Source organism: Glandiceps talaboti, chromosome 14 (genome assembly GCF_964340395.1).
Source record: "Glandiceps talaboti chromosome 14, keGlaTala1.1, whole genome shotgun sequence".
Taxonomy (NCBI): domain Eukaryota; kingdom Metazoa; phylum Hemichordata; class Enteropneusta; family Spengelidae; genus Glandiceps; species Glandiceps talaboti.
In genome coordinates, this window is record NC_135562.1 from 16,570,373 (window position 1) to 16,714,551 (window position 144,179).

The 144,179-nt window shown below is 35.7% G+C and overlaps 5 protein-coding genes across 6 annotated transcripts in view; 2 read left to right on the forward strand and 3 right to left on the reverse strand.

Annotated features, from left to right (window-relative positions):
* Nucleotides 1-95: 95 nt before the first annotated feature.
* Nucleotides 96-22,500, reverse strand: LOC144445339 (short transient receptor potential channel 1-like). Its single transcript, XM_078134878.1, has 10 exons — nt 22,317-22,500; nt 16,215-16,345; nt 10,669-11,169; nt 7,466-7,862; nt 6,579-6,721; nt 4,550-5,193; nt 3,319-3,517; nt 1,870-2,031; nt 1,543-1,575; nt 96-653 (listed from the first exon to the last, which is right to left on the reverse strand). Exons 1-10 carry the CDS (start codon nt 22,498-22,500, stop codon nt 96-98), a joined length of 2,952 nt encoding a protein of 983 aa, XP_077991004.1.
* A 6,049-nt stretch (nt 22,501-28,549) lies between these two features.
* Nucleotides 28,550-51,657, reverse strand: LOC144445340 (short transient receptor potential channel 4-like). Its single transcript, XM_078134879.1, has 10 exons — nt 51,474-51,657; nt 46,673-46,803; nt 36,922-37,425; nt 34,249-34,654; nt 33,468-33,610; nt 31,985-32,676; nt 30,616-30,814; nt 30,101-30,292; nt 29,570-29,614; nt 28,550-29,023 (listed from the first exon to the last, which is right to left on the reverse strand). Exons 1-10 carry the CDS (start codon nt 51,655-51,657, stop codon nt 28,550-28,552), a joined length of 2,970 nt encoding a protein of 989 aa, XP_077991005.1.
* Nucleotides 51,658-57,549: 5,892 nt separating this feature from the next.
* On the forward strand, nt 57,550-118,929 carry LOC144445626 (protein FAM135A-like). The gene is made up of 18 exons (XM_078135245.1): nt 57,550-57,928; nt 84,121-84,200; nt 89,149-89,288; nt 95,679-95,749; nt 96,689-96,862; nt 97,467-97,596; nt 105,108-105,261; nt 105,803-105,852; nt 106,514-106,669; nt 107,149-107,222; nt 112,166-112,326; nt 112,975-114,829; nt 115,463-115,727; nt 116,389-116,486; nt 117,070-117,221; nt 117,448-117,558; nt 118,047-118,163; nt 118,682-118,929. The coding sequence occupies exons 1-18, from the start codon at nt 57,852-57,854 to the stop codon at nt 118,885-118,887; spliced, it is 4,071 nt and encodes a 1,356-aa protein (XP_077991371.1). The 5' UTR covers nt 57,550-57,851; the 3' UTR covers nt 118,888-118,929.
* Nucleotides 118,930-130,904: 11,975 nt separating this feature from the next.
* LOC144445341 (dual specificity protein phosphatase 23-like) lies at nt 130,905-131,686 on the reverse strand. The gene is made up of 2 exons (XM_078134880.1): nt 131,435-131,686; nt 130,905-131,105 (listed from the first exon to the last, which is right to left on the reverse strand). The coding sequence occupies exons 1-2, from the start codon at nt 131,684-131,686 to the stop codon at nt 130,905-130,907; spliced, it is 453 nt and encodes a 150-aa protein (XP_077991006.1).
* Nucleotides 131,687-142,662: 10,976 nt separating this feature from the next.
* The window catches only part of LOC144445535 (venom phosphodiesterase 2-like), a 34,628-nt gene continuing 33,111 nt past the window's right edge, over nt 142,663-144,179 (forward strand). For both annotated transcript variants that reach the window (XM_078135122.1, XM_078135123.1), the window contains exons 1-2: nt 142,663-142,799; nt 143,305-143,376. In XM_078135122.1, coding sequence (XP_077991248.1) covers nt 142,797-142,799; nt 143,305-143,376 — 75 coding nt within the window. In that variant the 5' untranslated portion in view covers nt 142,663-142,796. The remainder of the gene's footprint in view (nt 142,800-143,304; nt 143,377-144,179) is intronic.

The window sequence follows — 144,179 nt, forward strand, 5'->3', positions numbered from 1 at the left end:
TTCACTTCGGTGCATGTTTTGGATGTAGAGCGACCTCTAGTGACTGTAAATCGTAATGGTTATCACGAGTTTGCATCGTTAAAATGCATAGTTATTCATACAAATGAAAGTCCGTTACATTCAGTAACAAGAGGGGTGATACTAGTATATGGTGATTCACACTGTGCGCCCTCTTCAGTTTGACTCGTTGTCTCCAAATCATCCTCGTCCTCGTTCTTGTCATCGTCATCGTCGTCAATAAAGGGGAAGTCATTAAACGTCACACGGGGGCAGTCGAACATCGAGCATTCGGGATTGCCAAATATTTCAGGCCTGACTGGCAAAATTGGTTTTCTCCGTGACTCTGCCACTATGGCTTCTTGCATGACGTCAGCAAATTTATTAACAGGTGGTTTGTCTTTCTCGACACTTTGATATTTTTTTGCATAACTACCGCCATTTTCCGATTTCGATTCATCATTCAAAAATATCTTGTGATGTACCTCGGACATGTTCCTGTTCAGTGATAATAACGACTCCAGCATGTTGTACCGAAACCCAGAAACATCGTTTTTCATCTGCATTAGCCATATCTCTTGAGTGAGGTCCTTCTGTTGAAGGAGGGCGGTTTTCTTGGCAAAGAAGTAACGATGTACCAACTGTTTCGCTAACTCCTGTGTTCAAAAGAAAACATTCGTATTCTTCAGTTCTGAAATACGTATAACAATGTTACAATATGCTATATGCAAATTGCCCAATTGTCTCTGACTTGTAAAATATCATGTTAGCATATTGATATTAAATCAGGTGCACTTAGAGTGTAACAACCTGCTTATAATATAATACAGTAAAATGCAATACAATACAATACAATACAATACAATACAATACAATACAATACAATACAATACAATACAATACAATATATGTTATTTAACATAATATACTATAATATAGTATATTACCATATCACATATCGTATCGTATCATATCACATCACATATCACATCACATCAAACCATATCATATCATATCATATCATATCATATCATATCATATCATATCATAGCATATATCATATCATAATGGTATTACACGCAAAGCAAATCCAGCAATGATTGTAAGATTTTATCAAACCAGAAAATGTAACTACATTAGTAATTTTATTTCAGCCAAGTGCAATAAAATGTTACAAAGTTAGCAAGATTGTTTTCCGGCAAGACGATGACATAACATCAGCAAGGTGGTATGTTTCCACTACGATTAGACAAAACAAAAGAATTGTTTCTGGTCATGACAGTTTGTCTAAAATGGTGTGACGACGCGATTTCTTTTTTACTCTCAACTGTCACTCAGTCTAGTATTTATGGCAGTCACTGTTCTTTTTATTTAGTACTTTAGAGCGAGATTGTATGTGGGGCAGATGTTATTTGATTGTTTATGATTGGTTGTGCACTGAGTTGTCTTCAAGATATGTTAATTCGAACATCGATCATTCTTGAAAATATTTTACAATGACACTAGTACTATAAATAAATATTCAAAGAAACTGCAATGAAATACCTTGTATTTGGTATCCATTTGATTTATTTCCCTCTAGAAAAAAATAGAAAAAGTTAGATCAGTATATAAAAATATAGATGCTTATGAGCTTATTCATCGGTGCAACAAATCTCAGACCACCAACCTGTTTGGGGGTCTGAGGACAAAGTTAAGAGTCAGCTCAAAATCAGAAGTCACGCATGCGTAAACAAGACCTGATGACTCCGCTCAAATTATCTAGCATTGTTGTGTAATATTAAGTTTTAGTTCATTCATTCACCCGCATAGATGAGTCGTCATCGTAATGACATTTCGTATCGATATGATTATTTGATTGTGATTACTTACTCGTTTTAATTCTCGTCTCTGTTCACAATTTGTAGTAAAATATCCTGTGAATCTGCTCAACCTTGGCAACAAATTAAAAGGTGGTGCCAAGGCAAAGGACTCTTCATAATAACACATCCATAGGTTAGTTCTGGAATACTTCCACTGTAAATCAGCGTCTTCCTGTACAAAAGAACAACACAACAGATTAATACCGTAACTGAATATTTTTCATTAAATTTTAAATTGTTAGATTCAATAAACTTACTCGTGATATCGTACACGCTGAAGTAGAATTGAATCACCTGTTGGTGTGTATTTTGTAATTGTATACACTATAAAGCAAATCAAGTTGATTTTTGGGCCCGCACCCAATATTAGCGCCCTCAACGGCGATTACGATTTAAACCTGTTATTGCAATACTTATGGATAAGATCGACCACTAATTAACATGTACAATGTCTGATAATTGGTATTTTAACACTTTTCGGTGAATAGCTAGACTGCGGCTGTCTGTTCAAAAATCGTTACTATGGTTACAAACTAGTGCACTTTTAACAACAGATTCAAAACCAAGCTTTCGACCAAGATTTAAACTTGTCACTACAGTACCTGACGGAAATAATATTGACCACTAATTAACAGATAAAATGTCTTATTTTAAATAATTGACCAATATTTAGTGAATATATCTTTAGTTACTTGATGAAAAAAACATTACCCAAGTTGCAATTAATTTAATACACATTTCATGTAGCACTCTGAAATCGCGGAACAATAACTAGCATGTGAGTGAGAACTGTAATAGCTTAGAGGCAATGTTGGATCTGGATTACAAACTGGGAGTGAAAACGAATTTTCTGACAGACCTACATAAACAGTCGGTCCAGTCCAAAAGAATCCATATAGCTACAGTGATAAAACACTCAGTAATCAAATACTATGGTATTCAAATATTGTTGTTGGGTTCAGTTCTCCTACTACGTCAACTCCTTCACGTATTACCGTCAGTTTTCCTTACTTTTTACTGGGGAAAGAGTTGGGAGTTTTCTCTTGAAGCAGATAGCAATAAAAAGACTTTACAACTTTTAAGACTCGGCTGCGTATAATCCATTACATATAGAGCCAATTTATGCAATTCCTTTACGATGCGAAAGAGCAAACTAGCTCTGTCTTATTTTGTTGTTGTTGTTGTTGTTGCTGTTGCTGTTGTTGTTGTTGATTATGAGGTTGTTGTTTTTGTTTTTGTTATTGTTGTTGTTGTTGTTGTTGTTGTTGTTGATGATGATGATGATGATGATGATGATGATGATGATGATGATGATGATGATGATGAAGACAGTGTAGTAACTGCTGTTGATGGTGTTGTCGTTGTTGATGAAGACAATGTACTAATCGTTGGTGTTGTTATTGTTGTTGTTGTTGTTGTTTGTACTTGTTCTATTTGTGGTACATAATTTCTGACTTACCTCGATTCTGTTGTAAGTGTTACTCATCATTGCTATTAGAATATTCAAGAGCGCAACGATAGCAACAATATGATAGATACCAAACAAAAAGTAGCCCATGAATTCCGTCAACCAATGATCTGTGACAGCGACGTCTAGACTTCGTAAGTCAACCATTCCAAAAAGAGTCCAAAAGAGTGCCAATATGGACGACGAGAAGCTTGAAGACAAAATAAACAATAGAAATGAAACGAGAGCAAATTCGTCTGTGTTCTTACATTTGTAGGTTTGTTTGTTGGTTGCTGTTACAGCTGACAACCATGATGGCCGCCATATTATGATATTTTCAGTTTTTATATAGCACTTTGCCACGCTGAATTCATGCACTAATATTTGCTAGACCTGGCATGGAACAGTATACACAATCATGGTTCATATTTCCTCAACTCCGTGGAGAGCACATAATCCATTGCAGGTTATAATCGTGTGTGATTAAAGTATTCACATTGCAGCGCCATTCCGTCATGTCATCGTTATCAATCCGATAAAATATTTTTTTCTTTGCCTGTTTCACTATTAATTGTATTTTTTCACAGTTTTACGACGAATGCTCTGCATCAATAGTGTCATCAGAGTAAATGAACATAGTATCTACTTCACACTATTTACATTTACTAATCCCCCAACGCCAACCCTATCCTTCCCTATTGGGAGATATTGAGATAAGATGTCCGCCTGTTTGTTTGTTTGTTTGTTTGTTTGTTTGTTTGTTTGTTTGTTTGTTTGTTTGTTTGTTTGTGTGTCTGCCCGTCTGTCTGTCTTCTTAAATATCATAATCATCTCAAATACCAATTGTAGCGCCAAAGCAGGCGTGATAGCCGACCAGGAAAGCGTTCTTTCTCTCCACAGACATTGCATTCAAATTTAATTCATCAGACAATATTAACAAATCACTTGATGACTTTTAAGATGTTCGTCAAATGTTATATTTCGATATACTTCGAAATAGATCACATCTGGGTAATGTGTATTTAATATAATATAGGCATCACGTGACTTATTCCACCAATCAATTTCAACTCATGTACCAATGCCAAATAATTTGAATTGCCGAATTCGCAGGCTATGTGGAGAGAATACTTGCTCGTTTTACTATCTAGCCACCTATAGAGGCTAGCACAACCTTATAGCAAAGTGGAACTGTTCAGTGAGTTTTGCGCTGGTGCTTTACGTATTGAAAACTGCCACTTACTTTCTGAAAGGTACAGAGCACAGTGATTTGTTCCCGTCATTATTTAAGCACTCCTTGTGCAATTCAGAGCTATACAAATGATACAATTCGGTCAAACCAACTGCGAATGCCACCAGCACGAAAATGAAAATTGCCATAAACTTCATAATATCACCTCCCATTCTTCCAAAAGAAATCTGCATGGGTCCGATGTTTAAGTTAACTACCGTCATGCGTACTATTTTAAGGAAACTGAAAACCTTGGCCACAGCGAGAAAACACTCTGCCAGGACGAGGGGATGATACTCCGATAAGGAGGTGAATGCACTGATCCCATCAACTGAAACCCGTCTCTCCTCATCACGTGCTGACGATGGACGAATTCTGACCGCACGACGATGTCGCCGGCTTAATTTCTCAGCTGACGACATTTCAGACTGTTCAAACAATTCCTGCAAGTATGCGTCGAGCTCAGATTCTTTATTCACGATCAAATCGAGTTTTAAGAGTATCTCTTGTAATATTCGTTCGTCAGCTTTATAACTTGTGGATGTCGTGTTCCCACCTTGTAGTGGCGGCGAATATGATGTCATATTCCGATCGATGTAAGTCATGTTGGTTTGGTCTTCCATTGTCTCCAAGGTTACGCCAAGATCGTACGCGAACTGTAAAAAAATCAGGAACGTGTTGCTTGAAATTTCGAAATTAAATTTGTCCGGGAAATTATACCTTTATGTACTTGTGTCGTACGGTGAACAATACAATGTGAAACAAAACAAAGTGAAGGGTTGGGAAATTGAAAAAATAAAAAAGGGCTTCACTATGTTTTGCTTTACATGTTTCAGAAGACTATGACGTAATATCGCATTTGAAAAAGTTTTAAAACCATCATCACGATTTGGAGTAATCATTGTTTTTTGCTTATACCTCTATGATGTGGTTATTGTTTCAGATATCGTAATACACGTACCCCAAACACTAGCTACATGCAGGTGTGATTTCATAGACCAACTGATGTTTATCCACTAGTTCAATTTTTCTTCTAGTAACAGCGATGTAAATAGTCATTAGAGGAATAAACTGGCTCGATACTTAGTCAACAAGAATTAAAACCTTATGTGAGGCATTCACTTTGTATCCGGTTTTTGGTTTGCCAGTAGTTGACGGACTGCACGTGTGAATAACTTTTAAGATCATGTCGACACTGACTACTAAAACGACCTAACATTGTAAATTAGCTCTTAATCCGTGGTAAATCCGCGACTGTAAATATGTAGGTAGTCTATTGAGAGATAGCTGTAGTGGATTAAAAGGTAAAGCCACTCCTGGAAATAGAGAAATTTTCTTAAACTATGTATTCTGGAGAGTTATTTCACGATTTTACATCACCTACAATTACTTGCGATTTCAAGGAAATGTCATGAATTTGTAATTACCGTGTTTGGGTTGACATAACGCTGTTTATACATGTCGACAAATACCCAGTTAGAGAAAATTTTATTGCAATAGACAAGACAAGCCGTCAATAATTTAGACGTGCCTTAAATTTTACAAATCACTTTACAGGAAAACTTGGAATGTCTATTGTCTAAACATGAATATATGTAAATTACGTGAATGACGCTTATGTCCGTGAATTTGAAACAAAAGGGCGCCTTGAGAACAATTGTTTTCCATACACCCTATCTTTTAAAATACTAAACATGTAGAGTCATGACAGAAACATCAAGTTAATCTTGTGCCTTTATAGGGTATCTTTGCTATGGGCTAATGCATCATGGGAATCAGCAGACATAATATATTCATGGTTGAACAATGAATATGAATAAGGTAATGCCAAATCATGAAATGACTCTCCAGAAGACATAGTTTATGAAAACGTCTGTATGTCCAGGAGTTGTGTTCCTCTTTAAAGCAATTTCCGATAGTCTGCAACTGAAACCACATTTTAAAAAGTCACGTAACTCTCCTTGACCAACCTAAATGTAATAAGAATGTCGACTAAACAAAAACAAAAAAAATACATGAGATATCAGTTTTTTATATTCACCTTAATTGAAGCAAAGAACCGGAATCCAATCCACCCCCAGAACAATAAAATGGTGATAAAATCGAAGAGTATTATTCGCGGGTTTTCTCGTAACCAGTGTATCCCGGATGTTATAATTGACCACACCATTTTCCAAGTCAGTGCTACAGAGAAAAATGATTAGTCATTCAATTGTGAATATTTCCCGCTGGAATGTAATCCGTCGAAAATAGTTATTACTCAGTTTTATAAAATAATTGTATATGCAAAGCTTTTATGAGACTAATATTACGTGTTCGATATAGCCCTCAATAGTACGGTGTCCCATAAGTGACAGGACAAAATACCGTACAATAGCCAACGTTTCCCTCTCTTAAGCACAAGCTAAGTTCATATGTATTTGGGCGTAGTTTGTCCCGCATATTCAAAAGTTACTCACAGTGTTGTACTTACTGAAGCACACTTAACCGCCACTCGTGATTGACTGAAATCCTAGTATTACGATATAATGCATAAACGATCCGATGACGTATCAAAAATGTTCAGGAAATCCCGACGATGCAATCAGCTGTTCTAATAATGACAGTCCTAAGGTTTTAGACGACATGCAGTGGCATTTAGCATTAAACTGGAATGTGGTTTTATTAAGGTATTCTCACTTGATTAAAAAGTTTATCAACTCAGCTGGTGCCACGTTAAACAGAAGGATACATTTTTTTAAAATAATTTCTTATTCTCATTTGCCAGTTTTACTTAGACATAAACATATTCCAACACCAATTATATGTCAATAGTCTTGCTTTTTCGTGCAGTTGTAGGACAGCATTACATATGAAATCCAAAAGTAACACATAATAAAATGATCACATTTAGAAAAATAACTTATCAAAACTCGACTGTAAACTTACCCACTACAAATACGATAATTACACATTCGCATGGAGTTGGGATGAAATGATCTCCACTCTTGTTCATGTGATTGAAGATGGCTGCTTCGTTTGAATGGTTCATTGATTCTATGTTCGTAACAGATTCTTCAGTTAGCTCAACAAAGTGGAACGCAAGTAAGGTTAGAAAACAAATATGGGATGACATGTGGAATAGGAATCTGACGTAAGGTATATTCAGTAATTTGCCCGGTGGTATTTCTGGCGCGATTATGTAGCAGACGGATACGACTGGAAACAACAACATCATCAGGAATGAGTTGAGTGACTTTTTAATCGTTGGAAGTTTTCGCCAGCCTGGTAATCCGTGGTACCAATGTTCAACCAGACGTTGCTGACAGTGAGAATGTCCAACAAACTGCAAATTTAAAAGAAGTGACATTCCCATTATAAGAGAAATCCCATTAAAGAGAAATCGATTCTTTCACAAATTTGAATTGAATTCGTACAATATATTCTGTATATTGTATTCGTTTACTTCACATATAATTGTCTTCGTTTTACGTCTTTTACACTTCACCAAACTATCAGAGATGTATTGTGACCAAATGATTATCTTGTCTATGGGTGAACGCAATTTCTCTTGGGGATAACTAAAATAAATTTCCGACCTGCCTAACCTATTTCTTGAAGTCATGTCATCGGATACAAACAATTAGTTTTATTTTTGCCTATTAGAAAAATGCAATATACTGGCGAGCGAACACGCACGCACGCATGCATGCGAACGCACGCTCGCTCGCTCGCGAATACACACACTCACACGTGCTTTCTGTACTCTGAGTCTAGGTAATGTCGATTGGCATCTCACTGCAACACAGTCTGACATTTGACATATATCGAAGCGAAACGTCCTGAAGCTATGTTTGCTATTCAGATAGTAATATATCAATTCATCCCACCCTTCCCACTACCCATATCATAAATTCAGTTCGTTCCTCAGATATTGTTGACACATCAAAAATACCGAGATATTTCATCTGGCAGATTTGTCACGTTTTAACAAATGACCTACCATAGTAAATAAAGGCATGATGACAATTTAGTAAAGTCATGGTCGAAACAGCGTAAAAACCATGTTCGTAGATCTATGAACAGGTTTATGTCGTATTCGCGTGAGGCAAGCTTTTCAAATACTTCAAGTCGTAACCTGGCCAGATGTGATTCATTGAAGACCTTTTGGAGTCGGAGAAGGTACGGTTCTAGTGCATAGGATGTTGATATTATATAAGAACAATGACCCCAACTGTATCCACCGTTTGGTTTACACAAGATTGGATACAATTGGCTCCATGTAGCACTCGTGAAATATCGCGAAATTGTATCTAAGTCTAGTGTATACCCGTCTGCGGCGGAGGCAGGTGGTGTTTTAGTTACTTGCAGTCAGTGTTTCCATCCACATTTTTCGCGTGGCTTTAATCAAAAATACAATTTAATTAATTAAACTGATAGGTGTTTCTATCCCCAAGTGCTTATGAAAAAAAAGGAGAATTAATTAAAATTTTAATTGGATTAAATTTCTGACCTTTGCAAAGGATGTTGGCATTCAAAAATGTGTTCTATAATTACAAAGTTAATCAAAAAGTGATTTAATTAAATTATGGCCACTACATAAAAAAGAGTATGCAGGAAATCGTGTACGGGTTATTACATTTGATTTCGACTTTTTTTACCGTAATTTGTATGAACAGACATTGGCTAGCTTGACGGATGTATTGAGATTCATCTATTTTATAATGAAAGGATACTAGCTACGAAAACAAACTCTTGGAGGAGGGGCTCTATAGATAAACGTACGGAAAGGCTCCTCGCAGACCACCAAACCAAAGGTCCCGTCATACCATATTTCACGGAAAAGGAGAAACGTTTTCTTAACAAAACCTAACGTCTGGTATATTCTGATGGTCTTGGATTTGTTACATTGGTTTTGTTATGGTTTGGAACCCTGCCTAACATGAAAGGCAGATAATTACAATCGTTTAGACCTAAGATTTGATATTAACCACTCTACACTCTAGAGTAATATTATATTGTAAGTTTTAACAAGAACATTATATCCTTTCTCAAGTCCTCAAGCACCTGTAAAATGGGACCTCTTTCGCGCTCACCCTCCTCGCATTGCCTTCGATTCAATTGCCGGCCACCACCATCAAAACTGCACCAAGTATATAGGCAGTAATAGGCTTAGGGTAAAAGTATCTAATACATTAACATTTCTCTCCCAATAGACTATCGTAAAAAGAATTATAAGGTCTGCAAGTTTGCTATACTATGCATACATAATTACTTTCACAATTACTGTAGTCCCTCAGCTCTATAATATCTAACTTTCTCTAGAGTATGAATCATGGACTGTCTAAATGATAGTAAATTGGCCTAAATACTAGTACTGTAACACAGTTTCTGTTCAGCAGTTAACGCCTACACTCAATGATAATGTCTTTGACAACACCTGCTGTCTCGATTCTAAAGGCCGCATGGGCACCTTTTCAGCAGTTGAGGGTCAAAAGTTCAACTAAAAGTGCTTGTAACCTTTATAATACAGTATGTTTATATTATAACTAATCGAAGCCATGATCAAGTATTCGTCCATGAAGACCACCATATCTCTCTCTCTCTCTCTCTCTCTCTCTCTCTCTCTCTCTCTCTCTCTCTCTCTCTCTCTCTCTCTCTCTCTCTCTCTCTCTCTCTCTCTCTCTCTCTCTCTCTCTTACTCTCTCTCTCTCTCTCTCTCTCTCTCTCTCTCTCTCTCTCTCTCTCTCTCTCTCTCTCTCTCTCTCTCTCTCTCTCTCTCTCTCTCTCTCTAAGCGGTCTCTGCCTCATGGCAATGAAAAGAAATGACATTCATAAAGGCTACTGTTATTAGCATAATATTTAACCTTTCCAAATATTGAAAACATGAAATTATCATTAATCTCTCTCTCTCGCAAAATAATGAACTTGTGTCATGCAAATACATCAACGGTATATCCACTGCAATGTAAAACAGTAAAATAGTCTCTGTTGATAGGCCCTTTTCTTCTGTTCTGTTACAGCCCTGTGTCGTCTTCGTCAGTGCTGACACAGACCTGTACCCACAATAATGTTATTCATTCATAGAGTGTCTGCACAGGACCTTTTCATGGGATATTTTATTTGGTGTATTCATTTTGTATGCAACCTACCTTCTTCTGGTCATATTTGATCGCCTTTTTCACCTTCAACGGCTCCTTAAAATCACCACGGAAGTCCTCACGACACCATACCTTGTAATCGTGAGTTAATACCGTATTTTGTTCATCTGTGTTCCTAACATACCCTAATAAGTCGGCGGCAAATGTTTCGCATCTTATGCCCATAGTTTCATAGAAGGAACGAAACTCAAAGTTACTTTCACTTAAAGTTCTCATCTCTCCACTAAGTTCAAAAGCCCGTCCAATCGGATCTTTGCTGGTGAGAGATATGTATGCTTCGCTGATGAGGGCTTCGTAAACGGCGATGGTACCAACCGAATGTTCGAGTGTAAACTCTTTGGAATGGAAATGGTACGACGAGGGTTCCTTGATCGAGGCTCCAAACTCTAAAAGTGTCTTTAATATATCGTAGTTATTACGCTGTGCAGCAAGAACAGGTGGTGTTATATCTGGATGAATGTCACCATTGCTGCAACGACAGTATAGACCATCCTACACAGAAATAGGTCAAAGAAATACAGTTTTGTTCTTGTTTTTACAATTAAATATTACATCGTTTGTCCCAGTAACTGATGGAAATTTACTCATATCTATCAGGATGATTGTCAATGTTTCTACAATATCGTTCTACACAGAAAAGGACAAAATATATATTTTAATCAAATCTAGAATTGAGTGTGTAATACTTGTGTAGGTTCTTGGCATAAGAAGCTTTCATGGTATATTTTAGCATTTGCGTTCCATTCACTAATTATGCTGTGATCAAGGTTTATCGTGGTTACATCATAACGCAGCCGTCCATCGATTCGAACAAGAGCACGTGGCGGTCCAATGCTACGAAGACCTAAATCCATAAATTATAGGGACGCTCGAACAATATATACAAACATAATCCATGACAAATTGCGTCCACCGCAATTTGTGTCACGTATTTAACATAGTATTGAAATGTCTATGATACTTCAGGAGAGTACTCATCACTCTTGCTGCCTGATGCACATTCCCTTGCAGCCATTGATCGATATTCAACCTCAAGTCTGAAATCATGCTCAGATCAACACTTGTTTGATTATTTTGCATGTGAACATTTAATACGCTCATTTCACGGTTCGAGCAACATGTCAGATTTAGGTTATAACAGCTTATTTATGGTAGTTTCAAGGCACAAGTTGTCTTTATACGTATTTTTAAAGCGTATTTTGCTATTTAAATGGTATTTATTGCACCTACTGAAGCTTAGTTAACCACCACTTGCAATTAACTGAACTCAAACGTTACAATACAATCCATAAACGATCCAATAACGTCATTTAGCATATGTATCAAGATACCAGAAGACTATCGCGATTTTATAGAACATCTGTATCGACATTCAAAAAAATTGTTTTGTTCTGGTTACCCGACCCCACCTACTTTTTCACACCGACCTTAACTCTTGTTTATGTATTCGAGGAAAAAAATAAATAAAATCGAGTAAATTGTGAACAGGTCTCACAAGAAATAGTGGATGCGGAAACTAACATCAACTTAAAAAGAAATATAAAACCGTTCTTCCAATTGTAATGGTTGTACATATGATGATAAGAAACCAATAACACATACACTATATATATGGAAAACAACGTCGAACATAACTATATGAACTAGACATATGACATATGAAAAAAATCTACCTACCCCAACTATTCTAAAGTTGAGCGTAATCGTAACAACACATTATTTTGCTAGGCCTTATACTGGAATGTGGTTTCATTTTATTTGTGTTTCATTTTATTTCATTTGTACTAAGACAACTCAGTGTGTGGCACTTTAAGAGATTAGGAGGTTCATCGTCAAGGAAGGCGGCTTAATTTTGACATCATTAACTTCTGATTGTCAGTTCTTGGTTTATTGAGCATGGATGTGACTTTTCATGAACGAGGTAACAGCATAGGTTTCAGATTCTATTTCCAGGATGCGTACTAAATTAAAAACCTCGGATGTTTTTTTCCTATTCATGACACTGGCATTAACCCATTTAGTAGTACCGATGGCCTTATTTGCACATAAATTTGGTTTTCAATTCCTAAAGTCATAAATGTCAATAATGTGGTGGTATTTTAGTACTTTATAATCATTTTTGTCAATGAACATAGTTATGTGAGATAGAAATTCTTCCTAAAGCCAATAAACACATACACTTCAAATGATTGTTTAGTAAATGGTAACGTCCCCTCTTTCTGTGCCGTATTTTTTTTTAACATTGCTACATGTTATCGTCCGGTTCAACAAACTGTTACCAACACTGCTACATTTTATAATCTGGTTCAGCAAAACCTTACCAACCAGTGCTTCAATTTATCGTCTGCTTCAACAAAATGATACAAATTAACGTGCTTTTAACCTAATCAATGCAAATTCACCATGTGTAAAAATATATTATTGTGAAAAATTTGTGCCATCGGTTTTTGAACATAAGTTTCGCTCAATTATGGGCGGGAAAATCGCTGATCACTAATAAGGTAAACTGTGTTTGAATGTTTGTTTCCGATAACAAAAAAGTAACCAAAGATACTTTGGCAAGAAAATCTACAATTTTACCTTTTTGCAAGTAAAGAAATGTTTAGGGTCGGCGGCTTAAACTATGATCGATCGGAAACACACTACTTTTTTATTTTACCTTAGCGTGCCTTTTAGCCAATCTTGAAAAATCAGTCAATTGGTAAAACAAGCAAACTGCAGGAAGTATTTTATGAAACATATGTAATGCAAATGACTTGACAAAATAGAAAATCGTGTCCTCTGTAAGAGTAATGCGCATGCTCCTACCCATGATCAACGATACTCATCTGTTCACATCTGTAGAATCAATAAACGTAATTATATTCATATTACAAATAGTAATTATTAGGGAAAATTTATGTACTATCAGAGGTCATTAATGAACTTTTCATTAAAGGACATATTTTATAAGTATTCCCTTCTGGTTAATTGAGACAGTGTCATCAGTACACTCTGTTATTTACTCAGACACTATTCTTTCACTCTCAAAGTTAATTAGACTCCCAGGGAGTTTTCATGAAAGGGTAAATTCAGATCCCATAAATCATGCCCTCCATGGATTGGCCACTTGCATTTTTATTTCAAATGTTTTCAGACTTTATTAACTTTTAAATTCCTTAAACACAACTTTTAGGCACATTCCAAAGTACTGGATAGATGAGAAGAAACTGGTGGAAATTAATACCCCAATTTCTGTAACGAGAACTCGACTGATAAAAATGTTATTATCGAAAATTGTGTGATCAAACCCTATCAACCTCCCAAAAAAATTGCAATTTATCGTAAAAGTGCCCTTTTCACTACTGTTCACGCGCTGGCATAAAGCAAGCATACAGTATATCAACAAAGACTGACTCGGAGGCCATTAAGCTTTAAAATTTGTTCTGAATTGGCAGTTATGTTTGTAGTTGTATTTTGGCAAGTCAAAACCTGTACTTGTGATTTGATAGTTCTATGCATGAATAACTGGTAGATTAAGGCTACAGTCATATTAATAAAGACAGCCTCTAAACAATATCAGAACACGTCAGTTTCTGTTGCCTTTTGTGATTGTTGTTGATCACGTCATAGTTTTCATTAGCAACCTAATTTGCATATAGCAGGCACTAATCTTTCTTCATTGGCCCTAGGGCACTAGTATAGGAGTCGTGTGTTCTTGTTGTTATTTTAAAAATTTCGAGTTTGCAGTTTAAAGCGGCATAAAATAGCAATATTTTGAGTTCTCACAGAGGTAGACCTTTAAAAAAAACCTGTGGACGGCAGAGGCGAAAAATAGTATTTGAGTTTGCAAAAGGGGCGATTTCAGCCTCTTGGGAAGAGAGTGGTACAGCTCTTCACAGATGTAACTGTCGCGAAGAAATATGACATAGTTCTACGATTATGTCCTCAAAACTTTCTACTCAGGGTGGTCAGTTCTTTTACTGCAGACCGGGACTGCAGAAGAATGTGAGGAATCCTAAAACCCTTTATTAGACACTCTAATACGTTATATTACCCCCTAATAATGTTATACAGAAACTGTTTCGAAATAGTTGCTACGTAATATCTTTTAGGCCAGACGTCTTAATGTGTCCCCAGATTAACTTTAATTACCGACGCTTCCAGTAAAGACTCCATTTGAGGTAGAATTCGCCTCGGGCCTTGGAAATCAAATTTCTTAAAATAAGTCTGAACGTTACCGTACTTAAGCTTATCGCTGGTCCTTTTGAAATGATGAAATAAATGTTAGGGTTCACTCATATCTCGTTTTCAGGGAACTCGTTTCATTTTCACATTGAGATTCGGCGGCCATATTGGATTCTAATATGACTTAATTTAATATAATTTTGACCTCTGTTTCAAAAATGTCTACTGTGACCCCGGATCTTTTTTCTCTTGATTTTAAATGATGGGTTTGAGTTTTATTAAACAGAGTAACAGCAAAAATTTCTATTTGTAAAAAACAAAGATTACATTCATATTTTTAAAGTTTATATTTGTGAGGCGCATACTACAATTAATTAGGTGCTAAAATACGCGTGAAATTCAGATAAAGAAATTGCCATCATAAGGGACTTGAAACCTTGAATCTATCGCGTTTCGTTCCCTTGTTACCATTTGATTCAGGTGCAGTCTTTTCATCCGGGTGGACTTTGGTTTAATAATGTGCATATAGCTAGTTATTTCCTAATTTGCTGACACGTAGAAATCCAATCTGCGAAGATCACCCTTTCCTAACAAGACTAACAATAACAAATACAGGACAAATTTCCCGTTAAAATCATTTGCGGCTTTTCGATTCTATGCATTAATCACTTATTTATCATATTTCGTGAGGCTACAGTCAGCCTTGGGAACACACACAACGATTTAGTTTATATTCAGGTTGTTAGCTTGAGTTCCTAAACGAAGTATCAAACAAGAAGTCTTCTATAAAAGTCACAGTATACACAACTGTCCACCAAAAGGTACTTGAATCCGCAAGTACTTTATAGGAAAGATTACAGCTAAAATGATGTTGGTTTGGTGATTTACTCATGGGGCATTACGTTGTTGACACAAAGATAGCGTCTGGCACTTTCAACTCTAGACTAACAGTAACGGAGACACAATAAACACAGCAGGATCCTTTACCCAATCACATTGAACAGTGATAAGCATTGCTATTCTGTTTCAGTGCAGTAAAAACAGGCTTCTAATGAAAACATCACACATGGACTTAATGATTTTAATGGCTGCTATTGTTTATTGTTTTACTAATAATCAACATATCACCTTGACTACTTCTACATCCCCACTGTGCACGGCACATATGTAATTGTTTCTTTTGCATATAGAAGTCTGAGGGTGTGTATTAAATGTCATGTTATATGAGTGAAACACCAAACCAACATCATTTTAGCTGGCCATTCTTAGGCTTTGAAGTTTAATGCGTGCACTTTGCACACATTGAAAATAACATGTCCATTAATTGTTTATTTGGAATTGAATTTTCATCAAGTGATAACATTACATACCGGCAACAAATGTCTTTGCTGCATACTACGACATAGTATTCTTACTTCTGCGGTATACTGGCAGTTGACGGCTCTAAGCAGGGCATCACCAAGATGTACCAGTCTATGAGTTGACAGCATTTCCACAATATCTATAAGAGAGACCTATCACAGTCAGTAAAGACTAAGTTCACAACATGATAATACTACATTCACATCAAAAGATGTAATGAGATCTCCCAGATCTCACCCCAACCCTACTACTAATATAAAACACACAACCACAGACTGTGATGCAATACTCTCTCTCTCTCGCTCTCCCCCCCCCCTCTCTCTCTCTCTCTCTCTCTCTCTCTCTCTCTCTCTCTCTCTCTCTCTCTCTCTCTCTCTCTCTCTCTCTCTCTCTCTCTCTCTCTCTCTCTCTCTCTCTCTCTCTCTCTCTCTCTCTCTCTCTCTCTCTCTGTCCGGGAACATTTTGGGCTAACCAATTTAATTAATAAAAAAATAACTAATTACTATATGCTTTATCCTACAGTTCTCAGTTGAACATCTATCTTTCTGATGGTATCCTTGATAAGATTTATTACAACAACGCCATTTATACGAATTTATAACGTCTGATATCTTGTTATTTCGTAATTAACTTTCATTTCATCTGTCAACAAAGTCTATCGCACCATGTGGTTATTCAAACAGTTGTTCTATTAAAATACGCTCATAAATAAATGAGGATAACACAGCAGGGAACCCCAAAGGAGTCCATAAAAATCCAATTTTTTCTTTACGACAGTATTTTATCTGAAACATATGGTTATTATCTTTCACTGCACCCGCTGTGGCACGTTATCATGGCCAATCATTTCCTAGTTTTGTCAAACATTTTAAAGTTTAACTTGCCAATAGGAATTAGTCACTTTCAAACCAGACTTTTGTAATCAATTCATTGAAAAGACCAGCTGACCCATGAATTCAATCCAAAATAATATTGATTCCCAATCAAGTGGACCCAGTACACCGTAGTCAATCCATCGAATTCACTTTTAAAACGCATCTTCGTGAATGTACAACGAAATGAAAATGATAAACACAATTACGTGGCAAGGACGTCACTTGGGCAAAATTTAAAAACAATTGTAGATTTCCGATAACCCAACCGACCCCAGAAATTCTGTTTTCCTGACTTTCCTGCACGTTCTCCTTCCCCAGTGATATATTTACATATTTCATCAAACTATCACAGAAGGTGTATTCTGATCAACATTTCGTTTGGTTTTGGGTCGATCAATATTTTTCAAAACTAAAGACACTTTAAAAATATAAAATAATTAAATTCTAACGTATCTACCTTTAATTATTCTCTAAGGACATGTTATCGAAAATACAAAATTATTTTTTTTGCAGTGTGTATTTTATTACCACATTAACTACAGAGTCATTGTCCTCAAGGTGCACATAGAAAACAAACATTTTTCTTCAAGGAATTTCGGGTGAACGTCTTTAGTAGTACACATTACTTTGGCGAGCAAGTATTACAATTAATTGTTATTTTTGGCGTCTAATGTCTCGATCGACGTAAAGGATTTGTATTACCATTTTTCTTGTGTTTGTCTCACCCTAAACTCGCGACCCGAAAGGAATTATTTCAATATTTACAGTATTAATCGACACATTCTTTGATTTTATGTCGTATTTGCTTTTTGATAATATACAGTATTTGCATGTGATTGGTAATATTTGTTTAGGCGATTGGCTATGTCATTCATTTAGCAAAGTATTCATCACATATCAATGACCCCCATCTCTCCCATAATAGAAACCATTTTTCGTTCTCACCTCAATTCTTATATGCATTAATGTATGACAGACTTTAAATGGAAAGACTAATTCGACTTAAATGATGTATGTAATTGTCATTGTCTTCTTTGTCTTATCTGAAAGGATAGTGTATTTAATAAGTGGTCATGCTCCAATACAAAATAATATAATTACCAACACAATGAACACATACATACATACATACATACATACATACATACATACATACATATGTTTTGGAGTTTGGTTGGATTTTTTTATTATTATTATTGTTGTTGTTGTTGTTGTTGTTGTTGTTGTTGTTGTTTTGGGGGGATTGCAATGTCTCCCTGAGAGATTACAAGTAACACGCAATATTGGGATCGTACTCCTAACAAAGTATACAATGCAAGATATACATAAAGGTGTATACATCATAAAATTCAAGATTGGACGATAGTTTCCACGAGACAACTTAGAAATTGCATAAATGAATTAGATATTATTGCCAATATCTTTCTTCATTCAGCCAAGGAATATACGAGTGACCTGAGGAGCCTTGTCGCCATGAGTCTAAGACGAGTAACAACGCTTTAGGCCATGAGTAATTTGTCACACTGAGTGAGGAAAAATGTTTGGGGAATAATATAATTCGACTGCGCAAAAACAATAGTGACGATTTTGACTCATATTACTAGCACAGCAGAACCAATGACGTGGACACGGGTTGTCGTGATGTACAACGACCAGGATATAAATCCCACATTTATTGTTCGAACGCGTTCAGTATGGTATGTATATGGTATAAGAATCGTTCTAGTACTATTCTTCGTTTGAAAAAAAATAATATTATGACATTTTTTTGTCTTGTCACGTATTCAATTCCTTTAGAACAAAATGAGAATTTGGGTTTAAATTCTGTGTTGCCATTGTATTCTAGTGTCTGAGATTAAATCTATCATTTATTTACACGGCTGTTGCCTGAACCCGTGTGCGAATTGTTTATTCTAATTATTACTGTAAGTAGTGCGATCTGTTTATACAGACGGTAATACTAATTAATTGTTCTGCAATTCTATTACTGGTACGTGTATATCATGCATGCCAGGTTGATACGAAGTATGAATATATCAAGCCTTGGTACTTGTAATAGCATTTTACCCCGTGCTAGAGGGTCAAAATAGAACAGCGAGATAAGCTTATTCTCACATGTACTTAAAGTAATGTATGTATATCATGTTGAGCGGAAACCATGCATGGTGTCGACCAAAACAATCAAATTGTTGTTCTTGAAAAATAAATGTATGACTTGGCTTGTTGGTATAGTTCTAGTGACGACAATTATATTGGCCTTTGTGAAATCGTAACTGCATTGTCTGTATTCCACGTCCCCGCCCATATTGCAACTTACTACTAAGGGGGTGAGGGGTTACATGCCCTGAACTCCCCTGAAATTCAGTCAAATTTCGCAATGGAATTAATAAAACAAATTTACTGCGTTTTCCCAACTTCGAAAACAATTGGAAGCAAAGTATACCAAGTCCATATTTGTAAGTCAAAAGATTGTAATAATCCATATAAAGTATGTATAAAAGGGTTGTCATTGTAGGTACAGGAAGCACTCTGTAAATAAACTGGACAAACTTGTAAAATTACTGAATTGTAAACAAGGACTTGGTATACGTTGTTTGTCGATGTTTATTCAAGTAGTAGTGTACATGTATTACTGAAAGTGACTCAAGTTGAATTCAAGTGTATTTTACTCACGTTAAATAAAATCCATAAAATCCCCTTTTAATCTATTCCAATATAATGCTAATAACGATGTATACTTGCTATGACATTAGAGTTGACTTCTGGCATTGTTAGAACAGCGAATTGCATAGTAGGGATTTTCTGTAATAAATGACGTCATCAGGTCATTTAGAAGACATATAGTAATACCAGGTTTGAATTCACTCAATATTGAAAATGATGGTTAACTATGTTTCAGTAAGTAGATTGCTGCGAGTACATGTTAGATAGAGGAGCGACTATTACACCCTAAAACGTTTACACTTGGCTTGTTCCCCTTATAAATCTACATAATACCCATTTCTTATCCATATAGCCGCTTTAAAACCCCTAGTTTCATATTGTTCTCATTTTATCACTACATATTCTGATAAATATCAAATCTTGGGTCTTTTGTATTTCAATCTTTCAGTCTGACAACTATTTTCCGTCGCTGTGTCAAAATTCTCTTATTATTTATCGTTTATAATTAAGCGAAATCACCACTGAATGTTTTTATATCGAATGAAATATGAAATCTATGATTAATGTTCATACAGCAATCCGAGCCAAACCTTTACCCATATATAATACTGAAACTGTGAGTTTATCCCTTGGTCATAACTGGCATTATGATAAGGTACATGTGTATACTTATGAACTAACGTTTGGTAATGTAAGGTGTAGAAAAATTAATGCGCTTGGGCGACCAATTTCGCCAAAAGCCGTTAAAATCCTCAAAGCTGAGCCCTATGAAAACTGCTCCTGTGTCCTATTGAAAATAAAAGAATTTCAGGTGTTAACATACAGTCTGTTATTTTCCTCTAAAATATAAACGGTATGATTTTTTGAAATCAATGAAGACACATCTTTTTTCTCATTGATTGTTATTTCCCCATTGCTGTAAATATGCAAATATCTTTTTGTGTGTTGTCATAGATTTCGTTTGTTTTGGTTTTCCGTTCTGGTTATTTGATATTCTTTGTGCTATCATGGTTTTTCTTTGTTTAGTATTGTTCATTTGTAATGTTATGTATACAAATGTAAATAAGTATGTGTATTTGATTATTATTAGTTATTTGCGGTCTTCACAAGAACATTTTCTTATTAATTATATTTTCTTTCTGTATTCTTTTTATCTTATGTTTCTGATGGAAATGAATTCAATTTACTTCAATTCAAAGACGTGACACAATATTCAACTGCCATTTTGATTCTAAAATGGATCTATTTTGGCCTCTCCAATTTACATGTGGTCCGCTGACTCCCTGAATTTCGTTCTTAATTTTCACTAACACTTGTTTTTGAATAATGTAACAGTAAAAGGTAAAAAAAAATTGAATAATGTAACAGTAAAAGGTAAATACTGTTGTTTCCGAGGGCCATACTGCATAGAGCTAACAGGCATCGTTCAGTGTGTTTACGTTAAGCGGTGGCATGCATTTTCCTATACTTTAACATTACAATGTGTGCCTCAGTGAGACCCTTGACAATTAGGAGAAGGTACATTTACAAGGGCGACCTTTCAACTTTCCTGAACATTTTTTAAAATGAAAGGTACCTCAAACTTGAAATAACAAAAGGTACTTCAAACTCGAAATAACAAATGAACTTTGGGGTTTATTGTATAGTTTATAAAGTAATCTGCTATCCAGGAGTTAAACGTGACGTTCGGCGGCCATTTTGAATCCTAAAATTGGTTCCAACGTTCACATTAATTTTTATCAATAACTAAAATTATTATGTATCAAACCAACTTGACGATAGGATAGTGCCACAAATTTATCCTCGCAGGTTATCATAGCTATGTGTGTGTGTGCGCGCGCGCGCGTGTGTGTGTGTGTGTGTGTGTGTGTGTGTGTGTGACAATATATTGAAGTATAATCAAAGGGTATTTAGTAAAATCAAATGCTTTTTACTTTTAAATTTTAGCTTATCACATCAGCATTTAATTCAAATCAAGAAAATTAGAAGAATGAAGACATCATTGAAAAATAATGAATATTCTGAGCCAGACTAAAGAAAATATTGATATAATTAACACAATGTTAGACGAACTGTAATTTTGTAATTCGAGGGTTGATGAACTCCAACATTATGAGTATAGCGAAATAAGAAACGTCAGTTCCTCAAAAGTGTTTGCTAAGTTGGGTGACCTGTAGTTTTATCGTAAGCAAACAAGGTTCTCTAGGTGTTATTCGATGAGTGTGTCAAAAGCCGGTTGTTATCAACTGTCACTGTAGATAAGTCTGTATAGATCATGTTGTGTCACTATGGGTATCTAATATATACATGACTGTGGATGTCCGATCTTCCTAGGTTCTCTTCTCCCACCTTTTGATTACGAAACATGTATTGATTGCTCTGAAAACCTTAAGTTACCATATTTCTCTCCTTGACTAACTTAAATCGGGTGTTAGTTTTACTTTGTTGAACTTTTTTTTTCATTTTTGTTCGTCTTAAGAACAAAAACTGGTTGTGAAACATATAGAAAGCATTCACTATCATCTAGTAGGCGAGCAAATAGGTTGAATAATTTTTTATATCAAATCTTACCCAAGTTTCGATTTCGGATAGCCAAAATCAGTGCACTTCTACCTTCAGCGTCAACACAATTGATGTCGAACAAGTCCAGATAGTCCAGCGCCATGAGCATAGCTTTCTTTTCACCTGTTGCAGCTGCCTCTAGAAACATATTTTCCAGTTCTGAGTTCTCCTCATTATCGCATGCCATTGCCATATTGGGCCGAACGTGGAGCAGTTTTTTCAAACCTGTGTCCAGTTTTAGGTAGAATATACTCCTTTCTTATTGGAGCAGCGATCACACAAATACCGATTTCATTATGTGAAACTAGGTATCATAACACAATTCTCGCTTTCAGTTTGGCGTAACAGTCCAAATCGAGCTCTGTCTACGGAGATAAACAGGATTATAGTTACCGAGTCAAATTATTTTTGCAGAAGGTTTAGAGTCCCATTTAAGTGTCTCTGACACAAAACGCCCCTAAAGTACGCAAAAACGTCCACAGTTATTAGTCCAATATAGCGCCTATGCAGCCGATTGGACGAGCCCTAAAAACGTCAGTTAATATATAGGCCTTTTATTTGATCCCTGATTGTTGATAATTACAGCAACGACCTCTATGTCTCACAAGGCGGACAGCTCATTAATGGCATGTCATTGTCGGGGGATTAAATATGTTATTATGATTGTCGACAATTGTTTTATAAACCACTTAATTGGGATAAAGTAAGTGTCTTTCAGATCAAAATATCGTGCAACAATACTATCAATTCCGCCAGACTGAGTGGCTTTGTATTGTGGCCTTGAAATTTTCGAATTTATTGTTGATAGGTGATAGACTCATGAAGCAGATTCTGACGCAAAATAATTTAAAAGGCGACTGTATCCTTATAAAAGTGCAATTTTTCAGTCGCTCGATCTCGGAGGATTCTCGGGTATTTCCGATTTCACCTCAGCCATGGAGTAATTTGACGTCACAGAGGGCCTTAATCATATTATAGCATGCTTGTAATACGATGGCTTATATAAATTATTAATATTATTATTATTATTATTGTTATAATAATAATTATTATTATTATTATATAAATTAACTAAAACATTGAAACACAAAATGTACACAATTATATTTTCATCTTCTTCTCTGAAACCAGTTGTCAGATTTCTTTGATATTCGATCTACATGTGCCTAGGGGAAAGCCCATTGTGATTTGTACATGCCAAGCCAGTTTGTCGTTTACTTTCTCTCTTTTTTGACAGGCTGTCTGGTATTTTTGGTCAAAATGACTTTTCTCAACTTCTCCTCAACATCAACTCATCAGATTGCTTATATTATGTTGTATAAAAGTACCCACATTTTCTGCACATGGAGCTCTTCAGTGCACAGGTACATTATAAATTCACTTTAACATTATATTAAATTTGTCCATGACAATTTGATTTATGCCATTTTGTGGGTTTTTTTATTGTAGCCATTTTCTTGCAGTACCTGTACCTTTTCCCAAATCTTTCAATTATGTTGTCACTCGGAAAATTTACCAGGCCTTTACTCAAAACAGTACAATTATGTTTAATAGTATAACTGCATTACCTCTACTTCTCCATAATTTAACATTGGAAACTGGCTTGGTGCCCATGTGCTCGCAATCATGACAGAAACACGAGGCATTACTTCGTTTTTCAACAAATTACAAATCTATGGGTTGCTGATATAGGAGTCGAGCACTAGGCGAATCCATAATTCAACAAGTACACAATAACATACAAAAAGATCGACTGGGGTTCAACTTTAGTAGCTGGAATACATAACTTTTAACATTTAATTGAAAAGGTATGTGTGACGTCAAACATATTTCAGTTTTTAACATACCACCTTTAACTCTCTTAGAACCACACGTGTGATCTTTCAAAGCTTCAATACTGTCACGTGAATCATATTGCTGTCACATTATGACATTTCACCCCTCCACTTCAAGAAATGTATGACCTTTCACCTCTGCACTTCCAGTTATATGTATATGACCTTTCACCTCTCACTTTAAACAACTATGAAATTTCACCCCTTCATGTTTTCATTACCAAGAATATGTGACCTCTCATCGTTTTACTTCTAGACAGGCATAAACTTTCACCTCCACACTTCAGACATACATGACCTTTCATCCGTTCGCTTCCAGTTATATATGACCTTTCATCCCTCACTTCAAGACATAACCGTTCACCCCTTCATTACCAAGAGTGTGTGACCTTTCATCCCTTCTGTCCAGATATGTATGACCTTTCGCCACTACACTCCGGACATGCATGACCTTTCACCTTACACTTTTAGACATGCATGACATTTTACCCCTTGACTTCACTTCCAGACATACGTGACATTCACCCCTTTTAATACTTCCAAAGATATGCGATATATTATTCCCTTCACGACCTGCCAAGTCATAATCAATCTATGCAGTACCAAACATATTTAACAGGCCACATGATACAAACACTCAATTCCATTAATTCTCCTCTACCTACCTTTTAAGCCAAAAGTAATATTCATCAATTGACAAGGATCTTTCCATTTTAAGAGTAAAATACAAACGTAGAATAACATGAGAGACAACTAAAAAATAAACCTATCAATTTCATCTTGGCAGCTATTTGTACAGAGAGGGGTGAAAGGTCAAGTATGTCTAGAGGTTGGGGGATAAAGGGTCATGTATATATAATCGTTGGGTTTAAAGGTCATATGTGTCTTGACGTTGAGGCTTGAAAGGTCATGTATGTCTTGATTTGGAGGGAAGAAAGTTTCATCTTTATCTTGAATAGAAGGTGTGAGACGTCCTGTTCTTTGAAAGGGTTAAACATTACTATAGAAATATGTAACAAGATATAACACAACATTTGCTACAACCTTGGTTTTAAGTTCATTTATTCAATACCTTCCTATACATTGTGATTGATATTACATTAAAACACATATATTCATAACTGCAACACAAATGCAATAATTTTAATCACGTACACATATAAGAATTAAGATGATTGTTGACATTTTGATGAAATTTACATATCATATACCTGACCTTAATTGTGTCAATGACATCACATCGCTAATATGATAATGATGGCAATACAATGTCAATTTCAATGTCTTGATGTAACTGACAAATGTGTCTAAACCTGGGTTTATGATATATCATTATGAATCAGTCGCACATGGTATGTAGGGTATACATGTATATACCACAACTTACAAACTTTTCTTTCGTATTGAATTTCATATCAGCAAAGAAATATACATGTTTTGCAAACTCCAGAGATGTCATCATTCTTGATCATACATAGATACATAGACAGATACATACATACATAGATACATAGATCGATAAATGTCATACATACATACATACATACATACATACATACATATATACATACATACATACATACATACATACATACATACATACATACATACATACATACATACATGCATACATACATGCATGCATGCATACATTCGTACGTACGTACGTACGTACGTACGCACATGTATGTATGTACATACATACATACATACATACATACATACATGTATCTATGTATCTATATATGTATCCATGCATCTATTATGATGTTGTAATTGATTTTGGGATATGATGCTACTATGTTTAACTATTGAAGTACATGTACAATACTTTCTTTTTTAACAGAATATGATTACAAATCGAAAACCATTCTCATCGTCATTTAATGTGTGTACATACAAGTAATTGATTTGTACTTACATTAACATCACTACCAAGACACTACATCAAAGATAAGTCACCACATGTAAGCTATATGTATATGTACAGAGATGAATGTGTCTCTCTATGGTTATTGTAATGGTGATATAGAGTATGACTTCCAGACGTATATTTTCGAAATTCAAACAAATTATACATGTATATGTACATGTATATGTATATGTTTATGTATATGTTGTGAACTGGGGGGGAGTATATGAAAATAAAGGTATAATATATGAAATAACTATATATTTGCATAAGAATTGTTACAGTAGAAATAATTCTATATCTTGATTGAAGTAAAATATTACTGAAATATCCATATTATGTTTAAATTATATAACTTTTATGAACCGCATCACGATTATTTATGTGTTCATATCAATGTATGTGTATATGTATGTATGTATGTATGTATGTATGTATGTATGTATGTATGTATGTATGTTTGTATGTATGTATGTATGTATGTATGTATGTATGTATGTATGTATGTATGTTTGTATGTATGTATGTATGTATGTATGTATGTATGTATGTATGTATGTATGTAAGTATGTATGTATGTATGTATGTATGTATGTATGTATGTATGTATGTATGGGTGGGTGGATGGATGGATGGATGGATGTAAAGTATGTATGCATGTATGTATGTACGTGTGTATGTATAAAGTGTGTAAAAATGTATGCATACTCGTTTAAATATAATAATTAATAGAAGTATCAAAATCGATACATATTACGACTACATACAATATCTACACTTCATGATACTTGACGAAAACAAAATTACCCAAATAGATTCATTTGTCTATTTATATACGACCATTAACACAGAATGTTGTACTAAATGTTAGTTGACATAAAATATGATGTGTGGCATGTGTCTAAGATTTTGACACGTACGTTCAGTGCTAAAATTCTAGATGTGAGGGCATCAAACCGGAACCATAAGTACGTCACACCGGAGCCTACTCAGTGTTGACATAAAAAATAATATCTCCTATCACTACTTCCGTATAGGGGCCATATACCACAGTGGTCAAATACAAATGTTAAGAATTATTTAGGGGCACATTGGTTCATAATATCACAAGAGTATGTACTGGTCGGATATACATAGGTGGTGTAGATATTTTGGTTTGTATCGTTAAATTTAAGAAACCAACCGGAAGAATTTGTGCTAGCCACATCAGTACGTTGCTTAAAGTTTGGGATTGGAAGTAAGGCTGATATTTCCAATATATATATATATATATATATATATATATATATATATATATATATATATATATATATATATATATATATATATATATATATATATATATATATATATATATATATATATATATATATATATATATATGCTGCACTACCTTTGATGAAATACATTTCAAAACCAAGCCAATGTATTCTATATATAAAGTAATTGTTATCAACATCTCGAAAGTTGTGTGTTACAATTTACACTTCAAAATGTTGTGAACGTGTGATATAAATTTTGTGATTAGGCAAATGCAACTCTTGAAGCTATTAATGCGTATGAGCTTGACTGGAATCACAAAAAAATGTCACACCAAAAGTATGACCTTGCCTCAGGATAATCACATGTTTGGAGGCGAAACAAAGTTATTGACCCAGTATCGTTGCCAGCAACATACAAAACCAACATGTATAAGCTTTAAAATTGCTGTACCCTGTCGTATTATATGTTTATCAAATGGCTATCTATGAAAATGTATAAATGACATTAAAAGTGAGCGTAAACTTAAAGGAATATCAGTGATGTCACTGTTAAGGTTAAACAAACTTGTCACTCGTAATATTGGACTTAAAGAGGCATCATGCATTACCTCCAGGCACAGAATATCAGACACACTGTAAGTTCAGTGGTCATTCGATATTTGTGTCCAGATGAACTTCTTTTTTTCTTTTCTTTTTTTTGTGCATTTTTGTGGGGGTATTTTTTTGAGGCTTATATTACGGGGCTTGTTGCCTTAGTTCATTGTGGGGAAGGCATTTCGTTATTCAGGTAAGTGTCCCCAGTTACTAGCTAGATTTGTCTGGCATGGGACCCCGGGATAAGCGTTTATGAACCGGACGACTGCTACACATTTGTTGATACCACAGGGGATTCTTTGTTTTGAACATCATATGAGAACCTAAACTTTGTTCTTTTCTTTTTTCCATACATATGAAGCAGCTTTAACTGAAAACGTATTTTCCTCTTTATTAGGATTCAGTGTTCCCTGCAAAGATGCCATCATTAGGGAATACAGTTTCCTTACTTTTGTCTGATGAACAAAAGACAATTTATTAACCTTGCCAAAACGACCACGATATGTTGACATCCTGTATATAATAAGTGTAAATATTTACACATTTGTGACTTATGTTCCTTTGTCCTTAGTATAAGAGCACGCCATGTTCTACAGCTAAGATTTGTGAGGTGACCTGTAAAGGACGGTATAATATATCCTAAAGGCGAGTTCCCTTATTGTCAGTCCCGTAGTGTGGCTTTTTTTCAATGGCATGGTAGACTCTCCCTCGCATAGATTTCCTCTTCGGGGCACTTAAATCGGTCTCAGAATCAATAAATGGAATGTCTGTCTTCCCTGCCATGCCATTCTTGGTGAATATCTCGGGTCTTATGGGCAGGTTGGCTTCTTCGGCTCTCTTGATGGCACTCTCCATGGCGCGGAGGAACTCGCCTGCCAGTTCTACAACTATTTCATCTTCGTCTCCACACTCTTCTTCACTTCCTTCTACAGTGTGTTTTATACACTTCATCGTCTTGTTGATAGTGCCGAGAGCTTCAAACGTATCATACTTGAAGGATGTGACTTCGTGTTTTATCTGTAGCATCCAGGTTTGAGGACCTGCTGAACCCTGCTCTTCGGATATGCTCTTCTGAACAAAGAAGTATCTTTGAACAAGCTCTCTCATCAACTCCTGACAAGAAAAATCCCATACAACGTATTCAAAATTTGATTGTTTTCTGTCTTGGGGTGTCATCATCCCATCTCTAACCCTCACATTACCCTGATTGACGTTCATCATAGTCCCTCTTTTCTATGGCATGCCTTTGTATTAGTGTGCCATCCATGCAACAAACCACATTCCCCATTCTAGTCCTAATTCACCCAAACATTTGAATCCTATTTCACACTATGCACTGTTTGCAGGATCCGTGTCTGGACCAGTGGTGTGAATAGCAATAAATAGCACAGTTGCTGCAGTCAATGGATCTGTTCTTACAGGAAGCTGTTCTTCAGTGGGTGGGCAATTTATGCGATAGATAGCGAAGAAGAGCTAATCAAGGGAGATTTGCGGCAGGAAAGTTCTGATTTTGATACAGTGGGGAAAGTGCATATCCCAATTTAAACAATCGGCTGAAAATAAAAGCCCAAATGTGCACGTACACGTAAATTGAAAAATGTCAAATGACCACCACCCCCTTACGACTAATGTGTGATTGACAGAGTAGACTAGAGTTACCTTGTATTCGTCATCCAATGCTTGAATCTTCACAATTTTCTTCTTCTATAAATATACAGAAGAGAGGACTAAAATAAACAACTTTGTCAATTAACTAAGTATTTCTAATAGTACAATTAAAGTATATTGCATTATTCTACTAATAGTTTTTAATTCCATTTCTGTGATAATATCTACCGGTACTGTTACAGTGCGAAATGTCACATTTTACAACATCTTTCCATCCGGGGTAAAAACAATCATAAAAATCACTCGGTGCGATCACATGATCGCATGATTTCGTGTGTAACGAACGATTGCCTCCGTATTTGCATATTATTTGCATGCAGGTATGATATAATGTTTTCGGTATTGCACTGCAGTGAAAACACCACTAGTATGCGCGCGCACCAGTGAAAGTAATCTCTCGGTACATTCTCAGACTGGTACACATGTAATAAAGAACATCAAACATTTTTAAAAAAATCATTTTCTCATCATCGACTTCAGGTGGCTCAAAAACGTGTTCTTGTAGTTTCCGCTCTCAGTCACCTTCTGTAGGTCAAGAGCACTTACCCTCATAATGTGACGTCCGTTCCCCTTACGAAGTTTCCAGAAATAAAACAGCTTCAGGCTTTCTAGAGTCGGTATGAGATTGAACGGTGGATACAGCGATGAGTTCTCTTCGTAATAACTGATCCACAGTGTGGAACGACAAAACTTCCATTGTATGTCAGCATCCTCCTGTATAAGAATAATTCAATCAAAATGTGGGAATCCTATCCATTTTTTTCAGATTAATTGAATAAATTTAGATGCTAAAACTAGGCCAGTAGCTACCCATAGCACTCTGTTCACCCGATATCGCGAAATTATATTCTCGGGACTATTGATAGTTAGAAACTCAAGATTGTTCAACCGAATAGTATTGTCCAAACATTTCAGATATAACATAACATGTAAGGTCATGCGCACGCATCATTGTCGTAAAACGGTCTACCATTTCCGTTTCCGTTTTACCATCTTACGGTATTGCTGCACAAAGGCTTGATTATTTATACACTTACCTCAATCCGATTGTACGTGTTACTCATCATTGCAATCAATATATTGAACAACGCTACTATGGCAACAATATGGTAAACAGCAAAGAGGAAGTAGCCAACCAGCTCAGTAATCCAGTGATTAGCAACCGTCACATCTAAGCTTCTCAGATCAGTCATTCCAAATAGTGTCCAAAACAAGGTCGTCAAGGCAGTCTTCACACTACATAATATAATTTCATTAAGTTACCAATAAAGGTATGATGCGCCTTGGCAACCAGTTTGCCTGATATTTGCCTTTGTTCAAATCTCTCAAAACGTTACCATTCTCAGTTTAAAAAAACTAAATCAGAATCAACATAAAATTCATTCCTTTCGAAAATGATATCACAATTAACGCAAGTCAGACTCCAAAATAAATGGCCACAGAGTACTGTGTTAATTAATTCTTTGGGAAAATTGAATATCGATTCCCTTGAAAACTTAGTCTATATGTGGATAGCCATTAAGGGGTGAGATCAACAGTTCAATATAGAATAAAAACTAAATTATTTTAGTTGGGCTTCAGTCGCCCCCCCCCCTTTATCAGTACGTTGTAGTATGTAGTATTATGAATATAAAAACAGTATGTAGTGTGTAAAATGTTCTTTTATTGACATGCAATGAATTTTAGTGCCATGCATTTCTCATAGCGAACATTCTTTAATTTCTGGATTTGACATTTTCTAGAAATATAATCATTTATGGGTACAAAAAAGATTTAAAATCATTTTAGCCGGATGAGAACTAAAATGGTTCTACTCCCACCACACCCCCATTACAAGAATTGCTTTATTATCCTACACAGAATTAACTACATGAACAGTTAATTTCCAACACACCTAGCTGTGTGACAAAAAACGATTACAATATGGAAATATTGTAATTATGAAAAAATGATATATGATTTTCAAGATTACAAAAATAATGGCCTTGGTTTAAGTTCACCGTTTGTATTAATTTCAATGACAATCAGCAATTAATGATAATTTCATGTTTTCAATATTTGGAAAGGTTAAATATTATACTAATAACAGTAGCCTTTATGAATGTCATTTCTTTTCATTGCCATGAGGCAGAGACCGCTTAGAGAGAGAGAGAGAGAGAGAGAGAGAGAGAGAGAGAGAGAGAGAGAGAGAGAGAGAGAGAGAGAGAGAGAGAGAGAGAGAGAGAGAGAGAGAGGTAATTTGGGATTTATTTACTTTCGGATTTATTTTGATAATTTACTTACTCTTTAAATGGAAATTCATCTGTGTTGGTAAACCATAGTATTCAATTTGAACTTTTGTTCCAATTTCAGGTAAATTTTCTAGTTGTGTTTGGAACAAAAGTTCAAATTGAATACTTTACTTACTCTTTGTATGGTATTTTACACTTCTCCGTTTTCTCGCATAGACTCTCGTAGTCTTCGGTATACAAATGATACAACTCGCTCAGCCCGACGGAAAACGCTATCAGAATAAGAGAAAATATAGCCCCGAACTTCAGTATGTCTCCTCCCATCCTGCCAAACGATATCTGCATTGGTCCGATGTGCAGGTGAACAACTGTGACTCTTATTATACGTAGAAAACTGACAACCTTGGCCAGGGAGAGGAGACCCTCGGCGATCAAAAGTGGGTGAGTGGCGGACAGGTTGCTGAGGGTGGAGTTACTAGAGCCGGTGGCTCGACGATTTGGTTTTCTCCTGGCTCCTTTTCGAGCAGCAGCCGAGGAAGCTCTGCGTACACGTTCTAAATGTTCAGGGGTCATTGTGGTTACCTCTCCTTGGATGAGGACACCCATCTCCGAGAACTTTGCGTCTAATAATTTGGTGAACTCGTCGTTCATTTGAGCTTGTGTATCCAGGATATAATTGACCTTGTTCATAATGGCGTTCTCGTAGACAGAAATGGACTCTGATTCAATAGATAGTTCTGATGAATTCAAGTAGTCTGGCGGTAGCTGTGTTTGCGATATTTCATATTCAGGTATTATTGTCGTGATATTAGACAGAGTTCGGTTCAAGTCAGGTTTCACGGGATCTTCATGTAACGAATACACTACCTGTATGGTCGAACACAAAAAAATCGTCTAAGTAGACATTCTATAACACACATACACTTTCAAGATTGCACGTCAACAGTTTAAAGGGGATCAAAGGCGAATGTCACTTTATCTAGGTGCATTTGTTTTTCTTAGTGGACCCTGTAAGTCATTTTCACCAAACCTGCATCTTGCAACCTTCTATATCTCTTTAACACTTGCCTAATCAGTGAGTGTTGAGTTTATTGTTTCAAGCGTTGGCAATCACTTCTAGCATTACTCCCAAAGAATATGTACTAAATTTTAATTGAATTGACCCTGTCAGTTTTGAGAAAATGATAACACAGACAGACAGACAGACGGACGGACGGACGGACGGACGGACGGACGGACAAACAGACAGACAGACAGACAGACAGACAGACAGACAGACAGACAGACAGACAGACAGACAGACAGAAAATAGACAGACGCACGCATGCATGCATACAGGCAGGCAGACACACACACACGCACATACATACATACATACGTACATACATACACACACACACACATACATACATACATACATACATACATACATACATACATACATACATACATACATACATACAGACAGACAGACAGACAGACAGACAGACATACATACATACATACATACATACATACATACATACAGACATACATACATACATACATACATACATACATACATACATACATACATACATACATACATACATACATACATACACAAATAACCACAAATACCACCCCTTATGTGAGATATTATAATGTATTATGATTACCTGCATTGCGGCCACGATTCTGATAGATATCCAGGCCCAGTACAGACACAGAGTACATATATCAAAGAATTTGGTTTGCGCCTGGCTCTTCATACATCGTTTGCCATGCTGGAACAAATTACTCAGCTCCTGCCAGGTCATGGCTGTCAATAATTACAAACCATGATTATTTCAGAATCCTACTAACTGTAATTTTACTCTTCTAATAAATTTATACAAATTTAATAGAATAGTATTTCATGTAAATGATTTGTCCTCTGATTAGATTTGTTCTGTGGTCTAAAATAACATAATCTCTGTTACCATGGTAATAATCAGTTTCACCCGGGATTGCGAAAACATTCATTATCGATGAAATTAGTTTATTATTAGTTTATGTTTTGCAACATGCCAGAAAAAAAATTTGAAAGCTTTTAAAGTGTGTGTTTATCGTTAACATGTCCAAAAAAGTAGACATCTTTAAAAGTAAAATTGGGAAGATAGATGTTGTGTAAAACTAATGAATATGCTAATTAGTTATGCCATGTGCTGGCATACTCAGGATATCGATGATATAATACGTTATGAATATGCTAATATAGATCATATATGCTAATATGAATTATTAATATGCTAATACAATTCACGAATATACTAATTTTAATCAGAAAAATGCTAGCAAATCATGAATATGCTACTACAGATATTTGCTAATATAAATCATAGATATGTTAATATACAGCGTGAATATGCTAATGAAAATTATGAATATACTAATATAGATCATCAATATGCTAATTACCTATGACCCAAATAATGATGACATACTCGAGACCAGTAGGGTGTATCTTTCGTCCAATCCTTTCCGCCTCAACATCCTCTTCCTTTTCCGATTTAAGTTTCTTATCGTCAGTTTTATCTTGCTCATGTGTATTGAATTGGTTTATGTCGACATAGTGAATAGCCAAGAAAATCAGAAACAGAAACTGGGATGTCATGTGACAGATAAATCGGACGTAAGGGATTGTCAACAGTCGCCCAGGTAGTTTTTTAGCAGACAGGATAAAGCCGAGGGATAGAATAGGAAAGCCCGCCATCATGAAGCAAGAATAGAACAGATTCCTCCATGCAGAGTGTTTCCGCCAATCTTCGAGGCCGTGGTACCAACGTTCAGCCAATCGTTGCTGACAGTGAGGGTGTGCTACAAACTGGTGTCAAAAAAAATAGAACCCAAATTAGGACAGATTTGAATACAATGTAATATGATGTCGTGAACTGACTCTGGAATAATGGTTGCATAATTAATTGCCAAGTGTAATTAGTTTGATAACTTGCTTGCTTGTTTGTTTGTTTGTTTGTTTGTTTGTTTGTTTGGTTTTTCGGGGTTTTTTGTTTGTCTGTCTGTATGTCTTCTGTCTATTTGTCTACCTGTCTGTTTGTCTGTCTGTTTGCTTGTTGATGTTTGGTTATTTTACTGTGTTTATTTGCTTTTTTGTTGTTGATGTTTTGCTTGTCTTCATAACATAGAATCTCAGTCAGTGACACTAAATAGCCAAATGCTAATTTGCATGCATTTTCTTGTATTTTGTTTCTATTTTGTCGGATATTTTTTTCTATAGGGGCAGACATTCTTTGTCAATTTTCTCATGACCAGACCAAAATTCGCTCCGTCGCACCTTTTTAGACAAACTGTCCTGACCAGAAATAATTCTGTTCTTTTTTCTGGCCTCAAATTAAGATTATGAACTGAAACCATTGTCAATATTTACACATACAACCTTTTAAAGGCAGAACGATGAGACAACATAAAAAGAAAAAGGGTTATTGCCCTACGACTAGTCTCGGGGAACAACACATCAGATCTGGGTAGATGACTTCAAAGTGACAGTTCTGATGGGTATAATTATTAAATGCATTATTGTGAGGGAATAGATATGCCGTGTTGAAGAAAGAAAGGCGCGAACCGTGGCACATAATTCTGAACTTACTCATCTCACGTCAACTCATTGTGAACCTTGGGGAAATAAAATAGGTTTGCTATAAAGTTAACAGGGTCGTGACCTTTTTGGCATTCTTTTTATAAGTATCCAATTATGTGTAAATGAGAAAATGATATTTGCCAGGACAATATATCTGTCATGAGTACATTTATTAACGAAATTAATGTTTCGTGTTATCATTTAAATTTTATGATTGGAAACCTGGTCAATTTACTCGATTTTTTCACTGACGTGTCAAGCTTCACTTCGCTTGTCTTACAATATAGCTTCGCGTGAAAGACATCTATAACCAAATTTACATGTCTGATGTCTGTATATGCTGTATCTCGGGCATGACATATTTCCCCTTCGGGGTTACTCACCTCGCAAAGTGATGGCAGAGAAAGTGATGGGGGCGTGTAGCTATGGCAAAGGAAGACCCTTACCCTATTCAGGGCATGAATAATTACTTTCCCCCTTTCAGACACCACGCGAATACTGGACACCCCAAAAAACGATATAGGTCAGTATGAACTGCTTTCCCCTTACAGACAAAATAAATGCAAACAGCACACTCCATTGCAGAATTTGAAGCCCAAAACTTAGACACCTTTTGAGGTGTATATAGAAGGCGCGAAGACATTTCTATAAATGTTCTTTTATTCCATCAGCAGATTTTAATTTTGAATTTCAGAAAACTTTAATTTCATCCTTGATCTGGTATTTTGCCCTGACAATTTTTTACTTGCTGTGGATCAGCACTTTGCAAAGTCTGTCATTTTAGCAAGTGTCATTGTGTTATTTTCTTTACGAGTGGAGTTACTAGAAACGATTTTCCAGATTTACACCATGGACAATAGTTATTTCTATTCTAGTCTAGTCTATTCTAGTCTATTCTAGTCTAGTCTAGTCTAGTCTAGTCTATTCTAATAGGTTTTCGATGGATGGGATCCGGGAGTACCCACATCGTTTTCTAAGGGACACTCGCTAATATTGCCGTAAAGAACAATGTTAGAAATCGAAGTTAAACGTTCATTTTGTTGGAATGCTCTCACCTAACCCGTGTAGCATGGGCAGCACTATTGCAACATTAATATGACCATGTTAAAATGTAGCAAATGCTCATTCTACCGGAGCGTTTGTTAGAACAAATGTTTGTTCTGACCGCCTGATTGCCTGAATGTCTGCATACTAGTATTTGTTTGTGTCTTGCCAATCTTTGGACGACCTTTTATGGGTTTAAAATTGTTCGTGCTGTGTATATTATTTGACTGTTCGCTTGACATAACAAGTAATCATAATATTGACCAAACAGTTTTGTTTTTAAAACTCCCATAATGCAAATTAAATTTTAAAACCTGTCTAAGTGAAGTTGTGTCACAGTACATGTATAACCAGGAAAGGAAATCTGAAAAAGAGAACACTTTGAAAATCTTTATTTTGCAATTAATTTTAAACTTTTAAACCAGTCTGTCTGTTTTCGGTTCCACACTCACCTTCTTTTGGTCACAGTCGATTGCCGCCTTTACCTTATATGGTGCCGCCTTGAAATCACCATGGAAATTATCACGTGACCATTCCTCTGGGTCATGTGTCAAAACTGTGATTTGTTCCTGAGTGTTACGCACGTGAGTTAACAATTCACTGGCAAAGACTTCACACTTTATCGCCAATTGCTCAAACTGCGAACGAAACTCAAAGTTCTGGGTGCTCAAGTTTTGCATCAAGTCACTAAGCTCGAAGGCCCTGGAGATTGGGTCATCGCTTGTCAGGGCAATGAAAGCCTCGCTAGTGAGTGCCCGGTGAACGTTGATCGTGCCGACCGAGTGCTCCAGGGTGAATTCTTCGGTGAAAAAGTTGTAAGAGTCCGGCTCTTCAATTTTGGCGCCATGGTCAAGCAAAATCTTCAGAATCTCGTAGTTGTTATTTTGAGCCGCAATTATAACTGGTGTTATATCGGGATGAAAATCACTGTTCAGGGAGCGTGTGTTTAGTCCTTCCTACAACATTAAATAGAAACAACTAAATTAAATGTACATGAATATATATATATATAGTCTTGAGGTGTTAGCTAAATATATGTTTCTCATGACCTGCCCCTACCTCATAGTTCTTCAATCTGGCAAAAAAGTTGTTTTGAAAAATGACGTCCTGTTACAGTAGTAAACGATCATGTCATTGATTGTAAGATGGTAGACCGCACGAGGGCGTATCAGAACGAAATTATCGTGTAATGCTGAAATCCGGGAACTTGTAAACCAAATAGTTCAAAGCTCACTTTAGTTGTCATTTCTAAGTCATGTCAAAGTACGATTATAATTACTTTTTTTAAATAAAAATTTTAACCAACCAACCCATTTTTGAGGTGCTACTCTGAGAAACATAAAATTGAACAATGTCGCCCTTTTCAGTGAATATTCATGATGTAGTATATTTGACAATTGAAGATTACAATGTAGCACAAGCTCAATAAACGAACATCGTTCGTTTAGATCACCCCCGCCACCCCAAACAAACGTTCACAAGTGTGACATCAAGCGTTTTGTATACGATGTAAACCATGATGAAATTTGTAACGGTCACACTACTACGATCAATGTAATTTAAAAACATGATGGATGGTAAAATGGAAGTTCCAACCTTATGAACCTGTTTACTGATATGATGGTAAACACATCAAAATACTAACTAGAAACCCAGTACTGTATCTCTCATTAGAAGTCAAGTTTTATCAACTTGTGAAAGTTTTCGAAATTTGGTTAGAAGTGCGAAAATGAAATTCAGCAATCGCACTGATGACAGACACCCCCCCCCCCTCCCCAACGAACGAAGTTCGCTTGTTGAGCTAGTGTAACATTGTGCGATCATCCCTTTACCCAATATATGAGGAAAACTATACTAGCACCTTGTCAAATTTCTTTTTGTAAGATACATTGTACTCTCATATATTAAAATGCTCTATATATCATCGAATAAGGTGATACTCATTGTCTCATCGTCACAAATACATTTTCTATTTTTTTTATATCAACTGTCACTCGGCTGCTAAAATAGATATTTCATCCTAAAAGTAGTCATTTACATGCACTTTATGATTAGAAGATTATCACCCCTCCACACCGTGCCTACACTTGATCCCCGGTGTAACAAAAAAGAAATATTATCATCCGGTTCGAATTGAAAGCAAATTATTTTCCCAGGGAAACATTTCAGTGCATATCACTCATACCATATTCACAAAAAAATGGAGATATATTAGACTGTTGGGATTTGTAACCAGGTAATTACTTGTGTATCTCTCGACAAGAAGCTTTGGATCTAAGAAAGTTGATTAACAGATCGGTACAATGGGTCTACAAAGACATCCATCTCGACACTGTGTCTATGAATAAACAGTTCATAACGAGGTTAATGAACTTACTGCTCTTTGCAAAAATAATTGCGTTGAAGAATTGATGCAGAAAGTTAATGGGAATTAACAAAAAGTGGTCATATGGATGACAAATGGGTATTCATTTTGGATTGTTAATTCATAAAACAACTTTACTATGTTTTTATACTTAATGTTAAACTATCTTTTACTTAATCCTTGCTTGTAACTGAGAAAAATGCAAAATATTAATAATAATGTTTACAATATTTGTTATTGTATGCACTATAATAAACTTCTTTTTGCAATTTGTTGAGTTACAAACACGGATTTGGTCGATTCTGTATCGCCAACAGTAAGTACATGGCACTAAAATCAAGTGACTATAACGTTTTACTCACTACACGCTGGCATTGTATTCATAGCACTGCATACTACTACATACTGGCTTTGTATTCATAGCACTACATACTACTACATACTGGCTTTATATTCATAGCACTACATACTACTACATGCTGGCTTTGTATTCATAGCACTGCATACTACTACATACTGGCATTATATTCATTGCACTACATACTACTACATACTGGCTTTGTATTCATAGCACTACATACTACTACATGCTGGCTTTGTATTAATAGCACTACATACTACTACATACTGATTTGAAATTGATTGTGCTGTCTGAAAATTGTTCAATTTTGACCAATTTAGTTAGATGGATGGGTGGGGTTGGGGGCGGGAGTCTGAGGTCTAACTAAAAGAATTTAGTTTTTTATCCTACAATGAACTATTCATCTCGTCCCTAAAACAGCACAATTGTGGTGTCAGAACTCGTCTCGGTCAATGTGTCAAGGTCGACTGACAAGATGCGCACGCAAACCCCATATGGCAAATTATTATTGACCTAAAACCACTGAACTTGACAAAATCATTTCAAATTAACATCATATAGATTAATGTAGGCATTCTAATTAATTTCAATTCTAATGAGAATACTAATATATTCGGGGTTTTATCGTTTATTCGTGAAGGAGAATTGACCACATACAATCACCGGAGTTGTTCTTGCAAAAAGATATTTTTCAGTGGGCGGGCAATTTTTTTTTTTCGACCGGTAGCGGGAGGGGAGTAAACAATTGAGAATTGTGGCGGGTAAGTCCTGATTTTGATACAGTGGGAGGGGAAAACATGAAATTGGAGTGGAGGGGTGCACATTGTGTGCGTCAATGTTGGTATAGTGGATATCACAAGCGTGAATTCAGTTATGGGGAGTGAGTCAATCATTCACAATATTGGGTGGGCAGTGGGCTGGTGGGCAAGTTGAAACCATGAGGGAGGGGGAGGGCAGATAGCCTTCACCACCAGTTAAAGGACACATAAGAAAAACTGTTTACCTACAAGAATATTAGCAATTAGATTTTGTGCTATCGGAATAATGGCAAGGACGCTAGATAAATTAGATGCTGACTGGTGTTTATCATTTACAATGGAGAATGAACTCAGAGATAAATTACTAGATAAAAGTGTATAATTTATTTAGGAATGTATCAATCATGATACCCTTTATCATACTGAATGGGCCACTGGGGTATACGTTAGTAGCTCCATGATGCATTGCGGAGTGACGTCACTAGAACTTCAAGATTACCTTTCGTCACAGTCCTGTGCTTTCGTCAACTTTTTGTCGTGTTTACTTTTGAATTAAACCTTTTACAGCAGAAAATGGTTATCACTGGTTCTTATTCTTTGGTTTTTTTCCAGTGAGTATCTGTCGTCAACTCTTATACGACTCGCTGTCTCGGCTCTGTGCGTGTAACTTCCGTGAAAATGGGATGGGGAAGCATGCATGCATTTTTGCAGCTATTTTAGCGCGAAAATATTGGACAAGAAAAAGGTAATTAGTGGTCGTCAGGAGGAAGGTTTTTTATCATTTGTTGACAAACAATTCACGTGGCATCGTGATCACTATGTAGGCTTTTACCCATTCCTTGTTTCGACCACCACATTGTCATTGAATGTATGTGCTTCATTTGCATGTCACCAAAATTCCTTTGAGGGAAAGCGTCAAAGTCATGTAAACGTATGCACAGCAACAAAATATGTTCCAGCTTCTCTAGTTACGTGGCTATAGCTAGGTTTTCGTAGCGTGGGGCCCCAAGATGCACGTATGCATGAACTGGACAACTGCGGCGCCTGACTGCTGCTTTTTTTTAAGCTTTCAAAGTTTCTGTTTCCAAATAAGAGTATTGCACCAACAAATTAAGTTAATTACAAAAGCAAGTACTAAAGACCTTTCTGACACTTTAATGGTAATGAAATACTTTCAGTTTAATTAACCTTATTATGATTAATGTGGTTCATTATGTGGAGTAATTAAGTGAATCAATTAACAATCATGAATTACCGCGAAAAGGGCATCTTTGTAAGGAAACTATTGTACGCCTGAGAGTTCTATTAATAATGTTGTTTTTGTTCATCGTGAGCTAATTAGAAGATTATTCTTGGCTTGTAGTACTCCCATGGCAACGTCACTTTCGGGCGCGGTCGAATGGATATGTGCCGACAATATGAATTCTCGCGAGCCAGAGCACATAATCCTACCCAAACGAAAAACCGAACAATTAGTTTACAGTAATGCTTCCAAACTTTGATATACAAAACACGACATTCAATAAAATAAATATGACAAGTGTCTATGACGCTACTCGTAGAAAATACACGTAAATACGTGCTTCTAACCCTCTATTTCTGTTGAAACAACGGCGGGTACGTTTCGGACGATGCCGTAAATAGACCTGTGTGGTTTACGACGTTGACAATATGCCGTACAGAGGCTCGACAGCAACATGGCAAATTTGGTCACCGCATAACTATATTCCAGTCCCACTTTCACTCGTAAGCTCTTGATATGTTCTGTACAGTATATTATAGACATTCTATGCCAATAAAAACATGTTTTTATGTATCTCTGTATTAGGAGTAAAAGAAATTGTGTAGTTCCGATTACATTCAATTTTAAAATAGGTGGGGTAGGTAGATTTTTCATTCTATTTTATTCTATTTTTTTTTTCATGTATCAGTGTCTAGTTCAGGTTTTCCATTCTTTTCTAAATGGTATCTGTATTATTGGTTTCTTTTCATTACAGCCATTCCAGATTTGAATAATAGTTTTATATCGTCTTTTTAAGTTGATGTCAGTTTCTGCATCCACTATATTTCTTGCGAGACTTCACGATTTTCGCGATTTTATCATTATTTTTTCTCGAATACGTAAAAAAAAAAGTTTTGGATTGGAGTGAAAAACTAGGTGGGGTCGGGTAACTGGAACCAGACAATTTTTTTATTTGACCTTATGAATATTCATGAATGTAAGTAAAAGGTTGACGGTAATGACGGATTAGATATCTTAATATACCGTAGGATAATATCATACTTGCTACCTCACAAGTGTTGTGTTGCTTGTGAAATATAATGTATGATGTTATCCGACATTAGGGGCGAGGTCACTAGTTAAATGCAGGATAAAAAATCAAATTCTTTTATTTAGGCCACAGACCCCCCCCCCCCCCATCCCCACCCCACAAACTAAATTGACCAAAATTGAAAATTGCTTCAGACAGCATAATCAGAATTTAGTGTTGTGAACACAAAGTCACTGGTTCTTTTGTTAACACTTTTCTCTATTTTAGTGTCATGCACATTGACTAAAATGGATCAACTACCACCCTCAATCCCAAAGTAAAAGAATTCTTGTTTTTAATCCTCCATTGAATTTTTTATTTCGCCTTGTACAAAACCTTTCACTGTTGAACATTGTTTCAGACAACATAATCAGTACCAAATAAGTGTGTAGTGTGTAGTGCTATGAGTACAAAACCAGTATGTAGTGAGGAAAAAAAATAAACAGTTCTTATAGAACATTATTACAGAGATACGTGTATCTACAAGTCGCACGACAGAAGGGATCCTTATTCCATAAGTGACTATGTCGAGTGTCCGTTCTATCAAAGCCAAAAAGCTGAAATTTTCCATGGTAATTTTTTGTCGATTTTACAATTTGAAAATACACAAAAAATTCCTCTGATTACAAATTGCTTGTATATTTGTTGGTTGGTTGTTACTACACGCTAATTAATACATGTAATAAAATATTCAGACTATTTTATCGATTTTCAATAAATAGTTAATCGTCTACGAATGTAAACATTAGCATAATTATAATATATGATGCAATTCTTCCAATTAGTTCAATTTCCTGTCCTCAATGATGGTATCCTATACAACTGATACAGTGCAGTGCAATTAAACGACCCGCTCAGTTTCATTGATTATCTACAAGTTGTTAATTTTATGGGATATTGATAGAGTGTGATGACCACGTGATGTCACAATTCTTGTTTTAACAAGTACAATGAATAAATTAAAATAAGAACGGGACGTTTTAAAGATTTAATAATTTCGGTGTACCTTAGCATCTATCTATCCATCTATCCATCTATCTATCTATCTATCTATCTATCTATCTATCTATCTACCTACCTATCTATCTATCTATCTATCTATCTATCTATATATATATATATATATATATATCTGTATATCTATCTATCTATCTATCTATCTATCCATCTATCTATCTACCTACCTACCTACCTATTTATCTATCTATCTATCTATCTATCTATCTATATATATATATATATATATATATATATATATATATATATATATATATATATATATATATATATATATCTACATCTGTCTAGTTATGCAGTGATCATTTTATTTTATTTATCCTTAGTTATATCTCCTTAAGCAGCCAGTATTTTTGTACCAGAAAACCTAGACTAAATTATTCACAACAGACACACATGCCAGACACTTTAATATTTATTATATACTAATTAAACATGTATATGATGATATATCAATGTTTTTTTTTGTAATTATGATTTCCGTTCAGATAGCTTACCAGACTGTAACGGTATCACGTGCAAACTCACATCTCGGATGAGGTTGTCATGAATCTATAATTTCCACTTTAGCAGGTAAAAGTAGTTCCGAAAATGTGTCTATTTCGAGTGTAGTGACTGACGTCTATTGTTATGGCTAGACACGCTATGTATTGTTGTGATGTAGATTGCCCGGATATCGCAGTAGTGACGCTAATTTAATATGTATGTGATATTGTTTAATGTAATTAGAACAAAAGAGTCAAATAAGTTTAAATGTTGCAGTTTCTGTATTTTTTGACACGGAAGAGAGCCAGCGACGGACGGGGCTCTGCCTCGTCCGATCTCAGCGTTTATCTATCTACAGAAATAAGGTTACATTGTTATGCTCAATATTCGTGTTTCAATACATCCCATTATTTGATAAGGCAGTTCTTATCTTTTCATATGGCCCTTGGGCAATATCATGAACTTAACCCTCCTGGCTTGTATCCCGGATGTTCCTATCTGAAACTATGGCAAGCTTGCGTGTTGATGCGTTAAACAACAACACATTGACCTTACGGTTGTTGTTTAAAAGATGCATCATCCAGAAATTGAATTTGACATTGTCGCAAGTTTAATTATATGGTGTATGCGCTGGGCAAGGTCGAGCTGGCAAAGTAAACAGCAGTTTTCTATCAATTTCTAGAGTATAATAATTTACAAGTTGAGGTAATTAATATTCTAATGTTTTCATGGTCATACTTGAATGTCAGTACATATCGGCCTATCAGGAAACTATCAAGGGTCGATATTCATGTCAACTTTTTATAAACATGTATAATTGCCTAAATTGGTAACCAATTCAGAAAAAAATGCAATATTCAGCAGAAATAATGGGATTTCTGACTTTATTTTACGACTTTTTTGACGAAGTTAAGGTGTACTTTAAAGAAATTGTTTCTTTATATGTATGCTACGTATACTGGTAATAGAAAAAAAATACGCATTCCAGTTGTTTCCCTGATAACTCATCCATAACTTAAGCAATAAACCACCCCCGGGGATGGTATACCACTCGGTTTTGACCAGTGAACGAAATATATGCACTCGCTATCGCTCGTGCATATATTGAGTTCACTGGTCAAAACCGAGTGGTATACCTTCCCCAGGGGGTGGTTTATCGCTATTATATTATACTAGTATATTGACAATATCGGAAACAAGATAAGAACTAACGTTTTCTCGATTCAGATGCGCCCCTGTGACTAATTTGCATAACAATAACACTGCTTTCAAGACAGCTGATCTTGGCCTTGCAACGTGAACGTCGTGCAGCGACTGGATTTATTTTATCTGCTAGTCGCTTCTAGGGATAATCTGTACATTGATCGGCTCAATAAAAGTGCACAGTGATGAATAAAAAACCTGTTTGACTCAAGGTATAAACTTGAAGTGGTTTATTGAATACAGCGTGCTTCGATCGCTCCCGGCCGAATTCGCGACTCGCTGAAGTGATAGACAGGTTGATATTTACAATGTATTTATATTATTGGAAGTTACGTCAGTAGATTTTCGGGTTTGAGGATTTCCCTCTCGGATTGATGACTGATATTCTAGGACAGGATCCCAGACAAATTTCTATTTAGATTAATGGTAAGTCGGCCAGTGTAAGCTCTTTCACTTGCTTCATTTTATGACAGGACAGGACAGCTCACCAATGTTTCCACTCAAGCCGCGCCGAGGCTGGGACCGATCTCGTGCATGCCTTGACCTTAGTACATGTAGTAGGCGATGATTTGAACAAATACGCGATGACTGGGTTGCTTTCGAAATTTCCTTCATAATTTCTCATAAAATATTGTCTCATTGAGAGAAAATCCTCCTCTGACAATTCGAAGAGTAGACGAACAAAATTTGGACGCGTGCCAACCATGCATTATCACTCGTTTTAGACGCGCTAGTTCGATGTCTAGACCAATCAGATCTCTCGATTTTCGCCATCAATATACTGGTATAATATAATAATCGGTATTCCATTCTATCCATACACGATTAATCTATCATTTCATGTTTAATCATTTTATCAAAAATTCTTCAATTCATCAAGACATTTTAACAAATGGGCATGCGCATGTGAAAGTTGTCGCATCATTAGCACTGACTGTAAATTGAGGGCAAAAATGAATTATGAGGATAAAGTTAGAAACCTTCACGGTATTTCATTGTTTGTTTCTGTTTCGTGTAAAAGAAATTCCAATTGAATTATGGTTAGTTATTTCCGGCTAATGATATATAACCCTTGCCTGTCTTTCAAATCGAGTAAAAAAGTTTGATACCGACATTTTTCGTGTTGGCACATAATCAGGTTGACTATATCAACCAACCCCTCCGAGGGGTGGGCACTTCTAGAGAAAGGTAAACACGCCTAAATGGGTCATTTATTCAGGAGATAATCCCAAAGCATTGTACGAATTTGTATCTCAAAATTCCGTAATCATGGGGTCGATAACATGAAGAACGTATTCATACTTTAGAAATACTTTTTAGAGCATCATAGTTAAGGTAATTGACTAAGTGATTGCGACTGGAAATCCTTAATAATGGATGTGCTTTTGGACTACATATATGGCTACATGTTTTGAACTTGGGTCGTTCACCCTGTCTGAAAATTTGGAGAGCACCCCACTGGGGGGGGTCTTAACACGTTGCCTAAATCTACATTAAGGTTCAGTCGAGGGGAGAGGTGGCGCTGTCAGTAAGCATGTTATAATTTGCACGATTAAAGTCAAACAAAATATACAAGTCCGCCATGTTCCTTAAAAGAGGCTAGATATGATTGTTGTCTTCGCACTTTTGTAGATAGCTAACCTGATCGGAATCTTCCCTTTTTTTCACTCAAACTATATATCACAACACGAGAATCCTTACCGGTAGCAGCTTCCTTTGTTTCATACACTTACATATGGTCCATACAGCCGGGATGAATTGTAAATTCGTTGCTCTTAGCAGAGAATCTCCCAGGTCTATTCTGGAATCGGACGCCAAAAGTTCGACAATATCTGTTAAAAAAGAAAACAACAGATTACAATATTTGGTTTATTCAAGTGCGTACGTGGTAATGAATGTATTCAATAGTAACCGCATACTGAAAGCAATGATAGTTGATAGTTCAACTAACCATTCCAGAGTAGTAGTGGCAACTAGTAAACTAGGAGAAATGACAGTGGGAAGAGCAGAAGGGGGCTATCTCACAATCTATATCTCTCAGGACTATGTCGTTTATTTATCCGAAAGTAAGCATGGTACAAAACCCAGAAGATAACTGCAAACTTTCAAAAAGGTACGATGAACTACATTAAAGCACGGCTTGAGAATTCTTTAATTTCAGATTAATTTCAGATTAATTCAGATTGGTTAGGCGCTAGGCCGGTGTCACCCTGATATTAACTCCTGGCTAGCTAGTGCAGGCATTGAATCTTCCAACTACTAACACATACTTCCATGTGGAGTGTTAGTGTTAGTGCCAGCCAAGTGTTAGCACTTACCTAAGAAGCGATTTTTTTAAAGTTGTATTGTATGTTTAGGTGGCGAAAATATCTACTACCATTTTCTAAACAAACATCATCTCATTTGTTTAAGAAGTCCACTGTAAATCGAATAATCTACTAACATCAACAAACATTTACTTGTAACATTTTGCAATTATTAAAGACATTGTGAGTAATTAACATTAATTCACCCAAAACGGTGCAATAGAAGTTTGGTGACTTGATATCCAGATAGCGAAGTTTATAAAAATTGACATGGGGGGGGGGGGGGGGGCAAATACAAGATCGTTTTAAAGCTCTTTACGGGTATTCGCAGATTGTCAATACAATTAGGAAACTACTCAAATCATAATCCCAAGTTCCTCATGCTTTGAAAGTTATTATAAATGACATTTAATCATCAAGGCATTTTGCACGTTATCCTGCCAAGACACCACAGTCCCAGATAACATGTTGTGAAAACAAAAAAGAAAACGACTAATTAAGATTGAAGAAATGTCAAACAGTATTCCTTATAGACATATATGGTCCAGATTGATCATTCTTTACGTGTATTAATCTATCCACGAGGCCCAGGTAATTGTTAGTCAGCTAGTTGAGAGAAGATATGTTGTGCGGTACGTCTTTGGGTGACATGTACTTTATTCATTTAATATTGTAAACTCTAAAGTTCAACACAATTACCATCAGACCGAAACAAAGCTAAATAACATTTTAATAATAAGGTTATGATGGTCGTTAAAAAAAATAAACAATAACGCACATAGCGTAGTTAATTAAAAATGGGACATTTAATTAGCAAATTTGCAAGGACAAGATATGCCCTTGGCATTTCATTTTGAATAATAAAGTTCAAAGATAAAGGACTTACTCCTGATGTAAATTAATTACTTAATTATTTCTGAGTGCAATCATAAAAACTAGTATAGAAATTCCAGTGGGTTAGGAGTTAATTTGCTATTCTGCTTAATCACCAGATATGTAAGTACTGTAAGAGATATCCTGGCAAGTAGTTTAAGAGTTCGATGTGCGAGATGAGTGTATTTGTGTGTTTGGCTATGTGTATGTTAGGGTATATATCCACATCCCTGTTGTGTATGGTAAATTATAGCCATATCAAAGTGGTCAAAACGGCACGAGGCTATATTTCATAGTTATACTACATGTATAATTGTCCAATGTGCTGATTCAGAAGACTGACACCTCTTTAACGGTTTTGCTCAAGATTGAATACACTTACACCCCGGGGGAGGTACTCCTACAATGTTGGGGTATATATATGTACCAAAACCCCCTTTTTTCTACTTTTGACTATTGAATTTTCAAAAATTATGTACCGGTCTGAACCCTTCTTGGAATGCATGCATGTACGACTTTTGACCTCATACGTTGGACAACATAGTTTCTAAACTGCCGATTTTCATATTTTCATACAAAAATAGATTTAAACCTTAATTTCTGGCTAATATAATTTAGCCTTTTGACCCCTAGTATTTGAATTTTTTAGCTTTGTACTTGTAATGTGAATCCACCAAAGCACACCTGTGCCCATTACCCAGCCGAGCACCCCCGAACCCTATTAACTTAACATTCTTATCCCCAGGTATATTAAATGGAAATTTTTCCTCCAAAATTGCCATGGCGACCACTATTGAACTATTACAGACATTAATTTACAATTACGTTTCGTTTGATAGAGTCAAGTTTTGATATAAGGTTATTATGCTGAACTATGTCGATGATATTCAACTTGTTTTGAAACGGGAATATGTTCTGTGTGATCAATCATAATGGACTAACACGACGATAAATTGACTTCTGAAAATATGATGTTGGGTTTCCATAGAGATATGTAATAGGACGTGTAATAAACATCTAGGACACCGATAACTCGATCCTCGATTGAATCTGTCTCAAAATATGGACAATCTATAGTCACCTAGTGCCGCGAAACCTTTCAATAATTTTTAGCGTTTCATTCTATGTTGCAATACTGTTGTTGTTGTTCATAACACTGTGCCTTTCATTCATTCCACTGACATATAACCAACACCTTCGGCATTGATAATATTTCAAGGCAGGATAATTAAGGAACAATTCCTGAATTTGAAAAAAGATAACACGCAAGGATAGCGCTATGGTCATCAGTATCCCGAAAGCTGTCAGTAATTTCAATATTTCGTTCATTTAATGTTAAAATAAAACCGCACTCCAGTATAATGTTAATATCACTGTATCTCCTACTACAACATTATGGGTGTCTTTTGGCATTGTTAGAACAGTTGATTGCATAGCAAGAATTTCGTGAACACTTTTTGCTACGTATGATAAATTACGTCATAAGATCATTTACGAGTTATATCTTAATGTCAGGTTTGAGTTCAGTCAATGGCTAGTGATGGTTAAGTGTTCTTCAGTAAGTACAATACTGCTAGTATATTTTAAATATGCAGCAATATCTATGCCCAAATACGTATAAACTCAGCCTGTGCCCCTTTACTGCAGTTGTTATTCAAACACCAAATATTCTATTTTTGACATATAGCCGCCGGGAAGGGATTAGGATCTATTCCTGTATTATGCAAGTGTACAAGTCTAACAGTAGTGCCATATTTATCTAGTGGAATGAAGACGTTCGGTCATCTTTTACCGTTTTTTTCATGTTACATGTAATAGGCTTACTGTTATATTATTCAAACGTTAATTGCATTCATTCTGTGTGTAATAGTCAAAAGTTGCAGCATTTGCCCTATTTAAATACAAGATAACTTAAGAATCGTGACAGATTTTGATATATATATATATATACACGAGTAGCACTGTAGTTATCTCGTCGTACAAAAACCTTAGTACCATTTATTTGTGTAATGTCACACTGTTGTTATGCAAAAATTATGATTATGTGTTTAATTTTGTCCATGTTAGCTTAATCCACAGTGTGTTAGCATCAGCATCGTTCTGTTGCAAGAGACAGATGTAACTTAGACCAAAACAAGAAGAATTGTTTCTATTCAGGACAGTTTGTCTAAAATGGTGCGACGATGCGATTTTTGTTTACTTCTCAACAAACGTGTCACTCAGTCTACTATTTATGGTACTTACTACTCTGTGTATTTACTACTTTAGAGCAAGTATGTATGTGAGGCCGATGTCATTTGGTTGTTCATGATTATCTCTGCAGTTGTCTATGGAGGGTTATTTCTGTGCTTCCCCACGGAGATACATTCTGCATGGACTGGAAATATATACAGTAAAAAAACGACTGGGGGGGGGGGGGTATTTAAGTTATGTGAGCTCTGACCAGAAACAATATTTTTTGGCCTTAAGGCCAGTTCTTGAGTTCAGAAAACTTTTCTCTTTTTTTTTGTTTAAACATATTAAGCTTAACGCTCCTGGAGTTCGAGCTCGTGTCCACATGTATCGATATTAGAATGTATAAACTTGGAAATTATAATTCAAATTTCTTTTTTTTTAAAGCGTCCGAGAAGAAGGTGGAACATAGGCAATACAGTACAGTACAGTGCAGTATACGAGCGCCTTGCAGAGATTAGACACCGGATTTCATTCATTATAATTTTGTAAGTAAAGAGTATAAATATTAAAGTAATGGCGCATCTTTTCCTATGTAAGACTACAGTATTCAATTAAGAATTGTGAATTGGCAATTGAAAAAAATAATAATCCATTTTGTGCTACGTTACTATTGAACAAAAAATAAACGAAATACTAACCATAAAGTAATGGTCGTCGTTACAGTAATTTGTACGACGCAATTTTTCATAATTTTATTTATGTATTCGTAGAAACTGATTTACGAGTTGCGAAAAATACCCTTGGCCATCATCCGAGAAGTATAAACCTTTCGCAAAGTTACAAACGGTTATGTAGCGGAAATACGTTTTTTAAAGTCGTAGCTATTGTGGCTTGAAGACATAAAAAATACGTCTGTAATGTGGCATAGGTATTAAGTTTGTTGGAGAATTGAGGATTGGCCTCTCGTGAAGACTCAGACAATATTCTATAGACAAATGTTATTTTTAGAGTTGCACAGCTAATACGGCTTAAAGGAAATTAAATTTATTTTTAATTCTACACTTCCTGCGTTAGCTGTATGACTATAGTAATTGGTGAACCGTCCCTTGTGTCGCATATATACGTGGTTAATAAATGCAAAACCTTACCGAAATTTCCATTTTCTATGGCCAGCACAAGAGCACTGCGGTCCTCTTCATCGATGCAGTTAACATTGAATAAACCAGCATTCTTCATTGCAATCATAACAGCCATTTTATCCCCTCTCTCCGCAGCCATCAGAAAGAGTTTTTCTACTTCAAGAGACGCTAACTGTTGTGATAGGTTCGCCATTCTGCTCGTCGGATGAACCAGTGTTTTACGACAGAAAGTAAATATACACGTACTGGGATGTTCGTGTTGTAGTCATTCAGCTCCGGGCATCCATCCAGAGTGAATGGAGATCATTAAAGGGTATTATTTCTCTAAGGAACTCAACTTATTAACCCTAATGAACAGAATAGAATACGCCCATCGCACGCTTAGATGCGCACAGAAAGTAATTTCCCAGGTATCCTCTGACAGCGCCTCTATGTCGGACTTCACTGGTGAGCCGGTGGCCAGGACGACACAATATTCTCGCATTCACATCTTAAATGTTATCCCAAATATATTTTTCTAACTGTCGCCCAAGAAAAATACTACGGAGCCTTGTCACTACGAGGCGATAATCTTGTAGTGACAAATCCTTAGGTTATGAGTATTTTCTTAAAGAAGAAAAATATCGGAGAATAATATACTTGTACCCCCTCAAGCATAATTCATGAAAAATCTGGGAAAACGATATAGATTTGAAACGTTTTGATTCATATTTCGGGCACAGCATAACCAATGACGTAGACACAAGTTGTCGTGACGTAGTACGACCAGGGTATAAAACCCATGTTTCTTGTTCGAACGCGTTCAATCTGGTTTGTGTGTGTGGTATGTGTTCGTTTAATTTATTCTACCTCTGTGCATTCTTTTTGTGTAATAAGTGTTGTATATAAACTTTATAAATTCGGCATTATAATGTTTATATCAGAAGGGACCAAACGTTGCAGCAATGGTTTCAAACAAAATAATCAACCTGTTTTTAATCAGTTAATTAACCAGTTTGATGGAAATATGAATCCTGAGTTGCGTCCGTTGAGGCATATCTAATTGAAAGAGGCCAGGTACAACATTGTATGTGCAGAACTAAGGCCATCCATTTACTCAGTTTACAAATTCACAGGTCGGTAAAAGTTGTGTAGATGTATCCGAATATTTGACCTTGAAGTGTGTGTGTTTTTTGACCTTGAATTTGGCGTGTAAACTAAATCAGGGAGTAACAGTATGATGGGATGTTTGAATTATTTTCAGCAATAAAATAACGTACAGAGTAGTTGGAATTCAAAACTTGGAAGAAAAAGAATTACTCTCAAAATTGTCCGCCATTTTGCCTACAACAGTACCCCGAATTCAGTACGTTAGAGAAAGCACGGTGCAAATACCTTCCTTGCCACCTGGGACACCACGCTTGGCAGGCTTCTACCAGTGCTTCAAAAGCGTTCTACAGTACTTGAGCTTTATATTATTAATCTTTGAATGACAAGATTATAATAATACTTTCGCATAAAAAGAAATAATTGATCCCAATGTCCATGTGTGTATGTGTTCAAATAAACATGTCATAGTATGTTTCAATGTTGAAGACATGCATATTGTATGCTGATGACGATGAAAAAAAATATGCAAATTATCATTTATTTATATGTAAATTAATATGCAAATTAGTCGTCCTCAACAATTGCAGTGTTATCTATTTTGTTATGTTGATATTATTCGTCTTAGTGCGATTCTATGCCTCTCCTGGTTTGTTTGCTTGTTTGTTGTTGTTGTTGTTGTTGTTGTTGTTGTTGTTGTTGTTTGTTGTTGTCGTTTTGGGTGGAGGGGGTGGTTGTATCTGTTTTCATGGTGTTGACGCCAAAATGCGTTTCAAGTGTTATTTAGGAATAGTAAAGATTATTGTACCGTGCACAAGCCAAGTTATTGTCTTTGAACGCAAAATATGGATTATATACACCGGTCGTTCTACATCACGACAACTCATGTCTACGTCAATGGTTCTGCGGTGCTCGAAATATATGAGTCAAAATCATTCCAAATTTTCTTCATAAATTATGCTATTTTCTTGGTTCAACCAGTAGTGACTCGTAGTGACAAGGCCCCTTAGGTCATTTGTATTTTCCTTGGGTGACCGAAGAAAAGCGTTGGGGAATACTATCTAATTATTATTTGACCTTATACGTCCACAGATATTTGGAGTTGTGTTTTTTTATCCTTCACTCGGGTATTTTCTAGTTACAATTATCTTGATTATATTAATCATCTTTGTAAACGCATTAGGTAATTATAACTAATTGTATACTGGTTCTTTGTAATTTGCAGTGTATCAATAATCATGTGATTAGTATTGTGTATTTCTATTTTCATTTCAGAATTAGTTAATTAAGGAATCGAACCTGATATATCTTGGCAACTTTAATTTTAGCCCTTTAAATGAATAGATAGATAGATAAATAGATAATTTGGTGTCTGTAGCTGATGTCGCTGTAAGTTTTGTTGTTGTTGTTGTTGTTGTGGTGGTGGTGGTGGTGGTGGTGGTGGTGGTGGTGGATGATGATGATGATGATGATGATGATGATGATGATGATGATGATGTGCTGGTACTGGTGGTGGTTGAGGTGGTGGTGGTGGTGGTGGCGGCGGCGGCGGCAGCGGCGGCGGCGGCGATGATAATGATGATGATGGTGATGATGATGATGTTGATGATGATGATGATGATGGTAATGATGTTGGTGATGGTGATGATGACGATGATGGTAATGATGAAAAATTCAAAATGTTCAAGTAATCATAGATTTTATTTATAGTAAAATGTACACATGACATTATATCACCATATTTTGTATTTCTTATCAATTCATTGTGAAAGGTAAGTAAGGCCTAAAACAATTGATTGGTTCCAGTTACCCGACCCCACCTACTTTTTCACTGCCGACCCTAAACTTTTTTTTACGTTATCGAGAAACTATACGAAATCGTGAAAATATTGAAGTCTCTAGAGAAATAGTGGATGCGGAAACTGACATCAACTTAAAAAGACAATATAAAACTGTTCTTCCAATCTATAATGGATGTACGAGAAGAAACCAATAACACAGAGACAATATGGAAAACAGCGGAGAATCGAACATAACTATACCTGAACTAGACACTCACATAATTGTGAAAAATAAATAAGTAAATAAATAATCTACCTACCCCACATACTCTAAAATTGTGCGTAATCGGAACCACACAGTTTTTTAGGCCAAAGTACAGTAATTATTACCTAGGAATTAAAGTGGCACCAACGGGAAGTTTACATCATTTTCAAAAACAGTACTTTTTCTAAAATGCACTATGTCTAATTTCAGAAATGTCCATCTAATAAACATGTTACAAGAGGACGTACTATGTCATAGATTAAGTGTTGTTCATTCTATTCACCTGTGTCCCAGAGGACGTTCATTTTGACGCTGGCTACCTGCCAACTATATTTGAAAACTATAATATACATTTGCATACAGCAGGATTAGTTGTATGTTAGTTTATTAATGCTAGACACCAACGTTAACGTTGCAGAGGGCGCACTATACATGTATATATCCAGTGGATTCAGTGTTGGAGGATCTCCACCACACACGCTCCACACTAGTTAGAGGGCGCACTTTATTGTTCATCAATTTGTTGTCCTCAAAATCAAAACTTGGTGGTATTGGCGTAATTCATTAACGGTAAATATATTGACACTCCACATAGGGACATCGGTAATTGCGTAAAATAGTCGGTACTAATACTTCATTGTATGTTTTCGCACATTGATACTTTTGATTCTACATATAAAATGTCATATTTTATACTAAATACCATAACAAACGAAACAGGTTTGCTGCATACACTGGATAGGTTTGGGTGTTACTAATAGACGATATGTCGCATCAACTTTGGTGGGAATAACTTTAGGCCAATTAACTACATATAATGAGACACAACATATGTAAATACTTATTGTGTCCCAAAAGGGAACTTGCAAACCCGCCATGTTGAATGTTGCATCATGGGAAATGTGATAATAAATACTAATCAATTAGCATTGAAAACAATGCTGATACATCGTCTGAAACCACAAATATTCAATTCATAGTCACCCTGACCATTGTGGGAGGTTTATTTTATCAGTAGCGCCAGATTAGGTATTACAATAACCACAGATAATCCCATAGTCCTTTGCGTCTGAGCATGCTCAGTCTGGATTGCAAGTTCCCTATACCGAGACACCCGGAACAAATATGTATACATTTAGTACACATTAGATTCAAGGTGAACGTAGAAAAGGAAAGACGTCGACCATACCCAAAGTAAGGGGACTTCCACAATTACATATTTCACAAATACCGGTAGGTTCCTATCTCGGATCTGAATTAAGAGGTAGGGCCATGTTTTAGAAAATGGAATTAGGGGAGGGTAACATGTCACTTTGACTCATTGTATTATCTCACTTTATATCATTTTGTTATTTTCTGTATCCCACTTCTGCCATATCCCACCACTGCCACCGTTGTATCTGAACTTATGTCATATTTCTGCTGACAACCATGCAGTGACTCGATCAATTAAACAAACAAACAAACAAACAAATAAACAAACAAACACACACACATACATACACATAGACAATAAATAAATACAGGGGGAGGAAGAATAAACATACCCACACAAACAAACAAACAAACACGCAAATAAACAAACAAACAAACAATCAATCAATCAATCAATCAATCTAACAAACAAACTAACAAACAAACTAACAAACAAACAAACAAACAAACAAACAAACAAACAAAATTTGCATGAGTAAATGAAAAGTTAAACTCAAGGATAACTATCTATACACATGTATATGTACGTGCCTGCATATCATACTATTGAAATAATGTACATATAGAAACATTGTATGTTATTTAATTTCAATAGTATACAATATAAGACAGTTATATCCATGAGTTTAAAATGGTATTTTCTTTAATTTCTTTACTTTTTTACTTCTTTCTTTCTTTTCTTTCTTTTGTGTATATCTGTCTGTCCATCTGTCTGTCTGTCTGTCCGTCCGTCCTTCCGTCCGTCTGTCTGTCTGTCTGTTTGTTTGTTTGTTTGATTGTTTGTTTGTTTGTTTGTTTGTTTGTAGCATTCCTCCTTGCTCCCTGTACTGCTAGCATGCAAGCTTGTGATAATCTGTCATAACAGAAAATAAATCAAACCGTGCCTACTATCACTCAGTTAAGTCACCCAATCAAGAACGTGTGCACTTTCGTCACCATTTTAGCAAGACATTGCACATTTAAAAAGTTTTCTTTAATATTGTTGCAAAATAGGGTATGTAACAATAGTTTTCAATTTAGGACGATTTAGCGTTATCGAGGGATACCATGCAATGTACCATGCAATGTACCATGCAATGAACATGTAAACTTGACTCTTTCTGTGTGTTCTGCATCCACAGTTCAAAGGTAGATAAGAAACGTTAGTTGGTTTTTAATCTATAAATTATGTGTTCATTTATCTAACTAATCGTTAATTAATCTCTCCCTATCTTCTTAGCTGTTATGTACGTGTCTATGTAATCTTCTTAGACTTAAAACAAACACAACCATAATATGCATACCTGTGTTTGTTCAGTCTCGGATACAAATTACTTTCATCTCAGACCACTCTTTTTAGTGGTCTGAGCTTTCATCCATACATCCTTGACGTAGTGTGGCATTTTTTGTTGAAAATGATAAAATACAAATAACACAATATATTCTCAAAATAAAATAAACTATCCCACCCGTCGTTTGAATTCCATGGAACTTGAAAGCTACATTTCGAACGTCTTGGCTAACTTGCTGATCAGCGGAAAGCATACATCGATGCTAATGAATAAATGAGGCATGGTGAACTTTTAGAAGGCCAAATGCGTTCACTAGTGCAGGGGTTGTGTTTTCAAAATAGATTTTTTAAAAATAGTAGCGCGTAAAATAATACTGGGACCAGGCTGCGCCCTCAGCGAATTTGTGCAATTATCGGATTGAATTGTGGGTAGCGGGTTTTCCAAGGTCAAGATGGCGACTTGTTAGGTGAATACCACTGTTTCTGTAGCTAGGTGTAACAAATGCCGGTAAATAGACAAATAGGGAAGAACCCGTCTACCACTCGTGTCTTTTAGATGTTTACAGAGTCGAACATATATTCACTCTTCGAAGAAAATATTTTGAACCAGCGGGGCAGTAAGGACACTGAAGTGTCCGTGTTCGATATCGTGATTTCTCCAGCATCGTTCCGTCAGATTTTATAGTTGTTTGATGCGAAATCGGCACAGCAACTTGTTTTCGACATAGAATTGTTACCGGTGACCAGAAGCTGGTCGTATTTACGACGACATGGGGGAATTACAAGCTACGTTAGATTTTTCAGTAGAACTTGGGAAATTTCACAACGTAGACCTGTTTCAGCGAGGGTAAGTTGAACGGTTTATAACTTGTCAACACAACACGAATAGGAAATATGTTTGCAAATTATTTCGATATGCATTCATGACAGCACAGATATAATACATATAACCATACGTAATACACATCGTTACATACCACACACCGTGGTGTTAACAAGATACTAACAAGAATTAACGGCCAAGTTACACATGTAACGTCAATTATCTCAGAAATGTTTATAGCCACATTTGTTTGCTAGGTCAGGGGTCACGTACCCCAACCGTGACGGTGATAGCCCAGAGACTTGGCTACCTGGCTGGGCAATGTCAGTCACCAAAAACTCGAGCCAATAAAATTGGTAATATGGCAAGTCAGTTAGCCAAGTCTCTTGGCTATGGGAGTGACTAATTTAGTACTCTGTGTTATTACAAAAAATAACTTAACAAAAACTGTCGGCAAAATTTGTATTTCATGTTGGCCTAAGTCACAGTAAGTGGATATGGATACATTATGTGTACAGTATTTGCATCATGGAGTATAAACTTTATACCTCCATATTTGTATCAAAATAAGGTAGTTTGATTTTTATATTAACCTCCATAATGGAGGACAAAGTTAGGGGTAGGCTTAAAGGTTAGACATCGTCGTAAACCTCAGCCAATTTTACGTCAGAGTTCGTTATTTCACAGTGTTGCTGAACTGAGAAATAACAGCTCTGGTTTGCGAAAATGAAGGTAGACCCCTTAATATAAAGTTTACATGAGTCGTTGACCCAAAATGACAACTGTTCTATCACAAACTTTTCATCACAAATATCAGGGAAACTAAAGGTTAGATGAATACTTTAAACATGGAAATTTTGGCTAAAGACTTATTTTCGCCTTTTTTTTTCGCTGGAAAACAAAAGTGCAAAAATGAGTAGTGACTAAATTGCCTTCTTGTACATTAACACTCTGTACCAATCTGGTAATTAATTAATTAATAGTCTAGTAAAAATTAGCCTTTGAGCTGAAGACGGCAAAATTGCAAAATTTGCTACATGTAGTAGAGAAAATCTCAATTTCATCTTAACTATCCAACACCTACATTTACAAATTGTAGACATACGAATCAGAGTTTTTTGCTTTACTCGATTATTCAACAAATAGTTAGGGGGAAATGTATGTAGGTCTTAAAGTGTAAGAACTAGTTGTAGAGGTCGAGGTAAAGAACATACTCAGCCATATCAAAGTAAGCTAGGGAGTTATGGTTAGGGATAATAGAACTAGACCCCCTAACATACCCCTAATTTGTATTGTCAGCCATAAATAGCCACCGTTCTATACTTCCTGTTAGACTAGATTCTCAGACTTGGGCTGTGGCATAACTATTAACTACAAGACACTTTGAGTTTATAGTATTTTAAATGTCCTCCAATCTTCAGTTTTGCCAACAGAACTATACAATATGCTTGCAAGGGTTAGGGAGCATGGTAAAATTTTAGAAATTTGATCGATAGTGTACATACACTGTAATCTTGGATGGTAGCCAACTAATTTCTTAAACCACTCCTGTACAGTAAGTACAGTCGTCGAATGATTTGATTTACTCTGACAGAAATCTCCTTAAAAAGTGTAACCAGTGAAATGGGTAGCCATTTAATTTTAGAAGTTATAAACTTTCATGACATGACAGGGTGAATGGCAATCTGTAGGTAATATGAAATATTCTTGAAAAATGACAATTGTCAATATGAGTTACACACAGCTGACAACATAGAAATTCCTGGGAAATAGCCGAAGAATTTTGTAAAGAACAAATCTCGGGGAAATATAAATGTCACTGGTACATTGTATATGTATCAACTCTACTGTACATACACACTGTACATTGCTTGAAGTATCTAATCACTGCTACAGTCTAGCCTTTTACCAGATACAGTGTAGTCTAATGAGACTGTATATTAGTCACTGATTACTTAGCCTATCCTAGCCTAGCCTCAAGTCAAAGCTGTGCGAATTTACCAAGAAAACAGGATTCTGTTTAAATTTGTTGTTACCTTGACATACGATTATAATTTGTAACACTAGCAATGTAGCAAGGCTAGATTATCCCTCTAGATGTAGATGCAAACTTAGTCAGAAATTGAAGCCATGTTTGTATGTTCACTTATTTCTGAATATTCATGTAATAACGGAACCCATATAGCCTGAAAGATCTCGTTATTTCCACATATTATATCTTCAACAAGTAGCGAGTGGTTACGTAAAGTGAATGACTGAACCTTTCAGACTATAGGGTTGTCGGTGGCCGAGTGACTAAACCATTTGCCTCTTACCACTGTGGTCAGGGTTTGAACCCATCATTGACAGGTTTATTAAATTTACCATGCTGTACATGAGAAGACTGTCATTCAGTTTGACTCTACTGAACAACAGGTTTTACCTGGGTACTCCAGTTTCCTCCTGCATTAACACTGAACCCACAAGGAATTGTTCTCACTGGACTTCTTGGGAGACAAGTGTTTATATACTTAGAGAACATATAAATAATGATTATTATAACATATAAAACTAAATTTTCAAAGTGTTCAAAAGAAAATGTGATTTACATACACCCTGATCATTCTAACTTCTAAGTCATGACAACGTACCAAATATACATATATGTACATTATATCATTGTTTATACAGTGCTCTAGATAGGATTAAAAATATAAAATGCAATTATTACTTTTACTGATTTTTCACAAGTTATTTCGCTTTTGATGGTGTTATTATGTTTTTCCTCAGGATTTGTCTTCGTGATCATTCAAGTAAATGTTCATGACTTACAGGTTTTGTCACTACATGTACATATGTACATGTATACCCATTTTTGACTTGAAGTTAAAGACTCGTTAGATCACTTTTATTTTCCGTGGCTGAAGGAAGAACAATATTGGAGAATGACATCATAGTACAATACGACATGATATCTTTTATTACCCGATAAATAGAAAAATCATCACAAACTTCACATCACAAATCATAATGTAATGTACATAAGAAGCAAAACAATCAGATCGGATAACAAGAGTCAGAAAATAGCGATGCTAATCGTGTATGACCCCTGGAAACAATAAAAAATGGTACAAGTTTTGGGTGTAAATAAATATCTGTACAAATATGGTACTGGAGTGCACCTGGGTTGTCTCACTAAAAGACACTGGTAAACAAATATTAAGAGTTGTAGTGCTGACAATATGTATCTCTACCCTTGAGCCTGCACCCCCACCCCTACCCCCACCCATGTTGCTGAGTGGCAAAATAAAAGCCAGGCAGCGCATGTAGTTGTTGCTTAGAAAATGTATTTGAATGTTATTGTAACCTTTGATAATTGCTCAAGAAATGTCGATTCTAAAAATATTGATGTTTTTATAAAAAGTACATCGTATGATGCATACAGGAAGCTCTTGCCATGCCACACACATAGTCTGGTAGTGTTATGACGTAATGTGGCCGTATGAATGAAGATTTGGTATTTATTTGGGATTTTTAATTCATAAAACAATTTTAACATGGCTTCCTACTTGAAAAAATCACTGTACAACAACTTAGACCAAATCCTTGTTTGTAACTCTGTCTCAATAAATTGCAAAAGATTAATGTGTAAAATGTTTGTTGTTGTACGTATAATAATAAACTTTTTCCGTCTTTTTTTTTTTTTTTAGCTTTTTGCAATGTATTGAGGTTTAAACTCAGACTTGGTCGATGTTGTTTCACATTGATTTTTCTAGTAGAAATCCATGATAAAATTGTTTTATGAATTAAAAATCCCAAATAAATACCAAATCTTCATTCATATGACCACTTTAACTATAACAATAACATACATGTATAAAACAGTAACTGCATATTACAGCCAGTGTTGTTAGGAATCCAACTTCAAGTCAGTTTGAAATGCAACTTAGTGAAAAACGGTGAAAAACGTCACACAAAATTTTTAATCCTAAAAATTACTCGTCAGTACCTCAGTATTTGCTGTAATACAGTACAAAAGGTACCCTGCCATATGTTGTCAACAGTACTGTAATACCCCATACATGTAGGCATAGCCTTGGGGGTTACTAAAAAAAACATGGATATTTCATTGTATGCTTAACTTCAGCTCCTCTCAAGAGTGAAAAGTTGAACAATATATGAATGACTTTTGGACAGGCTTACAAGCTTAAGCGTATACATGTATACGTATGACCTGCCTACACTGTTATGTTTCACTAATTTTTGTTAGAAAATTAGCTGTTGAAAGATAAACTAAAATAAAACATAAAATGATGCAAACCTTCAACATGTAATATGTACCACTGAAAGAACATTAGATGTGAGAAATAGTTTCAATTTGATGTTGCTTAGCAACAATTAATTTGATGTGAAATTTTGAAATTTACTCTCCAGAACCCAAATTCTATGAAAATACCTGTATTTGATTCCTGGGAGTGGCACCCCACTATAAAATTCATACAAAATAATGAATATTGCAAACTATATGCATTTCCTATAATAATGTCACGTGATGCATAATCACTGTGTTTATGTACATGTACATGTAGTCTTACATACTTTGGGCTGCATACATCCTGAATAAGTGACCGCATACAATAATGTACGTTTTTGTAAAATACTGAGAGAAAAAAAAATTGTCAAAAGCCACAATCACTCAACAGTGACTACTTTCATGTCTAATTCCTACGGCAAAAAAACTGCCAGATCCTCTCTCGTATTACTTTAACATTTTTTTTTCAAAAAAAAATGACTTTTTCAAATTATGTATAAAGCTACATGAACCATTTCTTAAGCACGACACTTTTTAAAGAAATACTCAATGATTTTCCATGTGCATAGAGCTGCATGACCTAAACAACTAGATTTGTATTCTTTATCATCTACATGTATGTATAATCGTGCAAGCAAAGTACCAGATCCTTTCTCATGTAACTTAAATGATTTCTATACCGTTATTTTGTTTCCATTGAATGATTTTTCTATTCATAGAGCTGTATGACGTACACTTCAATAGTAAATGTACAATTCATGTACTTTCCACAGATCTCTACGATTTCGGTTTTTTTACAATCTATAGACATGTATTCAGAATTAAAGCATATCTAGTCCAGTATAATGAAAATATGTCTCAGAATTCATGCTGTTTTCTAGGTAGTTGTGATTCAATATTTTCTCCAGGAAACTACAACTGCTGACATCAGAGCGTGGACAATCGGAACCTGGTACGAACAGGGAAAGTAAACATATGAATTGGATTAATAATACTTGGCACTGCATGTTGGAACAGTAGAGAATTGATTATTACACACCATGGTTTGCAACAGTTTTATTAACGTGTACATGTACATGTAATGCCAGGGGAACTGGAAATTTGTTTGTGAACCTGAACTATTACATATATATGTAAAATGGTCATAAAACTGTTCTTATCAAATGATGGAGTGTAATATAAGTCTATGTACATCCATCATGCTTAGCTGTGCCAAGTGTTATTAATCCAATTCAGTTGTTTACTTTCCTTGTTTGTAATAGGTTCCATTCATCCACAGTCTGATGTCAGCAGTTGTACTAGCATGTTAATACCAGATGACTGGATGCCAGACTTCTGTTTTCTTTGATATTATTAGATATTGAATTCAGAGACAAACATGTACACACATGTACATACTAGACTACTCTGCTTTTAAAAAATAATAACAGGCAGCATCATCAACTGTACGTCATAGTATTATGAATTTTTTTTGTCAAACATTTTTATATCCTTGCATATACATACATTGTAAGTAAATTAAATTAAATACATATATGTGAATTACATTAATTAATCTGATTATAAAATATATTACAATTATTATATATTTAAATAATACAAATGTATGTGTATGTATTTAGAAATTTCATTATAAATGATAACTTGGTGGAATTTTTTTTTATCTGAAAAAATTATACATGTAATAACTCGAGCCTCAAAATTGTGGTCAGAGTTTTGTTAATTAAGACCTTTAAATTATCATCTTGTCTTTCATTTTTTCTTTCTCTGCTAGCTCTTTTCTTTTCTCTCTTTTTTCTGTCAGTCAGTTTATTTTCTAAGAAAAACTAAGCCCTTGATAAAGATTGTCTGAGAACAACGGAAACCTCAGGTACAAAAAATGTAGTGGATATAATCCTGGACTTGTCTTTCTTGAAATCAAATTTATATTAATGTACATATCAAGTCTTAGCATTATAATCTAATTTCCCCAAGGACTGACAGTTGGGCTGACAGTGATACGATTTTTTGTCAACAAACCGAGCTACGAAAAGTGAAAGGAAATGACTGACAACCTGAATAATTGCATACTTTTATTTATTGACATTTCCTTGAAACCAATTCCAATTTCCATGGTTTCTTTCTTATATTTCTACTGGAAAAACTCCACAGAATTAAAAGGGAGCAGCATTGTTTGTAGTCTAGTTCCAGACAGGGAGAGTATTACATATTAAATACTTTATCTTAATCCCAGTCTAGTCAAGTTCCCCAACAAATTGCACATAATTGTGTGCTCCCTCCCACAGAGTTCATAAAAACATGATGATGTCCCCAGTGATCTTACATGTAGTTTAAACAGACTGGAGGAGGAGTTGGACATTTGCATATCATTATTATGTGCTAAATTCCCACGATAGTCAAAACATGGTCAAAAAACAAGTGTATGAAATGTATTAATGAGCGTTGACAACAGCCTATCAATTTGTGATGGATTACTACTGACATGTGCCGTTCATTCTTCGCTCACCATGATGTTCAAACACACTTTTCACCTTTCATTGGGACCTTGACTAGACTGGGATTAAGATGAAGAATTTTAATACATAATACTGTCCCTGTCTGGAACTTCATGTAGACTGCATTATTTGAGCTAGGGATAAAGAGATGTAAAACCCCCTTGCATTGTTTGTTTCCCATAATGCATCACCCCAGTGTACTAAACAGCAGTTAAAACTTCCAGATTTGTCAATTTTTGTAACTTAAGAGCAGTCGTACAATGCACAAATGGTAAAAATAACTTACATGTTGTACTGTGTCCTCAAGCATAAACAAACGCACGCACAGTACAAATTCAGTCTTGCACCTTTAATGTACTAATTAAATTTTGGTATCTGTATTGAGTTCTTGATTTATTACTATTAATATTAGCAGTATGAGTTTCCTGATGTTTTTGTGAATGTCATTAGTAAATTGTGTGTGATTAATTTTCAATTAAATGAGAATAGATGCTATTTATAGTAGTTAATTTAATTTGTGATTACTAGCCCAGGAAATTAATTACATGGTAATGTAGTTGTGATATGTTATCTCTACTGTGGTAATGATGTAGTACTTAATTCCCAATCTGATTACAAACCTGACAGTGATAGTAAAATTGCCTTTATAAATTATTAATCATATAATTGTATGCTTTGTGATGCAGTGGTATTGTGATACAGAACAGGTCAAGGATTGCCACTGTTCTCCCCACTAATAATAGAGAAAGCACGGTGCCAACAGTGACACCGTCTTAGCCACTCAGGCCACCATACTTGGCAGGTTTCTGCCATGCTGTGTTCTCCCCACTATAGAGAAATCATGGGGCTAACACCATCCTTACCACCCAGGCCACCATGCTTGGCAGGTTTCTGCCATTCTTCAAAATATTCTACCATCCTTGAGCTTTTAGTAGTCCCTGAAGGACCATATCTTATAATAATACTTTCGTATGAAGATAAATGGCCGATCCCAATGTGTACAATATATGTGTAGTGCTTGAAATTAACAGTAGTCCCGTGTTGACAGACTACCAATTTTTGTCATGGGGCTAACATAATTTGCAGCTTTAGCCCCCACTCAGGCTACCACTGATTATATGATGATTTAAAAGATGGAAGATTTACAGACATAAAAGTATTTTAATAACAAGCATATTTCCAATAGATGAACTTGGTTTTCAGTTCAGGAATATTGGACTATTATATATCACATTCTTGGGCTACCAATATCTGGAATTGGTAGCCTTCTGGGACTACATAGAAAAAAAATTAATTTCAAGCCCTGATGTGTTACATTTGTAAATATAAACATGTCAGAGTATGTTTCATTTCAATGGTGAAGACATGTATTATATACATACATGTAATATATATGCTGATCATTTTGAAAATTACCATGTCATCACGGTAATCAAATTATTATGTGAATTAGCAATTCTTGCAATGTAAGGGGGGGGGGGGGGGTTGACACTGAAACATCTCACCATCAAATATTCAAGGTCAATTCAATACCAAGTTCAATCCAAGTTCAATCTGGCTACCATTGGCAATACCATGTCATTTCAGTTGGAATTTACAGTGCTTCCAACCAAAGTACATGTGTATGATGAAGTACTGCTACATACAAATTTATGATACTTCTAAACTTGTCCAGATGCATTGACATAGATTTAGCTATAGTAGTACATTTGTACTGTACGCATAGTCGCAACATTGGTCACCGTACTCAGCTGCCAAGGTGAAAAACAGTTTACTTTGATAACACCACTGAATGGGTGTGCAGTATTCATTGTTGTACAACAGATTGATAACGCCACTGAACGGACACACAATTATTCCGTGACGTTACAAATAAACTCCATCTATTGGATGACAAAGCTAGAAGTGATGACTAACAACCACAAACCTTGGTACATCATGTAACTGTATTAAGAGGTGCCAAATTTGACATTAATGGCCATGCACAATTGCAGCACTCCGTTGATCTGACCCTACTATAAAGTTTTGTACAAAGACACAATCCCACACATCATACATGTAGTACATGCCCATGTACAATACATATTGTACACGTACATGTACATGTACGTGTACGTGTATGTGTCAGTATGTTGCAGTGTTTCATCATTGTTCATACTTGAGATCATATTTCAGCCTGTCTGTTTGATAGCCTGGAATGCAAATAATTTTGTTATTACTGAAGAAATAGTATTAATAGTATACAATCCCATGTAATTTATAGTTTTAGTTTTTGACATATATATAATATTGCTGTTATTGAAGAATAGAACTTGTCCATTCTGGTATATTATGGTGACCCACATTTTTTTTTTTCACTGAAATACTTTAGAAGTGATTGATTGGTCAGTCGCATAAATGGTTTGTTTTTTTCAGATAAAAATGCCCATGTACCAGTATGTGTGTGTCCATGGTGATGTTTGCATATTCATTGTAGAATTGTAATATTTCTTATCTGGATTCCTTACAACAGTGATATTTTGAATGTTTTGCCTTGGGCAGTGCGCTTACTTTAGGTAGGTCACAGCCACATCCGTTTTGTGCTTGTAATCGATTGCATATTGTGATATTGTTTGCGGCATGTCATCATGTGATCAGTGTTTTCAAAACAAAATAATCTTGAGCAATATTTGCGACAACGGTCTCAGTCTTCAGTAAGTACTTTCGCTTGATCATGTGCCATAGCACATACATTATCATGGATGTGAACGGTTTTATGATCCGATTATACACGTATGTAACTGCAAAACGGAAGTGACTGCAACCTAGATAGAATCAGCATGTCACCAGCAGCAAAACAATTAAAAATAGGCTATCACTATTAGAAATGATAGATCTACATAAAATTACTGACCAGTTGTTTTATCGAAAAAGTCCCAAAATTCAGCAATACATGATGAATTTTGCCTTGAAACATACTTGTCTCATGTCATCATTTTACAACCAGTGATGTCATAATCTTTCAGACCCGCCATAGAGGGCCTACTTTTTTATTTTGTTAAACCACAGACATGTAGGACACTTGGGTCATGCACAGTACAAATTCAGTCTTGCACCTTTAATGTACTAATTAAATTTTGGTATCTGTATTGAGTTCTTGATTTATTACTATTAATATTAGCAGTATGAGTTTCCTGATGTTTTTGTGAATGTCATTAGTAAATTGTGTGTGATTAATTTTCAATTAAATGAGAATAGATGCTATTTATAGTAGTTAATTTAATTTGTGATTACTAGCCCAGGAAATTAATTACATGGTAATGTAGTTGTGATATGTTATCTCTACTGTGGTAATGATGTAGTACTTAATTCCCAATCTGATTACAAACCTGACAGTGATAGTAAAATTGCCTTTATAAATTATTAATCATATAATTGTATGCTTTGTGATGCAGTGGTATTGTGATACAGAACAGGTCAAGGATTGCCACTGTTCTCCCCACTAATAATAGAGAAAGCACGGTGCCAACAGTGACACCGTCTTAGCCACTCAGGCCACCATACTTGGCAGGTTTCTGCCATGCTGTGTTCTCCCCACTATAGAGAAATCATGGGGCTAACACCATCCTTACCACCCAGGCCACCATGCTTGGCAGGTTTCTGCCATTCTTCAAAATATTCTACCATCCTTGAGCTTTTAGTAGTCCCTGAAGGACCATATCTTATAATAATACTTTCGTATGAAGATAAATGGCCGATCCCAATGTGTACAATATATGTGTAGTGCTTGAAATTAACAGTAGTCCCGTGTTGACAGACTACCAATTTTTGTCATGGGGCTAACATAATTTGCAGCTTTAGCCCCCACTCAGGCTACCACTGATTATATGATGATTTAAAAGATGGAAGATTTACAGACATAAAAGTATTTTAATAACAAGCATATTTCCAATAGATGAACTTGGTTTTCAGTTCAGGAATATTGGACTATTATATATCACATTCTTGGGCTACCAATATCTGGAATTGGTAGCCTTCTGGGACTACATAGAAAAAAAATTAATTTCAAGCCCTGATGTGTTACATTTGTAAATATAAACATGTCAGAGTATGTTTCATTTCAATGGTGAAGACATGTATTATATACATACATGTAATATATATGCTGATCATTTTGAAAATTACCATGTCATCACGGTAATCAAATTATTATGTGAATTAGCAATTCTTGCAATGTAAGGGGGGGGGGGGGGGGGGGGGTTGACACTGAAACATCTCACCATCAAATATTCAAGGTCAATTCAATACCAAGTTCAATCCAAGTTCAATCTGGCTACCATTGGCAATACCATGTCATTTCAGTTGGAATTTACAGTGCTTCCAACCAAAGTACATGTGTATGATGAAGTACTGCTACATACAAATTTATGATACTTCTAAACTTGTCCAGATGCATTGACATAGATTTAGCTATAGTAGTACATTTGTACTGTACGCATAGTCGCAACATTGGTCACCGTACTCAGCTGCCAAGGTGAAAAACAGTTTACTTTGATAACACCACTGAATGGGTGTGCAGTATTCATTGTTGTACAACAGATTGATAACGCCACTGAACGGACACACAATTATTCCGTGACGTTACAAATAAACTCCATCTATTGGATGACAAAGCTAGAAGTGATGACTAACAACCACAAACCTTGGTACATCATGTAACTGTATTAAGAGGTGCCAAATTTGACATTAATGGCCATGCACAATTGCAGCACTCCGTTGATCTGACCCTACTATAAAGTTTTGTACAAAGACACAATCCCACACATCATACATGTAGTACATGCCCATGTACAATACATATTGTACACGTACATGTACATGTACGTGTACGTGTATGTGTCAGTATGTTGCAGTGTTTCATCATTGTTCATACTTGAGATCATATTTCAGCCTGTCTGTTTGATAGCCTGGAATGCAAATAATTTTGTTATTACTGAAGAAATAGTATTAATAGTATACAATCCCATGTAATTTATAGTTTTAGTTTTTGACATATATATAATATTGCTGTTATTGAAGAATAGAACTTGTCCATTCTGGTATATTATGGTGACCCACATTTTTTTTTTTCACTGAAATACTTTAGAAGTGATTGATTGGTCAGTCGCATAAATGGTTTGTTTTTTTCAGATAAAAATGCCCATGTACCAGTATGTGTGTGTCCATGGTGATGTTTGCATATTCATTGTAGAATTGTAATATTTCTTATCTGGATTCCTTACAACAGTGATATTTTGAATGTTTTGCCTTGGGCAGTGCGCTTACTTTAGGTAGGTCACAGCCACATCCGTTTTGTGCTTGTAATCGATTGCATATTGTGATATTGTTTGCGGCATGTCATCATGTGATCAGTGTTTTCAAAACAAAATAATCTTGAGCAATATTTGCGACAACGGTCTCAGTCTTCAGTAAGTACTTTCGCTTGATCATGTGCCATAGCACATACATTATCATGGATGTGAACGGTTTTATGATCCGATTATACACGTATGTAACTGCAAAACGGAAGTGACTGCAACCTAGATAGAATCAGCATGTCACCAGCAGCAAAACAATTAAAAATAGGCTATCACTATTAGAAATGATAGATCTACATAAAATTACTGACCAGTTGTTTTATCGAAAAAGTCCCAAAATTCAGCAATACATGATGAATTTTGCCTTGAAACATACTTGTCTCATGTCATCATTTTACAACCAGTGATGTCATAATCTTTCAGACCCGCCATAGAGGGCCTACTTTTTTATTTTGTTAAACCACAGACATGTAGGACACTTGGGTCATGAGAATCCCCCACCGCCTCAAAAAAAAGGGTTGTCCTTACTACAATACTGGAAGGTGATGTTAAAATATATTCTGGGCTCCACAAACAGAAACGTAAAAGTAAAGGAAGCCATCTACATCAGACAGAGGACTACCATCAATTTACAGATACATTATTCCACCAGTTCAGAGAGAGACATCAATGTTGAATAATTAAATCATTGCGTGATAAAGGTCTGCAGTAGATGGGTCAAAACATCACATTCGATTCCAATTTATCATTCCAAAGTAACAATATAAAAAGTATAGTGTACTGTCTTGTCAGTGTCGCAAAACCATGTACATGTACATGTGAATTCTAAACGATAAAGCTATTGCCTTTAATTGTTTATTATACAGCACAGTAAAAAATTAAAAGATGCACTTCTGGTGTATCTACATTTATTTCAAGTAATAGTATCTACAATCTCGTTATCAAGCAGATAATATCAGTCGTTGTGTGTACTTGTAACAAAAGTATTGGATGACATGATGATGATGAGTCAGATTCTATTTTCTATAATAAATGATATCCGGATACAGTATGATTATTTTTAATTCGTCAGCACTATTATACCGACATTTACACAAGTCGTACATTGTAATACATGTACAGTGTAGCGTGGAGTCCATGTTGTTATTTTCTGTTATATGACAGAGTTAGAATTTGCATATCTTGGGTGTGGGCCCAGTATGGATTCCAAGCAATTGAAAAAAAGTAGAAATGTTGCTTGTAACTTGTAGTATACATGTAGATAGCTAGAAGTAGACAATGTAATTTCCCAGTCAATTTGATGACATCAGTATCATGTCATCCAGCTGCCATGTCAACCTGTTATTAATAGTAACAGTATAGTAATGATTTGTTCAATTACATCTGACAAGTACAGACATTAATAGTACAACTCAAGGCTTCAGTTTACTAAGACACAAACTAAATTTATTGTTCTTCAGTGTGGTAGGTTACACAAGTGAGTGATAGCAGCTCCTCTGTTGTGTGAATCTAACCACCCTATGATCAAGATAGTGTAAACATTGGAAGTCCCAAAACAGTGCACCACAAATTTATGGATGGAACTAGCTTTCATAGAGTCTCCTGAGAAAACACAGTGTCCATTCATATCATTGTTGTATCAAAATGTTGCCGACAATACAATAGTTTTAGTTTGTTGCCTATTTTAGTAAACCGCGACCTCGTTTTCTGAGAGTAACATAATATGATAGTCGTAATAGATACAATGTAATGTATTGTCTGATAGTTTGAACTCATCATCTCAGTCAGTACATGTATATATGACAGGGACTTGTTTGAAGTGCCTCAAGGCAATGCCAATTCGTTTTATTCATTATGTATACCTCAATGTTTCTATAATGAATTTGGTTATTTGGTAGAATTGACTCACATGACATTTTATGCAACATTTGCCTGCAGGGTAACTTGTAGATGTAGAACTTAAAGTCATCGCTTACATAATACATTATGTTACATCCTGTGTTTAATAAGTGCATTGCTAAATACAAAAAAATTTACCATCGTACATGTGAACTGTTATACCTCACAAACACACCTGTTCATGTACATTTGTATGTTCTGAATTGGAATGCGTTTGAACAAGACATACATCACTGTACAATATCTTACCCACAACTCTCTCTGATTGGTATGCTTGGAGGTTCCTTATTTTATAACTTTTTCAATAATCCATACTTTTCAACATTTTAAGCATAGTAATTAAGTTTAATTAATATGTAGCAAAAGAACGCTTAGGAATCAAAAATAAAGTTCTAAATTTTGCATAAAAATGAACTAACAACTAAATTAAGCATGTGCTGTGAATAAAACACTTTTCACTGTCAAAGTGTCAATAACTTGGGTAGTCAGTGTGTATGATGAGTTTTAGTATGTAAATTTCTTTTGTCATACCTTTTCAAATAAATCTATATCTTTGGCAAAGTCATAACAGGTGCATATATTTTCCTTAGTTTCGTCGCAAATATTCTGTATGTCTTTCAAGAAAATCTGCTGACAAATTCCTAAAATTGCTACTCCTTCAATAAATCACTGATACCAGAACCGATGAAAATGGGTATTCACAAACTCATCAGTGGCAATTCTAAGCTTGCCAAATGGAAAAAATGTGTTTACAAAACCCTATACACTGGTGAGATTTGTCTGACTTCAAGGAGATGATGTCCAACACTACAAATCAGAGAGAGTTGTGGGTAAAATGTTGTACAGTGTACATGGGTTTTATAAAATTATACCCTGGTTGTTCTCCTGGGGATGGTACATGTACCAGTGGACAGCTCTGTAGTAGTGTTCAGCCAATACATAACAGTGTAATGAAAATATTTAAATACAAATATATTAATATATATACATGTACAATGTATATACACACATACATAGAGTTTCATTCTTGTTTCGCCAAGTAGAGTGCTCATTCAGCTTGGAGAGCAATACATACATAAAAATGAAAGAAGACGAGTACTGGTATGTTATTACATTAATGTATTTACACTACAGTCCATTTCACCAATTTGAAAAGGATCATCAGGTGTATGTGTGGGTGTCAGGGAATCTAAAAATGTACTCACCCACACATACAACACCAGATGATCCTTTTGGTGAAACAGACTGTAGTGTAAATACATAAATTGTAATAACATACTCGTCTTCTTTCATTTTATGGATATATTGATCTCCATGGTGATTGAGCACTCTACTTGGCGAAAGAAGAATGAAACTCTCTATATACATGTGTATATATATTATTAAGCTTATTTTTTGTCATGAATGCAATCCTTTTGTGCTGTAATATGTACTACCTTTAGCTTTACACCAGTTGTCTAGAAAAGCTGCTGATCAGAATGTCGTTCTATCAGTGGTGGACTATTATTAAACTGGCTTTGTAGATGCCGAAAAGTCACACTATCAAACAGACATATATAGATACAAAACAACATTGTGCATTATCTGTGCCCTCTTTATTTAGTTAATGGTATAAACAGTAACTGTATGAAAGAAACAGTTCAGTTGGCTGCTGACCATAGATTTTGTTCGAATTTCAACTTGAAGAAATGATACCTCATGTCTATTGCAAATTGTAGTAGTATGCATGCTGTTACTGTCTATATCATAAACTAAATAATGAATTGACACTGTGTATGTCATCTTTGTGTGTTTTCTTTATTGTGTCTATCTCAACATGAAACCTTGTGATCAGTCTCACCCATCTTGATAGTTCATTTGATTGCTTGAATGGGCAAGCTTCTCCGAAAAGAGCCTCGAGTTATGGGATCATATAATATCATACATGTATGACACAATTTTTATAACCTCCATTCATAACTACAATGTATGTACATACATGCTATCAAATTTCTCTTATAATTTCAAAATATGAAAAATGTGCTGGTAATATCATTTAAAATACATATACAAAAATAGAATGTAATAAAAGTACCGGTAATTTGCATTTATGTGACCTTTATTTGACCCCCCCCCCCCCCCCATCCCCATTGACCCCAATTTTAAACTGCAGTACATTTGTCACAATGTGTATGTTTTCATAAATATAACTGTCAAAAAAAGGAGTTATGCAGATGGTCTATTGGATTAATAAGTTATTCATAAGTCGCTAGACGAAAAACAACAAATCCTTAGTTCACAAATATTTTCCGGGTGAATGAAGTAAAATATTGGGGAATAATATAATTATACCTCCTCCTCCGCATAATTTATAGAAAATCAGGGATAACGATTTGGAACATTTTGACTCGTAGCACCATAAAACCAGCGACATAGACATGAGTTGTCATGACGTAGAAAGACAGAGGTATTACATCCATATTTTCTGTTCAAAGACAATTAATTGGCTTGAGTATGGTATAATAATACATGTAAGCTTTACGAAAATTTGTTTAGGTCTCTGAGAGTCTTTTTGGACAAATTTTATGATTACATAAGGTTGTCTGTAGTTCTGACGTAGAAACCATCTGTGAATGATTTTGCCATTTGGAAATTACACCCACTCAATTATCTACAAAATTGTCTATAATTCTTAACAAAATGACATACTTAACTACATGAAGATGAACAATAACAAACCATCATTTGCCTCTATACTTACAGTGGCCATATGGATGAGGATTGGGTATTTATTTTGGATTTTTAATTTATAAAACAATGTTATCATGGCGTCTTACTTGAAAAATCAATGTGTGAAACAACATAGCCCAGAGTCTGTGTTTTAATTGCAAAACGCTGAAAAAATTTGTAAAAAATGGTTTGTTATTGTACGTGTAACAACAAACATTTTACACATTTAGTAATCTTGTGCAATGTATTGGGTTACAAACAAGGACTTGGCATATCTTGTTTCACATTGATTTTTTTCAAGTAGGAAACCATAATGAAATTGTTTTAAAAATTAAAAATAAATACCCAATCCTCAACCATATTGCAGTGAAATATAACCATCATAATCATGTAGAAGATGAAATTTCCGGAGAAAAGACTAAACTAGAGACAATATGCTGTAAACGGATAGATCTAACATAGAAAATAATTGATTAGTTTGTTTATGCCTGGAAACAAATCAAATATACATTTTGTAAAACTTGAATAGTAAACACAAAGTTATTAATAAAAAATATGAAACACAAAATATATTTTAGCCAATATATTATTCTGTGCATGTATAGCTCTAAATTTGTATGTCTTATAGCTTTATGATGAATAAAGTCTATATACATGTACCTTGAACTTTAAGTTACTTAGACTATTACGATATGATAGATTGTTGAAATAACATTATTACTGTGACAACCTATTCTTTATTTTCGTAAGCTCGTTATTGTAAAGCCGCAGATTCTTTGCAGCACTGTACATAGCCCAGAGACTTGGGTATCTCTTTTTCTTTGTATATATATATATATTATGTATATATACAATTATAGAAATATGTACAATAGCCGTGCCTGGCAGACCCAATAAGAAAGCCTGGCTGGCTTATCGTGTGGTTCACTGTAGCTCAGCAGGGTAATTGAAAACAGGATGCACACACCTAAAAAAGGACAACATTGAATGGAATTTTGAAAGGTTTAAAGTAGTAGTAATAATAATAATAATAATAATCTTTATTCATCCAAATAAATTCAGAAATTTGTTGAATGGTCACCACAGGAATAGCACCCTAGTGTTGAAGAAGCAGGAGGAAACTGGAGTACTCAGGGAACACCTGCATTGTTCGGCAGGGTCTCACTGAGCATCACCCTTCTTAAATACAGACCTGGTTGAATTTTAATCAAACCCAGTTGACGCTTGGCAGGTTTGAACCCAGTCTGATTAAAATCCGATGTAGTGTACACATCGCAATTTCTTTTTGGCTGTCACGTTTATTGTCATTTGTTCTTTTGTAAGTGCTTATATTACATACATCTGACACAATACCATAGGTTTTTCCGAGCCACACGAAAGCACTGAGTGAATTCACTCAACCAATGAAAACGTGTAATGCACCGAAACATACGGGTACAGTACTTCAGATCACTTTTTTCGAAAAGAGCATAACCACAGAGTGCAGGCAGTCTTGTTATCATTATTGTTTGGTGGTTCTCTTTCTTTCAATTTTGGACTTTGATTGTTATATTGTAAGACAGATTCTGGTTGGCTACTCGTAAGTACAAATGTACGAGATTGGGTTCGGGAAAACCTATGGTATTGTGTATGTACATGTATGTAACAAACACTCACAGAAGAACAACCGACAGTAAACGTAACAGCCAAAAAAAATGCAACGTGTACACTACATCGGATTTTAATCAGATTGGTACGAACCCAGGCTGTAGAGGTAAACAGGCTAAATACAAACATGTCATGTATGTTGAAAGTCTACACGTACACATATGGAACATTGCATGTGTCTTTCGATAAGCTAACACATTCGTACATGTACTGTGCCTCGTGAATGTAGTCACTATAGTCAAGAAACTACATTTGTATAAGGGTGGGCTTGTTTTCTACAATCTCTCTCTCCACCATTTATTTTAGTCAAATGGATTTCTTGAACAGTAACACAGCATTCTGTTCATGCAACTTAACACCATAGTTTAATGCTATTGGAGCGTTGATGCATGTATAAACTTGATGGCACTATTATCTCCTCTTTCAGACTAGACGTGAGTTTGTAGTAATTCCCGCGATAGTCAAAAACACTACATTGTAATTGAATATGAATGAGGGCAACTGTCTGAATGAAGTAACCAATTATACAACCGCCTGTGTGATGGATTACTACTGACTTGAGATGCTCATCTTCTCCAGCAGGGGATTTAGCTATATTTTCAGTAGAATTTGTGTATTCGACTAGACATGGAGCGAGAGAGATCAGAGAAAAGGAGCCCACGTGTATAGTTTCTACTAGACTGTGTAGTTACATTGTATACGAATGTCCTTTAATTGTAGTGTGTCTGGGCTTGAGAATAATCACACTAGAATAAATACCTACATGTATCATATACGTGAATTTATGTAGTACATGTAGAGATGTACATTCGATAATTGATTTTCACATGTTTAAAAAGTACACACTGCTGGAGTGGTATACATCTATTATCTGCAAATGGGTCGTTTTGTCGCTTGTAATTTTTTTCATTTTTTTTTTCATAGAAATTAGTGACAGTAAGTCCAGGTTTCTTAAAAGGACTTATAAGTTATATACATGCATGTACATGGCGGTTTTCACAAATAGCATAAAACAGGATTCATTGCTGATATTAATAAGTCAAAAATATACGAATACATAATTAGTTCCTGTCACAGCAATAAGATATATTGTATGGTTTTCTGATTTAATAACGATAATTACCGTAATTCACAATTGTTGATTTGAACAAGTTCCTATCAAAATAATAATTTTGGTTTGTATATACACTGTAGCGCTTTCCCACTCAAAGCACTTTACAATTATTACCCCTGGCACAACAGCCCTTTACTTCCTCAACTCCCTGGGAAGCATACAATCCATTACTGCAGCCTTTATACAATGTGAATGCATAGGATTAATATAATGCATTTACATAGCAACCTCTATCGTATCAGGTCCACAAAACCCATATCCCAGGCTACAATGTTTTCGTCATATACATTGTACATGACCTCATGACATGAAATAAACAGGGTGTACATTTTTGGAGACACACTTTCAAAATGATCCTAAAAATTGGGTTATTACATACAGTATAGCTTAGCAGTACTTTGATTCCCCAATAGATTTCTTCGTCTAGCCAAAGAAAATATGAGTGACCTAAGGGGCCTTGTCAGTACGAGTCACTAGACAAGTACATCGAGTGACAAACCCGTAGGTCACAAGCAGTGTGCCCTCTAACTATACCCAAATTTTGTTGTTGTGAGTCAAAATGAGAAAAACTGGTATTTCTTGTGAGTTACCACATACATTGTAGTAAGAGATAGGGGAAACCAAATTTTGGTGTGTCACTCAAAATTGTGTGTGTCAGTGGCACATCAAATTGGCAGCCTTAGAGGGTACACTGGTCACAAGTATTTTCCGACTGCATGAAGAGAAATATGGGGGAGTAATATAATTATACCTCATCAAGTGTAAATCATGAAATATTGGGAAAAACAAACTTTGCAATTTAGAATGTTTAGACACATATTTTGAGTGCCACAGAACCAATATCATAGACATGGCTTGTTGTGACATAGAATAGCCTGGGTATAAATCCATATTTTCTGTTCAATGACAATATTCTTGCTTGTGCATGGTACAAAAGTACTTGTACATATCACCACATGGTATAAGGGATAAAATGTTTGTATGACACATGTAATTAATTGATGGACATTTGCAAATTGCATGCCAGTGAAATGTCAAACTGAAGGTTGCAACCTTCTTTGAAAAAATGGCAGGAAAATTGTACAAAAGTGTGAAAAGTAAAAATACAAATTAATGTAACCTTACACGCCCATGCGTGGTATACATGTAACATGTAACATGTCTGTAGAATTGAAATGGAAGACTTGTACAGTATACAAATGATCAAGTACATGTAATCCAACCATGGAATGTATACACCGTATTATTGAAAGCATTGTGAAAATGCAATGGTTGGATAATCCTCTCTGGAAAGTTGATGAAAAGCAAATTGTACACCCGAATGAACTTTGCTAAACCTTGTTATATTCACAACGTAATACAGCTGTTAAAATGCCAAGCCAGACAGTACTGTACACAAGTGTGTGTAGCATTTGAAAAGTGTTACGATGCAAATGTATCGAATCATCCATGAAATATTTCCTACAAAAGCAAATCTAAAGAAAAAGTCTTGATGCAAAACTGCATTTAATAAACTCCCATTAAGATGTCAAGCCAGACAATACTGTACATGTATAAATGCATGCATGTGTATAATTTTCTGTAAGTACTGAAAATTCCACCTTTTATGAGTTTCTTTGAATTATTTACTTAAGAAGCATTTTGAATTTTAAGAAGTATGAAAGGAGACTGTCGGAGAATTATACTGCACCAACTGAAATTGAAACCAGGCAGAATTATTCAACAATGTGACATTAACGAAACTGAAAAATTTGAGGTGTACCAGTACTGGAAAATCAAATTTGATTTTAAAAAATGCTAAAATAGAGATCTGTTCTAAATTGTATATTAGTCCAACAGAAATGTCATAACAATACACCATTACTCAATTACTGTTATTATTATAAAATATCTTTATTCAGGGTAAAACTCAATAAGCGTTACAAACAACGCAGAGCATTGCAGGGTCGGCTTCTTTTTATTGAGGCCCTCCTCATACATCAAATCGATAATTATGCAAGAATGTATTAAAATAGTACACAGTGCACAATTTTGTTGAGGTACTGGATTTTGTACCATTTATTTAAAATCATTGAAATATTTACTGGAAAGACAAATTAGATTTATATTAGATCAATCAAGAATTGTGCAAAAATATAGTACTTCGAGTTTGATAATGATTGAAATACCAAACTAACCAGACACAATTATTCAACCATATGATATATAATATTTTTCTTCAGGTACAGTAACTGGTCTCATTTGATTGGCTCTCCCTTTGCTATTCCCGTTTTCAAGAGAGACCCCCACCAGAATCAATTGCCATGTAATACAGCAATGGCGCGAAGTCGCCTGTTGCGCAACTTTCCCACAGAGCGTGCTTTTCGAAAACTACACAACTTAAGCTTTTATGGCACGAAATCGTTGAAAATCTAACCCCTTTCCAAACTAACCGTAATTTTATCACAAAATGAAAACCGGAGTTGGTTAAAATAGCAAATTTAAACTCTAAGTCTAATGAATTTTACCGTGTACCGTGTGACCGTGAATTCGTATGGCCACCATTTTGAATTCTGAACTCCCTATTGAAAATTTTACCGGCTAAAATTTTCTTGGAAATATATCATGTATATACAAAAATGTACTGATACATGTGTAAAATATTTGTTATTGTATGACAGTATGTGCAATAGTAAATTTTAAACACATTTTTGTTTAGCTTTTTGCAATTTGTTATAAACACAGCCTTGGTCTACAGGTACGGTATGTTGTTTTACATTGATTTTTCAAGTACAAAAATGTAGGAATTTAAGCCATGATAAAATTGTTTTATAAATTAAAACTCCAAAATAAATAACCTATCCTCATCAATATGACCACTTTAAGCAATATGTCATTTATAGCAAAAAGCTAGGTATGGTAGTGGAAAAGTGAAAGCAAAATACCCACATGATTGGATTTCACAGCAATCATTTCATGCAAATACCCAGAGTACAAATGTACGTCTGAACTGATATTCACTTGTCATGGGGTGCGGCGGTTCAGTGCTACATGTATTCTCGTATGCCATCCAAGTGAAAGTCTACTACATGTACATGTATGTAAAGCAAAGTGAAAGTGTAAACCAATGAATGTCGTGAAATAACTCAAAAATACTGCATTTTGACAACCAGTATTGTTCAAGCAATGTAAAAGAACTGAAAAACTGAACTGAAAAAAAATATATATTCTGCAACAATTTTGCATCCCTAACAAGTAACATTGAATGATACATGGAGAATAAGCAAATTGTAAAAGCCAGGCAAAATCTTAGGCATTGCACATTGAATGGTGCAATTGAAATGCCACACCAGTGCTGATGCAGTAACAACAGAACAGTTCAACCGCATAAAATCTGGATCGATGGCTGAATGACTAAATATTGCTTTTTAATGAACCCTCATCATGGGTAATTGCCTGTTTATAGCGTTCTCTTTAACACTAGCAATATAGAATTAGAGTCCCAGGCTTTTTACTTGGGGAATATACTAGTTCACTTTACATACTATATTGTACTGAACTTTCTGAACTCAATAGTCTCTGACATTCATTCAAGTGGTGAGAAAACCTTGTTAAGGTTGTAGTGTACACCAGAAGTGGATTTGTCAGACATTTGTGTTGCAATAGCTGCAAATTTCTTCTTTAAATTCTCTAGTCAAGTCAGTTTAGCTTCAACAACATTGGTACTATTTTTGTGAACCACATGAATTAGTATTATGGGTGGTGTTGTTATTGGTAACTGTCAGCAAAAGTCACCCATTGATGAGTGATTTGCAAAAATGGATTACAGTGAAAGCAATGCCATTTCAATCTGTCATCACCCATCGGAAGTAACACAGTCGTACAGTTATATATGTCTTGACAACTGGAAATATTTGTTCTATGAGACTGTTTCTCTCCCATCAAGCATACAAATGTACTTTTAAAAGAGCTTCTGAATCAGTGTCAAGTTAAAATTCAAGCGTTTTGTAAGATTTAAAGTAATAACAAAGGACCAATTTTAGATGAACTTGATTACGGTACATGTATGAGTCAAATATTTCAGAATTGTCATAATTTTCCCCATTTTTTCTAAGCTTAAAAAATTGTAAGTGTGAATAATTAAATTGTTCTCCAATATTTTCCTTTTCATTCAACTTCAAAATAGTCTTGATTTGAATTCTAAGAGTTTTGTAACAATTCATCTTCAACTTCAACTCATAGTGCCATGGCCCCATACATCACTATGTCTTTTATATTTTTCCTCAACTGAACAAGGAAAAATATCTTATCTAGGGGAAGGATACATTGTACCTTGTGAACATGTATTTAAATTATTAAAGACTCAGATGTTTGAATGAGATAAAATTCCGTGGTTTCATAATCATTCACTTTCATTTATCACTACAGAGTTGGCAATGATCTGAACTTACATGTAGCACAAGTGATGTATGACTTGAGCCATGCTAGGCAACTTCTTAGATGAAGTGACGTACATGTACATGTATGAGCCGTTCTAGGCAACTTCTGTTCTGACTGTTTCTATTATTATTGTAATTTTATAAACAATGCAAGCAATGAACAAGACAACGTGTACGTGGAGAAGAAATTTCACTGTCTACAAATGTATGGTTTAACAGACATTCCCCAGCATGGCCTGTATGTCACTTCCGGACATTGACCAGCATGGCCTGTACATGTATGTCAACAATACAACATGTACAAAATGTACGAGGAGAGAAATTTCACTGTCTATGGTTTAATGGACGTTCCCCAGCATGGCAGGTGTATATGTCACATCCAAATGTTTCCCAGCATGGCCTGTACATGTATGTACATGCCTGTATGTATGTCACGTCCAGACGTTCCCAGCATGGCTTGTACAATGTACATGTATGTCACTTCTGGACATTCCCCAGCATGGCCATTATGTTACTTCTGGCCAGTATGTTACTTCTGGACATTCCCCATAATGGCCATTATGTTACTTCTGGCCAGTATGTTACTTCTGGACATTCCCCAGCATGGCCTGTATCATGACAAAGCCAGATATTCCCAGCATGGCCTGTACATTGTACGTTACTTCCACCTAAGTTGGATGTATGCCTGCTCTGTACAGGTGAAAGTGAACAACACCAATGTATTTGATCTCGCTTAACTGTAACTGTACATCCATGTTTTTATTAAACATACAATCATATACTACTAGATCATGTAGCAAATTCATAATCTATCCCTTCCCTTTGAATATCACAGTACAATTGAAGACGATTAGAACGTCTTCTGGGCGTTACTACAAGTATTTCATTATGGTCTGTTTTCAGTTTTATCATACCCCTTGAGCAAAAAGGAGATGTAGATTAAAAATTGAACATACTAACAACGTTTAAATCTCATACATGTACATCTCAATACATTTTGTACTATAATCCTAGTTTTCAGTTTTCTCAACTACCTATAAATGTATAGCTTGAAGCGTGCTACCTATATGTATATATCATCTCACATTCATGCATATGATACTGTACAAAGATAAGTACAAATGTAAGTTGCGAGTGCGAGTTTATGCTCTGACTGAAAGTCAGTTTTATGTTGTAGTATTATGTAATACATTTAGTGTTGTTATACCACACACATACACACACACCAGGTTGAATGCTTTCAAACAAAAAATATGTATTTTAGGCCAAAAAAAATTTCTGGTCAGCGCACGCATAACTTAGTTAAATACTCCCACGTCAGTCTTTTTGCGTGTGTTTGTAGTAATGGAAGCCTCAGACTTAAGGCTGCGTTTTACATGATGACATTTGCAAACAAAAACATTTTAAAAATCAATAATATCGTTTATATTTTTAATGTGTTTCCTGCTTCAAGTGTTTACACGATAGGCTGACAAACATTTTTATTTGTGTGCACAAAAACAATGCCAATGGAACAATTAAAAAACAACAGATGTTGCACAGGTGCAAACATAACAAAACGATTTAAGCATGTGTGTAAATACATCATCAATGGGATCATTCGTCTTCCTGATGTCAAATTTATGCGTTTTCAAATTGTTGCATTTTCAGTCGTATACATAACACCATTTTCATATCTTTCCATTTTCGCCTGTTTGTATGGACTCAAAACGATCCACTTTTGGCAGCGTTTTCAATTGTTACGTGTTCATGTGTGTTTTTGTTTCGTTTTTGTGTAGATGGTACATGTACTTTGCACATGTAGGTGCAAACACAACGAAATACAATGTACGACCACACATATAGTAGCATTTTCATTTGAAAACAGCATCATGTAAACTGGGCCTAAAATGATATTGAATGAACTTTCGGTCACATACATACATACATGTACATGTAGATATTACTTTAAAAAATAAGAGTCACAACACTGTACTGTAGCACCATTAAAATATTTGCCAACTTTGAGTGTTTGCTTAATCTTCTTCAGGCAAATAAGATTTACAGTAGCATTGCCATTTAATCTATCATCATTCATGACATGGCTTCAATTGTTAATTTGCAACTTTCAAAATACATACCTAAATCTGTATATCAAATATAAAAATTTGGTCATGACAACTTTCCGATGAAAACTGATGTACATTGTATATGACAGTCTTTGATTAACAAAATAGACATTGCAGATTCATCGACATCAATACATACAATGTAATAAAAAAACATCACAAAATATCATATTATATTATTCTTATCTTTTTCCTATAGGTTTTACCAAATCCGAGCATATTTCAAAAGCCCACCCAAAGCTCCAATCAAATCTGAAGTAACTTTATCCAAGCCATCAAGTAAGTATAAAAGTCACAGACATTTATCATCACAGACATTTGTCATCACAGACATTTCTACTCAATTCCATAGCAGGCTACCTTAGTACTCAGTAGAAGGCTAGATTGTTGACCTGGCAGTAATTGTGTTGATTTTGATACCATAAGCATCAACTCGCTACAGTTAGCAGGACAAGCTGAATAATACGAATGTTATTGGAATCAGTCATTCAGCGCCGGAAAACTTGCTCCCTCATTTCAAACTTCAAAATGAATGCTTTATGGGAAGCCATATGCAGAGTTGTATATTTCTAGATTTCCAGTGTACATTTTTGAGGACTTCAAGTGCTTAATAGGCTATCTGGATTACAGGGTGATTATAATCCACACAACCAAGGCTCCACATGATCAGTGACATCCACGAATGTGTAATCTACATTTGTATGTACAACATGAAACAACCGTACTTTTAGTTTGTGTCTTATCTTCTATAGGTGCCGATAGTACATTTACCATTGTCATATCTATCACTGACATGACCATCTGTCACTTTGAATTCCACTGCTATCAATATGTCTTGCTATTACAACTAAGATTGCGCTCAGTTTTTTACGAATTGTATCATACCCTGATTGTACGTACGTAGGTCAGTTGACAACGATCGTAAAAGGCATATCTACTTTTGAAGTTGTCAGTTTGAAAAGCCGAACCAAATATGATTGATTTGTTATCGCAAAACAGGAGAGTCTGAAAATGAAAGTACATTGTATTTGATAAGTCTCTTCATTTCCCAGACTAGTTTGTAGAAGCTTTATGAAAGTAAATATTATTTCAGTATCTGTGAAACTTTCACTGAAAGTGTCTGTGTGATCAGAATAAAATCTATAGGCTAGTAATATATGAGTCTTGTTGCCTGAAATAGAATTTTGACAAGGCGCCATGAATTAATAAATTCTTTGTTTGCCATCCTTGTGCTGGTAGGTTTGTCGGCAGATTCAGGAAAAACAAGCTCATTTCGCTAACATTTCAACAGAAGGCCGTACATGTATTTCATACTATGAGTGTAAATGGAAAGACTTCAAATATTGTCAGAACAACTACACATATTTCTATATAGTTGTTTAAGGCAATCAATCAACGTTGGATTTTAACATTTACAGTTGACCAGTCTCGTAGATTTACATGTAGGTACAAATAGAAAATGAATCAACAGAAACATAAATTTGTATAAATATGCTAGCATTGTGTTTTTTCCTGTGCTTTTTTTTCCGGTCTGTCTGGTAGGTCTTTGGGAAATTCAAGGATTACAAAGAAAGTATTTAACTGATGGCGCCCAACTATGCACATCATAGAAATACCAATCAATCAATTTCTTGGTGAATACCATGACTTCCTCTCTAATACACTATACATGTACACGCATGACTGTGTTTATAGGTGTGCGTGAGAATAAGTCAACTTTTCTTGTTCTATTTGGACCTTCTAGCTTGAGGTAAAATATTACAATTACAGGTACAGATTGCATGGTGTATGAATCGTCATCAACACTTTGACTTTCATTCCCTCAAACTAAACATGCATTACTCTAAAGGTGTGTGAGAATAAGTCAACGTTTTTTGTTCTATTTGACCCTGTACATGTAGCTTGAGGTAAAATGATACAATTATAGTATCAAGTTAAGGCTCTTGATTGACGTCATGACTTCGGCTACACACACATGCTAGTAGTACTACATTGTAGTCTTAATGCCAACATGCGAGTGGTGGTATAAATCATAATGATACCGTATAGGAACTAGACTGACACACTACAATGTACATATACAAAAATGTATACAAGCATTGCTATGTGTATAGGTGTGCGTGAGAATTAGTCAACATTCTTGTTCTGTTTTGGCCCTCTAGCTTTAGGTAAAATGTTACAATTACAGAACCTGTATAAGTTATGGCTCTTGATCGACACCATAATTTCCACTCTATACGAATGTACTTCACATGCATTACTATGTATGAGAATAGGTCAACCTTCTTGTTCTATTTTAACCCTCCAGGCTCCTGTATAAGATAAAATGCTAATATCATAACTAGGCAACGCCCATAAGCTCGCACGGGGTAGATTCATTTTGTGACCAGCTGCCTTACGATATTGTAGATAGTGCCTTCCTTGTGGAGAATGCGCATATATAGAACATGCATGCGTAGTCATTGCGCTGCAATGCATCCTTGGGTAAAACCACCATAAAAATATTGCGTAGTATATACATGTAGGACACACATGTGTACTAGTCATTCAGCCGCTTCACAGCCGCTTCACGAGCTATTACAGGTACCAAGTAGTCTGTAAGATACATACATTCATGCCACGCTGTCAGCCAGCACTCATTGTCAGAAGCCTGATAGGGCTAAACAACATGTTAACACGACGTATCTTACAGTCTATGGTACAAAGTTATGAATCTTGGTCAACACAATAACTTCCACTCCACACACTGTACCCATGTACTACTACATGTATAGGTGTGTGTCAGAATAAGGCAACCTTCTTGTTGTAATACAGTTTGTATATTGACTTTCTAGCATACGGTGAAGTGCTATTACAGGTACAGAGAATTGTAAGACGCCAGGGGTATTTACGTTGTGGAATGCATGAAAATCACTTGACGAAGTGCAGACTGCATATATTACATTTAATCCTATTTGAATGTAGATTTCATACATGAAATCAACAAAATGAATTGACCTTATCAGCCATGCCTGTCATTCAACCACTCTGTTAACTGTGTAGATTAATTGGTACGTCACCTGTATGTAATGTGTAATTATTTTATACTGAGCCTGTACATAACGTGATTTTATCCTGAGCCTGTACATAACGTGATCCTTAATTTACTCAGTTTACCCACACATCTACCTGTTTCTGTGTATATTTCTGTCGACTAAAGTTATAGTAAAACTTATAAGTTAGTCTAGAATTTATACGTGTGGATTTGGGGTTTTTATCTTTCTTTCTAACATATAGTCAATAGGCTTTCTTTAGCAATTCTGTTGTTACATGTACCAGTAACAATACTTTCTTTGTAATCCTTGAATTTCCCCAAAACCTACCAGACAGACCGGAAAAAAAAGCACAGGAAAAACAGTAACAATGTTATGACATTCTCACGACTTACTGTAAGACTGGAGGTTGAGTTTGTAGTACACTGAACAAACTAACCAATTAATTACAACAGCCTGTCAGTTTGTGATAGATTACTACTGACATGAAGATTTTTGACGAGAGATCTTTCTCTCACATTGGCTCTATCATGGAACAATCTTCCTTTCGATCTCCGTCACTCCAAGTCTCTTACATCCTTCCGCCGTTCCCTCATGATCTATCTCTTTAAACATTAGTCTCAGCCTTCTCCGATTGCTGAATATCTAGTGTCTGTGAATCCACATCTCTTACCATACACTAATTTTCTTTCCATTTATTTCTGCACCTCAAGCTCAGCTTGCAGAGATTAGGTGTTCTATAAATCTTCTTTTATAATATTATTGTTATATACGCTGTTCAGCCTTTCCCCAGCAGGAGATTTCAGCTATACATGTACTGTACATGTAGATTTTTTGATAGAATTTGCTCATTTGACTATAAGTGGAAAGAGATATGATAGAATTAGAAAACGAGTCCACGCGTATACGGTATAATTTCTAGACTGGTACCAGCATAGAGACTTGGGCAAGTCTATGCGGTTACTTCACCCACACATAATCTGTGTCTGCTCCTGTTTATGTTGACTTGGTAATATTTGTGAGCTTGCTCCAGTCTCAGTTACAGGGGAAAGGTATCTGTTTAATAACTATTTCTCTACATCAATTGATCATTGAGTGCCTCACCTGGGTGTAGTCTTATCAATAATTATATTGTATATGTGTATATCAATATTGGCAATTGATTATCTTGTTTGAAATTACAAACGCGCTGTGGAGTACATGTACATGTAATTCTATTTATAAATTATCAGAGCCCTGTACTGTCCCGAAGTGGGATTTTCAATTGGTTCAAAAATGAATCGAAGTCAGCTTTCCTGCCCCCAGATGCATTAAAATCAATTCAGTGAATGTATCTGAAACCACCACAGGGGGCTGGCTTTGAACTGGTTCAAAGTAAATTGGTTAAAAACCAATAGTTAAAAAGTACATGTAAATCAATCATATTTAGTGTTCAGTTTTCTAGTGGAGACATAAACCAGTTTCAGACCGATTTCCCTTAATTGAGTCAGTTTGAATCGATTACGAATCAATTCAGGTGGGGAACAGAACTATAGTTTTCTTCTTTATTGTAAATCCTTAAGTAGAAGTTGAATACTCTAACACATGCAGGCCTAGTTGAATGCGTTCAAACAGAAAATACACAATTTATAACCTGGTCACTCAACATCACATTTAGTGCACTTCTATATCAACATGTATGTCCTTTGTTCTGTGGTTATACAGTGATATAATCGTGTTGTAGTGTTAAAGAACAATTTTAGAAAATAATATCAATTTGTTATGTTCCAAAGCAAACAACTTGCTAATAGTTAATATATCATAACTCTCATGGCAAAAATATGGATTTACATCTCCCCAGGGCTAATATATTCCAACCCCCATGCAGAATTTATTTATTTTTTCTTAAATTCATACTTATGAAAAGAATGCATACAGTTTGGCTTGCATATCATGGTATTAAAATACAGTGAGAGGTTCAATACTGGCCAAAGATTCATTGACAAGTCATCATTCTTCTTATTTATCACAGTCTAAAAATATCATAACCCACATAGCCCAAATTTGGATTTACTTAGATTAGACATTGTGAACACAAACAATTAAAATTGAATTTGAAATACAACGTGTATATAGTTTCGTTTTGAAGCTGCCAGGCGTACAAAAATTTGAGTGTTTTCTCGTGTAATTTTTCGTGTTTCTTTTTTTTTTTCCAGATAATGATCTAGTGTTTGCACAGTTTGTACAGAAAGAAGTGGCCTGTGGTAAGACGTTTCAGATTCTATACAAGAAGGAAGAGATACAACTCAATGACGTCTTCTCGTTTAAGATTCATACACTTGTAGATAGCCACAAGGTAAGTTGTATCAGATGCTTTTTAAATTATTACACCAAGGTTTTTAGTTTCTGTGTAATCTTCCGAAACTTAATTAAAATCTGATAAATGATAGTGTTTGTATCAGCTTTATTTTGTAATTTCCTTTCAGCAGTTACAAATTGTGGGTTATGTATCAGTAATTGATAATATGCTTTGATTGAAACAATCCGAAAACAAGCCAGATTATCCAAAACAACCAAATTACCAAAACGAATCAAATTCAATCCACACTTTGAGTTACCTAGCTCAGGTTAGCACAGTTGCGCCAAACTGTAAACCTGGAGATTTTCACCAACGACTTATTTTCGCTGGAAAACAAAAAACATAACAATAAGTAGTGACTAAAATGCCTTCTTGCACATAAAACAAAATGTACCTGTCAGGTAATTATTAGAGAAATTGGTCTTTGAGAACTTGCGTATCCGTTGCGTCAGTGATTCAGTTCAATTTTTTTCTCATTATTTTCACGTTTTTGAACATAAAATAATGTTCCACTATCAATTTATGTGGTTATGTATTTAATTAATGGTTCTGTGCCACTATTAGGGTATAATGATAAAACCACATGACAGCCGCCTAGGTATGTGGGTTTTGTGGACCTCGGTAGTACGGCTTACACTACAGGCACCTCTAAACTCAGCCCCTTCTGCTATACAACCTCGGTCCTCAAATCCCACATCCAGGCTGTAAAGACTATTTATACAATGCATGAGCCATTTAGAACGAAAAATATAGAATATATACTCTGGTCGTTCTACGTCACAACGTGTGTCTATGTCACGACAACACGTGTCTCATCATTGGTTCCACTGTGTTTGAAATATGAATCAAAATGTTCAAAATTACCATTACTTTCCCTGGTGTTTCTTTGATATTAGTTATTACTGGCGCTGGTATAATTACAGTATGTTGAAAATTAGACCAAACAGTTACTGAAAAGTGCGTAATCCCTCTAATCAGCTAGATTACCTTTCTACTAGTAATTGATGGTTCTGTGTACACTGACTTGAATAAATTGATGTCATGCAGTGTGTGAACAATCGTGAGAGTGATACAGACCACTTAAACATACGGTATTTATCAAACAAGAGTTAATTTGTGATTTGCTGGTAATAGGGTTTGATGACTTGGCGGTCAGTCACACTTCTGCCAGTACAATAACATGTCATGTAAATTAAAACAACAGTTATTTGAAAACATACAATGTAGTTCCCATTATATTTTCATCGGCTTGAAAAGCTGATTTTTAAAAAAAATCAAGGTTTTCCAGAAAAAAAAAGTCTGTATGCAGCTGAAGAAATTGTATGCACAAAGACGCAATATATAAATGACTAGACGTTTGAATTTTGAGTTTAAACTTTCAATTAATCATGTTATGTACATGTCTGTTATTATTCTTTTTGCAGTTAGGCCAAATAAAAAAATAGTGTGTTTCCAATAACCTGACCGACTCCCCAACCCTAACATTTTTTTTTTTTTTGCATGCAAAATGTAAATTCGTACCAATTTACTTCTATTTCTGAGTACATCTTTATGTCTATGTCTCATCCGTGGTCACTCTTTTTCAACATTGTATTCCAGAGAGAAGCAAGGTCTTTTTAGGCTATAACAGTACACGCTGCATAATGTATTCATCTACTTAACTTATAATTGTCTTCATTTATTTCTTTTACACCTCATCAAACTCAAACTATCACAGACGTATCGTGAGCGACGAGTATCTTATCATGGGGTCGAAGTAATATTTAAAAATTTAAAGTAAAATGAAGTACAATTCTGACCTACCTATATACCCTATTTTCTGAAGTCTTGTTATCGCAAACAAACATTTTTATATAATATTGCCTAATGTACAAATTGGTCATAAGACTGTCAACATACGATGTACAAGCGTTACACAAGGGATTTTGACATCTAATGGCAGATTAAAGATAACAGGCAAACTGACAGACTGAATCTTAATCAGAACAGTTTGAAAATTACATTGTACACAATGTACAATTTAGATCTAGATGTACCGGTACACGAATACATACCATCATTTCAGTTACTGTCATTTAATGTTGCCCCTGGCAATAGCATCGTAATTTGTAAAAGAACATTAGGTTTCAAATGGCCAAATCATCTCTAATTTGAAAAATAGCAAATACATCGGTAGCATGTCAATGTTCACTACAGAATCACTTGCTGACGGCACTAACCTAGGGCTGCCACAGTGCTAGCATTAGGCTGACACTAATATCTTACCAGTATGTGTTAACAGTTGGAAGGGTTAATGCCTGCACCAACCTAATGTTAAAACCAGGCTTGCTCAGTTCTAACACCAGGCACAGGGAGAAGTGAGCATGGAGTTGATTTATTGATCGATTGATTTGATAGATTAACAGATCTATCAATTTATTAATTGATTTATTATTTGGTTGAATGATTGATCAATTGAATAATTAATTTTTGTGGTTAAATAAAACTTATTTTGTGTGTGATATTGATCAATTCACTCATTGAGTTTTGTGGTGATATAAAAACTTTTTTCTTCTTTCCCAGGCTACTTTTCTCTCTTTCAGCTGTATATAATTCTCTCTTTATTGACTAAATTACGATACCTTGTCCATTCTTCTCCTCTTATCTAAATTAAAACACCCCAAATTTTATAATTACCAGGGAATAGATTACATCCCCAATTTGCTGTATCTCAAATCTCATGGGTTATTATCAATGAACACATAATCAACAAACAGTGAGTGATGTGTTTACAACAAACTAGTACTAGTACAGAAGAGAGTGATTTTATACTAGTTTGTGCATGAATGACCTCCCAGAAGATAAGAGATGAAACAAAGTGTTAATGTAACTGATCTCTTGGCAATTATAAGATTAGGGGTATTTTTATTTAGATAAAAGGAAAAGGACGGACAAGATGTCTTTATTTAGTCAGTAAAGAGAGAATTACGGAATGTACAGTTGAAAGGGAGAAAAGTTACCAGGAAATTAAGAAAAAAATAGTTTCATATCACCACAGAAATCAGTCAATTGAAGTTTTATTTCACTACAAAAAATTATTATCCAATCAATCAATCATTCATTCAACCAAATAATAAATCAATCAATAAATCAATTGATCAATCAATTACATGCTCACTGTACCCTGTGATCCTACCAGTAATCAGTACAGTATGTGTTAACAACTTGAAGGGTTAATGACTGCACAAGTTCTACAATGTATATTATTATTAACACCAGACTAGCTTGGTGCTAACACTAGGCTGACACTAACACCTCATCAGTATGCGTTAGCAACTGGAAGGGTTAAGGTCTGCAACAGTCTAATGTTAACACCAGACTAGCTTGGTGCTAACACTAGGCTGACACTAACACCTCATCAGTACATGTTAGCAAATGGAAGGGTTAATGCCTACAACAGTTCAATGTTAACTCCAGGGCCAACTTGGTGCTAACATGGGGTATGTTGGATCCCGTTATTCTGTTTATTGATAACACAACATGTACACATAATAATGATTGAGTCTGACTGTCACTGTTACTTCCACATATATACATGTAATTTGTACGCAAACTAAGATAAAAGCATCATGTGAGCCTACATCAAAGGCATCCGCTGTTGTTTTTGTATCAAATGTATTGTAACAGTGGTACATGTATTACCTAATGTACCTTTGCATGATGTCTTTCCTTGGCTCACTTCATTCAAGCAAATGCACTTAGTCTAGTGTGCCACGTTTTTTTTCTCGGGCTGTAGTTTTTACATAGTACTTTCCTTCTAGCTTGGACAAGGAAGACATGCTGAGAAAAGCACTTATGACTTCATCATTCTCCTTGAAGTCTAGTTTGCTTCACAGTCACTTTATAACTTGATATTATTAGTTTTAGTGAGTGTTCAACAAGGATTGAAAACAGTTCTTCAGTTCTGTATCGTAACACTTCACACATCAGATTTTACATGTAGTAGTGTTTGATGCCGGTAGCCTGTCGTGAAACATACAATTTGCTGTTTTATAAAGGAGAGACAAACAGTCTACATGTATCTTAATTGCATGAAATCTTGTCGTCTGCCAGCATGTGTTCGTGACAAGACCGTAAGGGAAATGTATGATTAATTCTATCAAAACATGTTCTTAACTGAAGGTAAGATGCAGTCATATATAGTAGAAGTTGTAGTCACGATATCGTTATCATACTATATTGTGTACATGTACCGTGATGATGTCATGGTTTTAGCTGGAAGTTGTCAGATTTCAACGAGGCTCCTTATTAAATTCTAATCTACATCTGCTTGAGGAAATATCCTTAGGCCTAAAAAAAATTGTTTGGTTTCAGTTTAACCTGACCCACTTAGTTTTCCACTGCCAACCCTAAACTTTTTTATACGCATTCGAGAAAAAAATAAAATCGTGAAAATTGTGAAGTCTCGCGAGAAATAGTGGATGTGGAAACTTACATCAACTTAAAAAGACAATATAAAACTGTTCTTCCAATCTATAATGGCTGTACATCTGATGAGAAGAAACCAATAACACAGAGACCATATTGAAAACAATGGAAACATGAACTAGACACTCACACAGGAAAAAAAAATCTACCTACCCCACCTATTCTAAAATTGAGCGTAATTGGAACCACTTAATCTTTTTTTCTAGGCCTTACTAGTAAGTTGTATTGTAGGTACAAAATTGATCAGAAATCTCAGCTATTTTTGTTCTCTGTTTTGCAAGCCCTATCATGTTAGCCTGATGTCATTATTGGGTTGGTGTATAATATAGGCATTACATTAATCTGATGTAGTGAACTTGGTGTAATTTCTTTACTTAATTCCTAGTTTTACCACCAAACAATAACAATATCATCGTTGTCTGCGCTCTGCACTCGAGTTCTTTTCGAACAGAGTATTAACCCGTATGTTTTGGGGTGTTAGTTACCCGTTCTCATTCATTGAGTAAATCCACTCGGCACTCGCGTTTTGTACGAGAACTCCTATGGTATATTTCCATCAAATGTAGGTACAAGGTGCTCACAGAACAAAAAATAACAAATGACTACATGTAAAAGTAGATGGTAAATAATGAATCTTAGACTACATGTAATTGTTATCACATACTGCGTGACTCAGTGGGGAGGTGTTAGTTTCAGTCTAGTGTTAGCATTAGGCTAGCTTGATGTGATCCCTGTTCAGACTAATGTTAACACTGGGTTGACGCAGGCAATGTAAATCTTCCACTGTTCCAGTGCTGACACGTGCTAGTGATGTACATGTATTGTGAGGTGTTATTGCAATAACACCTCACTATTAGCACTGAGGGTTAGTGTAGGCATACATGTATGGTTAGTATACTGTAGGCATTAACCCTTCCAGGTGCAGTATTAAACTCATGCTAATAAGGTGTTAGTGCCAGTGCCAGTGTTATAGCACTTGGCTAGCCTGGTGTTATATTATGTAGGCATTAACCTTACGCAGGTGAGATGTTAGTAGTGTCAGCCTTGTACATGTACTGGTACAGAGCTTGCCTGATGCTCCAGCCCAATTAGAAAGTGATTCTGTACATTGTATATTCACCTCTACTTGACCCTAATCATGCCACAGCCAATATCTTGTATATGAACTTGACATGAAGCGGGTTTTTATCTATAAGGTTAGGCGGATACATTTGTAGTTTCAACACACATTTACAGTTAGATTCTAACAGTAATACTAATAGATGATGTTTTTTAGTATAACATTTCAATACTGAATACATGTAGTCAAGAAAACAGCCAGGTTATTGCTATAATCATGTACAAATCTTCAGATAATTGGCAATTATAATGTTAGCTGTCATAATGCCGGATTGAAACGTATAACGTCATGAACTCATTGAAAAAGGAATGTACCATGTGCATGCACTGATATAGAAGAGGGTTTTGTAATGGGATACAGATTTAAATGTTATTCCCAATATTTTTCTTCATTCAGCTAATGAAAATACGTCTACAACCGACCTTAAAAGGTGCTTTGTTACTACAACTTACAAGTCACAAGATGAGTAGTGGCAAAATCCTTAGGTCACGAGTATTTTCCAGTTGAATGAAGGACAATGTTGGGGAATAACATAATTGTACCAGCACCTGTGATATCAAAGAAAATCTGGGGAAATTAATGACAATTTTGAGCGTTTTGACTCAAACACAGCAGGACCAGTGATGTACATGTAGACATGCATTGTCACAACCAGATAGAACAACCAGAGGATATAATTTCCATATTTTTTGTTTAACTTGGTTTGTACATGGTATTACATTGTATATTATGTACATTTGATGACTGGCAATCAGTAAGCTCCACTCATTGTTTATACTTTTCACTTTATCTCTCACCAGATAGAGGAATGTCTGAATGAGTTACCACTTCAGTTGGTTCTTGAATTATATTTCTCAGATACAGATATAGGGTAAGTACATGTATGTGTACTTGTATATGACCGTCAAGTAGTATAGATGATACTATGACAGAACCTCATGACACGTGAGTGGCAAGTGTGGCATACTTGGGGTATTTGCACGAGTGCTTGCAATGTTCTTTGTGCCCGCAACTTTCATGAGTGTAGCGAGTAAAAGTGCAGCAGAAAGCATGAGTGTACCAGTAAATAACCCTGAGTACCCACACTTGAACTTGCGTGGTATAGGGTTCTGTCATTATTACATACATATGTTTATCTAAAACAAATTTCCATAAATTTAAAATCATAAAAATCATGATTTTGAGTATAGAGACGGTCACATTCTCATTACCGTATCATTTGCATGCAGGTATATAATGATGTTTTCAGTATTGCACTGCAGTGCAAATACCACTATTATCCACGCACACCAGTGCAAGTAATCTCTGGTACATATGTAATAATGACCTTTCTACATGTACATTTATATGTATTACCTATCAGCTCAGAATACATATATCTCCACCAAGTTGTAATCTGTTGTCATAATTATCATTGGTAAGGCTTTAATAGTCTCCAAATATGGAAACTGTCACTAAAGACTTATTTTTGTTCTCTTTTTTGCTGGAAAAAAAATGACGAGAAAATAAGTAGTTACCATGCCTTAAAGACGGTGGTGCACCAGGCATAGAAATTTGTAGCGTTTGGGGACTACTTTAACTTGAAGGATCTTGTTCCCAAGTTACCATTATCGAGTTCAAAGGCTGTGTGGACAGAACCAACCATCTCATGCATCTAAACTTCTAATCATTATAGAGATCTCGTTCCTAAGTTACCATTACCGACTTGAGTTTGGAGGCTATGATGACAAAGCAAACTATGTAGCCTGCTTCAGACGCTAATCAATATAAAATGTTAAATGCTTAAATGTCTTCTTTTTTTGATTTCTAGGCCAAGTGACCCACAGTCTTTACAAGTAGCCAGTAGTAGAATATTAAAGATACACTTTAACTACAGAAAGGGAGTTCATCACCATGTACCAGTACTATTTGATTACTTTCATCTGTCAGCTGTTACAGCCACCATACATGGTTCTCTTTTAGCAATACATCAACCCTCCATTAGGTAAGCTTCTCACCCCTCTATTTGTACACTGATTGGTTTGGTTCATTGAACTTATAACCACCTAGTCTAGCTGCTAGACCACAGGCTTTCTTCTCAACACTCTTATCTATTTCTGAAAGGTGGCATGCAATCGAGGGCGACAGCTGCCTTAATAGCGACCTTCGGTCACCTTGACAGTGAGCAGAAAAGCCTGAGGGGTCTAGCAGCAAGACTTACAACAACCATACACGGCTCTCTTTAGCAATACATCAAACCCAACCCAACCCAACCCCCCCACCTCCAACCCCCACCCCATTAGGTAAGCTTGTGTTATCACTTAAGTTCAAGGGTCGATCAGTCTACTTTTAAAAGGGGGGGGGGGAGGAGGATAGTACAGAAAACCATATGATTTACTATAAATTAAGTCTAGAATTTCAGCAATAACTGATAATGTTTACCCAGATACATGATTGGGGTATTCCTACCTTACCATCATTAAAGTTATGATTTTTTTAATGAACTGTACGTAACATAATATTTTGGGGTCCAAAGCCATAAATATACATGTTGGCCAGGTTATGAGAAACATAGAAATTGATAAAATTTATGTTTTCTTTTTCAATAGTTTTCCCAAGGCAGTCAAGTCTGGATGGTTCCATAAACTGTCGACGTCAAATAACACACGGATAACAACAGCCAGTTTAGAAGTAGTGTTGTTTGGTAGTCCTATTAGACAGCTCAATTCATCTGTTGGGGTAGGTACAATTTATATATATGGAAATGTGAAACTTTGAATGTTTCAAAAAGTGTGTTATTATTAGAATGCTGGAACCTGCCATAACCATAACCCATGATATATAAATGTCGGCTACCCACTCTTACTGTTCACCCAACAAAATTAATTAGAGCCAAAATCTAAGAAAAAGGGGGATTTTTTGTTCACAATTAAAAAAAAATTGTTGACTGTATACTTTAAAAACAGTCATGCACTTAGGGATATCTCTCTGTTTTAAAGTAGGTGGAGAAACGACAGAAGTACACGAATAGTTCCTATCAGTACAAAATTGCCTTTTGACATTTTGGCAGGAGTAGGCAAAGAAATGACAAACGTAGGCAGATAGTTTCTCTGGTTACTTATTTCTAATGAAACCCCCTGGCATGTTATATTTACTGTAGGCAGAATAACATCATGTAAAGGATAACATGTACATGTACATCAACATTTTATTTGAAGTAAGAATACCTCACAACAAAGTTCAAAGTCCAAAAACAATGTATGACTCACGTTTTTTGTCATTAAAAGGTTGGATTCATTTCAACAATACATTTTATTGATATTTTGAATTGAAAATCTTGACACGAAAAGTATTTCAATTATTTAAATCAAACATTTACAAATAATGACTAATATTTGATATTTATGTCAACATTCAAATCTGTAGACAGCAGTAATTGTGTACAGAATTGGTTGCTTTATGAAAATAGTGGAATTATGACCTAATATATTGTAACTGACATTCTAAGAAATACAGGGATTGTTAGTACTAAATACTACTACTTTAACAGTAATTATCAGAGCTCGAAATTGACTTGTTTCTTTGATAGTCGTAGTGGGCTTCCAATTTCTGAAAGTGGTAGCCCATTGGATGGTGACCAGTAGTCCTATATTCCTGAACTGAAAACAGAGTTCCTCTATTGAAAATATGGGTGACACTTTTATGTCCATAAATCTTCCATCATTGCATGATTAATGGTAGCCTGAAAGGGCAACAAGCTGCAAATTATGGTAGCCCAATCATGACAAGAATTGGTAGTCTATGGACATGGGACTACTGTTAATTTTGAGCCCTGACTATATATATGCCTTCTCACAAGCCATAGCACATATTTCTACTGAAGCAACACAATAAGTAGCTCTGGCATCCTCTATTGTACTAGTTGCCGATATGGACACTGCACTGAGTAGTATGGGGCACCATGAACTCGATCCCAGAGTGCCAGAATTCAGCCCAGGTTCAGTTCCTTGTAAAACCAAAGTATCAGAAATAACGCTTCATTAATTACAGGTTGTGAATGAAATTATCTCTTGCGTGAACTTGCATGAATTGGCCGATCTCGGCTTGCTGTACCCTACAAGAAATGACAATTTTTATCATTTTGACCCAGAACATCAAAATTTGGCTATCATAAGAGGACACTCTGGACGTGTCCATCTTGAATTTCTGTATGTACGTGTGTGAAGAGACGTGTCTGTCATTCCTGTAAAACCTCTTATATTAGTACATGTACATTGTATATATACCCTGACGGCTAACCAAAGTATCAATTTCCTGACAAAATCTTCATCACAAACAGTGACATTTTTTTCCTTATCAGACATACCTGTAAAGCGTCAGTGTATCCAATATTTATAATAACACGTTTTGGTAGATACCTTGAGGGCAAGGCACAAACAATATCAATTTCTCGAAAAAACTATCATCGCAAATGTTGTCCCTCATGTTTTTTTTTTTCAATCACCAAGCACATCTGAGAATAATGTTAGAGATTCCTGTAATAATATATTAAATTGGGAGATGTCTAGATGGTGTATTACAGTATCAATTTCTGGCTTCTGGATAAAATCTCCATTGTTCGTATTTTTTCAATTACCATACATATGAGTGAGTCTAGTCATAAAGATTCTAATAATATTAGGCCTAAGAAATTGTGTGGTTCCGATTACGCTCAATTTTAGAAAAGGTGGGGTAGGTAGATTTTTTTTTTCTTCATATGTGAGAGACTAGTTCAGGTAGTTATGTTTTCTGTTGCTTTCCATATGGTCTCTGGACAACACAGGCAGCATTTTATTGATAGAGTTCCATGATAAACTTGCAGTGTACTGTTTTGGGACTTCCAAAGTTTACACTATCTTAATGTAGCCATATAGATGAGGATAGGGTATTTATTTGGGATTTTTGATTTATAAAAAAAAATTATCATGGCTTCCTACTTTAAACAATTTTAAGAACATATGCCAAGCCATTGTATGTATCTCAAGAAATTGCAAAAGATTAATAAAATGTGTAAAATGTTTGTTATTGTACGTACACTTTTTAGCTTTCTACAACGTACATTAAGTTACAAACACAGACTTGGTCAATGTTGTTTCACATTGATTTTTCAAGTAGGAAGCTACGATAAAATTGTTTTATGAAACAAAAATCCAAAATAAATACCCTATCCTCATCGATATGGCCACTCTAATTACGGGGTGATTACATTGACACAGCAAAAGAGACGTTATCACCCACTTGTACCGGTATAAATGACTACATCCAACAACAATAGGTTTAGTTTGTGTCTATCTTAATAGTAAACCAAGCCTCAATTACCACCATCTACAGAGCTGTGGATATTTAATAGCTCGCGTAACGGCTCAATGACTAGTACGCATGCACATCCTATATACTATGCGATTTTTTTTTTGGTGGTTTTACCCAGGGATGCGTTGCGGCGCAATGACTACGCATGTGCTTCCTATATACTATGCGATGTGTTTTTGGTGGTTTTACCCAAGGATGCGTTGCGACGCAATGACTACGCATGCATGTTCTATGCGCATTCTCCACGCAGAGGGCGCTATATACAATATCATCGTGAGGCAGTCGGTCACAAATGAATCTACCCTGCAAAAGAAATATGAGTAGCGTTGATCATTTATTTTATCAGAGAAATTATGGCATTTACCTAAATTCTTGCCTCAGAAAAAACTTTAATACTGTCAGATAAGATAGGAAGAGAGATGCTTGAATGAGTCTGTGTCTGTCTGGTTTCCATGGTTTCGTTCATCTGAGATCTTATTGTTGGCCATTAAGACATAGAAAATGAAGATAATTGATTTCCTTAAAACCATCCTGGTGAATGTCATTTTAATTAGTATTTAAAATGAACCAGCTAGGGGACATGTTTCCGTACACAAGTATGTCAGTGTTTGGAATTACATAAGAACTTAAATATATCTTCATGGATATTAGTCCCCGAGGGAAGTTTCTACTTCTAAGTTTTCGAAATGTAATCTTTCAGTATTGAGCATATTTTAACCTTGTCTCAACATTGTAACTGTAAAGTATGGATCATTTATCAGGACCTAAATACGCATATTAATTTATTAAACCTCACACACTAGGTAAAACCTTTCCAAAAGAAATGACCTTTGGAATTTTTTTTGTTCCTGACACGTGTTGCTATGGAAACAAGTCTTCCAAGGTTTCATAAGATATTAAAGCCGATGATATTACATGGATTACTGTTGACGCCTAGGGTGTTGTCAAGGCAACGTATGCATCATTTAATAATGAAATGAAAACGAACTGAAAGTGGCTAGGGAGGAGAATGAATTGTATGACGACTAATATTGTTCCTGGTGTATAGAATTTCATTAAGTTATAAACTCTTATCTCCTAAAATAGAATTTTACCTCCTACATGTACATACATCATAAAATAACAATCATTCAATTTTTTTGTCGACGTTGTGACTTCTGCTACACACATGACAAATTTGACAATGATACATGTATATTAATGCACACGAGAATATGTCGATCTTCTTGATCTAACTGAAAATGTTCACAAGCATGGTAGATTTAATGATTTCTACAGGTTATATCGCACAAGCTAGTCTGGATGCCAATGTGGTCTCTAAACCACGTCTAGTCAAAGTCCCTCAATGAGCACAGAAAGTTGTTCATCCAATCAGTGAACCCCAACTGTTATTAATGATGAAACCAGTCTATAAGTAGCATCCTGAGCTGACAAATATACCATATTTAGACATTACATATTACTACCCCAATAAACACTAACTTTATGACTGACTGTGTTATTGGTTAGAATTTTGTGATTGATTAACAAAGACATGATGTCAATGACTGTGTGGGTGGCTGTGGATGAATTTTAAATTTCATCTCCTACATCTCAGGACTTCTAGAGTAATGACTTTGACTATACGTGAGTGGATATGTAAATCGTAATGATACCGTATAGGGCCTAGACCATGTACAGTCAGCTATAAGTATGGAATTTGTCATTCTGATAAGGATCATCAACTTAGACTGAAAGCTCAATGTTATAAAAAAATACCTTTGTATTATAACGTACATGTATGGAAGTCGTTGTCTTGATCTAGTTTGACCCTCTAGAGGGTAACACAAGGTAAAATATTATTACAAGTACGTTCTGAGTGCATCAGAAAAAAAGCAATTATTTTATTTCTTGATCAATTCCATTATATCCACTTCACACCCTACACCTACATTACTAATTTACTGTATAGGTGTGCTCAAGAATAAGTCAACATTTCTTGTTCTATTTTGAACCTCTAGCAATAAAGTAGAATGCTATTAGATAGAGGATTCTCACTTAGCCAGTTGATTCGACTCTAATCTTACCTAACATAAAATATAAGCAAATATGAACAGTTAATGTTGACTCTGAGTAGGGTTAAGTTTAGGTCAGGTACAATGGAGGGGGGGGGGGGGGGGGGGGGTTTAGAGTCAACTTAATTTTTGTGTCTGACACAAAATTCAATTTGATTACGTAAGTGTATTTAGTTTCTTTGATAAGGAGGGTTCCAGGGTTAAAGTTCAGGTTGCTGCTAAATGATTGGAACAAATGAAGCCTATGCTAATATTGGATGACTTTGGTATGTGATCTTTGTCAGGTACAAAAATTCAGTGTGAATAGAGTCTCAAATCAAGCTTATTAGCTTTACTACTTTATGTCACTTCAGAGTGAAACTCAGAGGTGCAGTCTGAATATAGTGACTGGCAAGTGAAGAATACTGTTTTGTTTGTTTGTTTGTTTGTTTGTTTATTTGTTTGTTTGTTTGTTTGAATTTTGCTGTATAAAGAGACAAAATTTGTTTGCATTTGATGTTACATACATTGTGCAAACAAATATTTGAACAATATCCTTTGTTACATGTCAGTAACTACATGTACATGTACTGTATATGATGAAAAGTTTTTTGGGTTTTTTTAATGATGAAAAGTTAAAGTTACTGTAATACTAAGAGATTTATTCTTATTTCTGTCCTCATCCCAACCCAACTGATTCACTAGCTTTTAAGGTGAAGTAAAAATTAACTGGTACCAGCATAAATTCAGTGAGAGGATGTTTTCAGCCCATTATAAATTGTATTTTTCATTTTTATGATGCACATCTTTTCAATAACAAAAGATTAGCTGGCCTGGTAGACAACAAACATGTACAGTGGTACCTTTGATAGCAGATGGTCAGTTATAAACAAAAGATACGGTATGCTAATGAGGCCTCTAAAAAAAACATAGGAAGGAAATACCAATATATATGCAAATGAAGCACCATGTATGCAAATGAAGCACCATTTGACCTTCTACCAAGGTTCATCAACCGATATTGTTTGCCAAAAAAAGACACATTCACTCTCTTTGTTACTGGACACAGAGAATTCCTCCTCTGCATCTTGTGCATAACTGAACAATCGTATAAAAATCAGATGTAACAAAATGGCTCGAGTGTTCTATATTTCCTTCGTATATCATCAGTTGTTTTCGATGTTCTTGTTCCGGGATGTGAGTGTCGGGAAGGCACTCCTAGATTTTATGTAATAATCAAATTGATAATGACCAACCTACTGCTAGACACTGGTAGAGTAGTTTGAATGTACATGTAGGTACTTCGGCCTAACAGAAAAAAAAATTGTGTGGTTCCGATTACCCGACCCCACCTAGTTTTTCATGCCAGCCCTAAACTTCTTTTTACATATTCAAGAAAAAAAAATAAGAAAATTGCTAAAATTGTGAAGTCTGGCAAGAAATAGTGGATGTGGAAACTGACATCAACTTAAAAAGACAATATAAAAGTGTTCTTCCAATCTGTAATGGCTGTACGTCTAATGAGACGAGAAACCAATAACACAGAGACAATATGGAAAACGACGGAAAACATAATTACCTGAACTAGACACTCACATATGAAAAAAAAAAATTAAAAATAAAATAAAAAATCTACCTACCCCACCTATTCTAAAATTTAATGTAATCAAAACTACACAATTTTTTTAGGCCTAATGGCAAATTAGATACTGCATGCAAAGGATTTGGTTTGTAAGAAATTACAGTAATATCCTGAGGCCAACATGGATTCTTAGACTTTCGCAATAGACATTATTAATTGCATCATGTTATTTCAATTATTAAGCTTTATCAAATTACTTAAAAAGTGGATGGTCTCAACAAAACTCAACTCCAAGGGTTTCCAAAATGTTCTGACTAATTTTTGCCCTGTTGACAAAACATCATCAGTTCAGTTAAAAAAAAAAAAAAATTTAGAACATAAATATATTATTTAATTTATGTATAGAACAAAAAAAAAATAATAAGTCTCTTCGGGAATTTTATCTCAAATTATGAAAACGTTGTTGCTTTTGTAATTATTTCAGTTTTTAGTGAAGATTTTTATCATGAGAATTGTGAAAGTCGGTCATGTTTCAACAAAATCAATTTAAATTTGATTTGCAAGGCATGGTACTTTACGCATAGTTTGAGTGTCTGAAATGATATGAATTGATTGCTATGTCATTGATTTCATCCTACAAATCAGTATTCTTAGAAATTCCAATATTCTTAAAAGCCTCTTGACTTGAAATAAACTGAAGATTACAGGAAAAACAGGATTATTATTAGATGGACTAAATTTGAGGGGGAAAGTGTGTTGTACTGATGAAACTAGAGATTGCTCTATTTTGGGGAATTCCGTTCCAGAATACCGGTATATAGACATTTTTTGACAACTTCCGCAAAGTAAACGCATGTTTCCATCACAACAGAAGTGGTTGTCACAAAATAATAATTGCAACTTATTCATTATTCATTGTTCAGTGTAGGTCTGGTAAAGGATAATGGACCACATTTTAAATCAAGTAAAATAAAAATGATTTTAGACTCGTCAGCTCGAAAAAAAACAAAAACATCCCATTTTAGACCAAAGAGCTAGAAAACGTATCCTAAATGGCAGCTCATACGGTGTAAGTATAGTGAAATAGGGAGAGTAACCCCAGGGCATGGGGAGATGTTCTATGCTCGCTCACATCACTATCATGTCCTTTACCAAATCATAATTGTGCTACTAATTGCCCTAAACTTTTGCCTCCTGCAGGAAAAAAAAACATTTTTGTCCTGTTTTTTAGCATCTATGCTTTATACCAAAGTAAACTATCATTTCGCATTATTTTGATTATTCAGAGTTCAAGATATGCAGTGCCAGTAGAGAAGATTATCCAGGCTACTCAGATGCATAGATACATCTCAGCTATTCTACTGGCCGCACATGAAGGACTTTGTAAAAGCTATGAAGATATGTTGACATGCCTGCCTCGTTCTATGAGAAAGCCGTTAGGTAAGTTTCGCTGGTTTTGTTACCATCTTGAGGTAGAGCGGAGATTATGTTTTCACCTGTTTGTCTGTTTGGTTGTCCGTCTGTTTGTATGTTTGTTTGTTTGTTTGTTTGTCAGCATGAAATCTCAAAAGATATGGATGGATTTATAGTTAGGTGGATAAACGCCAAAAAAGAGCATGATTGTACACTTTGGGGGTAGAGTTGTGAAACTTGGCACATATGTACTACACTGTTTTATTATCAATTTCTAGTACACATGTCATGCCAATTGAACAGCGCCCTCACACAACACAGCATGATCACCTATAGGCCATATTATTTTAAACTTTATAGAAAGGTTGTGGATGATACAAGGACAAATTTATTAGATTTCAGTGGAAATTATTATGAAGGATTTATGGGGGGGGGGGGGGGGGGGTTCTAGCCACAGTTGGAATGTTTTCAAGATAAGGTTCCTATTGACAGTGATTGTTTCCTAAACCACAAATCAGCTGATTCTGGTTGCAGCTTAATTAATTGTTGCTCTCTTTTTCTCACACAGATAAAGTTGATTATAATGCAAAGCTTGACAAAATGTGTGATTATGTCCAGGTAAGTTATACCTCTAACACCTCAACCAACCACCCTCCCCCTCATATCTAGCATCATGACCCTCCACCCAACCCACCCCCATTCTCCCTACACACACACACACACACACACACACACACACACACACACACACACACACTCACACACACTCTCTCTCTCTCTCACTCTTTCTCTCACACACACACATGCACGCAGGTACACAGACATTCACACACACACTCACATACACTCTCACACACACACTAACACTCATACACATACATACACACTCTCACAAACACATACACACACACGTATGTACAAACACACACACACTCCCACACACACATACACACACACACGTACGTACGTACGTACGTACGTACGTACGTACGTACAAACACACTCTATCACACACACACACACACACACACAAATGCCTCATTTATAAAAACTTGTAAATAGGAGGATGCCTTGGCCCTCCAAAAAAAAATAGTTGAAAACTAGCTCCTGTTGGAGGATTAAACCTTTATTCAGAGCCTCATACATCTGAAAGAGTGGGAAAGATATTGAGATTTGCTTTTGTTACAGTATTTATAGAATCATCGTTATGTACAGAATCTGTATTAAATTCTGTAAACTATTATTGTTGTTATTTACGTATGTGTGTTGTTATTTACAGAATCTGACCTCACTAGATGACGTAGTAGAAACTGTAAATAGAGATTTGGCTAAGTTATCAGCTGAGATGTGTATACAATGGAAACAATATCTTGATCTCTTAGGAGAAAATCATTATGTTATTCTCAATCTGATGGAAGAACATCATCGGACAAGGGTAAGTCCTTCTTAATTCTCCTTCACCTCCTGTACCTCTAATATCTCCTCCTCATCCTCCTACCACTGACCCCTCTGTAAATTTACATGTGTACCTGTTGCTTATGCAGCACTTCAGCTCTAGAGGGCGCTGTTTATCAGGCTGCCTCTTCATGAGGATCATTTCATGTATAAATACACACAGGCACATTAGTTCATTTCACTTAGACAAAATGTAGCAAGAAACTGTATTCATTCAATCTTGCTTCTGGCATGTGCAGTTTCGTATTGGTTTCTGCATGGTTGTACATGTATATCAAGTAGTCTCATAGTGAACAGGAATCTGAAATGGGCTGTACACATTATGTAGTATGTAAAATACCCGCTTAGAGCTCTGCTCCTCAACTCACCCCATTTCTACTTGTTTAACCAGTGCTTGACATAGAGGGCGCTGTTTCATTTTTTTGAGGAACTATCATGATATTCTTTTACCTTGTGTAGGTGCAGAGATTCTCTGAAGGTTTCTTCACCGTAGATAATCCTCGAGAAATGGCCATGGCATTTCATGAATTAAAGTAAGTGTACCTCCTTTCATTTGTTGTTGACATCTGACGCTGTCAATACTTGTAATTTTGTAAACTAACATGTGATTGGACAGAAGAGTGTAAACTATGAATTGCATGAATAATTCAGCCTATAAGAGGGAAGATTGCAAGAAAGCCGTTTGCATATATAATGAGATGATTTTTTTTTTGCAGACGTCGTTGCAGTGTGTTGCTCTGGCAGTTTGGTGCAAATTTTTGCATCAAAAAAAGTAAAAGTAAAATATGCAACTTTCCGTAATGTTTCTATTATATTGAAGGTGTGCTATGGATTCCCCTACTAACTGTTTCCCATGTGAATGCACCAGAAAGTTGAATCATAATAACCTTTGTTGCTTTTTGGGGCCAAAAGTGTAAATATTAATTTCCGTTCCAGGATCATGTGTAGCATTGGTAATGGAGGTTATGACCTGGACCATACCATTATGCTATAGTGGTGTCCAGACACTAAATTGAGGGGTACAATGGCATTTGTTGCCAGGCTATCCCTCCATATGGAGTCAGCCACCCCCTCTAACATAATGGTATAGTCCATGTCACCGCACATGCTCTGTGCCACACCTGTTCCAAATTTCACTTTGTAGGCTTATAGACGTAGACCGACCACAGCATTTAAAACATGCTTACAACCAATCTCACTCAGAACTGTTAAACTTGAAGTTCATGATTGCATCACAGAATATTTGAATGGTTAGGCCATAAAACTTGACTGAATATCAAAACTTTATTTGTTAGTCTTCACCGCCAATGTTGCGACTTTGTAGCTACATTGATTTGAAAATCCTCACTCTGAACTCTGAACTCTGAACTCTGAACTGAACTGACAGCGCCAAAACTCGTCATAACGGTGACTTGCAGGTACACACTGATTGATATTCATTGCATCAGAGTTTGCAATTACTATAATAGTTTATAGACAGTTGTAACAGTTCATTGAGACAGGTTGTATATCCTTTATCAAAAAATAGTGCTAGCTACTATAAGTGCATATTATGGGATGCCGTTATGCTTGCTTTTGGACTCTGTGTATATTTTGCTCTGAATTAAAGCTACACTAGTTGTAACTGGAATATTTTTTTTCAATCAGACAACCAACAATATATTCACTGAAAATTGTTAAAATACGAATAATTAGACATTGTACTTGTTAATTAGGAGTTAATTGTAGCCATAAGTAGTATAGCAACAAGTTGAAATTGGGATTGCATTTGGGGTACTGAATTTTGGGTATGGACCTAAAAAATCAATTTGATTGAATTTATTGTACAATATCATGTGTCCAGCTACACAAATATATTTACCCACACATTGATTGAATATTGTTCAGGGTGTACAATATTATGATTAAATCAGTATATCTAACAAAAGTTTCAAGAAATGTTCCATTTGCAGCTAGTATAGCTTTAAGTAGACGTAATAAGGCAGTATTTTTTTTTTCAATTATTTAGACTCGGCAGTAGTGAATTTTAAACTTGTAGGCAATATTGTTCAACACATTTTGCTGCAGTATCTTTGCTGCTTTGATATCTGTGTATCTGTAATGTTCATTTGTGCTTTTGGGTAAATAAATACTATATATATATATATATATATATAGAAGACAATGAAGTGGCCTGTAGAATGTAGAGGTGGTGATGGTGATGTTACAATGATCTCTGCTATACACACATAGCAAAGACTATCAGAACACCATGCATGACTGTATTCTAAAGTCTAACTTGAAAATTTCTGTAATTTAGAATTGAGCATTATGTACCAGTTTTAAGGCAAATACAGGGTTGGTGTGGCTTTTCACTGAGGGGACAAAATATTTCTTACACATGCACAATAAGATGTGTCAACTGCAAAATAAACAATTACAGAGATGTCAACTATAGTGTGGATGTAGTTACCATGCTGATTATCAGTTGAAAAGTAAATGATTGAAGACATTAAAATCATCAAGTCAATGTACAATCAGCAAAAGCCTCTTTCTACTGGACTAGTAGACATTTATTGGCTCTGAGGGCACTACCACAAGTATTTTTAGTATGTCTATAGCCCCAAGGGCTGTTATATAGCATCTATTTCCCAAAGCTGAAAGCTAAGGGAAAAGGTTGTAACATAACAACACATGGTATTAATATGACGACAACTAGTGCCCAAATAAGGCCAGGCAATATGTGTCTTAATATAATACATCACATGGGCAGGCACATATTCTTTTTATAGTCAAAGCAAATTCCCAATAAATGAATATTGCCCAAGGGAGAATAGAGTGCAACTAGTGCTCACTATATGCAAATTGAGGTCACTATGGGTCAATAGTCCATACCACATGACACAATCTTAGCCAATCACTGAAAGCTATATAAAATTGTGTTTTAAAAAAAATGATAGCCAGTTGCCAATGTATATGGTATTGCACCAGGTTAATTATGCATGCACGTGTGGTACCTTTGTTATTGTTAGTTTGGAGTTGAGATGTGTTCATCATTGTGTTGAAAATATGTGTCCCATAAGTGATATGCCATACCAACCCTGTTTCTATTACACACTGAGAAACTTGCAGCAAAATACACTTGACCGTGAAACCTGCTATATATCTAAGCACACACCAACTTCGTTTGCAACATGTATTAAGGTTTTCACATGATGTTGTTTTTAGCACAAGTCAGAAATCTGAAGCAGCCCAGTCCAGGTAACTAATGTGTGTTTTGTTTTTAAAGTCATGTCGGTATTTTAAGCTGTCATGCAACATTATAAAGTGTCATGCCAGGTTGGCCAGAACACAAACTGTCATGCCGAATGATAAACTGCCCATTTCATGTCTCACGAACTTGTCATTCAAGATGTAAAGCTGTCATGCAAGAAAATAAAGTGTCATTCAAATTAATGAACTGTCAATTTGGGCAGTAGGGTGTTATAATAGTAAACTGTCATACAAGAGAATTGACTGTCATGCAAGGTTTTAATTTTCCTGCAAGACAGTAATATAAACTGTTATGCTAGCTAATGCTGTGTCATGCAAGATGAAAGCTGTTATGGAGGACGGATTACTGTCATGCAAAAGTTTGATTGTCACGCGAGACATTAAAAGTACTATCATGCAAGATTTTGAATATCATCTAAGTTTGAAAACTGATCAAAATGATCAAATGTAATGCCAGTAAATGCAGTGTCATGCAAGACTATATAGGTATCATACTTGACAGTGTGGAATATCTCATAAGATTGTATTATTGTACAAGAGTCTAGAAAACATAAGGAACCATCAATTTAATTCTCTGTTTGCTGTCCACATGAGGGTAGGTTTTGTCGGCAGATTTAGAAAAGAGAAACATATTTCATTTTGCTCAAAATTTCCATGCAAGGCCGTATTTCATACAATTGTAAAATGGAAAGACCATTCCAATATCTTCAGAATAACTACACATATATCTAAATAGTTGTTTAAGATAATCAAAACTTTGGACTTTGACATTTATGTTTCACCAGTCTAGTAGATTTAGGTACAAACAGAATATAAATCAACAGAGAAAATCAATTTTACATGACATATTAGCATTGTCACAGTGTTGTTTTTTTCTGTGTTTGTTGTTTTCCATGTCTGTTTGGTAGGTTTTGGGGAAATTCAAGGACAGCAAACAAAAGTATTTAATTATATAAACTCATCAAACACAGCAAACTAGCTGTCATGCAAGACGTGTGCTGTCATGCACGACAGATTACTATCATGCAAGATATGTATTACAAATGTGTCATCCAAAGTAGTAAACTGTTATGCTAGTTGATAAATTGTCATGCAAAACATGTGTTGTTTTGCAGGACAGTAGACTGTCATGCAAGATGTGTGTGTTTTGTCTGTTGTCATGCAGGACAGTAGATTGTCACGCAAAATTTGTATTGTTCTGCAAGACAGTGTCGTCATTGACAGCAAATTGTCATTCTAGTTGTTGGAATGTCATGTGTGCCATCATGCTAGGACAGTAAATGTCCATTTTAGATAATAAGGCTATCATGATTTCATGGTGTACATTACATACAGGGTGTTACATAATGGTTCATTTCAGGTTACGATCATGTAAATGATTCAATGTTCATTTCAGCATAAAAACTTGGTTACATTTCCAGCAACTCTCATACAATTAATTACTAACATTTACAATGTTTAATCATGGTAACTAACTTAATTGCAGATTTCAACAATTTCTCAAAGACTTCATGCAGTGTATTCATTGGTCTAAGAATTTTGCGTCATTTCATGCAGTACATGTCTGTTCATTGGTCAAAGAATTCTGCAGTGTGTTCATTGGTCAAAGAATTCTGTATGATTTCATGCAGTGTGTTCATTGGTCTAAGAATGCTGTATGATTTCATGCAGTGTGGTCATTGGTCAAAGAATTCTGCATCTTTTCATGCAGTGTGGTCATTGGTCAAAGAATTCTGCATCTTTTCATGCAGTGTGTTCATTGGTCAAAGAATTCTGCATCTTTTCATGCAGTGTTTTCATTGGTCAAAGAATTCTGCATCTTTTCATGCAGTGTGGTCATTGGTCAAAGAATTCTGCATCTTTTCATGCAGTGTGGTCATTGGTCAAAGAATTCTGCATCTTTTCATGCAGTGTGGTCATTGGTCAAAGAATTCTGCATCTTTTCATGCAGTGTGTTCATTGGTCAAAGAATTCTGCATCTTTTCATGCAGTGTGTTCATTGGCCAGAGATTCTGTTGTAAGATGTTCTACACTTCACTCATAACATTCATGCAAGTATGATTTTCCAATTGGATGTTTCTCGGCAATAACACACAATGTGCATCATATCAAATCATGCAGAACCCAAAGTTAAAATGCAAATGACTGTTTTTTTCTGCAGTGACGTTTCCCCCTTCAGGATGACAATTATAAATGATACATTATTGACTGTTTGTATTTACAGTGCACAGGGACATTCGTATGTCTCCCAGGCTGTCAAATCTAGTCCTTATTTCCACTTACTACCTCCTATGCAAGTAGAGTGTACTGAAGTTGATGGTGATTGTAATTCATTACCAGTTATATTTGAAGAAAGATATCTCAAGTCTGTTAGTTATAACCAAGGTAAATAGATTCTGTTGAGTGGAGATGATACTATAGGCATGTTTTTCTTTCTGTATATATGTACATACTTATGTATGTATGTATGTATATATGTATGTATGTATGTATGTACATGTATGTGTGTGTGTATGTGTGTATGTATGTATGTATGTATGTATGTATGTATGTATGTATGTATGCGTGTGTGTGTGTGTGTGTGTGTATGTATGTATGTATGTATGTATGTATGTATGTATGTATGTATGCATGATGTATGTATGTATGTATGTATGTATGTATGTATGTAAGGACATACATATTCACCATTGAAAAATGAATATTCATGACTCCTAATTGTTTATTCCTTTCAGTGTAAAAGAATAACTTTCATGAATATTACTTGATTGAATATTGATTGTTCAAACATATTAAACAATATAATTTCTGCTGAGTCATGCAATGGCCCACAGCAAAGATACCCAATAATGCATAATGGCGCAAGATCAACCTGATGTGTCGCTGAAATCACAAGTAATTGTAGGTGATGTAAAATCTTGAAAAGACTCCCCAGAACACATTAGTCAGGAAAATTTTGTTGTTTTCTGGAGTGCTGTTCCCCATTCCGACAAGAGTTAAGAAAACAAATATTTTGTTCTAATTGATTTTTAGTTGCACCAGTTGATTTGGATCAGATAGCAGCCACAGTGAGGGAAGTCAAAGCACAGAGTAAAAACAAAGGACCCGAAATATCTGACAGCAAACCTAAACCCAAACTTCCTGAGTCTACAGCGGATCCGTCAAAATTACAGAAAACACTGTCAGAGACTAAATCCAGACCAAAATTTGGTACCAAGAGCTTCATCAAAAACATCAAACCAGAATCATTCCGTAGACCATCAAGTTCACGGTCGGATATGGATCAGGTCGTGTTACTCGGATACCGACAGTATGGGTTTGACGGGCGTAATATGTCGGATGCTGAAACGGAGCTTGAACGAGAAGAGGCTAGGCTAGCCTTCATGAGAACGTCAGCAGGATCAGTTTCATTGCCAACACTGCTGATATCTGATTTGAATGTCAGGGGTCAGAGGTCATCACTACTTGAGGTCAAAGGTCAACATGATGATATAGATGGCGCGATATCTAACATACTTCACTCTGATATGGAGCAAGCTGCAGGAAATGTTACAGGAGTAGATCAGACGTCGAAAAATACAAATGCAGCGCCCTCTAAAGGGCCTACTAGAGCACCACAGTTATCGCATATACGACAACATTCGGTCGATATTGGGATCCTGAGGTCACAAAATGAGAAACTGAAAATGCAAGAAGAGGCTGGGAAAGCGAGAAAGAGCAGCTTTGATGGAGTGATTGCAATTAAAACAGATAACGTTCCTACTGTAAATAGTTCTGAGGGTTCAACACTTGGAGGAGAGGATTCAAATCAGTTAAAAGGGGGTGCTAAGAAAAGTCTTTCAAATGATTCATCAATCTCAAATTGTCTCAAGGATGATGCAGTGAAGTCGGAGGATGTCACAGTCTCATTGGAGACAGTTACCACGACAACCAATGATGCCACTAATGCCTCGGTGCCAAATGATTCTGGTGAAAGGACTACAACACTTGAAACGAATGAAACAAGTGTGAACGGTGCCAAAGTATCGGATGTCGGACGATCTGAATTGTCAGATAGCGATGCAAGTGTTGTGAGGACTGATGGAATAAATGGACACATTGAAGATGTTACAGAAGTTGGACAAAATACACATAACGACGCTGCAAATGGAGAGGTAGAGTGTAAAAATGAGGATAGGAGTCGAAGTGTGCCCGATGGAAGTGATGTAAGTGTAGTTGATGGGAACGATGCAAAGAGTGTAAACGCTAATGAAAATACGGATCACAAAACAATACAAGTGCGTGATACCCCAAACACGGTACTCAGCGAAACTGAAACATTTACAGCGCAAGAGAACGGAACGGAAAGCCAAACTCTTCAAAACGATGAAAAGTCGGCTGCATCAATGAAAGATAGTTGTGGCAAAGCTGCTAATGAAAACAATTCCACACCTGTTGCGCTACAAACAGACAGAATTACAAACTCGGATGTCGCTGAAGCAGAGGCTGCGAAGTTGGCCGAGATTTTCGAGCCAGCGCAAATCGAAAGCGAGACTACGCAGGTGGACGCTATGCCACAAAAACCGAACGTGGTGAACGAAAAGACTCCGGAAAGCTCACCGTTTAACGATAACGCACAACTTAGTATGTATGAAGATAGTGATTTCAGTCCTATGGATGATATTGCATGGAAACAGTCTAGTGCCAGTCCAGTTACGCCGACAGTTACCAGTTGTCTTCCGTTTAGTGGCTTCAGTGTAACTCAAACACCGATTTGTAATCGTCCAGCTATCACGTCACAACCAAACTCTACTGTTAGTACCACGACAGCCACCGCTAAAGTGGATCACGCAGAGAAGAAAAGCGATGCAAGAGAAAAATTAGAGAATATTGCAGATCCAAAGAAAAGGTAAAAATTCTAAGTTTTTCATTTTAGTTATCTGAGTCTTTATGATTTGTTTATTGTAAATCATACCACAAAATTAGTCTCGAGTCAGTTGTCCTTGACAAATCACTGCACATAATCTGCATCATGTGATGAGCTCTGGACAAATCAAAGCACAGAATGAGAATCACATGATTGACTTGTTTTTAATAAATCAAGATACATATTAATAAGCATCATGTGACTACATATGGACAAATCACAGCATAGAATGACCATCATATGACTGGCTGTTAACAGACCGCATGCCAGAATGAGTATCATGTGACCAGCTGTCAGCAAATCACCACAGTGTTAATTATGCAAATCACAACACAGTCATATCATATGACTTATTGTTGACAAATCAGATAGCCAAATAAATATCACATGTCTTGGTAGTTTTGCCATTTTTGAGCATACCGGTATTCATTGTAAAGACATGCCTGGGTTTGCTAGAAAAAGTCCTCAGCCCTTCTAGAGGTATTCTTTTCCATACTTGGTCAGTTACACAGATGCAAAGTATGATAAAAAACTAAATTTTAGTATTTGAATACGAAGGTTCAAAAAATCATTTTTTTTTTATTTATAGTTTATCAATTTTTCTGTTCATCTCAGATTTGATTTAGCAAAAGAAGACTTGAAGAAACGGCTTAAATTCTCTGGAGATTTGATGAGTGATTTACCATTGAAGGCGTCCATAATACCGTACTTTAGCGTCAGTGTTAATGACCTTGACAACGATGACAGTGATGATACACATCTCATTATCTGTGTACATGGACTTGACGGCAACATGGCTGACCTTAGGCTTGTCAGGACATATATTGAACTTGGACTTCCTGGTGCCAAGATGGAGTTCCTTATGTCGGAGAAAAATCAGGTTTGTCAGATTTCAATAGGACACATCAATCCGTGAGATGTCACCCGTAATTTAGACCTGGTTTTAAAGATACTTCAAAGATATATGTGAGATGTCACCCTTGTTGGTGGTATTGGCCACTTTGAATCGGCAAATTGTTGGTTCAAGCCTTACCATTGCTGAATACCTACAGTCCTTTTTTTTGCAAAATTTGAACCATGATTGTGTCGCAGTCAACCCAGCTGTATAATTGGGTACCTGGTAGGATAGAGGTTGTCCTGTGTATGCTTTAATACATTTCAATGCACTTACAGAGGCTGCAAAAAACATCCCTGATTTACACTTCAACAGAATACCAAGGGACAAAGCTCATTAAAGAACGACAATGAGGTGATGATAACCCCATTTTGAGCGAGGGCGCTGTATTCTCAATTTCCTGTTTGCCGTCTGCAATGGCCTATGGATTGCATGTAATCTTACTATACAGACAGAGATACTTGTTGAGCCAGACAATAAAATATAGCTCTGTTGGTAAGAGTTTTGTTGAGAGAGGCGATAAAATATAGCAGTGTTATCAAGATTTTGTCATGCCTGATGACTCGATATTTCAGGTTTCATGATTTTATTTATTGTCACTCAAGCTGTCCCTAAAGTTTGCCATATCCCATGTCTCTCTATATAGATGGATACGTTTGCTGATTTCAGTGTAATGACAGATCGACTTGTCGGTGAAATTCTCTACTACATTGATGTATATTCACTCAATCCTACAAGAATCAGGTAAGTGACAACGTCTCCTAATTTCACTCCAAATTTTCTCAACACAAAGAATAATATTGGAGAACAATATCTAGTTATCTATATAATTAACCGAACGATAATTAATATCTTAATAACCTCAGGGTTGTCAGTCAGGGCTGGAAATTAACAGTAGTCCCATGCCCACAGACTACCAATTCTGGTCATGGGGCTACCATAATTTGCAGCTGGTAGCCCACTCAGGCTACCACTGATTATGTGATGAAGGATGGAAGATTTATGAACATGAAAGTATTTTAATAATACACATTTTTCCAATAGAGGAAATCTGTTTTCAGTTCAGGAATATCGGACTACAGGTCACACTCCTTGGGCTACCAATTTGTGAAACTGGTAGCCTACTAGGACTACCAAAGAAAAAAGTTAATTTTGAGCTCTCTCAGTGGCTGAGTGATGAGCTCATTTGCCTTTTACCAACACAGACTGGGTTTAAACCCACCCAGAGTCAGCGAAAGTGGTGATTGCCACATTTGAATTTTTGAATTTAATTTGGATTTCATTACTAAACTTATATTTATTATTATTATTCTATTTGAATTTACAGTTTTATTGGTCATTCTCTGGGGAACATCATTATCCGTTCAGTTTTAACAAGACCAGAGATGAAACCATGGTTGGACAAAATGCATACCTTACTATCTCTGTCAGGACCCCATCTAGGAACTATGTATAATAGTAGTGCCCTGGTCAATACAGGTAAGAGATGTAGAGACATATACTGACATACAGACCCAGACAGACTATGGTACAACAGTGCCCTGGTCAATACAGGTAAGAGACATAGAGACAGATACTGACATACAAACCCACATATTTGTGTATCGCATTTAATCTAAAAAAAAATTATGTATCAAACCAACACGATTTCTTGTTGCAGTGTGATTAAAAGTGATTGTAATATTATCCATGCATACTATTGCAGGAATGTGGTTTATGCAGAAATGGAAGAAATCAGGTTCATTACTACAGCTGGCATTAAAAGACCACTCTGACCCCAGGGAGACGTTTGTCTATAAACTCAGCCAAAAACCAGGTAAAGTATGTCTTCACTTTGTTCACTGCAGGAAATAGTTTAGTTATTAGAGATTTCTTAGCATTCTCACTTGATATGGGGTATAAAACAAAAAAAATATTTATTAATGGAGTCATGATGGTTGTTGAATGTTTAGGGTGGCCAAAATGGCACCTGCAAGTTATTTGTTCGAGCCTTGCTGCTTCCCTCTGATTCTGAATGGCTAACAACTGTGGGTATGATTTGAATGGCTATTGTGCCCCAGTCAACCCAGCTGTATAATTGGGGACCTGGTAGGATAGAGGTTGCAATGTGAATGCTTTAATCCTATGTGCTTATAGAGGCTGCAATGGCTTGTATGCTCCCCAGGGAATTGAGGAAGTATAAAGGGCCATTATAGATATGTGACAAGGCAGGGGTAATAATTGTAAAGCGCTTTGAGCACAGAGTAGGGAAAATTAACAGTAATATTATTTCACTGATTATTTTTGTATTTTTTCGCTGTCTAGGTCTTGAACTGTTTAAGAATGTTGTGTTGATAGGCTCTCTACAAGACAGATACGTACCCTATCACTCAGCTAGGATTGAAATGTGTAAAAATGCAATGAAGGATTCCTCCATATATGGTAAGTGTGTAATTCATGTCTTTCCATGCTATGCAATTCAGAATTTAAACGTAAAATGTTAAAATGTAAAACCTGCACTAGCTGCAACTGGGATATATTTTATTTTTTTGCAACAAATAACCAAAGATATATTCACTAAAAAATTGTCAGTATTTATAAAATGACATTGCATCAGTTAATTAGTGGTCAATATTATCTGTAGCTGGTGTATTAGTAAGTTTAAATCTTGAGCAAAAGTTTGGTTTTGAATCTGTCACTGTGTTAAACTGTACTAGTTGTAACTGTGGAATCATTTTTCAAAGACAGCCACAATATGTTCACAGAAAATTGTCAAAATACCAATAATTAGACATTGTACGTGTTAATCAGTGGTCGATATTATCCAGAAGCAGTATAGCAACAGGTTGAAATTGTGTTGCCGTTGAGGGTGCTGATCCATTTTTTACTTACCAAGAATACAGCTACAGAATAGATGTACAGTCAAATAGTGTAACGTGTGTATGTACTTATATCTACAGGTGCAATCTATGGTGAGATGATTAACAATATCTTGAAACCAGTCATCAAGGACGAAAACATCAACTTTGTACGCTACGACGTCGTACATGCGTTACAAAACACAGCAAACTCATTGATTGGTCGAGCTGCACATATTGCCGTCTTAGACTCTGAAATATTTATAGAGAAGTTTATGACGGTTTGTGGTCTCAACTTTTTCAAATAAGAAGGGAAAGAAGATTAACATTGGAAGAAACAAGATGGGTTAGGGAGATCTTTCAAGTGTGTTATCTTTGAAGTGGTTATATGGATGAGGATTGGGTGTATATTTTGGATTTTTTAATTTATAAAACAATTTTATCATGGCTTCCTACTTGAAAAATCAATGTGAAACAAAATTGACTAGGTCTGTGATTGTAACTCATTACATTGTTTAAAAAAAAGCTACAAAAATGTATAAAAAGTTTGTTATTGTACGTACAATAAAAAAAAAATTTAAACATTCATTATGCTTATGTAATGTATTGAGTTACAATCAAGGACTTAGCATATATGTTGTTTCACGTTGATTTTTCAAGTAGGAAGCCATGATAAAATTGTTTTATAAATTAAAAATCCAAAATAAATATCCAATCCTCATCCATATGGCCACTTTAAGTGTGCATTTTACTGATATTTGCACCCATAATATTAGCTAATTCATGGTGGAACACAATTTCTGATTGGTTGCTAGCCATTGGTTTTATTTGGACAGCCAATCAGAATCATCCTATCATTGAAGAATCTGGTGATCATCTGGTCTTTATTTAGACAGCCAATCAGAATCATCCTATTAATGGACTATCTGGGTGACCATCTGTTTTATTTGGAGAGCCAATCAGAATCACGGTATCATCTGTTTTGTTGGAATAGCCAATCAGAATCTTTCTAATTTGATATTGAAGATTAGAAACCTCAGAAAATGATGGAAGCATTTTGCATGCTGTTTTAGTATGTTAGCAGATATGCTGCATCAGGGGCAGCCTTTTTTAGCAATGTAGTGATGGCCCTGAACATGAATTGTATCCATAGAACTGTATCATTTTTAGAGAATTCCAGATTTAGTTCTTGAGCACAGGGATGATGAGATGAAATTTAATTGTGTAATGGAGGTGTCCAGCCAAGTGAATATCTAAAGTTTGACATTTCAGAACATATTCATACAAGAAGCCAAGCTATCATGAATTCTTAATTACTGTTATTAGCCAATACTTTGTACGTTTGGCAGCTAAAGTAATTCACTCTCTGTGTAACCAGAAAAAAAGGCATGTTTTGTAGATGTTTGACTCGTCAAGTAGGAAGCCATGATGAAATTGTTACTTACTAGAATTGAAAATCCAAAATAAGTACCCAATCTTTATCCACATGGCCACTTTATGAACACACACGATTTGTCTATTAGCAAATTAACCCAACAAAGTCCGTACATCAAAAATCCAGTAGAATGGTATGACTTCATGAAACATACCTTTCATCAAATTCAGTCAAACCGTAGACTGTAAGATATGTTGTGTCACAGCGCCCTCACCAACCTGTGAGGGTGACTGATATGTAAGGGCACCCTGTCACCGCATACCTTACAGACTAATTCACCGGATGATTCCATTTTACTAAAAAGTGTGATATTTTATAATTAAGATAGATTATAATACAAAGGTCAAAAAATCAACAGTGGAGAGATGTTTCATTTAGTATGGATCCATCCGACCATGAAACCATATACCAGCATTTGATACCCAAGACATGGAATAGCACCCTCGTTGGTCAATAATTTGGTACTTTTGTTTTTATTATGTTGTCATTTTACTTTATAATTGTTCTATCACATCAGATATTACTTTGTTATCATGTTATTTCAATAATTTTAGGACGTGGAATTTTAATTCCCAACTAAACTTGTATTTTGTACCCACCTAGAAATCAGCCATGATGTCAAAATTATCTATATATTTCAAGTAATATATACAGAATTATCTTAACAGTTGAAGTTAATGCAAGGACCCACCAGAAATTGTACAGCGATAACCTCAAATATTGATAGATTCTGAACGACCGTGTACGTTTCACTTGTTGCCTAGCAACATCCCAGCTGGCAAAATGACATTGCAAACAACATGCGATTGTAGTAGTATCGAATTAAACTTTTGTTCCAACAGTGTTTTTTGCTAAGGTTGGGGAACCCCGGTAACAGAAAGGGGAAATATGGTAAAAGTTGGCATAGTTTCCAATACATTGTAATATTATTTTGGTTGGGAACCCTGGTAAACTGACGGGGGAACTCAGGTAGATTTTTACCTACTTACCACCCTTAACAAAACACTGTCCAAACACAAACTTGAAAATTGTAAGTGGAATTTTCAGCTTTTTATAATCCGATGCCATAGTTTACCAACACAGACGATTTTTCATTTAAAAACCTACTACTGTCAAGTGTATTATGTTCAGTCATACAAATTTTCAACAGAGAGTTACCTGTTGTTGTATCTTTAGCAAAAATTGGTACCTGGTATATCTAGAGTTTCCTTCATATTACAACATCGACATTGGCGCTCCGTGGTGCCATCGATTCCAACAGAACATAAAGAACAGCACTCATAATGATAAATCTATGACTCAAACTATACAATGAAATTCACATGACCAGTGTGAAAGGAATAGACACAACTGTGATATTCAAGATAACTTCAATTGATAAAACCCCAGTATATAAATAATTACACTCTTTGGAAAGTTCAATTTAAACAATCAATGCCAAGTGTGGTGTCTGATAACAGTGTAATTGTGTATATACAGGGGGCTTATCAATTGAGTTTATCTTGTAAAATCACAGTTGTGTCTTTTCCTTTCATGCTGGTTATTTGAATCTCATTGTAGCATTACTTGAGCAAGATCTGAACCACGACTGTGCCTCAGTCAACCCAGCTGTATAATTGGGGACCTGGTAGGATAGAGGTTGCAATGTGAATGCTTAAATCCTATGTGCTTATAGAGGCTGCAATAAATTGTATGCTCCCCAGGGAGTTGAGGAAGTATAAAGGGCCATTGTGCCACTATAGATCTGTACCAGGGGTAATAATTGTTAGCACCTGGAGCTCTCCAGAGAACAAGCACATAATAAATGCACTTTATTATTGAAAAGAAAATTAAACAATATCCCATTATAAACCAGCATTAAAATATAGCCACCGAAAGAGATAATATACTATGAGTTATGTTATATTTGATTTGACAAGGGTTTCTGGTACATGTGTCTTGTTACAATGAAATCTACATGTAAATTTGCACTCATAAATTAGTTGGTTAGCTCGTTTTTCACATTTTATTCAACCAGTGAGCACAATTTAGAAGAAAAAAAAGTTGTTTCAATAGGGTTATCTGAGAAATTAGGATGTACAACCATGTATCTGGTAGGGATACAATTGACAACTAGGCTTATTTATGTGTGACCTTTGACCTTTGAGGCTTTTTGTTGTGTATATTGTGTTGTTTATTTTGTTGTCGATTGGAGTCTCAAGACTCTGAAATGGTCCCAAAAAAAATTCAGTACAACAACAAAAAAATTTAACTTTAAAGATTTTGTTACCTTGTACTGAAGAGTAAAAAAATGTTGGTGAATTTTACAGAATTCCAAAATTAATCAAAATGACGTTTTGTTGATATTTTTGTTGTAGCATATTTTCTAAGTTTGGTTATCAAGGCAGCTTGTAACATATTTTTTTGGAGGGGTTTTCATATTGAAAGGGTTGCAGTTCAGGCGTTTGTATTGAATATTTTTTTTATTTTTTACTAAAACACAGTTTGCAATAATCTACTCAATTTACCATGCAATAGTTGATACTAGTAATGTGGGGCAGATATCTCAACAGTTCTTCTGAGTAAGGGGTGGTCACACAATGTCATGCAAGCTCAATAAACAAACTTAGTTCATTTAGGACAAAATTTCCTCTTACTTCTCCCGAAATTTCATTCAGTACAACATTGATGCATTTATATATATAGTCATAACTGTAGCGGTCACATCACTACGATTGATGTAATGTAAAAACATGATGGTAAACACATTAAAATACTACCGGAAATCCAGCACTGTATCTCACATTAGAAGTAAATTTTAATCAACTTGTCAACATCTCAGTAGTGAATACAGAAGCTGTTGTCATTGAAGGTGTTTTCTAAATTTGGTTAGAAGTGTGAAAATGAAGTTCAGCAATCTCATTGATGCCAGACCCCTCCCCCCCTAACAAACGAAGTTCATTTATTGAGCTAAAGTATGACATCTTGTGATCATCCCCAAATATGATATGATAATGTAATTTCCTGTAAATGTTGTAATTTTCTCTCATTACTATATTTATTAATTATTTTCAGTGACTTGTTAAATCTTGCTGGCCACTTGATGTTTGACGATGGGGAGGAAAAAGGGGTAGGAAAGTTAGCAAAACTTGAACAAAAATATCTATTGGTGAAAATTATTGACTGGAGTTACAGTATATACACAATTTTACATTGTTGTTTTTGCCTTGACTTGTCATATACCTGTTACATGTACCCACTTCTCAGCTATTTTTGAAAGAAGGGCACCATGAATTACGAAAAAAAATTCCAGTGAAACTTTTCATCCTGCAAGGTAGTATAGGAAGCAGTCATCAATATGTGCAAAAGCCAGAGTTTTATGAGTTCCTAAATCTTAGTCGTAAATAAAAGAAACAGAATTATTTGCATGTTGTCAACATTGGGGAAGGGTGGTTTTAAAAGTATGCTACAGTGCTGAACAAGTCTGGCCAAAATTTGGTGTTGAAGAGCGCCCCTAGTGGCCAATGAATAAAATCTTTTGTTTTTCTGATAGCGAGCATATGACATCATATATCACACAGGAGAAAAGTATCTTCAGCTAGTTTACCCATGCACAAAAATTGTCAATTTCAGAACAGTCACCTTTCAATGTACATTATGAATAGACTTTTAAATTATATCACAGTTTCATACTATTGCACAAAGAAATGAGTTTTTACTGTAATCTGGCCAGAGAAAAACTTCAAAAAAATTAACTGTGTCTGTAAACTTTGAAACACTACTACACAGTAGAGATAGGCAGGGATCCCATTCATTACCCTGTACAATTTTAGTGATTGTTAACATTAGATTTTACCAGTAACTTTGACATTGTAAACCCCCCCCCCCCCATTCAATCTAAAATAGATTCACCCAGCAGATATCGGTAATAGTATAGGGTTATACCATTGTGTAGGAAAAACGGGCGATCAACTATTGTAGATAGTTGCAAATAATTCAGTACGGTTGAGACTAGATATTTGACATGGCTGAGTGTCACTTGTATAAGGTATGTGTCTTGGGGTACATGTGTGTGCGTGGGGGGGGGGGGGGCTGTGAGTGTGAAAACAGTAGAATTGACACAAGTTCAAAGGTCAAGCATTGGTCAATCATTATTATGATTTATAAGTATACAGAGACAGATAGCCATACACATATATACGTACGTACGTACCCTGTCATACATAAATACATACACACACACACACACACACACACACTGACTGACATACACTCACATTTGTATTGTGTGAATACACATTTGTTAAGTTTGCATATACCAGTGTACCTGAAAGTCAGGTGGGTTGAAAATACATGTAGCCGAAAACATTTTAATTATCTCCATAATTGAGTTATAATGTAATGAAATTCTTTACAAAGGTAAACTGAAAACAAAAATACATCATGTTTTTTGAAAACTTTTTGGCAATTATTTGAAGTGTAAAATGTCTGTTTTGTTGAAGCAACTCTTTCTCATTACAGATTCACAAGACTTTTGTTGAGAAGTTCAATTTTTCTGCATACTAGATTTTCCAGGTGTAGTAGATATGTATATGTAAACTAATGAGCTCATTTGCATACTTGACTTTAGAACACCTGGGTTAATGAAACTGCAAGTTTGGTTAAAAATTTGAAAAAAACACAATGGACGACAAATGAGGAACATCCCTCATTTGATGTATAACATGAAAACGATTTGAATTGACCTTTGACCTTTATACACCAGGGGACAACTGTATGACCTTTCACCTTTGACTCCTGCCTAGATGCCAGCAGAGCCAAATCTCTACTAAAAAGTTAAAACATTACCTCACAATCAGACCGGGAAAAAAAATTAGACACATTTTAGATTTGATAACCATGTAGACATTTACGGTTGAATTTACAAGAATTTTAAAATGAATGTAGTTGTATACAGAGATTTGTTAGTTCCTACATATCCAGGTATGATATCAGGGTGTACAAACTGCTAAGTGTACCATGATCATAACTTAAATGTCGTGTTTTCAAAACTTTCAATATTTAGTTCAGTAATACCAGATTAATAATAATCTTCTCTTTTTTTTTGTAAAGTTCGTTATAATTATGTAAAGTATCGTTTATGAATAATTTTTGTGATAATTATCGAATATATTTGCAATCTTTCATAATTTGAGCAAATGTAATGTGTACATTGTAAATTAGGTGAATGGTTTAATTTTTGCCATGTGTTGTCCTAAAGTTGTGAAAACTGTTTCGTGTACAGCATTCTCTAGTAGAATGGATCGGTAGTTTGGTGTGATGTGAAATGTAGTTATCACATATTCAGCTTTTATGTCAGATATATTAAAATACCATCACAACTGTATATAAATTATGTTCTTGGTATGTTATCGTTGTCTGTGTGATAAACAATAGAATGGAAGATATGGTCGTTGGGGGCGCTCTTTGCAGCGTTTTGTATGTCTGTGTGATGAGGTCTCTCCTCTTATACCTCCATGCACTTATTGTTTTGTACAGTCTTTATCTGCTGTTGGTGAATGTTTGTGTAAACGTGAACTCCAACACACATTGCACCAATACATACATTTACCAATAGGTACACTGTGCCAACATATACACTGTACCACTGCACACATTGCACATTACACACATATTGTGCCCCCATGGCTGCTACTCCCAATATTTGACTGTGTATAATATGTGCCACCCTTTGGAGTGTGTTTTCCAGCCCCTTCGTCTAAAATGGGGTGTTTTGTTTGGTTTGGTTTTTGAGCTGAAGAATCTAAAATATGGTCTGTTGTCCTGTACCAAATCATAACTGTGCCATTATTGCATATATATCCAATATGAAAGAGTATTAATTATCAATGTGTAGATGCACACACACACACACACACACACACAGACAGACACAATCATTCACTCCTCCCTAATCCCCACTTCACCCCTCTCAACCCCATTACACAAACATGCATGGCATTTCATAGCTAGGTAACTGACCCCCACCCCACCCCACCATACGAACCTGCATTTTCACAGCTATGTGGCTGTTCCCCCACCCCATCCTACCCCGTCATACAAACCTGCATTTTCACAGCTATGTGGCTGTTCCCCCATCCTACCCCGTCATACAAACATGCATTTTCACAGCTAGGTGACTGTTCCCACACTCCACACACATCACTGAGTAAAGAAGTGGTTAGCTTCATTAAGATCTGCCAGTGTGTATGTATGTATGTATACAATTGAAATGTTATCATGTAAACACACTGATGTCAGCATTCTACTTTTTAGCTAAAATTGTGTTTTTAATTTTACAATTAATTTTGACAGTGCAGAATCTTTGGCAAAAATGGTGGTAAATATCAGAACTCCACACAGACTTGAATATATTGTAATAACAAATTGATCACAAGGGCAATAGCATTCAACTTGAATACAGGAAAACACTGCCTCACTTATTGTGGGGTCAAAGGTCACTAACCCAGTACAGATATACTGTAAATCTGGAAATTTTCGCGAGATTTTTTTTTGTTGCTATTTTCGCTAGAAAACAAAAATGCAAAAATAAGTAGTGACTAAGATGCCTCGTTGTACATGAACAGTGTACCAGTCTAGTAATTAGTAAAAATTAGTCTTTCAGAACTATATAGTAAAAGACGACACAATTGCAAAATTTTCTAGGAGTGAAAATGTCTATGTTTACAGTACATTCTACATTTCAGAGTCTAGATTGTTAGGGCGCCCTCACACATCAATCTTTCAGAAAGATCACATCGTTGAGGGCAGTATAACATAACATGAAGGCTTAATTTATTATTAACAAAATAAAAAGTTACTGACTATCGTGAGAATGAATGTTCACGGACTCTGGGTTCACACTTAGTAATGAAAATTTCTACACATAGTGAAAAAAAAATTCTTGAAAACAAATCCCAAATTTTCGCTGACGTCTCGCCAGCATCGCCAGGGGTAGTACTATCGGTTTAGAGGGGACCCCCAAAGGAAATTGTTCAATTACAACGAGTGTTTCCATGGACAGACAAAAGACAAAAACCAATTGATAAATGTTAACATCGAAGTTTACAATGTTTGAACAGTAAATATGAGACGAAATATTTGTAAAGATGATTTGAATTAATAATGGATTTTGAACGACTATAAAATGGTAATACCTCCAGGGTAAGTCTTTTTTATTTTATTCATAGCTTATATTCTGAATAGCTGTATCACAATGGATAATTGATTGTACTTTAGTACACAAGATAAAAAATTTAAAAAATATTTTTTTTGGACAATTGAAAGTAGAAATATTTGTACTACCAGCAGAAATTCTGTCTTACTAAAAGTACGGCAAATAACAATGATGCTAAAATACAATGTACAAGTACTACATAGCGTACCATTAACACTACCACCATATGATATGTGAGTGACAGTGTGTGGTGTACTTGGGGTAAAACCGTATTTGAATGAGTGTTCTTGGTGTTCTCTGTGTGCATGCTTTCACTATTTGAGAGAGAGAGAGAGAGAGAGAGAGAGAGAGAGAGAGAGAGAAGAGAGATAGACAGACAAAGAGAGAGTGCAGCAGAAAACCTCACATTCACAAGCATTAATACTCTGATGACTCATGTGGGCACTCACAAGTCATTGGGTTTCTATCCTTGCATTTGTTTTTCAGAAACAGCAAATTTTCTTTAAAAAAATAAAAATAAACAATAATGATAATGATAAGCGTGATTCAGGTCATTTCATATACAATTAAAACTCAAACATTTATTTGTATAATGGTATACAGTAATTCGATATTTAAATATTCATCTGTATTTTCTTTATTCAGCCACAGAAAATACAAGTGACCTAAGGGGCCATGTCACTACTCATATAACAACTCGTAGTGACAAAACCCTTAGGTCACGAGTATTTTCCTTGGCTGAACAAAGAAAAATATTGGGGGAATAATATATGTAATTATACCAATAGAGAAAAAAAGGCACTTAGTCAAGCTGGATTGGCTTGTTCCATGTCAATGTACAGTCTACAATTTGCATATTTCAATGTACAGTCTACAATTTGCATATTTCAATGTACAGTCTACAATTTGCATATTTCAATGTACAGTCTACAATTTGCATATTTCAATGTACAGTCTACAATTTGCATATTTCAATGTACAGTCTACAATTTGCATATTTCAATGTACAGTTTACAATTTGCATATTTCCATGTACAGTTTACAATTTGCATATTTCCATGTACATGTATATAGCCAATAACATCAAACATTTACTCTGTAGTCAGAAATTGCCTTTGGCTTTACCCTACTGCAATTGATAATGTCTGTATTTATTGTTCTTGTCATTGTTAGCCCTATCATAACCCTGAGATATTATAAATGCTTTGTTTGGTCACATGATGAACTTGGCCAAAGGATCAACGAATCCCAAGAAACTGAGACTAGACCCAGAGACCGAGAAAGTCAGTGAGAACTTTCATCGTGAACTTTAAGTTGAGTTAGAGTGCATCAATCAACGCAGCCTTACAGTTCCATTTGGAAGAGTGTCAAAAGACATCAATACAGTAAGAGAAATCAAGTTGTCAAGATCAACAGTGTGAATCAAGTGAGATACAAGAAAACGGACAAACTACACCAGATTGAGTGAGTAAAATGATTTTACAATTGGTCCGAAGTTCTGAAAAGGATGGACACAGCAAGAGAATAGCTGTGTATGGTGGCCCACAAAACACCACAAAGCATCAGTAACAGTCAAGTCGAGTGACTGTTGTAAAACCTGGGAAACTGAGAATCTGCATCGACCCAAGAATTTTAAAAACAGCACAAAGAGAAGCCATAACCCGATGACAACCATAGATGATGTTCTGCCAGAACTGGGTAAAGCAAAAGTGTTCAGTGTAGTCGATGCCAAGAATGGATTCTGGATTGTAGCATTGGACAAAGGAAGTTCCTATTTGACTACATTCAACACCCCATTCAGAAGATTTCGTTGGTTACGAATGCCATTTGGAATCTCCACAGCACTAGAAGAGTTTAAACGCCCACAAGACCAAGCAGTTGTAGGTTTACGAGGTGTACGTTAAATTGTTGATGACATCCAAGTGTATGGAGAAGGCAATACTATGGAGGAAGCAATAGCGAATCATGACAAACGACTACGAGCACTAATGAAAAGATGTCAAGGGCGAAACCTGCAACTCAACAAAGATAAGGTGAAACTGAAATTAAAGAAAGTTCCATTTCACGGACACCATGTCACACTGATCAAGGTCTAAAACCAGATCCAACAAAAGTACAAGCCATCATCGAGATGCCCAAGCTAACAAATGCCAACAACGTGCAGAGATTCATCGGAGATGTTATTTATCTCAGCAAATTTCTGCCGAAGCTAAGTGTGATATTTGTTATCCACTAAGAAATGTGATCTTCAAAGACAACGAGTGGTGTTGGTTGGAAATCCATGATTGAGCAATTGATGAAATGAAGCAGCTTATCACATCACAGCCAGTATTAAAGTATGTACGACCAGAAGGAGGAGCTGACACTACAAGCTGATGCCTCTGATACAGGACTTGGTGCACCCCACTGACACAGAATGGTCGACCTGTTGCATGTGCCAGTCGAGCACTCACAGACACCGAGACTCCTTATGCACAGATAGAAAAGGAGTACTAGCAGTTGTATACAGATTAGAAAGATTCCATCAATACACCTATGGCCGACCTGTTACAGTGCAGTCTGACCACAAACCATTGGAAGCAATCATGAAGAAACCACTACATGATCATACACCTAAGAGTTTACAGAGAATGCTGCTTAAACTACAGCAGTATGATATAAAATTAACATACCAACCAGGAAAACAAATGCAACTTGAACTGTAAGCAAACCATCATATTTGAAAGACTATGTTCAAACTTGAACCATATATTGCAATGAACTGTTAACTTGCATTAGGATTGTGATTCAAGTTTTCCTTATTATAGACGAATTAGGTTGTGATTTATGTTTATTTATTGAAAGCAAATTGGAATTATAATCGATACTATTTATTCAAATTGAAATTATTTTGTCATATCGATTGGACACGAGTCTCATGATTCTTATTGACCCAATTCCCCACGACCGCAGAAGTCTGAGTGACAATCCCCTGAGAGAATCTGTGAAGCTTACAAAGGTATCACATGACAATGTACAAATTATCTTTTTGCAAATGGTCTATTATCAGATATAGGTAAAATGATGTTGGCTTGGTGTTTCACTCATGCGACATTACGTGTTTGACACAGAGCTAGACATATTTCAACTAAAGACTAACAATAACAGAGATACAACAAACAGCAGGATCCTTTACCCAATCACATTGAACACTGATAAGCATTGCTATTCTTTCACAGTGCAGTAAAAACAGGCTTCTAATGAAAACAATACACATGGACTTGATGATTTTAATGGCTGCAATTGTTTATTTTCTAACTGATAATCAACATTATCAACTTTGACTACTTGTACATCCCCACTGTGCACAGCCCCTGTGTAATTGTTTGCTTTTGCATTAGAAGTTGCCTGAGGATGTGTAATAAATGTCATTGTCACATGAGTGAAACACCAAGCCAACATCATTTTAGCTGTATCAAAGATAATAAATAGAAATATGTCAACAAAAATACTTTCACCAAAAAAAAAGAAAAAGATATCTCTAGGGATATACAAGTTGAGCACAGACATTACTGGCAAATTATAAATATTATGGATTGAATAAAATTCATTTAAAAAAGTGCAGTTTTCTATAAACTTGAAAGACTTTTGCTTACTTCTGCTTCCTTCCCTAAATCTTCACATCTAAATAAATAAATGTTTCAGAGTGATTTTTCTCATATTAGAAAGTTTGACTTGGCATATTGATAAAATTGGATGATAGCCACTTCTTGTTCCCGTACTTCAATGGCACCAGGTCGGATCTTCCTGGTTAGGTCTATAGCTTCTTGTCCGGATATTTTCCTGGTTTTGATCAAGTAGCATGCTATCATTGTACCAGTTCTTCCGTTGCCATGCATACAGTGAACTGCTACAGCCTGTAATGGTATGGAAAATGTCAGAAACATAATTCCCCTTTCTACTGAGTGGGGGTGGGGGGAGGGGGGGGAGGAGATTTGTTTGTTCACAAAAAACTACAAGTTGGATGAAAAGAGGATTAACAAGTATGTTCTTCAATTGGAAATCTATCTGTGTTATACAGTAAACTTTTTTTTAAAAAACAAAAACTTGAAAATTACCTGAAATGTTGATGCTTTGGGTTTTTCAAATCCGGCCATAGAGGACAGTATTTTTACATGTCAGATTCATGCAATGTAAGGTCATTCTGTTCATGAATGAGAAATCAATTAAATCGTGCCACTCTTACCTCTCCCTTAGCATTTGAATCTTCCACAATCTTTAGAAATTCATTGATTTGCTCAATAGAGGGTGCTGTAAAGTCCGGCATTTTGATAGGATGCCATTCAATGTTTGGATCCATTGCTGGGTTCCTCTGGGTTAAAGACACTAAGTGTTTGATACCCTGTTGGTGCAGGAACAGTAAATGTTCTTGGCGTGATGGGAAGGCGAGACCTGCTACTTTGCCATCATCAACCCAGGAAAAATTTCCAGGTTCCATTTTCCTGGAAATGGTAAAATAATGTTACTTGTATGGAGAATGTATGGGATATCATATTATAGGGGATGTCACTCATGACTATTTATCTGAAGGAAATACACAACATGAATATTCAGTGTGCATCTTATTAATATTCATGTCCGCTAAGACCCATGAAGCAGTAGTGTTCTGCTGAAAAAACAATACAAACCACACTTCCAGTTTGATGTTTTCTAGCAACTCAGCAAAAGTTATGTGATGTGAAATCATGAAACCGAAGTTTATGAAAATACCTGTATTTCCTGGGGTGGTGTTCCCCTTTAAAAATTGACACATTTAGGATGATGTCTCCCAGGCTGAACGACCTACATTGTAGCATTCCAAACCATTTACAGTATGAGATAAATACTTGTAACAAATCCAGGTCAACGTAACTAGTTAAATGAGATCTATCCGTTGGTTTTTTAATCAAGTGGTCAATACGAACAGCTAGCAATATCCAATTATTTATTAACACTGTTGATTAGTTAGTGTGATCTAGTCCTGTTTGCATACGGAGTAAGTTGTCCCTTCGCCAAACGCGTGCACCGTCTGCAAGCTAGCAGGACTAAGTGTGATCGTGCTTGACTATCACAGGAATTTTAAAGACACACTCCATAACGCCAGTCTGAAAGTGAGGAAGTGACAGTCAGTTTATGTTAATGGTCCAATGTTTGGAGTGATACAGCTGTTGGTGGTACAAATTGTAATCAAAATTTTAGAAAGGAATGTAGTGTTACTCAAGATATGGCATGGATAAGAACATCTTCAGATTCAAAGCCATGGGTAGTCTCTCTCCAACACATTTCAATTCAAGTACAGCACTACAGCTCACAGCCAACTTGCAAGGCCATGTTCAATCGCAAGTAACCAAGTTTACTAAACTTCTATCTTGCTATAGGAGAATGTACCGACAACTTACCTCGTAAATCGTCTAAAAGAACACCTCAAAATACGGCAAGATGTAAAATGAATCAGTTTTATTATCCAAAATGTCAAAATACGCAGATAGTTACAGAATCCTACGGCACCGGCACAAATAGGTCAATAAAGTGCATGACGCATGCGTACTTGTAAAAAAGGTCATCCATCAAATACATTGGCATGTCGACTGTTCCAAACAGCTGTACCTGTATTGTAAGTTATTGCAAATTTGCTCACAGGCCTCAAGCTCAGTCAGTTGTGTTTACGAGAACACACACACACACAAACAAACAAACAAACAGACCATGGAAGTACCGTTGACCCACTTTCATGGACAGACAGACAGACAGACGTGTTTGCTCGAGTAAACATAAGCTGCAATTGGACCTTTTTTTGGAAAATGCAGATAAACTTATTTCTGTAGGTGTATATACGATAAATCAAATCAAATTCAAGTTATTTTTGGGTCCTCCCCTAAACATTAGCGCCCCCAACGGCGATCACGATATCTCATATCAAACTGTTTTTTTTACTGCGTATGGATAATATCGACCACTGATCAACATGTACAATGTCTAATTATTGGTATTTTAACCATTTTCAGTGAATATATTGTGGTTGTCTGATTGGAAAATGATACTCTAGTTACGTCCGTTTTAAAATGGTGACATTCGAATTCAAAACCAAGCGTTCGCTCAAGAATTAAACTTGTCACTACACTACCTCCAGATAATATTGACCACTAATGATGACCAAATGACCAACTTACTATTATATATAATTAATGAATATATCATTATTAGTTTTTGATGAAAAAAGACAGTGCACATTTTACATACGAAGGAGTTCTAAAAGCCGTTACATACGGGATATTTAATGGTTAGTCGTATATACTTATAAGCTTGTGTGTGTTCCGATATATTTTCTTGGTTGTTCACTTTTTTTGCTTATTTCAGTACTTTGTTTGTGTATTATGAACAAAACAATAAATTATACACGTGTTCCTTCCCTGTGAAGAATTGAAGCCAGAGCAGAGGAATACATATATTTTCTGTATTTTCTTTGCGGCGCTGGTGGCCATCTCCCAGTTGGATTCGGTGTCGCATAGCAACGATACACTCTAGACTAGGCATGCGAGTCTAATTGATGCGGGCCTGGTGGTGGCCGGGGTTGCCTAGTGAAAGTGATTTAATGTGGGAATCAGTAGTATCCATGTGTTAGAATATCTTATATCAAACGGAAGAATTTAATTGAGTCTTGATCTGTTATTTTGTTTTCTATATATAGTATATTGATCAAGCGTTGTTAAATCGATCACATCACAGTGGTCGTATTGTTTATTTATACGACTTGAGACAAGCATGGAGGTGTCTCCCCCCCCCCCCCTTATACCTCCTCCTTGGGACAAACCTTGGAGGAGAAAGAACAATACCATGAATGTCTAATTGTACTGTGTTTGGTCGCATCGCTGAACACTTTTTACTGCAATAGTTCACGTAGGGGTCAAGACAATAGGTGTCATCTCATACGTCTGTCATGAATTCGTAGTTACTTTATGTTTGAGTACAGATATGACACTGTTTATACATGTCGCCAAACACCTAGTTAGAGAAATGAATATCTTTTATTGCAGTAGCTGGCATGGGTGTCAAGACAATAGGTACTAATGTGTGTCTGGAGATGTCATTCAAGTCAAAGTTTAGTGTTCTTTCTTTCATTTCTATGACGCTCATAATTATGCATAACCTATTGTTATCTTATGAAGCTCATATCCTATGTGTGACTTATTGTGATTTAATTATTGTAACAACCATAGCGTCCGCATTTTGAGCGACTTGGATTTTGACCGTGGAGCGTTTAGTAACGCTCCTGGCTCTGGCATTGGAGTGAGGTCGTGAGGCCGAACTCAGGGCTTTGATTAATAAAGTCTATGTTTCAGTTATACCACATACATCGTCTCCTATGCAATTTATCCTTTGCTACAACACTGGCTGACCTAAAATTTTGATATGGAGTCTAGAGACGTCATTCACGCTGTATGTACATAGGAAAGCAGGCATGTAATCGATATATCGATTTATTGATTAATTGATTGATTATATTGAATGATTAATTTTTGAGCTTAAATATAACTTAGTGTGATATTGATCAATTAACTGATTGATTTTTGTGGTGATATAAAAAGAATCCTTCTTTCCCTGGCTAGTTTTCTGTCCTTAAGCTGTATATTATTCACTCTTTATTTAGATAAAGACATTTTGTCCATTCTTCAGCGCCAGTTTCCTCCACGATGTATAGTTCATGGGCACTCAGTTTACAGCTAACAGCTACAGTGCTCTAGAGAATAGATATTTTTTTAATGCGTTAGTTGTCGTATTTCTAACGGCAGTGTATTCCATTACAGACAATGTCAATGTGTTACTTGTCTGTGATTCCATAGACGTTGTGCAACACGTGAGAACGTAAGTTAAATAGCATCAATTGCTATACCGTGTTTTATTTTCGTAGAATAGACTAGTAGTGTACGTATGCAGGGCCTAATAGTTTAGAATTTGATATGATTTTGTGATTTTCGCACTTCACCCCAATTTCACACAATTAATTGCAATGAATTTAAAAGTAGCGTTGTAAATATAACATGACTTGATTTGATTTGTTTTGATTGATTTAATTTAATTTAATTTAATTTAATTTAATTTAATTTAATTTAATTTAATTTAATTTAATTTAATTTAATTTAATTTAATTTAATTTAATTTAATTTAATTTAATTTAATTTAATTTAATTTGATTTCATTTCATTTGAGGGACATGTCAGTCATGTCGCAAGTATAGAAAAATTATGTATACTCTTCAGGTCCTGGGTTGTTCTTTGAAAGCCCACAGTTAAAATTTTGACGGGAAAAGAGTTGATTGTCTGGCAAATTTAAAGCTATAGAAAAAAAACTCTAATCCATATCAAAGAATGGCCCTGTGTAGTCCTTATAACTTTGAATTCATGATAGCATTAATGTACATTGATGCAAGAACTTGGGATAGAATCCCTGGCCTTTAAGTGTTATCAACTTATCGTCCATAAAGTCAGGTGATGGCCGCCCCTCAGGGGTTCAGTACGTTCATACATGAGGAAGCTGGCGGGGAGGGCTCTGGGAAAATCTGCGTTGACTTGTTCGGTTGAGAGCAGACAATTCTCTCTAGTAGTCTAAGGTAGAGACAAACTGAACGACACTCTTCTAACTAACAACGTTGTGAATCTAATGTACAGTGCCGTAAAATGGTCTGAACACTGAGATTACTTAGTACCGACAAGCAAGTATGTATTTGATATTGAAAGAGAACTGTGTGAGAAAGTAAGTTAACGAGTGGACATTGTCACCACTTCCTTCACTTGCCATCATAAATACCAGTATTGGTCGTATTCCAAAGCCTAGAGTAGACGTTTTTAAAAGACTTTCAACTTGCTCAGATCAGTTGTTTTTCTTTAAAAACGTTAAACATCATATCAAGCTGCTGTGACGTTATGTTAACTATTATTAAAGTACACAAAAATGTATACGTGTTCAAACAATAATGTATACGTCTATCCATAAACCCTGTACGAAATGGTGTAACTACACAAAAAATGTATACGTATTCACACAAATATGTATTCGTCTAACTACACAAAAAATGTGTACGTATTCACACAAATATGTATTCGTCTAACTACACAAAAAATGTATACGTATTCACATAAATATGTATTCGTCTAACTACACACAAATGTATACGTGTTCACACATATGTATACGTCTACTAGTACACAAAAACTATGCGTATTCACACAAATATTGTATACGTCTAACTACACACATATGTATACGTATTCATACAAATATGTACACGTCTCGCTACATATCCACAAAAATGTATACGTATTCACACAAAAATGTATACGTATTCACACAAAAATGTATACGTATGCACACAAATCTGTATACGGCGTATTATATATAGTACACAAATTATGTATATCTCGCCATGAAAATTACCATGCAGCTCAGTGAACAAATTACTCAAAGAATACACGTTATTATGCATAATGCATTGTATTTCAAGATTTATTACAAACTGTACACCAACAAGTAAAAAAAAGAAAAATGTGGCATTTGAAAAGTCTGAGGTTATTTTCTAGCTACATTGGAAAATGCTCAAGATATGTTGTTGTTTTCTGACAGTGTTGCATAGCTTTACAATTTCTGGCATTGATGATATGAATACACTCTGTGATACGAGATTTTACGAGATTATGTAAATATTTCATCAGTTTTGATATCATACAAGTATTTCATAAATATATGTACTGAAACAATAATCAAAGGTGATTCATGCATTGATACAATTGTAATACATTGTAATTCTGGTCGACGTCACGTGTGTAACTTCGTACGACGACAATTTCTATAATAAAACGATCGTCAGCAATGGCAGTGTAAAGGCTCTCGGTGAAATATTCCAGACGAATCGTATTGAACCAAAGTCAAAATTTCAAGCAATGTGTATAAAAGTGTAAAAATACTTTTTGTAATGTTTTAACTGTTTGTATTTTGATGTTGTGCAATATTTAAGCTGTTTGTGGTGTGGTTTTGTTCTTCCCTGGACTATGTATCCGTAATAAAGTTTTATAATAACAATGTGATCATATTTCGTCGATCTATCAAGTTCAACAGAATAAACCATTTTAAATCTGTCTGAAATTTATGTAAAAAGTTACAAACAGACATTCATCAAAATATAGTTATACGAATTGTCGACACATTGAGGCAAACAGACAGAATCGCTGTAGTAATTCGCTATCTATACATAATAATATTAAATGACATGAATGCATTTGTTTCAAGTTGAAATATAGAATAAAAACGAAAATATTTTGCTGTAGATTCTTGAAGTTTCCTTTTCAAATATATCCGATGAAAATACAATGTTTTCGAAAAAGCCTTATAAAATGTGACCAGAGTCGTCGACAGACGTGTCAAGATCTGTTTCTGGTGCAAAATTAATTTGGCCGGTAAGTTTGGCAAAAATGTAACGATTGCATTTTGTATGTTTTAATATATGGTGATAATATCAAAACACGCTTTTAATTGTTGATGTAAGTGTACACTACCCTATCTGAGGATTTGCATAACTGAAATAATAATGGATCGTAATATTCTGTAATGATGTCTTTCTTGCAAGCACGTAGTCCGAGAGTCGCAAGACAGTGCATATTATAACGTTGCCGTAAATGGGACAGTAGTTCACGATATTATGAGATTTTTGTCACACTGAGTTTTTTTACGTCCACCCTGAGTTCACAAAATGATAAAATGTTTGGACGGAGTATTCTTGTTCCATGGTTTTGACACACCCTGGTCTCCATTCTCTAGCCATACGTATTGCATTGTCGGCAGATTGTTTCAACGTTTTGACGATAAAACAGGCTACCAAAACGTCGATACACCCACATCCAAGTTCACCGAGTACAGCTACGGCCTGCAGGAGATAAACAAACATATCAATATAGTTATTTTCGCACTGTTCTGTTTTTTTTATATCAGTACAATGTAAAATATTGTGATGGAACGTCAAGTAAATAAAAATATCGCCAGTAATGTAACATAACTTCGCTGTGTTTTCTCTTGATTATCTATTGTTATCTTAAATGGGGAAGTCCATCCAAATATGTGTATGACTTTCAATCATTCAACTAGGGGGCTTTATTTGATATGTATGTGGGAATTTTTCAAATAAAATCGAACGTATTAAAGTTTTGGGACTTCGAAGTTAGTTACATAGGTATGTTGAGCTAAATTGAAATCCGCCATTTCACAGCAAAGAATCTCAGGGGAAATGACGTCATCATCATCCTCGTTTCAAGGATTTCAAAACTCGAGGACACTGATATTTCGCTATTGCTATGGATGTCGTCATTGTTGCTAGGAGGTTGTGTTCATCCTTTCCAATTATCTTTACAATGTATAGCATTATTTTGCTGTTGCTATATGGAAATGGCCTGCCTAAGTTGCTAGGCACATTTGTGGCCACACTAAGATGTTTATTCACTTCTATAAGAAAGTTCATTCAACAGTGGAACATGAGTTAGTCAGCCATATTGCCAAATTTGTAGTTGTCGATACATTGATATGGTGTACAATCTTGCACCCTGATATTTGAAAGAATATTTGCATAACAGCGATGCAAATATCAAGAATTTAAAGAACACTGTGGCATCCATCATAAGGTATTTGGTATTTTTTTCACCTACTTCGATCAATATGTATATATGCATACTTAATCCAGGAATAAGGATGTTATGAGTCGTTACTTGGAGTTTCGGGTTTCTGGAGCATTAGGAGCGTGAAACTTTGAGTAACGACTTATATTCCTTGGATTAAGTCTATAATGCTCTGCTATCTAATATTGCATTGAGCACTGTTCTCTCCAGTGAGACACTTACATAAATATACATATATATATATATATATATATATATATATATATATATATATATATATATATTGCTACAAAAAAATACAAGTTAAACAAATACATTCTCTTCCTACATTCAATTTGTTATTTCTGTCAAGTTATAAAATTACTCTTTTCCCGTCAAACAGGGTCGCGTGACTTACTTCATCCCTTGCGTTTACATCATCAACTATCCTGAGAAATGTCAATATCTTATCAAGAGAGGGCGCTTCAACATTCGTCATATCCAGTAGATGCCATTGCATACAGTTGAGAAGTTCGTAATTGACGTCGTAATCTCGTGATAATGTCACCAAATGTTGAATTCCCATTCCACACATGTGACGGAGACTTTCTGTTCTGGTATTTTCACAAACAGCGAGTCTATTTTCGTCAATCCAAATGAAGCTGCGGTGTTGTTCATGATGATCGTTCGTTTGTGTACTGTTCTCCAAGGTGAAACCATTGGTTACGTTTTCTGGGTTTATACAGGAAAACACAACCTAAGAAAGTAAAAAAGTAAATAAATTCACGTCATCGAATTTTCTATGGTAATGATAAAACAATGGTACACATTCGAAAAGTGTCTTTCACAATTAATGTCGACGTTATCACGCGACCACTTGTTGTGCCCCTCGGGTACAGGGCATCGACACAACGACCCAATCACGGTATAACTTCCTCAACTAATTCCTGAGTAGCCAGTGTTCTCCCCAGGCCCAATTACAATCAATTGCTGCCACTGAAAGCGACTAATTTTCCATATTCTGTGTGCTACAGTAAACCCACGGCCTGTGGATGTATCGGGTGTATAATATCAAACATTTGTCAGTCACGTGATGTCGACTTTTCGTAGGCAAATAAAAGTCACTACTGTACATTTTACGACCCCATCACACACTTCGTTAATAAAGTACCATTTACTAAATAGACCATTCTCGCAAACAACAGCTATTATTTCTTCCGCGAACTTCGAAATAACGAGACGCGTTTTTGACGGTGCCGTAAAAGAGGCTGTACGGTTTGCGACGATGTACACAGACCCACTTAGGACTTTGAAGTCACCAGTTGCACGTTTTGCATAAATCAATGTATGAAGACAGCCACCAGTTGCCCGTTTTGTAAGACCTAAACAATCTTGGCTTGGACTCAACACCAAAGATATGACACGGGTACCAGTATATATATATGCACATCTTTGTACCTGACAGCAAATGTTGACTTCGTGTTACAATTGCAGGACCGCAGTGTGAGGTAGTTCCGTTGATTTGAATTTTTTATTTACCAACTTTTAATCTGTTCTCTGATTTGTCGCTGATGATTATATATTTTATATATGTCTTGTGTAATTGTCAATTGTAAATAACAATTGGGATGACAGTAATTGTGTGTAACTTGTTGTCATTCTTGCTAAATAAATAAATAAATAGATAAATAAATAAATAAATCCACATTATTAAAAATGACAACTCTTTCGTCCTCGAGCATATTTAACATCCTCACAAATTTAAAAGACAAAAAATAAAACAACCCGAGAAAAAACACCAGTGCGTTTGCTTGAATGAAGTGAGCCAAAGAAAGATTTCAGGCAAAGGCATACACGATCTTTACAAAGACAACAGTGGGTGCCTCTGGTGTAGGTTCAGGTGATGATTTTATCAGTTTGTTTTATATATGTGGAAGTTATAATATAGCAGCACAGACAAGTATATTCTTAATTGTGTGTGATAGCAATAACAGTCGGACGCCGTCTTTATACAATGTGTAACGTTCAATCACTCGGCTGTAAACAGAGTCACGGGATCTGGGACTCATGTGGTGTTTATACATTGATAAGTTACCTACACTAATTACATTGTATGTCTTCGCAATAAAATTTGTCTCACTCCTACTTAATGCCCCAAGCAAGCAAGCAAGCAAACAAACAAACAAACAAACAAACAAACAAACAAACGCACCAGAGTTTTTTCGTTGGTTGTAGCATCATTTACCAGCTACATAGTGTATGATTAAATTTGTGTGCATGCCATTCCACATTCATACGATGAATTTCAAATCAAGATATTGATAACGACTCTTCCATCAAAACATTTTCTTGAAAGGAGGGGGGGGAATGAGAAGGAAGGGGGGGGAATAGAAAGAGGAGAACAAGACACGGGGTAGAATGTAAAGATAACGGGTCACGACTAGAATTTGTTCAATATTTTAGAAACAAAATCAAACTTGTTGTTCGAATGAACAACAACCAGCTGATCAATCAGTTTTTTAGGCCGTTGTAAACCGCTATATTTACTTTCACTGGTCGTGTGACAATTTCAGTTTCCTACGTCGCCATCGTGACCTAATGCTTACTAACTGCTCCCCTGTGTATGAAAATCCTCCGATTAGAGTTAATGCAATTAACACCAATCATGTAAATAACAAGATGATACACATAGGGGCTTCACACTGAGATACAGTGTTTTTCCATGCTCAGACCATATAGCCCCTCCACCAACAAACAAGTGAGGCAACTAGCTATTTTTTATGACTTTGTTTTTTGTTCGACTACGCGTGTTTTCAAGACTAAATGATCAAAATTGTGAACAACCTATACAGGTCATAATATCACTTCCTTTCATTTGAGATATATAACCCCCACTCCCCCCCCCCCCCCATGTCGTGACCTTGTACCGCGATGCTTCACACTTGTATCTGTATCTTATTTTGAGGTTTTCGGGAATAAGTACTAGTACATCCGCTGTTCTGGCATGTAGGGCTAACATTTCTTAAGTCCATGTGTTTTGGTGAAAGTAATACATATAACATCGTGAAATATGATATACCGAGTGGTCGTGAACTTTGTCACCGGGAAATGGAGACTGCTTTCGCAACGACAGTGTCTACATACCGGAGATTTGAAATATCAACTGACGCTTAGAAAACTAGTGTCCGGCGTCTCAAGGGAGCCGTCGTAAAATTGATCGATCTGAGTGGCGACAATGCCATGTGGGATTAGCAGCCATATATTATCATTGATTCTTGCTGTGTTAGCGTTGGTCTAAGGATTCCCTAGGTGCTGCATTCGGTGCATAGACGAGACAAGTGGGTGAAATAAAGAGTGGGAAAAGGGACATATCCTTGAACCTATCCCAATGTATGTATATAGTAAAACACGGTCCAGGTATTGTTGTATACAGGTCAACAATAAGAAATATCACAAACTCAAGTTCAACTTCCAAAACGGGGTACATACATCGTATATCCACGAAGTACATATGCAAAGGAAAATTCTAACCGTACCGTCCGTTCGTCTCCGAGACAGCGCCGCTTTGCCCCACTCCACGTGTTTGAACAGGCTGGCCGTTTGCTGTTGTGTATGACTTCCATTATAAGGCAAATTTTCGAACCCCGTGACTAAAAGCCACCTCCATTTAAGAAAGCCATCCCAGCACAATCAGAAAGTAACTGACCTGAATCGGTTGACCTCTGACCGGTTATTTTACCCACAATGCACCTATACACATAGCTCATTTCTATTGTTAACTACAAATACAAAAGACTACCAATCAGCTAAACATTTATGCAGGCGTGGGTTCGCTTTAATTTGGCCTGACAGCGGGAACGCTTTGCAACCAGTACACCTTTGCGTTTATTCCTCCACAGAAACGGACGCCAAGGAGTTCCTGAACAGTTCAAAATGGTAAGTAAAAACCATCTTAAAAGTTATGGCGTCATCTTGTTAGTATTACGCAGTATCAAGTGAAAGTGCGTCGTTTCTGTGTAGGTAAAACAAACACGTACCAGTCCAGGTACGGTACGAATGAACACGGTTGCATTTATTTCGAAAACACTGGACCTGGCAAACGACGCTCTCGATTTCAGAGTGTGTACGCGTTCAAATAAAAACTGCCACCGAAAAAGACAATTTCAACATTACCGAGGGTGATATTTACGAACGCTCATTTTTGTCGTCTATGCAATATTACCAACACTGAAGGGAGGGGTACGGCTAAATTTATCTACCTTCCGTACTGAATTGTGCGTAGGGTAATTACTCGTCTGTTGTTGGCATTCGATTGTAGCGAAGCTACCATGCGATCTGGGATGGGTATGAATGAGTTGTGGGTGAGAAGGGTCAATTTTACAAAGACGATCATATGAAAACACCATTTAACAAACACAATATCATCTTTTTTTCTTTACAGGCGGATGTTGAGGATGTTAAAATCCACGAAGTTGGAAAGGGCGACACCGCCACTTCAACTACAGTTAAACCCGTGAGTTGTTTGTCGAGTTCAATTTCTATCTCAAAGGAGGGGCATTTTTCAGTTTTGAATTTAGTTTTCTCGATGAAGTTCATTCCCGTAGTTATTTAGAAAACTACACAGGTCAAGTTAAATAAGGCCTCTCCATTTCATTTGCATTGATTTCGTTATGTAAGAATGTGAAAGGATAAAAAGAATGCATATTGTTTGCCTCAATGAATTGCTAACGAACAGAAAAGAAAAATAACTCCCACACAGCCGGGAATGACGGCGATTTTTCACAACCAGTTACAAACTTTCGATTTTACCTGCTGTAAAGGTGACGCGACATTCTGATCAGTTACGGCAATGATGTAGGAGCGAATAGCATTCGAATAAACCACTGATCAATTCAAATAACCGTTGTAACAGTATGCATACTTTCACCGTTCAAAAGTCCAATTCATTTGCATATTGGACACCAAATTTCCGGGGGAGGCATCTCCGCTACTGTTCTCAAATATGCAAAGTTGGCTAAAGAGTACAATTGGTTTTAAAGAAGTAATTTAATTCCTTGTGTTACTGTTAGCATAGTCTTTTTTAGAGCAACCTTTCTTTTGTCAAGATCAGCCCACTAATAAAGAAGTTGATAAAAAGGAGAGTGGTCATGAATCGCTATCGCAACAGACATTTCGTCAACCTGTTACATCCGAAAACTGTTGACCTCGACTGTTAAAAAAGAAAGTCATTTTTTCCTAAATTGCCACACTAAATCTACGAGTGCTCATGGCAAAAGATGGCGTTATACATATATATATGCTTGCAGAACAAAGTAC

Coding starts and splice junctions, on each gene's coding strand:
- LOC144445339 (XM_078134878.1), bottom strand. CDS start 22,500: ATGGCAATGGCATGCGATAATGAGGAGAACTCAGAACTGGAAAATATG. Junction 5,194..6,578: donor GGTTCTTTGCTTCAATTAAG/GTGAATATAAAA, acceptor ATTTTTTTACAG/TTCGCGTACGATCTTGGCGT. Junction 2,032..3,318: donor ACACTTACAACAGAATCGAG/GTAAGTCAGAAA, acceptor TCTTTTGTACAG/GAAGACGCTGATTTACAGTG.
- LOC144445340 (XM_078134879.1), bottom strand. CDS start 51,657: ATGGCGAACCTATCACAACAGTTAGCGTCTCTTGAAGTAGAAAAACTC. Junction 37,426..46,672: donor AACAAAGGAAGCTGCTACCG/GTAAGGATTCTC, acceptor TTAATGTTGTAG/GAAGGACTAAACACACGCTC. Junction 33,611..34,248: donor CATCATTATTTGGGTCATAG/GTAATTAGCATA, acceptor AATTATTGACAG/CCATGACCTGGCAGGAGCTG.
- LOC144445626 (XM_078135245.1), top strand. CDS start 57,852: ATGGGGGAATTACAAGCTACGTTAGATTTTTCAGTAGAACTTGGGAAA. Junction 95,750..96,688: donor TTCTCAGATACAGATATAGG/GTAAGTACATGT, acceptor TTTGATTTCTAG/GCCAAGTGACCCACAGTCTT. Junction 96,863..97,466: donor ATACATCAACCCTCCATTAG/GTAAGCTTCTCA, acceptor CTTTTTCAATAG/TTTTCCCAAGGCAGTCAAGT.
- LOC144445341 (XM_078134880.1), bottom strand. CDS start 131,686: ATGGAACCTGGAAATTTTTCCTGGGTTGATGATGGCAAAGTAGCAGGT. Junction 131,106..131,434: donor ATTCAAATGCTAAGGGAGAG/GTAAGAGTGGCA, acceptor ATACCATTACAG/GCTGTAGCAGTTCACTGTAT.